The following is a 133,712-nucleotide window of genomic DNA, read 5'->3' on the forward strand; positions in this document are numbered from 1 at the left end:
AACAGCTACCCAGCAGTCACGCTCCACTCCACCCCACCCCCAGTCAACAGCACAAGATGCCTGTACAGAGGTCTCCGCGACACCGCAGCAGATACCATAGCTGAAGGAGATGAGGCTCATGTAGGCGAATGTGTTTAAGAAGTGAGTCTAGGACTCAAAGGACAGCTTTGAGCTTCCAAGCCCTTGTTCATTGCGGTAGAATATTATTTTAAAGTGTGTGTGACTTCTGTTTATGCTGTGGAACACTTGTTTAATGATGTAAAGATGGGTTGCTTTTGTCTATGTTCGTTTGTTTAGCTCTGTGAAGCTGTGTTACTTTGCCTGTCTAAAACACCTGATGGTCTAATAGAGCTGAACAGCCAATAGTGAGGCAGGAGAAAGGATAGGGCTAGCAGGTAGAGAGAATAAATAGGAGGATAAATCAGGGAGAAGAAGGAGCAAGAGAGAACAAAAGGAAGAAGACGTCAGGGGCCAGCCACCCCGCCAGCCACGGAGTAAGAGAAGTAAGATATAGGGAGGTAAGAAAAGGAGAAAGACCAGAAGCAAAAGGTAGTAGGGATAATTTAAGTTAAGAAAAGCTGGCAAGAAACAGGCCAAGCCAAGGCTGGGCTTTTATAAGTAGTAAGACTCTGTGCGGATTTATTTTGGGGCTAGGGGCTGGGCCCCCCAAAAGAGCCAAAGAGTAAAAACAACCAACAACAGATCTTTTTATAGTGTTGCTGTCCATGGTCAAGTGTTGTAATAGGAGCGGTGGGGCTGCATCCCTGGCACCCGGCCGCCCGCATGGCTAGCTTATGCCCCGAAATAATTACACAGAAACTGTATTATTTTAAACACTGCTTGGCCCATTAGTTTTAACCTCTTATTGGCTAGCTCTTACATATTGATCTAACCCATTTCTAATATTCTGTGTAGCACCACGAGCTGGCTTACCAGGAAAGATTCTAACGTGTGTCTGTCTGGAGTGGGAGAATCACGGCGACTGCCTGACTCGGCTTCTTTCTCCCAGCATTCTGTTCTGTTTACTCCACCTACATAATTTTCTGTCCTATCAGGCCAAGCAGTTATCTTTATTAGTTAACCAATGAAAGCAACAGATAAGATACAAGACCCACCTCCATCAGTCAAGAAAAAAAGAAAGGAGCCAGCAAGAAGGCTCAGGTAGTTAAAGTCACCTCCTCCAAGGCTGGAGCCCTGAGTTTGAGCCTCAGAACCCATGCTGTGGAAGGAGAAAAATCTGTTTTCACAGGTTCTTCTTTGACTTCCACAGATTCACTATGGTAAACACACACTCACACATCACACACACTACAAACCACGTATACACACACACACCATACACACCACATACTACATACACCACACAGACACACACACACCATACACACTGACATGTATATAATACACATACCATACACTCTCATACACATATCACTTACACACATAACATATATATTCACACACACAACACACAACACATACATTCTCACACACATAACACACACATGTGTGAGTACATACACCTGAACACACACATGCAAACACATAAACCACACACATAAGAATTAAATCCCGGGGGGCTGGAGAGATGGCTCAGTGGTTAAGAGCATTGCCTGATCTTCCAAAGGTCCTGAGTTCAATTCCCGGCAACCACATGGTGGCTCACAACCATCTGTAATGAGGTCTGGTGCCCTCTTCTGGCCTGCCGACATACACACAGACAGAATATTGTATACATAATAAATAAATAAATATTTAAAAAAAAAAAGAATTAAATCCCGGGGCTAAAGAGATGGCCCAGAGGTTAAGAGCACTGACTGTTCTTCCAGAGGACCCTGGTTCAATTCCCAGCACCCATGTGCAGCTCACAACTGTCTGTAACCCCAGTTCCAGGGGATCTGACATCCTCACACAGATAGACAGACAGACATGCAGGCAAAATACCAGTGCACTATAAATTAATTAATTAATTAATTAATCCCAACTAAACAGTTAATACTTCAGGGCATCCAGCATTGTCAATTCTTCAGAGCTGGTCAATATTTTGATCTTATAATCATCAATGATGAGAAGATCATTTTCCATAAGTATGCAGTACACAATGGAAGGAGTTTAGGTTCATTTCAGAAGTTGTTGAAAGTTCTGTCTTATGTGAAGCCAAAGTTCATTGCAAACATCACTTTTTTTCAATTTTTTTATTGATATTTATTGAGCTCTACATTTTTCTCTGCTCCCCTCCCTGCCTCTCCCCTCCCTCCTTTAACCCTTCCCCAAGGTCCCCATGCTCCCAATTTACTCAAGAGATCTTGTCTTTTTATACTTTCTACTTCCCAGGTAGATTAGATCTATGTAAGTCTTTCTTAGTGTCCGCATTGTTGTCTAAGTTCTCTGGGATTGTGGTTTATAGGCTGGCTTTCTTTGCTTTATGTTTAAAAACCACCCATGAGTGAGTACATGTGATAATTGTCTTTCTGTGTCTGGGTTACCTCACTCAAAATAATGTTTTCTAGCTCCATCCATTTTCCTGCAAAATTCAAGCTATCACTATTTTTTTCTGCTGTGTAGTACTCCATTGTGTAAATGTACCACATTTTTCTAATCCATTCTTTGATCAAGGTTGTTTCCAGGTACTGGCTATGACAAAGCTGCTATGAACATGGTTGAGCACATGTCCTTGTGGCACGATTGAGCATACTTTGCAAGCATCACTTATAAAAAAGCAAACATTTTAGCCCAGGAGGTGGTAGCACATGCCTTTAATTCCAGCAAACATTTTAGCCTGGGCAGTGGTCGTACACACCTTTAATCCCAGCACCTGGGAGGCAGAGATGGGGGGTGGGACCTCTGAGCTCAAGGCCAGCCTAGTCCACAGAGTGAGTCTTAGCACAGCCATGGCTACACAGAGAAGCCCTGTGTCTTAGAGTTTCTTTTGCTATGAAGAGACCACAGAAACTCTTAGGAAGGAACCCACTTAATTGGGGTGGCTTACCTTTTCATAGGCTTAATCCACTATCATTATGATGTGACATGGTGGCGTGCAGGCAAACATGGTGCTGGAGAAGAAACTAAGAGTCCTACATCTTGACCCACAAGAACAGGAAGTAGTCTGTCTCATTGGGTAAAGCTTGAGCAAAGGGGACCTCAAAGCCCACCCCCACCATGACACACTTCCTCCAACAAGGCCACACCTCCTAATAGTGTCACTCTCTTTGGGGGCCATTTTCTTTCAAACCACCCCACCCTGTCTTTAAAAAAAAAACTTCTCCCTAAACTAAAACAATCTTTTACTAATCTAGTTTTATATGTGTCTTAGTTTCTACTGAATTTAAATAATGTATATCTGAGATTCAAGTAGCACATTTTTCTTCCTTTTGAGAGGCAGGAAAGAGGCCTGGATATAGACTCCTCAGATTCCATAACTATATGAACCAAAACCTTGCAATTAATCGCTTTGTTTTATTGTAAATATCATCTTTTTTGACGCTGTCTCCCTGGAGTAAATGTTGTAACTATAATTCTTGCTTGATACCTGTTTTGTTATATGTAATTTTACTATGTTAAAGTTAAAACCTCCCTTTTTATTTAAACAGAAAGGAGGAAATGGTGTGGGAGGTCCTTCTGTACGTGTGTTGCTTTTATTGGTTAATGAATAAAGAATCTGCCTTGGCCGGTGATAGGGCAGAACAGAGCTAGGCGGAGAAAATTAAGCTGAATGCTGGGATAAAGAAGGCAGAGTAGGAGATGCATGTAGTCTCTGCTTTCTGGGTGGTGGGATTACAGCCCTGTGCCCCCTCCGCTCAGCAAGTACAAAATGGTGGATGGTGGATGAGCACAGATATGAAAGGTGTCAGGCATCGCTGGGAATTGCTCCAGTGACATTTTTACTCACCTATCTATCCATCTATTTATTCTTGTAGATCTTCCCCCAGAGCCTGGAGTGTGCCAGGAAGCCCTCCACATTCCACTGGGCAGAATGCTGACTTCTTTTACACATGGAGACACCAGGAACCTATGTTCCAGCAAATTCTGGTTCAATCTACACTTCAGTGAATGCAAGTGCCTCCGTCCCTCCAAATTCAATTACCCATCATGATTCCTCCACTAGACTGAGTAGGAAAACCTGAGCCAAAGCTCAGCAGACCACACAGGAACAGGGCCTTTGAGTACAATGCAATGAGAGCGTAAGTCTTAGAAATCACACTTTTTTTCTCCTACCAACTTCCTGCTCGACATTTCCCTTCTCTTTGCATTTTTCCCAGACCCAGAGCCGCCTACCCCTTCTCCCCAAAGGCTTCATTCTTGGTACCGTTCTTGGTTTCACCTCCTTCCCTGAAGTTCACACTGGTTGGACCAGTTTGGGTCATTGGCCTGGAGCAAGCAAGTTCTTCCTGGCATTGCTGCCAATGTTATAGTCCACTCTGAGACACCCTTGTGCCTGGAGGGTTTACAGCATCCTGGGTGTGCCAGTCTTGGGTTCCACTAGCTGCAGAGATGGAGTCCATTCTGGTCGTCTTCTTCAGCTGCTTCCTTGCAACTTACAAGACCAAAGACTTAATGAAACGTGAACGAGCCCAAGAACTGGAGGTCTAGGGCATGGATGGCTTCCATGGCTAGAGTCTGGCTGGATGGGAGTATAAATCCCTCTCTGTGAGAGACACCCCGTCCCAACACTCTCTCTCTCAGGACTGCCACTCCCACCCAAGGCTCTCTGGTAATTCAGAGCTCCTCCCATGCTCCCGATTGCCCCTTCTGACCTCTAAGTCCCCACTGGCTCTCCTCTTTCTCTACCAGAGACTGTCCTATGCACGATGCATTTCATGTGATTCCCCTCCACACATACCAGAGTTCTTTTTTTAATTATTTATTTATTTTATATGAATTGGTGTTTTGCTTGCATTTATGTCTGTGTGAGGGTGTTGGTCCCTGAGAACCGAGGTTACAGACCATTGTAAAGCTGCCATGTAGTTGCTGGGAATTGAACCCAGGTCTTCTGGAAGAACAGTCAGTGCTCTTTTTTTTTAATATTAATTTATTATGTATACAATATTCTGTCTGCGTGTATACTTGCAGGCCAGAAGAGGGCACCAGACCTCATTACAGATGGTTGTGAGCCACCATGTGGTTGCTGGGAATTGAACTCAGGACCTTTGGAAGAGCAGGCAATGCTCTTAACCACTTAGCCATCTCTCCAGCCCCACACACCGATTTCTTTCCCATCTGAATTTGGTGAGAATGAAGAAGGATGCTCAAGAGAACCGGAAATGTTTCATGTCTTCTAAGCAGTGAGAGGAATGACCGAGAATCTCATCTCTTCCAGCACCCTTGTCATCGGCTCCCTTCACGCTCACAATCCTCCCCTCCCTGTCCCTTGTCATTGGCTCACGCTCACGATCCTCACCTCCCTGTCCCTTGTCGTTGGCTCTCTGTCTCATAACATCAGCAGAACAGGACTTAGTCATGCCTCAGGGACATGCCTACATTGTGCTGTGCAGTAGTGAGACCTTTGTCCCCTCCAAGGGCTGGGAGCAGCCAGAGCAGACAATGGGAACACTAAAGGTGCTGCCCCCTAACACCTGACACTCCTCCAAGCTTGAGCTGAGCGTGGGCAACCAACGGCCCCAAAGAGTTCTCACCCTACAGCAGGATCCCACAGATATCCTTCCTGAAACGGAGAAGAGAGACACTGGCCGCTGAGCAAGCCCCAGCCCACCTCACCCCAGAGTCTGTGACCTGTCTCCATTCATGCATTCTCATCTGTCGAGATCTCACCCTGCTCACAGCTCAGCCACACCTGTCTCGCTGTTCCACACACTCGCCAGCTGCACTCAAGGCGCTGAGCCCTGTTCTGAAAACGGGCCGCCGCTAGCTCGTCAGGTTCTGCGTTCGTTCTCAGATAACCCTGAAAGGCAAATCCAGAAAGGGATTTCAGAGCTGTGAAGGACTTCTAAAACTTAGGGTTCCGTTTCCTCAAGAAAGCCAGAAGTGATCGCACACGCCTTTAATCCCAGAACTCAGGAAGCAAAGGCAGGTGGATCGCTGTGAGTGAGTTCGAGGCCAACCTGGCCTATGGAGTGAATTCCAGGACGGCCACGGCTACACATAGAAACCCTGTCTCATAAAGAAAAAAAAAAGACAATTAAAGTCTCCCAAAACAATGACCTTTTTCAAAAGCAAGAAAAGAGATATCGGGGGCTGGAGAGAGGGCTCAGCAGTTAAGAGCATTGCCTGCTCTTCCAAAGGTCCTGAGTTCAATTCCCGGCAACCACATGGTGACTCACAACCATCTGTAATGAGGTCTGGTGGCCTCTTCTGGCCTGCAGGCATACACACAGACAAAATATTGTATACATAAGAAATAAATAAATTTATAAAAAAAAGAAAAGAGGGGGCTGGAGAGATGGCTCAGAGGTTAAGAGCATTGCCTGCTCTTCCAAAGGTCCTGAGTTCAATTCCCAGCAACCACATGGTGGCTCACAACCATCTGTCATGAGGTCTGGTGCCCTCTTCTGGCCTGCAGACATGCACACAGACAGAATATTGTATACATAATAAATAAATAAATAAATAAATAAATAAATAAATAAATAAATAAAAAAAAAAAAAGAAAAGAGATATCTCCCTCCCCTCTCTCATCCACTCTCCCTTTCAGAACCCTTGGATGACGATATCGGTGATGTCATCCTCCATGCCAAGATGACTGAGAAAGATCCTAAAGCATTGTCTGCTGGGGAAGATGGAACCAGCAGTGGCTCTGCCAGGATGGGTCCAGCCAGGACCTGGCCCCACGTGATGTGAGCAGTGTCTAGGCAAGTTTAAAACTGCTCTCCTGGTGTGAAAACTGGGGAGGGACGACAATGTGGTGCGTGCATCCCAGGCAACACAACAACACCCCCATGACATGTCCTGTTAGGCATACTCTCTCGGCCTTGAACTCTCCCACAAACTGACTGCTGTTATCTGAGCATCTTAAAGATCCCAGCCCTGATCTAGACTTTCTTTCTCGGCCCCTAGGGCGCCCTTACTAAATAACACTGCAAAGGCAAACATTTGACCAAATACTTGACCATTTGTAAACTGTGAAACTGTCTTTAAACATGGCTCCCATAAGATGGGCCAGTTCCTCAGGTTCTTAGAAGCTCTGTATTTTCCCCTCTCTGCCTCCAAAATAAAAATTACTTAGGTTCTCCTGTCTCAAGTCACACGCTTAAAACTGTCACTGCGAGCTGGACAGAGGTGGCACACGCCTTTAATCCCAGCACTCAGGAGGCAGAAGCAGTTGGATCTCTGTGAGTTCAAGGCCAACCTGGTCTACAAGAGCTAGCTCCAGGACAGGCTCCAAAGCTACAGAGAAATCCTGTCTCAAAAAACCAAAAAAAGAAAAAGAAAAACCTGTCACTGTTGCCACATTCTGCGGTGCTCGCGGATCTGGAGCAGTGCCGTGCTGAAGCCGTCCCGGAGAGACTTCCTCCTGCAGTTTATGGGACCAGGTGCAAAGACCCACTCTGCCCAGCTTTCTGTGGAGAATAGGCATACACTCCAGCACTGCTGTTCACCATCAAAGGAAGTCAGAACAGGAACTCGGACAGGGCAGGATCCTGGAGGCAGGAGCTGATGCAGAGGCCATGGAGGAATGTTGCTTACTAGCTTGTTTCCCTGGCTTGCTCAGCCTGTTATCTTATAGAACCCACGAGCACCAGCCCAGAAACAGCATCACCCAACCATGGGCTGCTCCCTCCACCACCAATTACTATTGAGAAATGCCTTCCACCTGAATCTCACTGAGACATTTTTCTCAGCTGAGGTTCCTTCCTCTCTGATGACTCTAGCCTTGTGTCAAGTTGACACACAAGCTGGCCAGCACAACTGACCCCTTGTCAACCTCACACATTATTATTAAACCACAACCCTTCCTTTCTTAGTCACCGCCAAGATCTCACATTAAAAGCATTTTCAAAGTCCCACAATCTTTACAAATTCAAACACATTAAAATTTCAGCCTCTTTTAAGATATCCAATTTCCTTTTAAAAATTCAAGTCTTTCATCTCCATTAAAAATCAAAATTGAGGGCTGGAGAGATGGCTCAGCAGTTAAGAGCACTGGCTCTTCTTCCAGAAGTCCTGAGTTCAATTCCCAACACACACATAATGGCTCACAATCATCCATAATGAAGTCTGGTGCCCTCTTCTAACCTGTAGGCATGAACACTGTACACATAATACATAAATACATACATACATACATACATACATAATAAAATATTTTTAAAAAGTCAAAATAGAGTCAGGCAATAATGGCATATACTTTTATTCCCAGCACTCAGGAGGCAGAGGCAGGGAGACCTCAGAGTTCAAGGCCAGCGTGGTCTACAGAGCGATTTCAAGGACAGCCAAGCTTGGGCTGTGAAGGAAACCATTGAAAACAGGAAGCTGGTAAAGATGTAATTGAACAAAAAAAAAAAAAGATGTAATTGAAGAGTATGTTCCTGCCCCAGTAAGCAGCAGAACTTGGCAGATTCAGCCACGTGGTTCCGGCTTTAGAGTTAAGGATAGAAGAAATTCCCTCCACAACTGAGGAAAATTGCTGAGACCAGGTATGCGTCAGGGATGCCCCTGAATGGAGGTCTAGAGAGGCCATTGTTGAGGGGAAGCCTGGACCACCTTGGAAACCTTTCCAAGATACTGGAGATGCCAGAGCCATGGGATACCTGACAAGAAAGTTGCTAACATGGAGTGAAACCAGCCCAAGAGAAAGAAGCTTGTTGCAGTCAACAAAGCTGAAAGGAGCTGGAGAATTGAGGAGCGTGTTGACATCAGACACGGAGATGCAGTTTGGAGTTTGCCCAGCTGGTTATCGGTCTTGCTTTGGTCCAGTACTTCCTCTCTGCTCCGTTCCCTCCCTTTCGGAACGGTAATGTATATCTTTTGTCACAGGACATCTGCCTGCATGCTGCTACTTTGTCTCACCATGATGACAATGGACTAAACCTCTGAAACTGAAAGCCAGACCCAATTAAATATTTTCCTTTATAAGAGATGCCACAGTTATGGTGTCTCTTTACAGCAATAGAAACCGTAAGACACACGCTAATTCTATCCAAGGTTCGTCCTCTCCTCTCTGCCGCTCTCTTCTTGGTCTTGCCACCATCTTCTAGAAACTGATGGAAAGATCAATTTAAAATGCAAAACACACACTGGAAAGATGGCTCAGTGGTTAAGAGGATTGGGTGTCTGGTTGGGTTTTTTGATTTTGGTTTTTGGTTTTGGTTTTTCAAGATAGGGCTTCTCTCTGTAGCCCTGTCTGTCTGGAAATCCCTTTGTAGACCAAGCTGGCTCAGTCTCAGAGATCCACCTACCTCTGCCTCCCAAGTGTGGGATTAGAGGTGTGTGCTGTCACCACCCTTGATGGGGACCTGGTTTGGGGTCCCAGCACCCGCATGGCAGCTCACAACCATTTGTAACTCTAGTTCCAGAAGGTCAGACCATCTCTTCTGGCCTCTGCGAGAACCAGGAATGGAGCAACAGGCTCACACACATGCACCCCCGTGCATGTGTATAAAACACTCATACACTTAAAATAAAAATAAACAAGTATTTTTAAAAATAAAAAATGCTAAGCAGGTTCCCAGAATCTCTTTTGTAAATATGTACAGTCTTACAAACTTCACTTTGGTGAAAGTGACCTTGGCTGTCAGAGAACTTGTGAAGTGAGAATGAATGACTTTTCCCACTTAACCTCCAGGATCATCCTTCAACAGTTTACAAAGCACTTTAAGAAACCAGATCTTGGCCAGGCAGTGGTGGCAAATGCCTTTAATGCCAGCACTTGGGAGGCAGAGGCAGGCAGATCTCTATGAGTTTGAGGCCAGCCTGGTCTACAAGAGCTAGTTCCAGAACAGGCACCAAAAGAGAAACCCTGTCTCAAAAAAAAAGAAAGAACGAAAGAAAGAAAGAAAGAAAGAAAGAAAGAAAGAAAGAAAGAAAGAAAGAAAAGAAAGAAAAGGAACCAGATCTTGCTGGGTGTGTTGGTACACCTCCATAATCCCCAGAGTCTGGGGCAAGAAGATCATAGCCCAAGCCCACCGTGTCTCTTCAGGGACAGAACAAATTATTATTCCTAATCCGTTACCTCCTCCCTCTGTTGTATGAGCTTCCCAGCCCTGCAGTGGACACAGTGTATTTTCTGCATTAGGTGAAGGTTGAGCTTTGGTCATGTGACTTGTTTTGGCCAGGAGAATATTAGTAGATGTGGTACCAGGAAGAACTGAAAATGTGTTTATATACCATTGTCAGAGTTTTTGTGCCCCTATGAATACAGGAAAGAACATGGCACAGAAAAGAGCACACTTTGGTATTAAACCCAAGGCCCAGGCCTGATCTCAACCCAGATCCCCCTGTAACAGCTGATCTCTGCACCACAACATACCAGACCCAAGCCGGAAAACAGTGCTGCTGGAAACCATTGAGTCTGCACTCAGAGGGATGTGCAGCTAGCAAGGAAGCTAAATACTAAAGCATTCCCACCCCCAGAATTTCTCAGAACAGTGTTTTGTGTTTTCTCTTTTTCAATTGAGTGTGTGTGCATATGTGTATACCGTGTGCCCACATAAGTACGTGAGCTCTCCCCATTCCATGTGTGTATAGGATTGGAAAGTGGACCGCCCTACTTCGCTTTCTGTGCACAGCGCCACCCCTAGGCAGGTGCCGCCTGGCTCCATAAGAAAAGCGGTTCAGCAAGCCATAGGGAGCAAGCCAGTAAGCGGGGCTCCTCTGTGGTCTCTGCTTCAGTTCCTGCCCTGGTTTCCCTCGATGAGGGACAGTAATCTGTAAGCTAAATAAACCCTTTCCTCTGCATAGGTGTGATGGGGAAGCTCGGCCAATCACATCTGGCTAGGGTGTGGCCGCCTGGAGGCCAGGTAGAAAACCTGGAGAGAAAGGTGCGTGCGCTCTCTCTACGCTGTGCTTGCCGGACCATTTCGGATTTCTGACCTTTCATTCTGTTAGCCTGAGTTTCCCTTTTTTCAATTATTAAAAAATATAACTGTTGTTCTTGAGCTGGTCTGGTTATTCATCGCACCGACTGGATACGCAAACGTTACAGGGGTGCTTTTGGTCATGGGGTTCATCACAGCAACGGAAAGTCAGCTAGCACAGCCTCCTCTGAATTCTTTGCACACACTGAATGGGAGGGCTCACTGGCGACTATCAGCCACACAGCCCTAAATCCGGCCCACTGGCTGCTTTGAACAATTCCTGTGTCTTTCCAAAGCACATGAGTGGGCAAGTGCACTGCCAGTCCTCTCCTGTGGCTTATGCCCCACTATGGAAACCAGCAGAGTGGTGGTTTGGATAAAAATGGTCCCTATAGGCTCATAGATTTGATACGTGGTCATCAGGAAATGGCACGATTTGAAAGGATTGGGAGGTGTGGCCTTGTTGGAGGAAGTGTGTCACGGGGAGAGAGCTTTGAGGTTCCAGGGCCCAAACCAGGCCCAGTGGCTCTCTCTTCCTGCCGCCTGTGGATCCTTAGCTTCTCCCGAACAACTCTCAGATTCACAGGCATGGATTAAAATCAGAGGCTAGCATGATGATAGATAGATGAACAGATAGATAGATAGATAGATAGATAGATAGATAGATAGATAGATAGATGAGAGACGATAGATAGATAGATAGATAGATAGATAGATAGATAGATAGATAGATAGAGGGAGGGAGAGAGGGAGAGAGATGGAAAGATAGATAGATAGATAGATAGATAGATAGATAGATGATAGATAGATAGGTAGGTATGTAGATAGATAGATAGATAGATAGATAGATGATAGAGATGATAGATAGAAAGAAAGATAGATGATTGATAGATAGATAGATGATAGATAGATATAGATAGATAGATAGATAGATAGATAGATAGATAGATAGATAGATGATAGATAGAGAGAGAGAGAGATAGATGATAGAGAGATAGAATTGATAGGTGATACATAGATATAGATAGATATGTATAATTATATAGATATCAATATAATGATACAAAGTGACCATCACCTTGGGCCTTTCCCAGGACTACAGGTCCTGAGCCTTCAAACCACAGCAAAGAGTAGGGCTACATAAAACCCCCAGGGTGAGGCTGGAGAGATGGCTCAGTGGTTAAGAGCACTGACTGCTCTTTCAGAGGACCAGGTTTAATTCCTAGCTCATAACTGTCAATGACAGAGGACCTGACACCCACCACAAAACACCAATGCAAATAAAATAAAAATAAATATTTTTTTAAAAAGACCCCTGGGTAGCACGATACAACAAATGTCCATTGCCAACCTTGCCAGGGGAAAGCAAACGGCTCTTGATGTGCTACATAATGCTACTGACCCAAAGTCACAGGTAATTTATCTCTTCGCCCCAGAGCTGCTCCGGCTATCGGAAACACAGGGCTTTCTCCAAGTGACGCGTAGGCCACACGGGGGCGCTGTCTGGCTGTGTTTTGCCCTTATTATATCAACTTTTCTCCCAAGCAACCAATACTGGCAGCCCTTGTGGGAAGGGGTGGCCCTTCACCATCGGCTTTATAGTCTTTTCAAAATATCCACCCACCAGGAGACACACTACGGTTCACTTGACTGGAGTCCCAGCCCACCAAAACCAGAAATGTGAACGTATTTATAAAGTTAGATGTGTTTGAGCAGCCAGACTCCGTCCCACGCAGCATCAGCACCTGAAAGGATGCCAGAGGCAGGGCTAGGGGTTGGGGGAGCACCCGACCGCTCGGCTCACAGAAGCCAACTGTTCCCAGCCAGGGCCGACCCTGTGCGCTGCTCATCCAGCATGGCCCCTAGAGGAATTGTTTACAATGGGAAGCCTAGCGCACTTCTAACTCTCAGACTATCCGCATTAAGTCTGTGGAGAGTTCTGTTTACTAACCGTCCCTGACGGCTCGCCAGCTCACAGCAGGTGCATCCCAGATGACACCTGGCCCATTAGCTAGGGTCCTCCCTGATTCTCTGGTCCCAGGATCTGCTTCTTAGAATAGGTTATAATAGAGACTAATTTTAATGCCTTCTCCACAGTCAGCAAGAAACTATCTGCCCGTCCCCGAAACGCAGTAACCAGGTAAAGAGCAGCTCCCCTGGGCTCAGAACTACTGCAAAGCCGTTGTAGCATAAGGGTTGTAGCGCATACGTTCTGTGGCTGTTCTCTGCTCCCCGCCGGACAGCTTTGGCCCAGGCGCTGTCTTAAATGACAAACTCAGGCTTCTCATTTTTCTCTTGGTTCTCGTCTTGTGCGCTTTGGCTTCTCAGCACTTTGTCCTGCGAATGCAGATTCTGCACTGCCCCTCCCCCAGCGCTGGGACTAGACCCTTGGTACGCTCGCGCATCTCCTAGCGTGTGCTCTAATTCTGAGCTACAGGCACAGGCCGTTCTTGAGTTATAGTTATCGATTCGTTTTCTACACCCTTATCTTGTGATTGTTTACCCCAAATGAGGATTTAGGTGGGGTTCCCTGGTCTTCGTTGCAGTTCTACTCGGATGAAAAGAATTTAAAATCCACCTTTAAACCATGAGCTGTCAGGCTTGGATTCTTTTGTTGTTTTTGTTTTGTTTTTCGAGACAGGGTTTCTCTGTGTAGCTTTGGAGCCTGTCCTAGAACTTGCTCTGTAGATCAAGCTGACTTTGAACTCACAGAGATCCGCCTGCCTCTGCCTCCAGAGTGCTGGGATTAAAGGCGTGAGCCACCACCACCTGGTGAGAGCTTGCATCTTGTAGTAGGAGACAGAGAAAACACAATGGGAATGGCAGGAGTCTGGAAACTCAAAACCCACCCACCCCCAGGGACACACCTCCTCCAACAAGGCCACACCTTCGATTCCTTCCCAAACAGTTCCACCAATCGGGTCCAAGTTTTCAAACATATGAGCCCATTCTCATTCAAACTCCACAGGCTCATGATTGAGCCTAACTTCAACAGTCCTTATGTTTTCAGTCTCAACAAGTTTAAAAGTCCGAAGACTCCTCAGAATCAAGGCAATCACTTAATGTAATATAAAGACTAATGTTAGGTTTCAAATTTAAGTTACTGTGCTTACGAGATCTATAACACAGAAATGTCCCTAACCTGTAAGCCCCACTTGCCCAAGGATAGAGAACTTTCTGGAAAGCTGGAGGCTGTGTCTACATGTTCCTGCTTCTGAAAACAGGCTAGATTGCCCAGCTGCACAGGATGTTTGGTTACATGTAGGTAGAGGAAAGAGTGTGACCAAAGTACATTGTATGAAAGTCTCAGAAGAAATGAATAAAACTATTTTTAATCTCCTATCTGGTGCCCTCTTCTGGCCTGCAGGCATACAAGGAGGCAAAACACTGTATACATAATAAATAAATAAAATCAAGAAGAAGACCTCTGGGAGAGCAGCCAGTGCTCTTAGCTGCTGAGCCATCTCTCCAGCCCCTATGATGATATTTTTAAGTCACTGGATATGTGCCTAGAGTCAGGGAAGCCTCCCTGAGAAAATAAATTTTTAAGATGAAGCCTCCTGAATATTAATCAGGAGAAAGGCATTCAAGAGATATTTGCTGGATGAAGCACTGTAGGGAGAGGGGAGGCTTACGCAGAAATTATGAAGCACAAGGGACTTTGCCACGTCTGTGAAATGCGAACAGGCCAGGAGAGATGAGGCTAGAGACAGATGGCGTGGCCACTGCCATCCATGGCAAAGAGTCACCCTCCACCTCGTTTCTGCAGACTTGGCAGGAAGCACAGGGCCTGATGCCAGGGCTCTGCTCAGCTTCTTGGAATTCTCTAAGTGTAAAAAGATGTAGGTGGAAAAGTTGAAGACACAGGCAAGAAGGAAAGGCCCATTATGAAAGAGGAATGAGAAGCAAGATTCCTCCTCAAGAGGAAACAAAAGTAAAATTCATGCCAGAACTCAGAAGGCCAAGGCGACGTGAGTCCAACAACTGCCCAGGCCAAGTGACAAGCACCAGCAGGGTCACAAAGCAAGTTCTCATCTCAAACACAGCTACAGCGGTGGTTCTCAACCTTCCTAAAGCTGCGACCCTTTAATACAGTCCCTCATGTTGTGGTGACCCCCCAACCATAAAATTATTTTTGTTGCTCTTCATAGTCGTAATTTTGCTACTATTATAGTTGCAATGTAAAAACCTGCTATGCAGGTGGTCTTAGGCAACCCGTGAAAGGACCATTCGTGACCCACAGGTTGAGAACCACTGAGCTACAGGCTCCTTGACCCACCCAAAGGAGCTTATAAGGGTTAAATTTGTTGTTTTAATTACTCTCTAAGTTTTAGGAGTATAGGTGTTTCACCTGTGCACGGTGTACATGCCTGGTGCTCTCAGAGGTCAGAAGAAGGTACTGAACCCCCAGAACTGAAGCTACAGATAGTTATAAGTTGCCTTGAGGATGCTGGGAACTGAACCCTGGAAAAGCAGCTAAGTACTCTTAACTGCTAAGCCTGTGAAGCTAAGCCTGCTTCAGTCTGTGATGGTTAATCTCAACTGTCAACTGTCAAGAGATCAGTAGTGTATCTATGGGGTATCACTTGAGGACATTTCCAGAAACAAGTCAGGAAGGTTCTGAGCAAATGATGGAGTCACAGTGTTATGACATAACTGGAAGATGGGAGATGGGACCTGCTTGAAGAAGTTAGGTCCCTGGGGTGTGTCCTTGGAGCTGTATCTAGTCCCTTTCTTCTGGTTCCTGGCCACCATGGCGTGCGCTGTTCTGACTCTCCACACCTCTCCTTCCTTAGTTGCTCCGCTCAGCTGGTTTGCTGCAGTAGTTACAGTAACTGACAGAGGTGCCTTCGCCTTTGTCCTCGCCTGACTTTGACTATCGACCCAGAATCAAGGGCAATCATTCCGACCTACCATCATCAGCTGTATTCCAGAGAAACTGGGGGGACATGGATGATCACTGCTGCAGAGGACAAACAGCTTTGTTAGCAGAAACGGATAAATGCAGGGAAAACAAAGAAAATACATGGCTATCCAAAGCTAAAGGAAGGCCAAAGGCAGCTACAAAAGGGCGCTATCACGGCTGGAAAAAGAGAAAATGACTACAAGGAAAATGAGGGGGATGCGAGTCAAGAAAGATGAAAAGAGAATAATGAAGATGATTAGTTTTTCTTTGTCTATAAAACATTTAACTCTTGGAGTGAAGACATAGCTCAGAGGTTGAGAGCACTGACTGCTCTTCCAGAGGTCCTGAGTTCAATTCCCACCAACCACATGGTGGCTCACAGCCATCTATAATGGGATCTAGTGCCCTCTTCTGGCCTGCAGGCATATTGGAAGACAAAGCAAGCACATACATCAAGAAAAAAATTAGTCCCCTTGAGCTAACCTTTTTTGTTTATTTATGGACAGCGTCTCTCTGTGTGCAACTTTGGCTGTCCTGGAACTCTGTAGACCAGGTTTACCTTGAACTTTGTGTCTGCCACACCCTGTTTGCAAGCTAACTTTTTGGTTTTTTGGGGTTTTTTTTAGGTTTTTCAAGACAGGGTTTCTCTGTTGCTTTGGAGCCTGTCCTGAAACTAGCTCTTGTAGCCCAGGTTGGCCTCGAACTCACAGAGATGCGCCTGCCTCTGCCTCCCCAGTGCTGGGATTAAAGGCGTGCGCCACCACCACCTGTTTTTCAAGACAGGGTTTCTCTGTAAAGCCTTGGCTGTCCTGGAACTTGATCTGTAGACCAGGCTAGACCAGGCTAAACTGGGCTGGCTTCCAACCTAGAGATCCATCTGCCTCTGCCTCCCATGTGCTGGTTAAAGGCTCAAGTTAACTTTTTTAAAAAAGGCTTAGTTTTGTGAGTATTTTGCCTGCATATACACTTGTGTACCCGGTGCATGCCCAGTGTCCTTGGAGACAAGAAGAGGCTACATGGTAAGATCCTGCTGAAAAAAGGAGGGGGCTGGAGAGATGGCTCAGAGGTTAAAAGCATTGCCTGCTCTTCCAAAGGTCCTGAGTTCAATTCCCAGCAACCACATGGTGGCTCACAGCCATCTGTAATGGGGTCTGGTGCCCTCTTCTGGCCTGCAGGCATACACACAGAAAGAATATTGTATACATGAAAGAAAGAAAAGGAAGGAAGGAAGGAAGGGAGGGAGGGAGGGAGGGAGGGAGGGAGGGAGGGAGGGAGGGAAAGGAAGAATTCCTAGACTGTAGGGTTTATTTGTATAGTTGGTGTGTGGATCTTTTCTTGCGCAGCAAGAATCAAATAGAGTTGCTCTGGTGATATTCCAGAGTTACTAGCCTTGCTAATAGGTTATAAATGACACGGAGCATTAGTAAAGCAAACCCTTGTGTGTGAACAGTAAGATCGGCATGTGGACAGCACTCTCACTGTCTCTGAGATAGCTGACTGAAGTAATCAACTGAATTGAAAGTCTTGCAGCTACTCTGCAGACATTCTGGGTGCTTCTAAACATAATTTGTACGGCACTGAAGCAGGCTTTTGAAAAGGTTTGTGCTGGACAGTTCTGACAGCAGCACTCTGGTGGTGGAAGGCGGATGTAAGCAAACCTCTGAGTTCAAAACCAGCCTGGTCTAGAGTCCCCTGTCAGAAAGACACGTGATCAAAGTGCTTCCCTTCGGTCTGTTGTTGAACTACAGGTTTTCAGGTCTCTACTGGGCTGCTACGAGTGACGCCCACTCCTTTACAGTACATCATTTAGCTTAGCTTCTGTTCCTTTAGCCTCCCACTCTGCCTTCTTTCCATCTTCCCCTTACTTTCACTTCTATCTCATTTCTGCCACGTTTCCTAGCTTAGGCTGACTTCCCAACCTTAGAGGTTGGCTGGAACTCAGCACTAATAGCTGAGCGCAGTCTCCCTAGCTCCCTCTTGTGGTCAGTATTAGCCACTGCAGTCATGCTGCATTCCTGGGGGTGGGGAAAATGACCAGACTGGATGGGACATGGTAGGACACCAATGACACACCAAAGAAATTATTCCACCCAAGTAGTTCAGTAAACTGTTGAGTTTATTGGTTTGCTTACAGAAGCATGGTACATCACTGAAAAAGTTCACCCCAACATTGTGACAACTCAGGCAGATGTCGCATGGCTGGAGCTCCCTACACAGCCTGCTGAGAGCTGGTTTACAGAAAGTAATTACTGCTTATATATCTTTGGGAAGACTTAAGAACCTTGTAGGCTTTTGGAACTTGCTAAGATCTATATATAAGTTTCATTGACTTCCTGATTCTTTGGGCAGCTAAGAGGATACTAATAAAGGAATGTTAGTGAAGTCCAATACAGCACAAATGGACCTCAGCAATGTTGGCTACAGTGACATGAATAGGCACCGCCATCCCACCCAGCCCTCCAACCTTGTCATCCTGCAGCGTTAGTGTGGGGCCTGTCTCCCCAGCACTGATGGTCTTGGTGGGGTGGATCACAGCTTGGCCTGTTTGGACCAGCTCCCTTCTGACAGTCCCTGGCCCAGTACTATGGACTTTCCATTGGCCAAACCTGATGTGGCTGTTTGAATGAAAAATGTCCACCAGTCTCTGGCATTTGGACATTGATGGCAATTTTTGAAGTCTTAGGTGATGCAGACTTGCTGCAAAAAGTTGGGCTTTGAGATTAAAAGCCTTCAGTTTGCTGTTTCATGCTTGTAGTTAAGGCTATGAGCTCTCAGCTTCCTGTCATCATGCCATGGCTTCTTATCCCTTCTGGAACCATAAACCTTAGTCAGAACCAACAAGAAAGTAACTGAAATACTTGAAAGTAGGCTGTGCTGGCCAATGACTTTCACCTTAGCACACCTTCATGCAGGGAGAAAGTACAGCTCATACAGTAATGGGATAAGGGCCACCCCAGAGTATAATCGTCCTCACGTTTAATTACTTATGTTTTCTGTGTCCAGGCTTCAGAAGCGTTTGTCAAACGTTTCCCTAAAACCAGCCTGACACAAACCTCACCATATATTGCCCCCTTTGTAGACCATTCTTTCATCTCCTCTGTGGGGTTCAACCAAGACCCTAAAGCACTATACAGTCTTGACCCCACCACTGAACTAATCCTCCAGTGAACACAATTCCATCTGTCACTTCTCTCACGCGGTTTCTCCAGACAGCACTGAAGTCCCAGGAAATAATACAGACACTCAAATACAAAACAAAAACAAAAACTCCACAAATTCAATTCACACTACTTTACATTTCCATAACATTTTACCATTTAATAGAAACTATATACAACAATTTTGCTATAATTTACACAAGGGAATCCACCAGACATTTACATAAGTTAAAGGCAAGGACAATTAAGGAGAGCCCAGATATGTGAGGTGAGCTGCTTCAGTCACTAGGAACAGGGTTTCTACTGCCCAGCTATGTGGAACTGAAGAAAGGGTTGATCACAGGTCTTTAGATACAGACGGACAGACATGAACGGCCAGCACCTCAGGACCACAGCCCCTGCTTAGATGGATTTCATCCATGGCTTAGGAAATCATATCGCCAAAACGTCTCTTTCCCAGGCATAGTCTCCAATATTCATTCCATCCCAAAGGCAGGGACTACCACACTCTCTTCATTGCAAAGAATCCTGTAACTTTTAAATACTAAAGATCCATTCCTCACAAATTTGGCTTATGTTTGCTTTTAGCACTGTATAGGCCCGAAGAAACACCATGTAGTCTGGGTTGCCCCTGTTTAGTGAGAGATGACCAGAGATAAACTTGTTTGAAGAATGAGAAGTTCAGATCCACCAAAGTCAAGCAATTCTCAGAATGAACTATCAACTGATAGAAGTGGGCTCTGGTTTTCCATTTGCAGTAGCCAATCCACGCTGAGGGAATGATGCACAGGCTTTCTCTAAATTTCGAGGTCCCTGGGATCTGGACCCATCTCCAGACACCTGCATCTGGCCCTAATAAATAGAAGTTCTTTGGTTAGAGACTTATCCAATGGTTCTGAAACATAACCCTGATTTATCAATGCCCATTTACAGTAGCTACAAGAAAAAGAAGTAACAACGTGGCTGCTCTCCCCAATACTCTGATGTCCCTGAGAATCAGAAAAGTCTGTACTGAAGCTGTCAAAGGACGGAACAGAGGGTTGTTTCTTCCAAATGAGAAAGTCATTCTCTACTGAGGTTCCAGAAGAGCTGATAACTCACAAGAAGATAGTTCTTTAGGCCTCTGCTTGAAACCAACAGCTACAGTATAACTGCTAGTCTTCAGTTAGAGCCATCAGCAACCTCCCTCAGTCTATTCTTTTTTTTTTTTTTTTTTTTTTTTGGTTTTTCGAGACAGGGTTTCTCTGTAGCTTTGGAGCCTGTCCTGGAACTCCCTTTGTAGACCAGGCTGGTCTCGAACTCACAGAGATCCGCCTCCCGAGTCTCGTGCTGGGATTAAAGGCGTGTGCCACCACCGCCCAGCCCCCTCAGTCTATTTTTTTTTTCCTCAGTCTATTCTTAAGAACAATTAGAATGATGAACTCTGCCTTAGAAGGGACAATTCACCCAGCATCCTCCACTCAGATAAATGTATGCCCTACTCTTGAGGATTGGCAACCATCAGAAGTTCTGCAGCTCATCTGGAAAACTAGTGTAAGATGGGCATTCAAAGAGAGAAAAGTTGTTTCATGTTGTTTTTGTCGGTGCTGCACACTAAACCCAGGATTTCATACCTTCACTGTAAGCATAAGGTCTATGCTGGCTGGTTCTATGTCAATTTAACAGTCTGGATCATTTTGGAACCTCAACTAAGAAAATGGGCCCTCCACACTGATCTATGAACACTACTGTAGTACATTTTCTTGATTGATGTGGGAGGGCCAAGCTCATTATGAGCAGTGCCACTCCTGAAGTCCTAGATGGTGTAAGAAAACTGGCTGAGCAAGCCAGCAGTGTTTCTCCATGGCCTCTACATCAGTTCCTGCTTCCAGGTTCCTGCTCTGATTTCTCCCAGATGTATTGTTACTTGAAGCATAAGATGAAATAAATCCTTTTCTCCCCAAGTTGCTTTTAATCATGCTGCTTATCACAATAGAAACCCAAGAACAATATCTATCGGTGAACTATATTTCTAGCTTGAAAGGGGTATTTTCATTTTATGGTACCCAGTGAGAAAACCACCATCTTGGGCACTTTTACACTGTTTGGAAATATTCCCTACTTCCTGAACTCATGCCAATCCACAGGGAAAACATCCGCCAGGCCTGGTCATTATATGAGGGAATCTAGCAAAGATTCAGTTGTCAAGATACCCACCGGGCCTCCAGCAATTTCTTTGATGGAATGATCTTCGAGAGTTAGTGAAGGATCAAAAAGTAAGGGTGAAGGAGGGCACGGCATGCCATCACCCACCACGTCCAGGTCCTGGGAAAGAAAGAGGAAAGCCTATCAGCAATATTTACAAAATCAATGAGCTAAAATTGACATAATTTTCAGCAAAGTTCAAAGTAATTCTCAGGTTCCCCTTTCCCCCTTGCTTAGAATGCTAAACCAATCAAACATGAGCCAACAATATTGAAAACTTTCTCTTAGCTGATAATGAAACATAAATCAAGAAGCAGATTCCTAGGAGAAATCATAGAAAGTATAACAGTGACTAACATGAGTAGGGAAGAGCAGGCTTAACAGGGATACAATCTGTGTGAACCAATAGAAGAATCCAAGGAAAAGATACTAGTAATGACTGCACAACACACGAGTATCAATACCACTGAACTGTAAACTTGAAAGTGATTAAAGTGATAAATTTTATTATACATGTTTTATTATAATAAACACCAACAAAACAAAACAAACCCCCCAGGACAAGCAGATGACTCAATGAGAAGAGGTACTTGCTATAAGTGTGACGAACTAAGTTTGAACCCCAGAATCCACATGGAAAGAGAAAACGGACTCCTACAAAGTTGTGATGTACTTTTACACACGTGTGTACAAACAGAGATGGAGAATATTTTTAAGAAGATGGCTCAAGGAGTAGTCACTTGCCATCAAGCCTAGTGACTCATATTCAGTCCCCTAGCGCTCCACAGTGGAGGGAAGAACGAATTCAGTGCATACCACAGCATGTAGACATGTATGTGCGCTCACGGCTCACGTGTGCATACCATTGAAAATAAACGTAATAAAAAACATATTCCCTCGGAGGCTAGTTACAGTCAGTCATCATCTAAGCTCCTCACTGGAGCTTAGATATGGAAAGAACAATCAGCGACCAGATAAAATAACATGAAATCCGCTGGAAAACATTCACAAAGCAAGCAACTAAGAGAAAAGGAAGGTAGGAAAGAGAAAGAACCACAGAAACTCAAACTTCTCTCAATGGCAAAGACATAGTATTTGGCTAACTCCCTACTCCTAGCATAAGCTTCAGTTCTACCTGAAGTCAGGGTCTCTCACAGCAGACAGATGATCATCCTGAACTACATGTATTCCCAGTCCTCTCCTCTCCATTTCTACTTTGAGATGGATCTTACTAAGATGACCAGGCTAGCCTTGAACTCACCCTGCAGCTCAGGCAAGACTTGAACTTATGGCGCTTCTGCTTCACCTCACAGTAGCTGGGATTACGGGCCTGTGCCACCTGGCCCAGCTAAGCCTCTGAGTTTTAAACTTAACATAGTTCAAGTATTCTGTTTAAAAAAAAAAAAAAAGACATTATATTCTAGACTATACTTATCCCACATGAATCAGCCATTCCCAGAGATAATGAGAATCAGCAGACCAAAGACATCGTTCTTGGCTCCTATCTGAAACCAACATTGATTTAGGGCCCAAGTCACAATAATGGTTCAAGTACTATGTCAACCTAAGTTCCATGACACTTGACAATAGCACAATTAATGCTTTTAAGTTACATCTAAGAACTTACAGGTCCCACATTAAAGAACAGACGGGGGAGGGAAAAGAAAAAGGACACTAAGTAAGAAAAGGTGACAGGGAAGCGATTATGAGCAAAGCATGTTACACGCATGTATAAAGAGACCACAAGGAAACCTACCATTTTACACAACTGTTAGGTACTAATAAAAAAAGTCAGTTTTTATTATTAGTGTACTAACCACCAGGAATAAAAATCATAACCTCTTCATAATTAAGGTGGAGAAAACTGTCAAATTATCTATTCCCCTTAAAAGTCTAAAAGTCTGAAAGCTAATGCCAGACACAGAACTTGACTATCAGGAAGCAGAAAGCAAAGGCAAGAGGATCTCTGTGCCTGGTCTACTTTAACTAAAATAAACAAAAAGTCAACCATTAATTCAACTGGGGGCCAGAGAAATAACTCAGCAGTTAAGAGCACATGCTGTGCTTCCAGAAAACCCAGGTTCAATACTAGCACCACATGGAACTCCACACAGAACTATAACTCAAGATCCAGATCTGACACAGCTTTTGACCTCTTAGGGCACATACATGCAGGCAAAACACCCATACAAATAAAATAAAAACATATCCTAAAATAAATAAATAAATAAATAAAAAGTTTAAGAGCCACGCATGGGTGTGCATACCTTTAATCCCTGAACTCTGGAGGTAGGTAGAGGCAGGTAGAGCTCTGAGAGAATTCAAGACCAGCCTGGGATACATAATGTATTCTTTTTTTTTTTAAATATTTATTTATTATGTATACAATATTCTGTCTGTGTGTATGCCTGAAGGCCAGAAGAGGGCGCCAGACCTCTTTACAGATGGTTGTGAGCCACCATGTGGTTGCTGGGAATTGAACTCAGGACCTTTGGAAGAGCAGGCAATGCTCTTAACCACTGAGCCATCTCTCCAGCCCCCATAATGTATTCTTTTAAAATATCTTAAAAGACAGCAGCAATTTAAACACACTGCTCAGTGTAAGGAGAAACACAAAGAAACAGTCACAGTTACTAGTACTGGAAATATCTATGCCCTTCACAGAAAGCAATGTTCTCACAGGACTGAGACTGTGGACACTTTGTTTCCTGCAATCTTTTTTAAAAGCTTGGGACCACCGTTCACAGCTCTTTCTTGTGTAGGAGTGGACAGGAAAAGCAGCAAGCCCAAGCAGGAAGCCTGCTCTGGGTCTGGGCTCTACTCCATAACTGGAGTCTCCCAGGTCCTCCCTCAGGAAAGGAGGTCTGTACTTGAAAAGTTTCCTCATCACTAAGTACTTTAACTCATTAGAAACAGAGAGGATGACATATTTTGAGTCTCTAGATCACAATAGGAAAAGAAAAAAAATGTTAAGATTTATTTATAATATGGACAAGCACTCCAAAGGGCTTCATTTCCTGAGAGTCATATAAGGAGGTGTTTAAATTTCCCCTTAAAATTCGCACTCCAAATTTATGGCTAAGAGGTTGGCAGACTGTACCCTAAACTGCCCAGCTCTGAGAGCAAAACGGGATTGACATCATCTCTCTCAAAACCATAGAGGGCAATGTAGTGTTCTACAAAACAAAATCCTTCCCAGGAACTTCAGCCCCTGGAAGAGGTGAACTCAAGGTCTTCTCTCTTGGTAGAGTTTTACATCACACATCAGTTGCCCCATCAATCTTCATTCTAAATCCCTCAGCTCTGTGAATATAAGAAACCATGCAGGCTCAGTGGTTAGGATTATTTATTACTCTTGCAGAGGACCCAGGTTCCATTACCAGCATCCACATGGTGGCTTACAACCTGATTTAACTTCAGTCCCAGGGAAATATAACCTCTTCAGGTTTCTGATGCCAGGCATCCATAGGGTGCACATATATACATGCAGGCAAAACACACACATAAAATAAGTATTTTTTAAAAAGGAAAAAAAAAATCAAATGCCAGTCTTCTTAGGTCATGGTACAAAGTTGGGCTTAAAGCAGCAAGCAAAAATGATAGAAATATTCAGATCCCGTTCAGAACAGCATCAAAAATTAAATTAGAATTCAATCAAGTGAAATCCACACATTGATTAAATTTTGGAATAAAACGGCAATTAAAAATAAACCTTCTTAGCTGGGCAGTGATGGCACACCTCTTTAATCCCAGCACTTGGGAGGCAGAGGCATGTGGACCTCAATGAGTTTGAAGCCAGGCTAGCCTACAAAGCAAGGAAGGAAAGTGAGGTATTGCAACACTCAGGAAGCAGAAGACAGTAGGATCTCTCTGAGTTTGAGGCCAACCGGGTCTACAAAGCGACAGTCAAAGCTACACAGAGAATCCCTGTCTTAAAAAGCAAAACAAAACAAAAACTGAGTATTAAAGATTATTGTATTTCTTTTTGAGGTGGTAAAAACATCCTCAGATAGTAACAATAGCTGTCTGCATATAAATATCTACAATAATAATAATAAATCTCTGAACTCTTCTTCCAATCACATCCCAAATAAAGTAGGCCAGGCCCGGGAGGTCTATGCCTCTAATGCCAACACATATGAGACAGAAATAAAAAAAATCACAAATTTGGGTTCAACTCAGGATACACAATGAAGCCCTGTCTCACAAGAAAAGTCTGGGGAGGAGAAAAGGTAGGACAGAAAGTATATAATAAAGTAACAAACATATTCAACAACATCTGTATCATGTGAAAAGCTTTATCCATCCTCTTGGCTGAAAACCACTAACTATTCTCACCACTAATAAACAGGGCCTTCTTTCAAGGACCAATCAGATTAGAGCTTCTCTAACTTACATCACTGAACTCCAGTGGTAAACTCTCAGTGGGCTGAAGCTCGGCAGCACTCAAGTACAGATCCATGGGGCCGGCTTCCAGATCGTCTGGCACAGACAGTACCTGCTCGGGCTTATACATCTGAGGAGGCAACTGGAAATGCAGTGGACAGCAGGGATCCTCAGAGAGGCTTACAGGAACTGGTTTGTTGCAGGGTACCTCCTCAGATCCCTGGCAGCATTTGAAGAGAACCTGATTTGTATCCTGGCAAATATCTGCAGAAACAGTTAAGAAAACAGACCCAACCAATCGGAGGCGCACAGTACAGGCACACACACCAGGCCAAACACACACATATACACCCCAATACTCAGAGAACGACTACGCTTTTATAGAAACCCAAATGCAATGAGTAATTTTTAGTTCTTCAAATTACTGTTATTTTGCAGCACATAATTTTAGCCCTACCAATAATTTATAACTCATCTTCAATCTCTTTTCCAGGATTCTGGTCAGTTATACGAGCGACACTACATCCCTATGGCAGTGCTAAGAGGCAATAATAACGCCAAGGAACATACACTGACAGAGAAAACCCATATTGTAACAAAGAAAAACAGAACATTGTTCCTAATAGCATGACACATTCACTTGGAACCGAAGAATTCACTATGTACCTCCTCATCTTCCCACAGTTACCTCTGAAGTGCTGAGGTCACAGGTATGAGCCACCATGACTGATTCTTAAAAAAAACTTTTAAGGTAAATTTTTTAAAAAGTTGTTTATTTGTTGACACAGGGTCTCTTTACAAAGCCCTGGCACTCACTAGACCAGTCTGGCCTCAAACTTTGCTAGCCTCTGATTTCTGAGTGCTGGGATTAAAGGTATACACCACCATAACCAGCTAAAAGGTTCTGTTTTGTTGTTTGTTTTAATTAGCTTACACAGCAATAGGCTTCCTTAAGTATTTTCACAGCCATTTCAGTTGATTCTCATCCATTAACCCTTCTCATTCCAGCACTCTCCCCACTTTACTATCCCATGTGTTCTATTGGCTCTAATACCCTCCTTTAAAGGCCCTTAAACCACCACCTCATACATCACGGCCACTTTGCAGTTTCCTGGCCTTCATCTAGCCCAGTTATGATTTATGCATTCATCTTTAGAGCCCAATACTTTACATAAACATTTATATACTAAGAGCAGTAACTCTAAACAACATGCAGTATCTAGTATACAACTGTAATCCCAGTACTAAGCCATTCAGACATTATTGTAAATTTTCCTTCCTATCAAAACAAGACTAAGAGAAGGTTCTATTCTCCATTTCTCTCTCTCCAGACAGGACACAAGTTTCACAGCCCACCAGCAAATGTAGTTCTACACCAAAAAGCAAACTGTATAATAGTTTATATTTACAAATTAGAAAGAATGGGGGAAATAATCCATTTTTTTAAGTTTCTAATTTGAGTAAATTAAAAACACACAAGTGGAGCTGGAGAGATGGTCAGAGGTTAAGAGCACTGGCTGCTCTTCCAAAAGTCCCGAGTTCAATTCCCAGCAACCACATAGTGGCTCACAACCATGTGTAATGAGATCTGGTGCCCTCTTCTGGCCTGCAGGCACATATGCAGACAGACACTGTAAACATAATAAATAAATACAATCTTTAAAAACATACATCAGGGCACTAACCACACAAAAGAACATCATCGCACAGAAGTTCACAGTACAGAACAATGTTCTGGGCAGAAAACCCACAGCAATCTTTCTTCTTGGTAATAGATTTAACATATATATAACTTAAAAGAACAAAAGCTAAATCAATAATGAAGGAGTACAGAAAAATCTTGGAATGTCACTAAGACCAGCAGCTACCCACATCTGTCACCAAGGACCCAGTCCTTTCTTCAGCTCCCCTCTCCCCCACTTCACCCACCCCAGTGAGGGTTTTGCTGTGACCCAGGACCTCTGTAGCTAGTCAAGCACTACAGCTACAGAGCTGGGTGTCATATCCAGCCAGATGTTTCTTTCTAATGAATTGACCATAACATTTTAAAATTTCTGAAATGGCCAACAGACCATAGAAAGACATTTATTTAGGCACCTGCTTGAAACCAACAGCTTCAGCAAACTGATGGCCTTGATTCAGGGCCAAAGTAAACAAAATCTTCAATTAAACTAGAAAATCAGAACCTAAGCAGGCGGTTTTAAAAGATACGGGTAAGGCAGTGTCTGGTCATTGGAAGAGACTGATTCGAGCAACGGACATCATCCACAAAGGCTAAGCACCTCTGACTGGAACGAGTGGTATGAGCCTAAAATCGAGAGAAGAAAAACAAGTAAACCCACACAAGAAGCACACAACTATAACATTATTCAGTTATAAAAGCAAAGTCAATTCACGTTTAACAAACCTGTTCACCAATATTTTGTTGTGGTGGGTTTTTTGTTTGTTTTTGTTTTTCGAGACAGGGTTTCTCTGTAGCTCTGGCTGTCCTGGAACTCACTCTGCAGACCAGGTTGGCCTCAAACTTTGCCTCCCTCTACCTCCCGAGTGCTGGGACTAAAGGTGTGCGTCACCACTGCCTGACTTGGACATAGTGTGCTCATGATGATTCTATCAATAAAGAGAATATGCACACCCAGAGATATATAAGCAAATTACCTGTTGAGCAGCCCCATCTGTGGCCAGCATTCTGCGTTCTTTCAGCTGCCTATGTAGTAAGGCTTCTACTCCATAGCGTTGACGATATCGCCTAAGACATTTTAGTCGCTTTAAATTGTCTCTTTCTTTGGCTAAAAGTCCCTCTGGGCCAGTCAGGAGACTACTACCTAGAGAACCACAGAAATCAAAATTTTCAAACAGGATGTCAATCTATCTGGTCTTGAACTCACAGCAAACTCCCTACCCTGCTTCTCAAGTACTGGGATACTTACTATACACCCTCATCACTAAAACAAGTCAAAGTGTAACTTGTAACCAAGGATCCATTTCCAAATCTAAGCCAACAAAGACTCACTACACAACAGGCAGATTCAACTACATCAAACTTGCCTAAAGCTTCATGCTCCACTTTTCGGTTGTGTAAGTAACGGCGCTTCTTCTCTTTGAGTAGGTGTTGTAGTCGTTTAAACTGATCAATGTACAAAGACTGCAACCGAATTAGCTTTTCTCTCATAATAAGAGCCACTTCTTCAGCTGTGTAGACACCAGCATGTCTGGAATAAGAGAATAAATTCAGCGAAACATTAAAGAAGCAGCAATAATAATGAATGACAAGCATGGTGATGCCTGCCTATAAGCCCGACACTTAGGTGGAGACACAAGAATCAGTTCAAAGCCTGCCTTGACCAAGCAGCAAATTCAAGGTCAACCTAGATATGAAACCCTATCTCAAAACAAAACAATAAAAGTCTAAAAATAGACTCAATCTGTATTTGTTTTTGATAAAGGCAATGCTAACTGACACATCTTAGTAAATAGGAATATTTTTTATTTATTTATACATGCAAGTATAAGGGAGGCCCTTAGTTCCATCTTCAGCACTGAGAACAAACAAACCAACAAAAGGTCCCAACAATCCAGTGCCCTCCCCCGTGTGCACGTGAGTGCTGATGAAGCTGTCAGGTGCCAGGGGCTGAAGTCAGAGGGACTCCTGAGTGTCCGCATGGGTGCCGGGACCTGAACAATTCTTTTTGTTTTTTAATTTATTAGATTTAAAAAAAAAATACCAATCCAAGTTCCTACTCCCTCTCCCCCCTCCCATTCCCTCCACACACTCTCCCACCCCACCCCCTCACCATCCTCAGAGAGGGTAAGGCACATTGCCTTGTGGAAGGTCCAAGGCCCTCCCTACTACATCTAGGCTGAGCAGGGTATCCATCCAAAGAGAATAGGATCCCCAAAAGCCAGTACATGCAGTAGGGATAAATCCTGACGCCACGGCCTCAGTCTGCCCCAGCCATACAACTGTCAACCACATTCAGAGGGACTAGTTTGGTCCTAAGCTTGTTCCTTCCCAGTCCAGCTGGAGTTGGTGAGCTCCCATTAGCTCAGGCAAACTTGAACAGATTCTTTATAAAAAGAGACTCAAGGGAGGGAGGTCTCTCCACAAAAGGATACCAAAATGTTATCTCACAAAACGGAACTAGAGGGGAGATGTCTCATTATTTACATATTTAAAATAAAGATGTGAAACATCAAAATTTTACTAACTAATCCACGTTCTACTTTTACACAGTAATTTAACAGAGACCCTCTGGTCAGAACAAATTAGTATTTTAATTATAAATATAGCAGGGACAGAAGATGGCCCAGTGGTTGAAAGCAGAGGCCTTCAGGCTGATTTCCAGCACTCAGAGCTCATAATTCCTGAGTTCAGGGGATCCAGCACCCTTTCTGGGCCATGTGCAGACACAAAAACATCAAATGACTCCATGACTTCTAATTTTCCTTTAAATACCATCTTATACTGAGACTTTCTTGCCTTCAAAGACTAAGCATGGTCCAGGGGATACAGCTCGAAGGTCAAGTTCTGGTAAAATGCATGTATATGCATGCAAAGCCCAAAATCTAGGAAGACTGCACACCAATGTATAATTTGGCTGCCAGACACAAACTTCAAAGGTAGCCGAGAGATTAATATAACGACAGCCTCCTGTTTCTGAGTTAAATAAATAATTAAAAACTGAAAGATTAACTATTAATTAAAAAAAAAAATTAGACAGGCCAGGCAGTGGTAGCACACGCCTTTAATCCCAGCACTCGCGAGGCAGAGGCAGGCAAACCCCTGTAAACTCAAGGCCAGCCTGGTCTACAAAGTGAGTTCTAATTCAGCCACAGATACAAAGAGAAGCCTTGTCCTGAAAGAAAAAAAAAATTAGCCAGACATAGTGGATCTTGTAATCCCAGGCAGGAAGAACTCTATGAGTTAGAGAGCTACCATGAGTTCCAGGACAGTCATGGCTATGCAGAAAAACCCTGTCTTGAGGAGAAAAAATCATTTAATTAAAAATTTCATTTTAAAGCTGGACAGTGGTAACGCACTCCCAGCACTCAGGAGGCAGAAGCAGGCAGATCTCAGTGAGTTCGAGGTCAGCCTGGTCTACAAAGCAAGTTGCAGGAGCTTTAAAAATAAAATTGTTAGCCGGGTGGTGGTGGCGCACGCCTTTAATCCCAGCACTCCGGAGGCAGAGGCAGGCGGATCTCTGTGAGTTCGAGACCAGCCTGGTCTACAAGAGCTAGTTCCAGGACAGGCTCCAAAACCACAGAGAAACCCTGTCTTGAAAAACCAAAAAAAAAAAAATGAAATTGTTAAGACTGTTTTACAAAGCAATTTAATGGTTACTCTAAAGAAAAATCCCATCTATAACTATAGTGAGAAAAAAGTTACAATTACTGCAGTGCATTTAGTGTAATCATCAACAATATAAATACCCACCCAGCAACTGTGCCATATTGCTTTAAACCCAGTACCAGGGAGGTAGCAGCAGGCGGATCTGAGTTCTAAGCCACTCTGGTCTACAGAGTTCCAGGGCAGTCAGGGCTACTCAGAAAAACACTGTCTCAAAAACCAATACATATATATGCACTCTTCTGTAATAAGTAAAGATAAACACTGTCTAATCGCTAAGATGATTCAAAAACTAGTACTAGAAGAAACAAAAACTGAGCCAGTCAGACATACATAATGAGACTGTGCTCAAAAAAAAAAACTCAGAGATCTGAAGTGGCAATGTTTTGATATTTCTATTTCTGCAACTCTCAAAGATAACCAGGGGCTGCAGCAAATCTTAAAATGTACATTTTGGGTTTCTACATCAGTTTTCCTTTCATTAGACATGAAACCAAATAAACTACTCAACACTGTTATTTCCCATTTAAAAAGTCAGAACCATAGAATTTTGCAGCAAGTGCCCGAGTATAATTAGCTCATTATTTCTGAGATTTAGGACAAGTACCTATTTAAATCCATTTTCTCTTCTCTAGCCAGTCAGTGCTTTTCCTCCCATTCCTATGTCAAAAAATCTCCTTTCTTCCCTACAGCATCTCATGGGAATAACTTTAGTTACAAGACTTCCACAAAGAATCAAGAGATCTTGCCTTGGAGCAAGATGGTGTTGAAGCACGACACTTAAACCCACCTCTATGTATTATTAACCACATGCCACACTACATTTTACATTCTAACTCCATAAAATATGTAAAAGTCTTATGTGGAGTTACAACTTACTTTAGGGGATCTTCTTGATCACTGTCTATGCTATCAGCTTCACTGTCAGGGTCACCTCTCCATGTCTGATCCACAGTAATGGGTTCCTGATCCCCATCACTCCAGCTGTCTTCATCTGAGGCAAGGAAGGGAGAGCAGCCATTAAGACTTCCCACCTCTGTAACTCCACACATGAAGCTACATTACTTAAGAGATCAACTTAAAACCTTAAAATTTAAATTTTTAAGTTCTTAAGAATAACAGAAGGAAAGGTCACCAGATCAGAAGAGTGCATCTAAACAAACTCTAAACGCAAAACAACTAACAACAGCAACAGCAACCCTGAAGCCTCCGAATCCCAAGGACAACCGCAAATACACAAAGCATTGCACTAAGCCACGTTCATTCTTTAGCGCCTTCTACTACACTCAGGAGAGAAGACTTACATCCTTACCCAGTATTCGGCTGGCTTCGCTTCGACTGCTCTCTGGGGTCTGAGAGCCCAGCTCTGTTTTTGCGTATGAGCTCAACTGGCACAAGAGGGTTTCACCCATAGGGCCTGGATTATTCTTCTTCATTTGAGCATGAAGTGCTAGAGCATTCCTTCGAGCATGTTCAGCACAGAAAGACACCCTAAGGAAGCAAAACATTAACATTTAATAAGCTCTCTCTTGAAAGGAGTCAGCAATATTGTCACCAATTAATTTTTTTCTCTTTAGGAAATTTAAATTATATTCATGCCTTGAAAACAAGTGTGAGCCAGGAGATGGTGGCACGCGCCTTTAATCCCAGCAGGCAGAGGCAGGTGGATTTCGGTGAGTTTGAGTCCAGCTGGTCTATAAGAGCTAGTTCCAGGACAGGTTCCAAAGGTACAGAGAAACCCTGCCTCAAAAAATGAAAGAGAGGGGAGAGAGAGAGAGAGAGAGAGAGAGAGAGAGAGAGAGAGAGAGAGAGAGAGAGAGAGAGAGAGAAAACCAGTGTGAAAGGAAAGTTAGGGGTGGTGGCACTGCCTTTAATCCCAGCACTCAGAAGGCAGAAGTGTATCTCCAAGTTCAACCTGGTCTAGAGTGAGTTAAAAGACGGAGCTACAGAATGAGACGCTGTCTCAAAAGAAACACAAATCTGAATCCGAAATTTAACAGCCCCCAAGTCAACCTACTTAGAATTTTGTTTTTGTTTTGTGTGGTACGTGTGTTGCTCAAAGTCAAATCCAGAGCTCCATACATGGAAGGTCTCTAACACCAAGCTACTTTCCAAGCCCACACTAGTTGTTATTAAAGAGAAAGCCAAGTAGCTTAACCAGTGTTCTAGTCAGACAAAACATTCTAACCATAAAAACATTAACAATATCTCATGGAAAATCAGAGACACTTTTAGTTTTCAAAACTAAGTCTGGAAACACATTTTACTATCAATCCACTTTAGATGATGGTTCAATTTTAAAACTGAAAGATGTATACAAATTACCTAGTAAAGTCATATTCCTGCACAGGTAAAGCACATATATGATAAAAGCTCTAAGTCCCTTCCAGAGCGCACACTATACACTGTTCCTACCATTTAACAAGGAACAAGGCCGGGCAGGTGAGCCAGCACTCCAGCATTAAGAATTAACTTGCGAGCCAATTCAATGACTCAGCAAACAAAAGCACCCACGTCACAGCCTGACCACCTGAGTCCCATCCCCAACCCCTTGGTGGAAGGAGAACCAACTCAGGAAGCCGTCCTCTAACCACATGTGTGGTAGCCCATGTGCACATAATAAATGTTTAAAAATAAAAAACTTAAGGCTGAGTATGGCTGTGCAGACAGTAATCTCTGAGGCAGAAGAATTAGGAGTTCATAATTAGTCTGGACCACAGTTTAAAAAAAAAATCACTTAATTTTACAAGTAAGCAATTACCCCTGCCTCAGGTGTTCTTCCAGTTCTCACCATGGGGGAGGGTTTTTCGAGACAGGGTTTCTCTGTGTACCCTTGACTATACTGGAACTCAGAGATCCCTTGCCTCTGCCTCCCAATGCCGGGATTAAAAGCGTGCGCCACCATCAGTTCTGATGATTTTAATATTTTGATTCCCTCCCAAAGAATATATCCTTGATCCTCCAGATATGCCGAAGCCTACACACTATGATCCTCCAGATATGCCGAAGCCTACACACTATGATCCTCCAGATATGCCGAAGCCTACACACTATGATCCTCCAGATATGCCGAAGCCTACACACTATGATCCTCTTTCACTTCCCAATAGAAGGAACAAGCGTGGTGGTGCACCCACGACTCAAGAGGTGCATCTCTGTATGTGCTAGGACAGCCTGGTGTAGTGAATTCCAGGGCAACCAGAGCTAGAAACATTGGCCTTGTCCCAAAAAAAAAAAAACCAACCAAACAAACAAACACCCACACCTCGAAGGCCAAAAGGTTGCCAAGACGGGGCTGAAGAGGAGGCTCTGTGTTAAGAGCAAAGGCAGCTGCTCTCACTAGAGGATCCGGGTTTGAGTCCCAACAACCATCTATAATTTCAGTTCCAGGGGATCCAATGCCTTCTTCTAGCCTCTGCTGGCGTCAACCATGAACTTAGTACACAAACATAACACGCAGGCAAAATACCCATACACGTAATTTTTTTTAAAAACATTGTATAAGGGTTGCAAAAGTGTTTCAAACCAGCTTGGTCCACACGGAGTTCCAGGCATAGAATGAGACCGTCTCAGAAAAATGCAAAAAGACAAAGGGGCCGGCCCGGTGGCTCTGCGGGTCAAGCTTAACGACCCACGAGGTAGAAGAACGGACTCCAGCATATGGTCCTCTGACCTCCACACGTGCGTGACACGAGAACGCGCCGCCCCCACCCACAACACACTACCAACTGGAAATAAATGTTTTCAAATGAAATAAGAATAAAAAGCTAAGGGCAGGAGGTTTGGGTGTTGCAATAGGCTCGGCGACACGTGTGCTTTGCGCGCACGAGCCTCAGCACGCATCCACACACCACCCACACCCACACAGGGATCTACACATACCCATCTTTCTTCTCGGGCTTTGGGGCAGCACTGGGACACCGTTTTCCATTCTTCGTCGATATGTAACTACACTGTTTGAAGGGTGCATTCTTGTCTTCAAGAATATGCTTAATGCAAAACTCCTGCCCCTCCAGACGCGGTTGAGAGCATGGGCGGTGAGTAAATGAACAAGAAAGGGGCTCCTGCGATCTGGGCACTGGGGTGATCCTCCCCCGATTCGTTGGCAAGACGTGAATCCGAATCCTGTTCATACCAAAACCTGCAGGGGTGTGGGAGGCACACAAAAGATCGAAATGGCCTTGCCTAAAGTCCTTGCCTGCGTTCTTCCGCGGGTCGGTCGGCAGGGCGAGGGTCGCGCCCTCCCTTTCGTGCCGCCGCCCTCAGGGCTGCTGGTGCTAAGTCACCCACTCGCCGCCCCGGCCCGACCACGTTGGCCGAATCCCCACAGCAGCAGACCGGAAGCGCGGTGCCCCGCCCCCACGCCCCGGCACGCCGCCTTTGTCCCGGCCGCCCCGGAGATCACAAGCCCCGGCCCGCAGAGCCTAGTCCTGCAAGCGCCATCTTGTCGTACGGCTCCCGACACCAGAGAACCCCCGGTTCCCGACAGCCTAGCAATCAAGAGTGACCCCGACGCTGAAAGAGACGAAGTGCCGCGCTGACCTGACAGAAAGGAGGACCGGCAACCTAACAGCAAAGGTGAAGCGCCAGCCGCGGCGCCATCTTACCTCCCCGCCGCGCTACGCCGCGCAGCTCACCCTCTGGCCGCTCTGGCCGCTCGGAACGCGGCCGCGCGGCCCCTAAACGCTGATTGGTCGCTGCTCTGCCGGTGATGTGCTGCTGTTGGTCAAAGGCAACACATCAGCCGGAGGGAGGCGGGGCAGTGAGAAACTTCGCGACGGGAATGGTTGAGGTGAACTGTCTGTCAGAAACTCGGCCCGTGATTGGGCCATCGGAAAGGCGGGCCGCAGCCAGTTTCCAGGTCCGGATATTTTCCCGTCTCAGTGTGGTTCGCCTTCTGACGGCCATGGGCTCCAGTCCTCTCAGGTAGCTACTTTGTTACCTTTCCTACACAGCAGGTAAAAAATTGGACAAGGCTGACCTGTTTATACATGAAAAGGCTTTATTTAAGTTTTCTATTGTGGAGTTGATCGTAAAGAGAGAATCTACAAACAAATGTAGAAATAGCAAAAAGAAATAATAACAGTGCTATGGTAAGCAAATGGACAAGGGGAAAAAGAAAAACAATAGACTTCTAATTACGAAAAAATTCTAAATCCAAAGCGGGCCAAAAATGTAATACATAAATGTAATCCTTCTAAATAAGTGTATTGAGGAAGCAGATACCAAACAGTCAGATACTGCCAGATTCTGCTGTTTCTGTGTGTTTGCAAGTGTGCCAGTGAACGCCAGAAGATGGTTGATGTCCTCTTCTATCCCGCCCTACCTTACTCTCTCCTGGCAGGTGGTGACACGGGTCTTTAATCCCAGGGGGACCAACCATCTACAAAGTGAGTTCCTGGACCGCTAGGGCTACACAGAGAAACCCCATCTCAAAAGAAAAAAAAAAAATAGAGGCCACCAGGTATGGTAGCATACACCTGTAATCTAAGATCTGAGGACTCTGGAGATAGAGACAGGGTCTGATAACCCGGAGCTCACTTTTTATATATTCATATAGACCAGGCTAGGCTGGCCTTGAACTCAGATCCACCTGCCTCTGCCTCCTGGGTGCTGGGATTAAAAAGCGTGCGCCACCACGACCTGGTGGAGCTATTTTTTAAGAAGTATTATCTCTATTTATTTATTTATTTGGGAATGTCACATGTGTGGAGTTCCGAGAACAATTTGCAAGTCAGTCCTCTCCTACCATGTGGGTTAAGAGAATCAACTGGGCCGGGCGGTGGTGGCGCACACCTTTAATCCCAGCACTTGGGAGGCAGAGGCAGGTGGATCTCTGTGAGTTCGAGACCAGCCTGGTCTACAAGAGCTAGTTCCAGGACAGGCTCCAAAACCACAGAGAAACCCTGTCTCGAAAAACCAAAAAAAAAAAAAAAAAAAAAGAGAGAGAGAGAGAATCAACTGGGCCATCAGACTTGGCTGCAAGAGCCCTCGCCACTGAGAAGTTTTTTAGTTTGTTGTTGTTCTGACTAGGCTGGTGGCCAAAAATCCTTTTGATTCTCTAGTCTCTGCCTCCTCCCCCATGCCCTGCCCCAGCACTGGAGTTGCCGCCATGTCTGGCCTTTTTCATGAGTGCTGAACACTGGAACTCAACTCACAGCTAGGCACTGTACCCACTGAACCTGCTGCTCAGCTCCCTTTCTAAGTTCTGAGCATTCTGCGCACTTTAGCTCTCCTGTATCTCGTTGATCTCCTGTATGTGGACTGCTGGCCTGGACCCTTCTTTGGACTGTGAAAGTCTACAATTTTGTCCTTTTTTTCCCCAGACCATTGTGATTTAACTGGACTTGGTCCTATTGGATGCAAAGTCCTCCGTTTGTGTACTCATTTCCCGGTCAACTACTCAAGGACATCACCCCACATCTGTTTTCTGAATCTTCCAAAAGCATATGCTGTGATTTCTCCTATTCAAAAAGTAACAATGTTTATCTTGCCTCTTCCAGCTACTACCTCTATTGCTGTACCTAAGCTAGGACCAGGATCTCCTTATCCAGCCCAGTCCAGTCTGATTCTCCTGCCCCAGCCTCTTTCATGCTGGGGTGTGTCATTCCCAGCTCCCTTATTCTCTCTTGAATCTTCTCCAGGTAGAATTCTCCCCACAGCAAACTAATATACAAGTTTATATGTAGCCTTTCACTTTGTTAATTCAAATGAAGTTTCTAGGCTTCATTTTTAAGACAATTTTGCAAGATCTGCCCACAGGTAGTCTCTGTAGTCCAGACTGTCCTGAAATCCATGGCAATCCTGCCTCAGCTTCCCAACAGTTGGAATTAGAGACATGAGCTACTGTGTGCAGCAACTTGTGTTTAAACACTCACAGGTGAGCTCACCTTTGTTTGTGAATATGGAAACCAAGTGTCATTCAATTTCCAGTGTCCTCTTACTATACCTAACTCCACCTCTCCTCCCCGGCACTGGGATTACAGGTGCATCACCACACCCAACTTATGTGGGTGCTGGGATCCAAACTCAGATCCTCACGTTTGCACCCCGAGCACTTTACCACTGAGCCTTCTTAAAACATTTTCTAGATCCCTGTACTCTAGTTCCCTCTTTCCTCAGTCGCCCATTCTTGTCATTTGAGTCTCTTGTTCATTATCCTCCCTACACCAAGTTTTGAAAACAATACTTTCCTCTCTCACTGTGTCTTATTCCATTCATAAACTGATGGTTCCCAAGTAGGTACCACTACCCTGAACCTTGCTTTGAATGGCACACTCTACATCCATCCGTCCAGTAGACCTCCATGGATGTCTACACTAAATTTCTAACTTAATGCTAAGGCAAATTTCCTGTTTCTGTTTTCATAAACATTAGCTCTATTCTTCCAGTTGGTTAAGTCAAACAGTCATCCTTGACCTCCCTGACTTTACAGCAAATCCCACCAACTATCTCAATGACTCATTACAATTCTCCTCGCTTCCAGCACTTTTGGAGCCACCTTTTCTCTTCTAAGTTGAGTCTGTCCTCTCCTGTCCCCTCCTCTACCCAAAATAAAGAAAACAGACAAAATGACCAGAACCCACGGTTTTTTGTTTTTAAGAAGTGTCCTTTCTCCATAGGGCTAGAGAGGTGGTTCAGCAGTAAAGAACACTCAACTGGATGCTCTTCCAGAGGACCTGGGTTCGATTCCAAGCACCCACAGGATGGCTCACAGCTGTAGCCACTCTAATTCCAGTGTCAGGGGATATGACACCTCACAGGCATACATGTAGTTGAAACACCAATATACATAAAATAAAAATAATAAATTATTTTTAAAGTGTCTTTTTTATTGTATTTATTTGGGTGTGGAGACACATGTATGGAGCTTAAAGGGTAACTAGTGGAAGTCATTTTTCTCCTACCATGTGGGTCCCAGGGATTGAGGCTCGGCACTGAGCAGCTCTACTCACTAGGCCATCTCATCAGCTCTCCTTTTAAACTACTGGTAATCCTAAAGTTTGACAAACTTGCTGCAGTTCTTTTCCTCTAAGTGTATAACTGGCATAGTGCTCATAGTTTCTCTACATTATCAATTTAACTTTTCTTCTTCAAAATGTAATTCTACCACGTGTGGCAGAACATGCCAGTAATTGATCTCAGCACTCAAGACCTTGGGTGTAGCAAGAAGATGCCATTTGAAGCCAGCTGAGCTACACAATGAAACTGTCTTGAGCAAAACATACTGTCTGCCAAAAACATCATTGTGGATTTTCAAAGATGCAAGCTACAGTTATAAATTATATCTTGGTGCTTGGTAGATGAGTGTTTTAAGCTTTGCTACCACAGTAAAGCTGTCATTTTTTGTTTGGTTTTGCCCTTCCAGGTACTCATGCAACAATGTAAGTGAAGAGTTCCCCCCACACACACCCCGTCTACAGCATACTTTACACCATCAGGTTCACTTGTTGTAGTTAAATCTTAGCTCTCCCAATGGACTTGATGTCCCTATGATAGTGTGATAGGAACTTTTAATACTATCAAAACCAAAGTGGTAATGAGTCAACAAAATAAGTCAAAGACTAATTTAAGAACACGGCACATACAAATAACAATCAGGTGTTTCATCATTAACGTTTATTGATGGGATGGATAAATACAGATTGAGAAACATACTTGACAGCAAGATATCAAACTGATAGCCAGACTATAAAATGTGTATACAATATCCTTCTTTAAATTTTTTTTTGAGTTTTTAAAGTTTTTTACAAAGAGCCCTTATGATAATGGTCACTTACATCCTATCATCATTCACCTAACAGCAGTAGAGATCCCAGGAGTAGCACCCAAAACTGAGGTGCCCCACAGAGGACAGAGGCAACAGCAGAATAATATGCTGAGCAGTACAAAATAAGACAAAAAACAAAACAACAAAAAAAGCTCACCACAAAATTGTACCTGAGTGACATAAACTGGTAAAATGTTACTTTGCTTTTCATTTTCTTTTTCTTTCTTTTTTTTTTTTTTTTGTTCTTTGGTCTGATAAGAAAATGGACAGTTTTTGATAGAAAATGTGTGGAAAGTAAGGTAATATATATCAGTTTCAAGTTTAGAACCCTAAGTTACACCTTACAGTTTCGAGTTCTTAGGCCAGAAAGCACTTCTACTTTCTAAGTGTTTCATTATGGTCTTCAGCTCATCACTTCCTCTGCTTCCACTGGCATTTCCAGACCACCTGATGGGAGACATACTTACTCTGGCTTCAATTAACATGCTGTCAAGCATCCCTCTCCACAATTGGAACGGCAACACAAAACCTATGAGTTTCTTCATACAAGCAGCAATACGCACTCAAAAAGGGAAAGAGCAGACACTGATTTTTATTAAACATTCTTTTCCCTCTTTTTTCCATTGCCAAGTTCATATTAAAAACTTTAAAAATATTAACATGGAGAGCTCACCCACTTAGAAAACAACTCTGAATTTAGACCACTCCATCAAGTAAAATTACAGTACCATTCTTCTTTCAAACTTCTATCCACTGAGGAATAAGAAATAAACGACAGCTTGGTGTAACAAGAATGCTTTCTAAACCATCAAGATCCAAAATTCAGTTAACGTCAAGACATTTGGGGAGGTATGAATCGTTGAAAGCTCAGTGGGGGATGGTGGAAAGCTATTTCTCACTAACTGATGGGTTGCATAGACTGCTTAAAATTCTCCCAAACCCAGGAGAATAAAATAGGCATTCCAATCAAGATGTCTTAGTTTCTCATTTCCTAGCATGAGTATCAAAATAACTCATCAACAAAAGAAAAAAAAATCTTTAAAAAAATAATCAGTTCCCAAAATAATGGAAACGCATATATTTAGATTCCAACCATACTAGGATAGATAGGACCCCTCCAATTGCCTTTTTCTAGAAGCAAGGTGTGAGAGGTAATGAGGAATTAGGTTGCAAAGGCTTCAGGAAACCCAGCAGTGATGTTACCATGATTTTGTTTCAATACTCAAATCTACTGCTGTTTGCAATTGGAGATTTCGATTTTTCTATCACTGCCAGTGAAACTAACAATATAGAAATATGTGGGATACACTAAACCAAAACACTAAAATCATTTACAAGGAAAGGATACTGAGAGTGTCAGATACAAAAACCACAATGATTCATGAACGAGAAAAGTAGGCTACTATTTAGGTATTTTCTAAACCCAAAAGGCTTAACTGAATACTTCAGAAGACCACACTGGCTTTAGGTTAATGATTCAGAGTTTAGCCAACAACACAGGTATGATTTAAAAAGCCCTAACAACAATCCACAGGTATTTATTTCTGCCAACATAAGAGTCAAGCAAAATTTTAGGAATGAGATTTACAGAAGTTGAGGCCCCAAGCCTGCTTACCACTGTCACTTCTTCTTGACAGTTTAGATCAAAAGAAAAAAAGCCATGTTTACAAGGCTGACTTTAGATATACAAATACTACTTCTTGACCTTTGAAAGTCTGAAGGTGGGAGAGACACACACAGTTTAGAAGCCTTATTTATACAGAAACAGGACAATATGCATGCTAGCTAGAAGGTATATCTGCTAACCCAAAAATAATGCAGCAGTTCATGCAGAGCCCATGAGGAGGTTCAGGACCTATGCACAGATCTAAAAGCAGATACTGTAGATATCTGTAGACAATACCAGGAGAAACTAATATAGGAAAAGTCCATAAACTAACCAAATTCAGTGCTGATCTACAGTAGGACCAGACTACAACATGTCACTCTTTTAGACTCTAGTAAGCACTTTCTAGCTCACTACTGACAGTTCTAAGAAATTAACTACAGCACTGGCATGAAGAACTGCTGTAACAGCAAATACAACAGCCTTTGTGGTAAGGGAGTGCATGTGATTAGAAACACGTGACATTAGTGAGAGTAATTAAAAGAACATTTTCCCAAGTCAGTTATGGTCAATCCCATAAATACAGATGTACTCTAAAATGGCACATTCCCTTTTGGGAAGGTCAGGATGGAAAACAAAGTCTAAACGAATACCAAACCTAAACTTAGTAATCATGATGACACATATTTCTTGCACAACACAGGAAATACCAAGAAAGAAAATGTCACTTTAAAAGTTGCATACCAAGAAATATCACTGGCTTACAGATTAGCTGGAAGTTCCTTGTTTTGCACAGCACTGGCAGGCACTCCAGGACTGTTCAAACATGCAGATTATAAACCACGAAGTCACCCTAAGATATATTCCTCCTGTACATTCTTCTCTACTGGGCCATTACCTCAATAGTAACTGCCGCAGTGTTTTCCTAGGCCGTTCTTGGCAAGCAGCACCCGTACAACTTCTGTTTCCCTATGACTTTCAGCAAAAAGAATCTGACCTCTCCATAGAGACTACTTGGCATGACAGAAGCTTCACTAATTGAAAAAGAAAAAGGACAAATTATTTTCATAGCACCATCTTTTCCATAGCAAAAAAAAAAAAAAAACTACACACACATTTACATGCGTGTGCATACATATTTTTTTTCATGCAGTGAACCAAAGAATAGCAATGATCTGCGGCTTGGTAGCATTTTCAGTTAGAGAGCTTGACTTAGAATTTTTTTCTAGCCATTATCTCTTCAAAGATCTCCTTCATCAAAAATATTCCCTAATATCTGGAATAATCAAGCCCCATAACAGGATTCCTGATCCACTTTTTAAAAACAGGACTCTGTCTAGAATCAAAAACCACTGGAACAATTGAAACCCAACTGTGTCTGTTGGCTAGGTTTTCTCACTCATCACACCAGTGCTCTGAAGTCACACAGGCTGCAAACACAAGTGTGCAGTTGTTTTCCGTTTGACAGATAAAAAGCAAGAATTACATTCATAATGTATCTTAAAATGCAAATTCTTCAGAATCCCAAATCACAATTTCATTGTCTTTAGTATCATTAACTGCATGGCTTCTCCCAAACCTATTACCACACATGGTCTAGACTCCGACAGACAGGACATGCAAGCACACCCTTCTTCCCTCAGAGACCCAAACTTTCCCAAAGCCCAACCTGAAAAGGCCCAACTCTGTAGGGCAGAAGCCGGCCTTGCTCTCTAAGCGTCTTCCTCAATCGTCCATCTGCACTGAAAGCACAAAAAGGGTCAAAGGGAGTTTTCATGATAGTGCTAGAGAGTTGGCTCACTGGCTACATCTGTCCACACTAGAAACTACAGGGCTACTACTCAATCACAACATAAAATGTGTTGCAGTGTGTCAATGTCAATACATGCCTCTTCATGTTTTCAAGGCCAACTACGCTCTCTAGTAGAATGTGGGGATGTGAAATGGTAGAGGTGGGAGGAAAAAGGTAACATGATTTTTAATCTCTCTCTCTCTCACACACAACACATACACACTCACATACACTCATACACTTTAAAGGTCTCAATACTTCAAGTGGCCTGAGCCTATTTCACTCTTGGCCAAAAGCCTACCATCCCACCCACCCTGCACACTCCCACCCTCCAACCCCCACCCTCAGTCATTGCTATGTACCTCATACACACAGCAAAACCCCTTCCCCTTCCCGATTATATAAAAAAACTAAACAGATAACTTACTTTCTTTAAATTATTTTTAAGTCTCTTAAAGATCTGACGTTTAAATACTCCCTCTTCTGATATGTTAAACAAACTGCTTGATCACCCCCACGATTCAGTTCCAGCAAGAGGGGAAGAGTACTTCAATCAACCCCATAAGGATGAGGAGAGGCCAAGAACAGTGTTCTTAATCCTTCACAGCTTCAATACAATCTTACCTCTGATACCAGTACAGACTATAAGATAAATGTATGAGGCAGATGTAATAACTGAGGCCTCCACCACCCTCCCACCTGTCTCAATATCAATTTATTCCTTAGTCCAATGGTGACATATTTCATAAGGGATGTAATTTTCGTAGTCCAGTATCAGTAGTCAAAACAAAAACAAACCAAAAATCCCCCAAAAACAAAGTGTTTTTGTTTTTTAAGTTTTCGCCTCATTTTTTTTTTCATTTAGGAAGAGGTGGAAGTGGTGGAGGTGGTTCTGATGGTAGGGGTGGTGGTCGAGGTTTGTCTGTATTGCCAGATCTGGAGATTCCACCAGCTCGTGGATTCATATATTCACCGTAAGAATGAACAAATTCAAATGCAGGGGGCTGAGTGGGCTGAACACCCTGGGCACTGAGCAGGGAGTGGAGCATATTCACAGTATCTTGATAATCTATTGACTGAGTTGTGTTGTGACCATTAGCCCCAGGAGGGCCTTTATCCAGTTTCATATGAGGAACTCGAGTTTTACAGCTAGGCTGTGAAAAGGGCAGGCCACTTGTGTCTGAGCTATGCCCAGGCAACTGGGTCATTGTAGGAAGAGGAGGGAAGGGGAAATTCAAGGAAGAGGATTTAGTACTCTTGGCAATCTTGGCTGGATGATCAAACACTGCTGCCCCCGTCTCTTCCGGGGGACCCCTCTTACGAGTAGAGCTCGAAGAGGACAAAGTACTAGACAAACTATACGGTTTGTGCGCTAAGGTGCTGGACTGGCTGCTGTGTTTTGGGTCGCCTGGCCGTTTGCTCATAGTACCGACAGGCAGCTGTAGGTGAGAGTGCTTGTGTGAATGGTGATTATGATGGTGATGGTGGTTGGACGGATGAGGCTTGTGCTTTTCTTTGTGCTCCCGGCTCTTGGAGATGCTGTCCTCTGCAGAATTGTGCTTCTCAGCTGCAGAGTGGACTTTAATGCGCATTTTCATCTCCTCTGGTTTTGAGGAGGATGCTTTATCTCCACTGGCCACTGGGAGTCTCATTTTCAGAGCTGACTTGTCAGCCTTTTCCAAAAAAGGTCGTTCAGGATTTTCTGAGCCCTCAATGGGCATCTTCAGAATGACTGAAGAATGGCTGTCATGGTGGGACAGGAGGTTCTGAGCGGCATATGCATACTGTGACTTCACATTGGCCTCCATATTCTCCAGCTGCCTCTTCTGAGCAGCCAGCTCCTCAGCGTGCTTTGCACGGTACTCTTTAAGTGAAACTTTAGCTGATGGCACGCTCTTACTCGTCTGCTTCTGGGAAACAAATGCATTCGAACTATCATGTTGCAAGGAATGATCAACTCCAATAAGTGCTAAATTCTCACTAGTCCGATGACCCTGAGAAGATTCTAGTTTAAAAGGAGGTTGGGAAGACAGCCATCGCTCGCCTTGCAACATATCCACATTAGTTAGACTGCTTGATGACTCTTCAGAGACAGGAAGAGAAGGCACTGCACTTGTAGTAGAAGTAGTTGACATGCTCATTAATCCTGCAATAGTTGTGTCTGAAGAGGTCTGAGAAATCATATTGAGGATTGTCTGCTCTGATGTGTTTTCATCTGCTCCTCGGTCATCTGGTTTAGTTTTCATGGCAGCCTGGTATGCCTAAAATGAAGCAAATAAATCTTCAATCCAGGCAATTTACAAAATAGAAGTATACCGAAACAGCAACCAAGAACCTTTTTATTTTGTATTATTTGTTTGTTTATTAGCTTTATGTGTATTGGAGGTGGGGTTTCCTGTTTTTATTTGAGACAGAATCTCTTTATGTAGCCCTGGTTGGTCTTGAACTCCCCATATAGATATATCAGGCAAATTTCCAACTCACAGAGATCCACCTATCTCTACCTCACCTCCTAAGTTCTTAAAGTTAAATACATTACCCCCCCCCCCCGCCCAAAAGTCATTCTTAGGCATTCAGTGTAACTATGACTAGTAAAGTTTATATAAAGATAAAAAATGAAGTACAAGCTCTTAAGTCTACTTCTAACCCTAAGCTACTAGAGGCAAACATTATCTATAATTCCCTAGATCTAGGAACATTAGTCTAAATAATAAGAAACGAGGGAGAGCTGGAGAGATGGCTTAGAAGTTAAGAGCACTGGTTGCTTTTCTAGAGGTCCTTAGTTCAATTCCCAGCAACCACATGGTGGCTCACAACCATTTATAATGAGATCTGGTGCCCTTTTCTGGCCTTCAAGCATACATGGAAGGAATGTTGTATACATCATGAGTAAATAAATAAATCGAAGGAAGGAAGGAGGGAGGGAGGGAGGGAGGGAGGGAGGGAGGGAGGGAGGGAGGGAAAGAAATATATGGTGGTACATGCTTGCAATCCCAGCAGTTAAAAGGTAGATAGATGCAGGAGGATCAGGAGTTCAAGGCCAGCCTCTACTAACAGCAGCAGGTACAAAAACCTTGTCTCAAAAAGGGATTGGGGGAGGCTTTGTTTTTTCTTTTTTGGTACTGGTGATTGAGTGCAGGGCCTTATGCATGCTAAATACTATCCTACCACTGAATTGTATCTCAAGTTCATCTATCTGATGTTATGGGGAAAAGGAATGACTCTATTATTCATAAAACTAAAAACATCTGCATTACAACTTTAGTTTGCAACTCATAAAAAAAAAAATCCTGGGGCTGGAGCGATGGCTCAGAGGTTAAGAGCACTGACTGCTCTTCCAGAGGTCCTGAGTTCAATTCCCAGCAACCACATGGTGGCTCACAGCCATCTGTAATGAGATCTGCTGCCCTCTTCTGGCCTGCAGGCATACACACAGACAGAACACTGTATGCATAATAAATCTTTAAAAAAAAATCCTGGGGCTGAAGATAGGGCTCAGCAGTTATGAGCACCCACTGATCTTGCAAAAGATCTGGATTCATTTCTCCGTACCTACAGCAGCTCATGAACACCTGTAACTCCAGTCCCAAGGTATCAGACACCCTTTTCTGGCCTCTACAGGCACTATATACACATTCACACAAAAGATAATAATAAATTCTCCCCACTACCACCACAGAGTCTTACAAAGTAGCCCCAGCTGGTTTTAAGGTCACAAAGATGTCTTCTAAATGCTGGGATTAAAGACATGCACAACCATGCCCAAATGTAATGATAAATCTTTTTAAAAGGAGGGAAGGAATGGAAAAAAAGAAGGAAAAAAGAAAAGTAAAACCTCTCTCTCTCTCTCTCTCAACAGGGTTTCTCTGTGTAACAGTCCTAACTGTCCTGGAACTAGCTATGTAGACCAGGCTGGCCTCAAACTCACAGAGATTCACCTGCCTCTGCCTCCCAAGTGCTGGGATTAAAGGCACGTGCCACCACTGCCTGGCTAATAAAACATTTTTAAAGTGCTTAACATTGCAGACAAAATTATAATCAACCCTTGTAATTCCAAACACACCTTGCCCCTCTATACAATACAGAAAATATACAGAAATATATATATATATATATCAACACTATACAGAAAATACACATCTGGAGCTGGGAGACGGAGGCAGCTCAGTGGGTAAAGTGCTTGCCTTGCAAGCATAAGGAGTTTAGATGCCCAGCACCCATGTAAAAACCCAGTGCAGTGGCATGTACCTATGACTCCAAAGTACGGTGGGTAGAGGGAGACAGGCAGGCAGACACAGGCTGAGTTCAGGCCAGCCAGTCTAGCTCAAATAGTGAGCTCCAGGTTCAGTAAGAAAGACCATGTCTCAAAAATAATAGGGAGCAATAAAGGAAAACACAAAAACCACCTCTGGCTTCCATATGTATGCTCACAGGCATGTACAACTACATGTGAATACATATATGCAAACAAACCAAATAAAGCCAGTGCCACTGAACAAGTAACTATGCAAAAGGCAATTTACACAATTTGCACAGGACCCAAAGCAAAGTTCCCTACAGACTAACATCTTACAATGACTGTTGAGAAAAGGGAAATCGCAAACCTAGTGCACCTATCCAATTCTGGCATATTCACTGGCAAAGTTAAAGGAAAGAATAAGTTTGTCAGCAATAATTCTTACCCTCCAATTTCTAATGCGTTTCAGCCTGCTTGGAGTTTTCTCCAGAATCTGCAGAAATTCATGTGTCAATTCTACAAATGAAACATTCAAGAAATGCTCAGAGACAAGAAGGTAATGAAACAAGAATAATCTCAACTAACTTACTGTTTTCATGTGACTCAAGTCACATTTGGCCAGACATGTGACAAATCAAGAAGTGCGTTTCAGGTCCCTTTCACTAAAACTTACCATCTAAAAGTTCCAACGTCACAGTGGCGTCAACATACTCCCACCAGTGCTTCCCGTCAGTTGAGACTGGGATCTCCCAGTTGGACCACTTGCAAGCCAGATGGATGCAGACACAGGCCACCACAGGAGGTGTGTACTGCAGGCTAAATGTGGTCAAATGCAGGCTGACATCAAAGGGAAGGAAACAGAGAGTGTCATGAGCCCTCAATTCTCAACCCTAAACTAAAACTCTCCATTATTAAAAAACAAAAAAACCAAAAAACAAAAAAAAAAAAAAAAAAAAAACACAGGAGAGCGAGAAGGGCAAGAAATCTCCTATGCTCTGATTTAGCACTCAACTTCTTTCTTTAAAACATTTCATTTCCATTATGTGTACGTGTCTGTTGGGGACAGGAGTACATGCACATGAGAGAAGGTGTCCAGGGAGGCCAGAGGTCTCAACCTCCCAGTGCTGGAATTAATTACAGGTCATGGTGTAGGTACCTCCCCACAATGGATGGTGGGATTGGAACTCGTGTCCTCTGGAAGGCTGCATGTGCTGCTCTGAACCTCTGACTCTTCTCTCTAGCCCTTCAAAATGACTTTCTATTAAAATACTGCTCGGGTTAACAACATTCCTAAATTTCCTATTACCACACAATCTATACAATGATTAGTAAACAAAAAAATGAAAACAAAAATAAAAGAAGAAAAAGAACTAGGTAACTTTGGTGATGCACACCTTTAATCCCAGTAATCAGGAGGCATAGGCTAGCAGATCTCTGTGAGTTTGAAGCCAGCCTGATCTACAAGCACACTTCAAGACCAGAGTTACTGTCTGTGATCCAGTCACAAACCCAAAAAACAAAAACAAAAACCCAAAAAACAAAAACAAACAAAAAAATGCAAAAAGCCAAAGCCAGCACAGTAGCAGATGCCTATAATCCCAACGCATGGAATGTCAAAGTTCAAGGCTAGCCTGGGCCATGAGACCCTGTCTCAAAAAATCAAAAGAAAAAAATACAATAAAGAACAGTTACTCGAGTATAAATATACCTGATAGTTTTCCCCCAAAAGATGTCATCTAGTTTTTAGACAGGGACTCATTCTTTGGCTGCCCTGAAATTTACAGCGGCCCTATCTCCCAAAAGCTGAGGAGTACACACTGATCCACCATAACACCTGACTCTTACCTCATGAATTTTTCATTTCTCCTCCCTCTGTTTGTGTGTGTGTGCCTGTCTGTCTATGTTAATAAGATGGGGTCTTACATCACACAGAATGGCCTTGAACTTGCTATAGTTCAGAGGATGACCATGAACTACTGATTCTCCTGCCTCTGGTCCCTGAGCACTGGGATCACAGATATGAACCACCATACTCAATGTATGCAGGGCTGGGAATTAAACTCAGGAACTGGTGCATGCTTGGAATGTACTCTAAGAACTGCGTTACACCCATAGTACTCTTTACCTGCTTACTAAAATTAAAACTCTTACACTTGATGACTGATGACATTAGTTTCTCTGAACAAACAATATGGGAAATCAGACACAAGAACAAGCAAGTCACTTAGCAGAACAACTTATATACTGATAACTATTTTTTTAAAGAAAAATATATTGCAAATCCTTATATACTAAATGTCCATTGCTTGGGCAGAAGAAAATCAATAACCCCTAAAATTACATCGATTTTCAGAATTATGTCTTGGATATCTTATAGCAAAGTTAATACATATAATTGGGAAGGCTAAATAATTACAAAACCCTAGCAAATTAAAAGGTATAACGTAAATGCAAGGTACAAAGAGTCTGCAGGAAAATCCACACTCTTCAGGGCACTGTCTATATATAATACATTATAACAGAGATTATTTCCATGGTCTTTTGGCTCTAGTTTACTAAGTGACCCTATATATCCCTCAAAAGGTGACAAATCCAGCCCAACCAAATTCCAAACCCAAAAACAGAAGAAAAAAAATAAAAATATAAACCTGTTGGTTGCCATGAAGTAAGATGTCTGTGCTAAGTCCTTGCTTGCTAACAAAAACAAAAGAGAAAGACGTTATTAGTTCCATTCTTCTGGACAAACACTTAGTATTTATTATCTATGAATATTATAAACTAGGCAGAGACAATGCCTGGGTACGTGGTGTTTACATTCTACCCAAGGAAGCAGAACAAAGTTTGTGAGAAGGTGAAATAGGGTGCTTCAATTTGACCTAGAGTCTTTTTCAGGCAAAGTACAGGTTCTACTACCGATTTCCAAGCATTTTGATTTTTTTTTCAAGACAGGCTTTCTCTGTGTACATCAGGCTGTCCTCCTGCCTCTAAAGGCATGCACCACCACTACCTAGCTACTTCAATGTTTTTAAAATATGCAGAACTGACAAAACTTGGGCAGGTAAAATGAGGTAAAGTACTTGCACCAGTCTGACAACATGAGTTCAAGCCCCTAGAGCCACATGAGGGAAGAGAACTGACTCCCAAAAGTTTATCTTCTGGCTTCCTCCACACAGGCCAAGTGGCACATGAATAACATCTCCACCTTCTGACACATAAACACAAACTTAAATTTTAATGTATAGAACTTGGGAAAGTGGGAATTTTCTGGAAATTCAATTTTCATGAGATACTATTAATATGAAAATAAGGCTAATTATCAGCTCAGCATATAAAACTCCATAAGACATCTACATGCACTATGATATCCAGACCTTCTGTCTCAGAATAAAACCCAGGCATATGCCGGGCGGTGGTGGCGCACGCCTTTAATCCCAGCACTCGGGAGGCAGAGGCAGGCGGATCTCTGTGAGTTCGAGACCAGCCTGGTCTACAGAGCTAGTTCCAGGACAGGCTCCAAAGCCACAGAGAAACCCTGTCTCGAAAAACCAAAAAAAAAAAAAAAACAAACCCAGGCATATGCTCTATCAATCAACTTAGTTCTATGCCCAGCCTCACATTTCCTTTGTTTGCTATTTGTGTTATTGATTAGGTCTCACTATATAGCCCAGGCTAGCCTAGAATTTGCAATAATCTTCTTGCCTCAGCCTCCCAAGTACTGTGAATGCAGGTGTGTCACAACTGGTACCCCAGATATTATTGATACTATTTAAATAAAAGGAATTTGTAAGGATTAGGGATATAACTCAATGGCAGAGCACTTGCCTAACATATACAAGGCCCTATATTTAAACAGTATAGCAAAAACAAAACAACAAAAACCCAACCAACACTGGGTATGGAGGTGCACACCTTTAATTCTAGCACTTAGGAGGCAGAACTCTTGAATTCTACTTAATAAGTTCCAGTCCAGCCGGAACTACATAGTAAGACTATGTCTCAAAAATGAAAAAAAAATATTAAATTAATTAATTAGTTAAATTAATCATCTAAGAACTAGTTTTTAACTCTGGACTGAAGAGATGGTTCAGTGATTAAGAGCACTGGCCTTTCTTCCAGAGAACCAGGGTCTGATTCCCAGCACCTTCATGGTGGTTCACAACCATCTACATATCTGATCTGATGCCCTCTTCTGGCCTACAAAAGTACTAGCCACACATGTCCTACGAAGTCATAAACTCAAGCAAAATACCCAAACACATAAAAATAAACAAATAATAAATAAGTAGGTATATCATACCCAATGGTTTATCAGTAATAAAAATAAGTTCAAATGAATTCTATATCATTGGGGTTTCCTTTAATTAGACATGAACTAAAATAAGATCATCCAGTTTAAAAAATAAACAGTGGGGGGGGGGGGGGAGATGGGGTAGGGCAGGGCACTGGAATCCCACAGTATGTGTGAAAGTCAGAAGACAACTTTTACAAGGCAGTTCTTTCCTCCCACTGTGGGATCCAGGGCTCAAACTCGGGTCATCGGGCTGGTGAGGAAAGTGATTTTACCTACTGAGTCATCTTGCTGGCCCAAGATCACCAACTTTCAAGATTTTCTGAAAAATACTTTAGATACATGTGACTTGGTGACTTTTCCAGACCTACCCTTACACTGGCAAATACCCTCAACCAAACAGATGTTATCTCTTAGTTTCTTTTCCTGTTGCTCTATAAAATACCCTACCATTCTGTGGTTTTCTGCTCACAGTACGATGGGTGCGTCACAGTGCACCGTACACCACAGTCAGGGCTGCAGAGCCTAAGCAGCTGCTCACAGGCATCCAGTCAGAAATAAGGTGATGATGCAGCTGCTACTCAGCTCTTTCCTCCACTATGGGTGAGGCCTTCTTGTCTCAATGAACATAATCAAGACAGAGGTCTGGCTCCCAAGTGATCCTGTCAAAATGACAAGTAATGCTAACCTCACATTCTCATTAAATTAAGACTGTCGAAAAAAAATCACTTTTTCCAATAGGTCAGAACCAAGTGTCTGATACCAGCCAAACAGGCCACTTAGTATGGGCAAAGCAGCTGTGCTGTGCTATGCTTTAGTCCAGAGCCAAGCATAGCTCCCAAATAACTAAACAATTCAAGACAATTAGCGTTACTTACCCCGCACAAGCTGGGTGCACTTTACCACATGTGTATGTGGGTGATCAATTGTTAGTTCAAACCCTTTAAAAGAACATACACATACATTTTATAGCTCATTTGTCTGAATCATTAACAGCTTGTTCATTTTTCTCTTCCAAAAGTACTGTGCAAGAACTAAATCGCAAAAAAAAAATAAAAATAAAAATAAATAAATAAAAAGAACTAAATCACACAGAGCATTCGCTTTTCTCCAAGATTCAGACCACTCAAGAAACAAAACCTCTAAACTCAAAATCTTTTTTAGGTGGCTGGAGAAACGCCTCAGTGGTTTAGAGCACTTGTCGCTCTTGCAGAAGGCTGGATTTGGTTCCAAACACCTAGATAACAAGCCTAGGGTTGGTTCATGAACGCTAAGCATTCTGCCAACTGAGGATATCCTCAGTCCCCTAGAGCTCAGCAGTGAAAATAGTGTCGCAGGACCTCATTCTGTGGCTGAGGCCGGCTACAACTCTCTTGGCAACCCTGCTTCTGCCTCTGCCACCTGAGAGCTGGATTAGAAAATTAAAACTCGCACTCGGGAGGCAGAGGCAGGCGGATCTCTGTGAGTTCGAGACCAGCCTGGTCTACAGAGCTAGTTCCAGGACAGGCTCCAAAGCCACAGAGAAACCCTGTCTCGAAAAACCAAAAAAAAAAAAAAAAAAAAAAAAAAAAAAAAAAAAAGAAAATTAAAACTCAATCCTCTCCCCTCATTGTGCCTTTTCGTCAGCTCCATTACATAGAATGTGTACTGCTTGTTTTGTCTTATTTCTTTTGTTGTTGTTGTTGTTGTTTTGTTTTATCCCATTTCAAAAGTTCATTACCAAAATTACAAAACAGGGTCAATACATTGAAAAAATAAATAAATAAATAAATAAATGTAAAAGCCAGACGGTGGCGGCACACGCCTTTAATCCCAGCACTCAGGAGGCAGAGACAGGTGGATCTCTGTGAGTTCGACACCAGCCTGATCTACAGAGCTAGTTCCAGGACAGCTAGGGCTGTTATACAGAGAAACCCTGTCTCGAAAAAAAAAATAGTAACTTAAGTAAGTTTTCTTTGAGAACATAAATACAAATTTCAGCCATGCATAGGCGGCACACTCAGAAGGCTGACAGCGTTTGCAAGTTTGAGGCTAATTTGATCTACATACATAGTGAGTTCACGGGCCAGCCTGGGCTACATGCTAAAACATTGTCTCAGATACTTAAAACATAAAAGACATGATGTAAATTATTCTAATAGAAAAATTGATAACTGTGATTAAGACTGAACTTATTTCTATGTAATAAAGGTATCGCTAGCCAGTTATGCTGGCACACACTTTTAATCACAGCACCAAGAAGACAGAAGCAGGCAGATCTCTGAGTTCAAGGTCAGCCTGCTCTACAGAGTGAGTTCTTTTTTTGTCTGTTTGTTTTGGTTTTTCAAGACAGGGTTTCTCTGTAGCTTTGCAGCCTATCCTTGTAGACCAGGCTGGCCTCAAACTCACCCGAGAGATCTCCCCATGTAGAGAGCAGCGTGGAGCCACATCTGATAATCAGCTCCTAATTATGGCTAAGACCTGACTTATGCTGTGATCACGCAATGATTGTCAGCTGCTTGCATATGCATGGACCTATGGGGTTGGCGGCCCATGCCTTTTTAATGGCTGGGAGAGGTTTGCCCGAGGAGAGAGGGGAAGAGAGAGAGATACAATTGTTAAAAAAGGTCCTGAATAAACTGTCAGCAAGAAGAGCTCCGGGTGTCACATCTTCCTTGCGGGACAAGGTAAACGCGACATCCCCACCTCTGTGTTCCAAGTGCTGGGAATTAAAGGCGCGCGCCACCACCGTCCAGATTACGGAGTGAGTTCTAGGACAGCCAGGGCTACACAGAGAAAACCTGCACTGAAAAGTCTTATAATTCAGGTCTATTTAAAGGAAAAAACAATTGGCCAGGCTTCGTGGCAACATTGCGGCAAAAGCCTTTATCCCAGCATGCTCGGGGCAGAGGCAGGTGGATCTGAGTCTTTTAAAAAACTGTCAAACTATTAAAAAGATAAACTATAAATCCTACAATGAGAAAAATTATATACAAAATCCTGGCAAATAGGCAGAGGCAGGCAAATCTCTGTGAGTTCGAGGCCAGCCTGATCTACAGGAATTAGTTCCAGGACAGGCTCCAAAGCTACAGAGAAACCCTGTGGTGGTGGTGGGGGGGTGGGAACGGGATGGATGGGATCCTGGCTAATGGCTGTTTCAAGGACCACCCTACACCTACACTGTGGAAACAAACCGGGCTAAACTATACACTCCACAGCCACTATTACCCAGTAACAGACAATTTCCAAACCCTTCAAAAGGTTTTCTCCCGGGGCTGGAGAGATGGCTCAGTGGTTAAGAGCATTGCCTGCTCTTCCAAAGGTCCTGAGTTCAATTCCCAGCAACCACATGGTGGCTCACAACCATCTGTAATGAGGTCTGGTGCCCTCTTCTGGCCTGCAGGCATACACACAGACAGAACATTGTACACACAATAAATAAATATTAAAAAAAAAAAGAAAGAGAGAAAGAAGAATTAAAAAAAAAAAAAAAAAAAAAAAAAAAAAAAAAGGTTTTCTCCCAGTTTTACAAATTTTAACATAAAATCATATTCCACACATAATTTTTCAATGATTTTAAGGAAAATAAACTTACCGAGGGTCTGCAAAATTATGCTCTCTAAAATCACCAGATCTTGAACTTGTTGGAGGTATGCCTATGGGAAAGAATATAGAAATTACATCCCACGAAAGGGTAAACAATTTTAAAAAGCAGAATAATAAAAGATATGGATGGAGGCCACTGAAAGATGGCTGAAGAGTCAGTTAGGTTCGCGTCTCAGCACCCACGTGGCATGTCACAACCATCTGCAACTCAAGTTTCAGGAAATCCGACGCGCTCCTCTGGCCTTCATAGGTACTACATACATGGGGTCCCCGTAACATGTGGGCAAACACTCAAACTCAGAAATTTTTAAATCTTGAGAGGGGTGGCATGGGAGAACAAGCTGAGTTGAAACTGGAATAGAACCTCCATCCACAGGAAGAAAGAGACAGCACATCAATATCTTACTTTCTTTGCTGTTTTTTCAAGACAAGGTTTTTCTGTAGCTTTGGAGTCTGTCCTGGAACTAACTCTTGTAGACCAGGCTGGCCTTGAACTGAGAGATCTGCCCACGTGAGTCCCAAGTGCTGGATTAAAGGCCTGTGCTACCACTGCCTGGCAAGCCAGCACATCAAAAGACAGCACTTTCCTACTTTCTAAGCTACCAAAAAGCACAATTTTATTTATTTTCAGATTGATATTTTAAATCTCAAAAATCGGATAATTTAGCGATGAGAAATCACACACCTTTTTAAAACTCATCACATTCTATTTGCAGACCCTGTAACAGCACTAAGTATCTAACTGATTGTACTAATTGTCATGAGCTTAGGTTTAACAAAAGAGACATTGTAGTTAACTTCACACTAAAAACTTTGTACTAGTAAAGCAAGTAAGGATATAAACTATGCTAGCTAGCCCTCTTTTCCATATAATGGAGAAAACATCTTCCTATTACCACCTCATATAAAATACTCAGTTAAGAAATTATGTGAGTCAGGTAGTCGTGGCGCACGCCTATAGTCCCAGCACTCAGGCAAAGGCAGGTAGATCTCTGTGAGTTCAAGGCCAGCCTGGTCTATAGTTCCAGGACAGGCACCAAAGCTACACAGAGAATTTTTTCATCTCAAAAAACAAACAAAACAAAACAAGGAAGGAAGGAAGGGAGGGAGGAAGGGAGGAAGGGGAAAAGGAAAAGGAAAGGAAATTATGTGAATATGCTTTGGAGAATGAAACTGTTTGAATATGGAAAGTCTCCCATAGTCTGATATGTTAAAGGGTCTAAGTATTGAGCTGGAAAAATGGTCCAGCAGTTAAGATGTTGTCACACAAGGCTGGCAACCTGAGTCCAATCTCAAGAATTCAAGTAGGGGGCTGGAGAGGTGGCTCAGCAGTTAAGAGCACTGCCTGCTCTTCCAAAGGTCCTGAGTTTAATTCCCAGCAACAACATGGTAGCTCACAACCATCTGTAATGAGGTCTGGTGCCCTCTTCTGGCCTGCAGGCATACACACAGACAGAATATTGTATACATTATATATAAAACTGAAGGATTATGAGATTAGTGACAATAAAGTAATCCTTAAGTATTTGTTTAAAAAAAATTCAAGTAAAGGTAGAAAGAGACCTAGGCCACAAGGTTGTATTCTGGCTCCACAGTCTGTGGCAGACTTGCTGGCATGCATGCATAGAGGCGCAGCACACACTAATAAATAAAAAACTTTTAGGTCTGTCAGCTCTTAGGAAGTAATTGGATCATGAGGGCTCTGACCTCATCTGTAGATTAATCCAGAGATGCAGTTATAATCTGATGGCATTTAGGGAGGTGGAAGAAACAAAAGGTAGGGCTAGGAAGTAAGTCACAGAAACAGAGCCCTTGAAAGAGAGCATCTTGTCCCTGGCTCTTTACTGTTTGATGCTCTGGTTACTACCTGCCAGATGAGCACTTTGCTCCACCACCTGCTTCAGCCTGGCCATGACATTCTGCCTCATAACCTGGACCCAAAAGTAATACAACTAAGTAACCATAGGCTGAAACTTTTGAAACTGTGAACCAAAAGGAATCCCTCCTTCCCTTACTTTGTTTTCTCAGATGTTGCAACTTAGTGGGAAAAAAATAAATGTATCAATGCTCACTTTAATAGTACATATACTAAAATTGGAATAATATAGAAATTTTCAATAGGAAAATATGTAATCAATTCCATATATCTTTTTCAAAGCATAATATACTCAAATAACCTAGTAAAAGAAATCCATAATTATATTTCAATTATAAATGTTACAATTCCCAACATCTCCAATCATTGACTTCTAAAAGCAAAAGAACTAGCGATGGCTCCATGAGTTAGAGCAATTCAATACCCAGCACTGATACTGGTCATCTCACTACCACACACTGATACCTCCAGCATCAGGGGGATCTGGCATTTATGAACACCTGCACTCACATACACAGACACACATAAACGTGTTTAATTAAATACACAATAAATATTTTTTTAAATTAATGGATAAAACCAGGAGTCGCCCTTCTCTAAGAAAGCCAAGGACATAGCCAGGCGATGGCGGCACACAGCTTTAATCCCAGCACTAGGGAGGCAGAGGCAGGTGGCCTGGTCTACAAAGCAAGTTCCAGGATAGCCAGGACTGTTACACAGAGAATTAAGAGTATTTTGATATAGAGAATAGGATAAAAAGAAATCTATGCAGGTGACATGATTCTTTGCTCTTATGAAACTTTTATTTTTTTTTAATATTTATTTATTTACTATGTATACAATATTCTGTCTGTGTGTATATCTGCAGGCCAGAAGAGGACACCAGACCTCATTACAGATGGTTGTGAGCCACCATGTGGTTGCCGGGAATTGAACTCAGGACCTTTGGAAGAGCAGGCAATGCTCTTAACCACTGAGCCATCTCTCCAGCTCCCTTATGAAGCTTTTATGACAAGCTTTTTATTTTAGAAATTAAACACTGAAATGTTGAACAGCCCAGATTCAAAGTTACCAAACAAAGTTATGACTTTTTCAAAAGTATAGTTACCTACCTCGCTCCTCGTGTCAGGAAGTGACTCCTGTGGATGGAGGCAAGTATGTGCTACCTTGATGACATGTTCCAGTTTTTTTGGCTGTTCTTCCACTTTTGCTGCTAGAAACAAGGCTGCTGGAGCCATAGACTTCATAGAAGAAAAAAAAAAGGTCACACTTGTTATTGATTTCAAGAGGAGCTAAATCTCAAACAATCAAGTCTCTGGCACATGTCATACCTCGCATTTACACTTGCCCTGGACTTTCAAATCAGACAGCAATCCCTCAAAAGATCAGGTGTGTATGTGAGGAGACTGTAGACGGAAGCTGTTCCCACTGGAAAATCACCATTATGTTTGTTGTTTGCTTGCTTTAGGTGGGTATCTCACTGTAGAGCTCAGGATGGTTTGGAACTCAGTATTTATATTGCCCCAAATAGCCTCTAACTGGTGAAACTTCTGCCTCATTCAGCCTCTTGGATGTTGGGATAATAGGTATGAGACACCATGCCAAGGTTGTTCTTTTTTTTTTTTAATGGTAAATTAAAATCCTTAGAATAAGTAAATCCAGAGACAGAAAGCAGCTTAGTGGCAGAGGCTGCAGGGACAGATACGTGGTGACTGCTCATGACAAAGAACTGATACACACGTTTTCAGACCAAACACTGGTGATGGTTACCTAACCTTGTGAATTAAAGAATTTAAAAACATTTGGAAGCTCAGCAGATTAAGTGGGGACATACAAGAAATCCAGGTGCCGCACACCTACAACACCAGGGCTGCAGTGCAGTCATGCGTTTTAGCGGTCACCCAGTCTAGCAAAAATGGTCTGCTCCAGGTTCAGTAAGAGAACTTATTTCAAAAACATAATTGAGAGCAATAGAAGACTTGGTGTCAACTTCTAGTCTCTGCCCCCTACACATAGGCAAGCACACAAATGTATTTAACACACACTAAATAAAAACGTTTTTGTTGAGTGCGGTAGCCCACACCTGAAATCCCAGCACTCAGGAGGCAGAGGCAGTTAGATCTCTGAGTTCAAAGCTAGCTTGGCCTACATGAGACTGTCTTTTAAAAAAAAAAAAAAACAGTCAGGCAGTAGTGGTATACGCCTGTAATCCCAGCTCTAGGTAGACAGAGGCAGCATCTGTGTTCAAAGCCAGGCTGATCTACAAAGCAAATTCCAGAACAGTCAAGGCTACACAGAGGAACCCTGTCTTAAAAAAAAATAAAAAGTAAAAAAGCTACAAAGTATTAAACTCACAAGATAGAAAATATTTAGGAGACAAAAGATAATCAAGCCAATACGCAAGTAAAGATCTCAGAGACTAACCATGCATGATTCCACAGCAATTGAAACATTGTAAAACTTACTTGCAATTCTACTGCTATCTAAATTACAATTTTCTAGACTTAAACCTGGCATGCCACAAAGATACTTACTTGCACAACCTTCCTTATCCTTTTACTCTTCTTAAAAAGCTAAAATGGAACTAGTCTAGACATCCACGGACAGATGAATGGACTTAAACAAACAAACAAAACAACAACAACAAAAACACAGGGCCCTGGGAGTGTACCTCAACTAGCAGACTGATGTCTGATCTGTATAAAGTCCTGGGTTTGATTCCAGTCGACTCTCCTTCATTGTAATTTTCCAGGGATTGAACTCAGGTTGTCAGGTGACCATAAGCACCTTTCTCAATGTTATCCTCAAAATGGAAACCCTGTATTTCAGTCTCCTTAATACCTAGGCTTACGGGCACATGTACTTAACTCTGAGAGGAATTTTTAGACAAGTTTAGAATATAAATTTTCTTTGGAAAAAAAAAGGAAAGAGGATTGGAGTGGTTAAGAACACTGCGTGCTCTTCTAGAAGTCGTAAGTTCAATTCCCAGTAACCCCATGGTGGCTCACAACCATCTAGAATGGGATCTGGTGCCCTCTCCTGGCATGCAGGCAGAACACTATATACGTAATAAATCAAATCTCTAAAAAAAAAAGAAAGAAAGAAATTAATACCACTTTTTTTAAAAGGAGAAAGAAAAAGATAAAACAGCTAATATTTACACCAACTGTTTGCTTTGGAAAGAAACGCAGAAATTAATCAGTTTAAATCCCATCAACTCCTTTAAAAACAGGCACTATTATGCAGGCAATGGTGGTGCATGCCTTTAATCCCAGCACTCGGGAGGCAGAGACAGAAGGATCTCTGTGAGTTCGAGGCCAACCTGGTCTACAAAAGCTAGTTCCAGGACAGGCTCCAAAGCAACACAGAGAAACCCTGTCTCGAAAAACAAAACAAACAAACAAAAACAAAACCCAGGGCACTATTAATGAACATAAAGCCCAGAAATCAGAGGCATATGAACACCTACACAAAGTCACACAACTAGTAAGCAAATCAGAACTCTAAATCTAGACACATCTGACACCAGCATACACACTCAGCAAATAAGGGTAAAATATATCCAATTATGTTATTAAAATATGGGTCCTTTTTTCTTTTGGTGCTATGAACTGAACCCAAAACCTAAAATGCTAAATACACACTGTACTGTGTCAGATATTTACCCCCAAGGATTTTTAAACGTAAAATACAACATAAATACAAAACAGCAGAATTTAATGACTTATCTTTCCTCACTTGAAAAGACTTAAGACAGCATAAGTGGAAATTCAGTTGGTGAATCCAGAATTGAAGTGAAATGAAACAATGGGGGGGGGGGGGGGGGCGTTTGCTTACACTGCTGGGAACAGTATACTGATTTGGGGAGGGGGGTTCTCTGTATAACTGGTTGTCCTGGAACTCACTCTAGACCAGACTGTCCTCTAACTCACCGAGATCCACCTGCCTCAGCCTCCCAACTGTACCACCAGCACCCAGCTGAGAAATGATCTTTTAAACAAAGTACTAGTTTAAATACAGAAAGAGTCATAAATACTGTATGTCAAATATTGATCAATGATTACCTCTACAGGGCACAGTTTTCAGTATTGTTAAAATTTTTACCATGAGAATTTATATTTGTAATTGCTATAATGCATTAGTTATGGATCTTGGCTTACTGATACAAATTTAAGATCAGTTTTGTTATATATATATATATATTTCTGCTCTTGATTAAGATATTGTAATTGTGCAGCTCATTTAAAAATGTAATGTATAATTAAGAAATATAGGTTAATAAATAATCATCTATAATAGCCAAGCTTATAATCATGTTAGTTAGCTTTTTTTTTTTTTTTTTTTGAACTTTCGAGACAGGGTTTCTCCGTAGTTTTTGGTTCCTGTCCTGGAACTAGCTCTTGTAGACCAGGCTGGCCTCGAAATCACAGAGATCCGCCTGCCTCTGCCTCCTGAGTGCTGGAATTAAAGGCGTGCGCCACCACCGCCCGGCTAGTTAGCTTTTCTAGATATATAGAGATATATTTCAGTTAGACAGATAATTTTCAAACTTTTCAAAGACCCACGGAATATGGCTTTAAGAACTTAAAACTTTTCATGACAGATACATCTGCTCCTGGCAGCACCAATCTACTTCAAGAGGACGATGGGCGTGGAAGAGGCTCCTAATGGAGTTTCCTAGCCATTTGAGCAACCAATTGCTCTTGCCTGGACTGCTTGATGTTATGCTGTATGAACTGGACATGCAGGACCCACAGAAAAATGACTGCTGAACTTGCCTAAAGGTGAGACAGTTCTTCGGGGTTCCTGCTTCATTAAAGAGTCTGCTAGACATTCTGCAGGACACAGAAGAAAGTGACGATAAACTGCAAATATAGGTGGAGCTGTCTTTGAAATTTCCTGCTTCATGGAAAAGTCTGCCAGATACTATGGGCCTGTAGGCTGAAGATTGGATGCCCCAATGGTACAGAAGAACTCTGGGTGACTGTCCAGGCAGTGAGATGTCTCTGTCAATTCTAGAGTTTTGAAAGTTGCTTATAGTGTACTTCCTATTAATATAAGTAATATTATATCCTTCTGGAGTCTTTGATGGAGTTGAAAAATAGTTATAATATTGTAACTATAATTCTTGCTTGATAACTGTTTTGCTAGGTAAATTTACTAAGTTAAAGTTAAAAACCTTCCTTTTTATCTCAACAGAAAAGGGGAGGTGATGTGGGATTCCCCTCTATATGCTGTGAATATGTTTTACTGACATTATTTAATAACTTTGGCTAATGGCTTAACAGAATATACCCAAGTTGGAAAAGATATATAGAAAGTAAGCCATGTGGCTGCCCGCAGGAGACAGATAAACCAAAACCTTGCTAGTAAGCCACAGCTACATGGCAATACACAGATTAATAGAAATGGGTTAATTTAAGATATAAGAGTTAGCCAGGAAAAAAAAAAGAGTTAGCCAGAAATATGCTTAAGCTATTGACCAAACATATTGCAATTAATACAGATTTCTGTGTGATTATTTCAGGTCAGAGCAGTGGGGAAACGAACTAGCAGCCTCCCCCAACATGTAATAATAAAAATTCACAAGGCAGCTAGCAAGATAGCTCAGCAGCCTAATGTGCAGCTGCCCAAACTTGACAAGCTGAGTTTAATTCCCCAGAACCCATGCAGGAAAAGAGAACCAAACCTGTCCTCTGATCGCATATGTGCATACGGCAAATGTGAGCTGCACTCACATAGGATCACATCATGTACACACAGGGCTGGCTTGACAGGCATAACATGAATGCCATAATGTCTTGTCTTGTTTTGTTTTTTCGAGATAGGGTTTCTCTGTAGCTTTGGTGCCTGTCCTAGAACTAACTCTTGTAGACCAGGCTGGTCTCAAACTCAAAGAGATTCCCCTGTCTCTGCCTCCCAAGTGCTGGGATTAAAGTTGTGTGCCACCATCACCCGGCCTGCCATGATGTTTTAAATCTTCTCAAATTTAATTTTAATTTATCATAGTTAAATCCAACTTATAAGAGTAGTATTTTGATGTGCTAATTCCAAAATATACAAAAAAAAAAACCAATACTCATCAACTACTTTAAAAGTTAGGGCACCAACTGCGGTCGTGTTTGCTTTTAATACCAGCACTCAAGAGACAAAAGCAAGTGAATTTCTGACTTCAGGCTACATGTGAGGTCAGGGCTACTAGTGAGGCCCTTTGTCAAAACAAGACACAAATAAAAACAAAGGATATAATATCCAAAAGGATGTTTAATTAAATGATAATCAGCTCATTCGTTAATTCTTCCAGCTTACTGCAGGTACTTTGAAAATAAACAGATTAATGTCTGTCTTAACTAAAGTTAACACACAGGCAATAAGAGATCATGTCACTTAAATAAAAAGGACATATATACTAACCCAAAAATACAGACTGAACTGAACAACCTGATTTAAGATTCCACTCTAAATTTCAAATCTATTTTTTTTTCTGTCTTTCTTTCTTCTTTCTGTAGCTGTGGAGCCTGTCCTGGAACTAGCTCTTGTAGACCAGGCTGGTCTCGAACTCAGAGATCCACCTGCCTCTGCCTCCTGTGTACTGGAATTAAAGGTGTGCATCACCACCGTCTGGTTTAAATTTCAAATCTTTGTTGCAATAAAAGAGAAGACTTGGCAGGTGTTGCGCCTGCTGCCCTTAATGCCAGTGCTTGGAAAATCAAGGCCAGAATTAGATCAAGTCCAGCCATGACTGCATAGTGAGACCCTAATATCAAAGAAAAAAAATTGGCCAGGTGTCTCACGCCTTTAATCCTAGCACCCACAGGCAGGCAGATCCCTGTGATTTTCAGGACAACCAAGGCAACACAGATAAACCCTGCCTCAAAAAGAGACGGAAAGCTGAACATAGAAAATTTTCAAAACTACTAAGATAGCCGTGGAATTCCTCTTTAATTTCATTCTTGATTCATTATGTCTGTTTCAGTGCTATTAGATAGCTTCAATAAAGGCTAATTAGAAGTATGGGAGTTAAGGGCAGGAAAAAGTCAAACTGACTAATCACTCAAAATTATCAATACTTACCTAAAGATCCCAAGAGTTTCATGTTACTCCTAAGTCTGATTCTGCCAATTTCTTACATTACAGCAATTATAATCACCTTCACAAAGTTTCTTCTTATAGTATCAAAACAAAACAATTCCAAATGTCTTATCTGGGTTGAAGACGCTCAGAACTTGGACTCCCAGCACCCACCTAGGGTTGCCCACAGTTGCCTGGGGCTCCAAGGAATTGAGCGCCCTCACCTACCCTCTATGGGCACTGCCACAAAACACTCAAAAAATAAAATTATTTATTTTTAGATGCATTAACCTAAAATTTCGAACATGTTTCTTCAAAGACTTAAAAAAATAATGGTAGAATATATGACCCACTAATCCACACGGTCTGTTCACGTCAACCTTTATTACCTTAGGGTTTTGTCTGTTTAAGAAAGGGTTTCCTCTACAGAGAAACCCTGTATGGGCCCTGGCTGTCCAGGAACCTGACTTGTTTACCAGGCAGGCCTTGAACTCAGAGATCCACCTGACTCGGAGTGCTGGGATTACAGAAAGGCGTGCGCCACCAGTGCCCGGCTTTCCCTTGGGATTTTAATTAAAGAGTCTTACCTGCAACTGAAATATCGCTATGTACTCACTCCCAAATCACCAAATGTTAAATAGACCAGTTAACAAAGCTGAAAATAGCACCATATTTACAACTTTGTCCAAGAAAAAGCATCCTTTTATTCCCACTCTTCCCCATTCCTAAGTCATCTCCCCAGGTACTACCACGTAATGCATCTTTCCCTCCACCTACCCATTGGATTTTACCAAAGGGTTTGCGAAATCTAACTGACATTTGTCTTCTTATGGCCATAAACTTAAGACGCTAGACTCAAATCATTATTTTTTGACCTTAAAATGACCAGCCCTAAATTCTAAAATTAAAATCCTAATCTAATAACAACCAATCATACAACAGCTAGAACCAACCCCAAAAGGATTATACTCCATAAAAAATTGTACTTACATAGCGATGAAACTGTGTAAAAGACTGAATCATATAGAACCGGTGCATGTATACTATAGCAGTGTTGATAGTCAGTTGTGAGCTGAATTGCTCAAGTTAAGGTTCAATAACGGACAATATAATCTCCCCCCCTCCCCCAAAAAAAGCAAAGCACAGTAGACAACAATCCTACACAAAAGTAACAGTCACCGCGTCAAACCAAATAGCAGGTTTGTTTCCCTTCACTAAGGTATTAACTGCCAATTGACAGCGTGTCTTTTACCTATTAAGTGCTTCATACAAACTTAATGACTGAATAAATAAAACAAGTGGCAAGGTATAAATCAATATGCAGTATAAGCACAGCTACATAGGATTTTAAACCTTCCTGCCATGTCACTTGCCTTCTGCAAGTTCAGGATATCTTTCATTACATACACTTTTGGAGGGGAGACACACACCACAGCATGAGTGTGGGGGTCAGCGTGCAACTAGCAGGAGTCAGTTATCCGTCCACTCTATATGCGCCACAGGGTCATCAGGTTTGGTGGTAAGCACCTTTACCTGCTGGGCCATCTTTCTTGCCCAAGGATAACAAACTCCAGAAATCAGTTTTTCAGTTCTACTTTTTTTCTTTCTTCCTTTTTTGGGGGGAATTGGAGGATGGGTGGGTATGAGGGTATTTCTGTGTAGATCAGGCTGGCATCAAACTCAGAAATCAGGCTGTCTCCACCTCCTGAGTGCTGGGATTAAAGATGTGCACCACCATACCCGGCTTAGTTCTACTTCTTTCAGAAAATATCTTGGCTCCTGAACGTATGTTTGAAAAGTCTTGATGGTAATCCACTGTAAATAAACTAATTCCTTCCTCCCACTAATCCAGTCTCTCATTTGTATGGGTATACCTCCAAAGTGGGGGGGGGGGGGCACACGGGGACGGAACACCTTATTCCCACAGACCTAAAAAACAAGCAACAATCTGTATAGAGAAGACAGTATGATGGTAACAAGCTTAAACACACTTTAAAAAGGAGCCTTAGCCAGGTGGCAGTGGCACAGGCCTTTAATCCCAGCACTTGGGAGGCAGAGACTGGTAGAGCTCTGTGAGTTCAAGGACAGACTGGTCTACAAGAGCTAATTCCAGGACAGGTGCCCCCCCCAAAAAAGGTGCCTTAAACATATACAGAAACTCAGAGGTTTAATTGTGCACTGACTGAAAGCTTGGGATGGCCAAAAAAGGGGACACCTATTTGGAAGAAATATAGCCCTTAAAACCTAAACATTATAGTCAGAACTTTTTTTTAGCCTGCCTCTACCTCCCCAATGCTAGGATCAAAGGTGTACGACACCACACCTAGCCCTCAGCATCACTCTTTAAATGCTACATAAGTTGAAGCTGCAGCTAAAAGAAAGTTATATATGAAATGCAAAGAGTTTTTAAACTATTAGTTTTGACACAGATGACTGTTTTCTGAAGAAAAAAACCGGGGAGGTAGAAGTTATCACTAAATTGTCTTATCTTTGAAATGTGAAAACGATGAATAATCTATAGGACCCCAAGAAACAAAAACTTAAAACTCGCCAAACTACTTAAAACATTATATATCCATACCTAGACTACAAACTACAAACCTAAGTTGACATCTTTCCTTCCTCTTAAATTCTACAAAACAGTTACTAGACCATCTGAATCTCAGGGTTTTGGCGGACACAGAAAACCAAGAATTAACAGGTTAAAACAGCTAGTAAGTGGGAGAAATGGGTTTGGAACCAAAGCTGGGACGCTAATTCTAGACCACCTTCATAAGCCCCGTCGGGTACAGAATTTTCCGAAACCTTTTTTACACACTGGGAGGCAGCGCCAACCGTGAAACCTCTTAAAAGGAGCCTTTGCTCACGGCAGAAAGGAAACTCTAAAAAGTCACTAAAACAGGTCAGAATTCGGAGGAGAGGGGCTGGGAAGGAGTGGCGAACGCACAAAGACGGGAGAGGTCCGGATTCCCAGCCGGGCTGGTGGCACCGGTGAGCGAGCGGGAAATTGACTCCGCCTCACTTCCCTCGCGCGAACAGTGGCTCAGCCAGCGCCATTGTGGGCTCTCCCCACTAGACGTCCAGCTCCTGCCACCTTACCTACTCCTGTCCCCTCCAGCGTGCCCGGCCTGACGCCGAAGCGTGGCCGGACGGGCTCCAAGGCCGAAGGCCTAGGCCGCAAGGATACACGTTAAGACGTTGTCCCATGTCCTGGAGTAGATTGGCCGCCTGCTGGCGATAAGATAGTTCTTTATCTGAGTCCACGCCGAAACGACGCGACGGGCTATTTTCCAGCTGTTCTCGAGTAAAATACCACCGTTTGTTGTTGTTCTTCCTCTCTCCCTCCATAGTGCTTCAACCAAAAGGCAGCGGCGGGGGCTGCAAGCACTTCCCAGCGTCACCTAAGCGGCGACACACATCCGCTGTGCCGAGACAACTGCGACGTGACGAACTTCCTCCTAGAGCCGACTGCCAGGCTGTGACACACTTCCGCCCAGGAAGCAGAAGATTCAAGCGCCTACTTCCGGAATGAACCCTCCGAAACCCTGTAAACCAATCAACAGCCAATCAGCGACTGGGACCGAAGTCACGGCCAGGACACAGGCGCGGGTCACGTGACCCCGGGGCGCTCTTTAAAGTTGTTCTTTAAAAAATCTCGCCGTTCCCCGCGATAACTGTGCCGAGGCCGCCTTGCCGATGGCCTCTGCCTGCCGCCTGCCGCCTGCCGCCTGCCACACTGCCTGGGTCTTTCTCGAAACGCTCGTGATGGAGGCCTCTTTATAAAAGTAAGCTAGCCGGATGTGGTGGCGCACGCCTTTAATCCCAGCACTAGGGAGGCAGAGGCAGGGGGATCTCCGTAAGTTCGAGGCCAGCCTGGTCTGCATAGAGCTAGTTCCGCGACAGCCAGGGGCCTACACAGTGAAACCCTGTCTCGAAAATCCAAAATAAATAAATAAATAAAATTAGTGTTACTAATTTCAATGTGTTTGGGTGTTTTTATTTGACGATAAGGGTAACAAGACCGTTTTCTCTTTTTACTTTTGCAGGGAAAGCGATATGCTCGCCAGTGCAGATTCCAAACGTTCAGTTAGGTCCCAAAGGTATGCCAGGCGCCAGAATGCCGGCCAGATCAATAGTTCTAGGAAACCCAAACCTTAGGGAAAGATTATCTAGCGAAAGAGAACAAGAGATAATTTGTGTGCTGGACTCACTCCTAGGTCCACTTTGTGGGGCTGTAAAAAGCAAGCTGGGCTGCTGTCTCCCTCACCCTCCTGTCCACTCTAGGGCTTCTCTGTTCCCAGGCTTCTGTCGCTGTGTTCAACTCAGTTCTGATGTTCACACTATCTCAAATCACAGATCTATGTGTGGCCCCACTGTTGTTTACCAGGAGCCCACCATACCCACCATTGGACCATCTCAAAGATTTGGGGCTCTGGTTTTTGCTCTAGAAGGCCTCTGGGACTTTTGTGTATGGATGTGTTGAGTGAGGGACTCCTCGAGATGGCTCAGCAGGTAGAGGAGGCTGCTGCCAACACTGACAACCTAAATTCCATCCCTGGAACCCCATAGTAGATGAAAGGAGAGGACTGACCTGCAAGGTGTCCTCTGACTGCCCCAAACGCACTGAGGCACATACAGGAACAGTAAATAGTTTAGAAGTAGCCAAGTAGCCGAGGATCTGCTAATGGATGAACTAAAACTGCCTCTACAGTGTGGAAAGTTCCACCACCACGTGGAAAATCTCTAAATTCAGGCCTCTGGGTTATTAGACCAGCTCCAGGTCTAATGGCTTTTCCACCTAAGCAAGCTAATTAACCCCTCTTAGCCTGCCCTCCCTGCAGTTGCCCCTCCGACTCCAGTGGAGACTGAACTTAGATCCTTGTGCTTATGCTGGGCAAGTACACTACCACCTAACTAGGCAGCCCTGCTTGATTTGTTCTTTTAAATTGGTCTTGAACTTACTACATAGGCCAAGTAGGCAGGCATTGAGCTTGTGAACCTCTGTGCTCAGCTTCCTACATGTTCTTCCATGATTATCAAGTTCATAATGTTTATAATATATTTGTGGTATGCCGGGCGGTGGTAGCACACACCTTTAATTCCAGCACTCGGGAGGCAGAGGCAAGCGGATCTCTGTGAGTTCGAGGCCAGCCTGGTCTACAAGAGTTAGTTCCAGGTTAGGGTCCAAAGCTACAGAGAAACCCTGTTTCAAAAAAACAGCAACAAAAAAATTGTGGTATAGGGCAGGGTGTGGTGGTCCACTCCTTTAATCCCAACAGTCAGAAGACAGGAAGATCTCTTGAGTTCAAAGCCAGCCTGTAGGTTTACTCACGTCACAGTGAAAGACTAAAGGTCAGAGGACAAATTTAAGATGTTCTTTCTACCACGCAATCCAAAGATTGGACACAAGGTCATCAGGCTTAGTGGCAAGCACCTTTTACCCACTGAGCAATCTCACTGATCCTCAAATGAAGTTTTTAAATAAAACTTTTTACCAAAGCCTAACCATGAGAGATAGGAATTAGCCAACTTCAGTTTTCTCTACCCTTGCTCTATTATGTAAGGTAGAAGAAACGTTAAACATTTAAGGTCACTGCCCAGGGAGGAACATGCTTAGCAGAAGACTGGGAAGTCCAGCTAGGCAGATGGTCAGTCAGTATTGTCCTTGTGCAGAAAAATGAGAACCTGAGTTCAGGTCTCCAGCACCCATGCAAAAAACTGGGCACCACACCAGTAATCCCAGAGTTGGGGAGACAGAAAGAAGAATCCTAGGTTTGATGGCCGGACAGTCTAGGCAAATTGATGACCCTTCACATACAGTAAAAAGCCCTTTCTCAAGTGGCCTCCAGCACCTGCATCTGCAGCAAACAGTGAACATCTCCAAAGCCTAGCCATTTAAAGATAAAACCTGAGCCTTGCGTAACATGTTCTGTTCAAGCTTGAAAAGCAAAACCTGGAAGCATCAGAACCAGGTACTCACAGTGAGATCTTAGGATTTCAGATTGGGAATTTAAAATAACTTGATAACTAGGCAGGGCAGAGTGGGACTCACCATTAATCCCAGCACTTGGGAGGCAGAACAGACAGATCTCTGAGTTTGAGGCCACCCTGGTCTACAGAGTGAGTTCCAGGACAACCAGGGCTACACAGTGAGGTTAGGAAGGAGACAGGGGGTTGGAGAGATGGCTTAGTGGTTAAGAGCACTGGCTGTGCTTCCAAAAGACCTGAGTTCAACTCCCAGCACTCACATGGCAGCTCACAGATATATATATAGCTCCATTTCCAGGGGATCTGGAATCTTCATACAGAGATACATGCAGGCAAAATAGCAATGCACATAAAAATAAATAAATTTGACTGGGCGGGGTGGCGCATGCCTTTAATCCCAGCACTCGGGAGACAGAGGCAGGTGGATCTCTGTGAGTTCGAGGCCAGCTCTGGTCTACAGAGCGAGCTCCAGGACAGGCTCCAAAGCTATAGAAAAACTCTGTCTCAATGAAGGAAGGAAGGAAGGAAGGAAGGAAGGAAGGAAGGAAGGAAGGAAGGAAGGAAGGAAGGAGATAGCGGGTATTTGGAGGGGTTGAATGGAAATAGTGGGGGATGTATATGATCAAAGTATACGGTACAAATGTATGAAATTTTCAAAGAATATTGTTTAGTTTGGTTTTTTATGCTTTTATTTTTTGGATTTTGGGGACAAGGTTTCTCTGTGTAACCGTTCTGACTGTTCTGGAACTTGATTGTATACCAGGTTGGCATCGAACTCACAAATACCCATCTGCTGCTGCTTCTTCCTCCTGAGTTCTGGGATTAAAAACATGAGCCACCACAGCCTGGCAGAAACGCCTTTTTTAGAAGGTAATCATACCTGATTCCTCAAGTTTCCTGAAATTATTTAGCCCACTCAATTCCAACTCCATGATGACCTATAAATCCTGAGCCTCACTAGACAAAGGAAATGTCAGTCAAGGTAATTCTTCAAGGCATTACTATGGTTACTAGAACCCAGCACTACAGAGTAGACATTCTGAAAAGGAGGCACTGAGATGGCTTTCTTCAACTTACATCTATTAGGATATCAGCATCCCCTTCGGAATAAAAAGAAAACCACAACTGAAGAAACAGGTAAGGAGAATCTAGTGTGGCGGGACGGAGGACCAAGCCCAGTCACCTCCTAGTCATTTCCTTTCCTAGCAGGCTCCCGAGAGATGTCACCGCAGTTAAGTTACACAGCAGGACAGAAGCCATTCGACTTAACTTTCTGTTACTTCATATTCTTATTAAGATAAATACTTTGTTCAACCAAATAATCTAATTCATCTAGCCAGCATTAACACCAACTAATCATGGGTCTGTGGTTTATGTTGGTGACTAAGGGCACAAAGATGGATGGAAGAAAGCCTCTGCTACTGTTATTAGTCAGAGCTTTCTTATAGAATGAATACATTTATTGGAATGACTAACAGGTTACAGTCTAACTAACCCAACAGTGGCTACCTGTGAATGGAAGTCCAAGTAGCTGCTCAGTCCCACGAAGGTGGGTGTCTCAGCTGGTCTTCTGTGTATTCTGGAATACTGAAGTAGGCTCCAATGCCAGTAAAGGAATGGGCATATTGGGAAAGCAAGGGCAAGCAGACAAAGAACAGATGAACCCTTCCTTCTTCCAGTGCCTATATATAAGTTTCCAGTAGAAGATGTGGCACAGGTTAAAGGTGTGTCTTCCTGCCTCAAGAACTGGATTAAAGGCGTGTCATCCAGCCTCAAAATCTGGACCAAAAGCCTATGTCTTCCCGCCTCGGGATCCAGAACAAAGGTCTGTTGTCTTTTTGCCTCAAGACCCTTTTACAAATGTGCCCTCCATTTCTGGATTGTAGTTTATTACAGATATAGTTAAACTGACAATCAAGAATAGCCATCAAAACTATACAGTAGCTGACTATCTGATGAGGAAGATAAGTAGTCATATAAAATTTGTAATATAGAGCCGGGCGGTGCTGGCGCATGCCTTTAATCCCAGCACTCAGGAGGCAGAGGCAAGCGGATCTCTGTGAGTTCGAGACCAGCCTGGTCTACAAGAGCTAGTTCCAGGACAGGCTCCAAAACCACAGAGAAACCCTGTCTCAAAAAAACCAAAAAAAAAATTTGTAATATAGTATATGATTAAAGTAAATATAGACTGTTAACCTCAAAGGAGTCAATACCTGATACTATAGGGTTTTAAAAACAAGCCGGGTGGTGATGGCACACACCTTTAATCCCAGCACTCAGGAGGCAGAGGCAGGCCTCTGAACTCTTCATGAGTTCGATGCCAACCTGGTCTACAGAATGAGTTCCAGGACAGGCCCCAAAGCTACAAAGAAACTACGTCTTGAAAAACAAACAAAAACAACAAAGGAAGACTTAAGAGACATTCTCATAGGAAATGTCTCCAGAAACAAGTGTGAAAGTTGATTGAAGTTAATCAGGTAAATAAGAAAGGAATTAGCACTGAAAAGAGAATACTTAGATCCATATTAAGTAAATCCCAAGAACTTAGACACAATGAAGGGTAAAGTAGGTACTAAGAAGCAGACCTTGAAAACAAGGCTAAGGCCAGCTAATTGAGGATGCTACCAACCTTAAGAAGTATTTTAATTCTATAGAGAACCATTGAAAAATTTAATGATTTGATTGCATTATATTTACAGTGCCTGTCAGGCCTCATAGAGATGTTGCAAGATTTTTTTATCACAATGTGAACCCCAAGATTGCATTAGTTACTGGAAAAATAGCTGTTTCTAGTTATGATGTGGCTCAGCCCTAGCACACACCTTTAATCCAAGAGGTTTCTGCTTGAATATTGTAAACAAGATCAAAGTCAATCATAATTTAAGTGCAGAGCAAACAACCAGTTGACAGGAAGTAGACATAGGATTATGAAGAAAAAAAACATAGAGAGCAAGAGGGAGTCAGGAGGATGGATAGAGATGCACAGGAAGTAGAAAAGAGGGACATCCAGTTTGGGGAGGGTGGTTGAAGACAGTATAGGAGAAGGCTTCTGGGACATGGCGGAGGAGGAAGGTCAGTTGGGTGCTTTCTCTGCCTCTCTGAGCTAGCAGGCTTTCACCCCAGTGTCTGCCTCTGAGTCTTTATTGTTAAAAACAAACAATTGAGATTTTGTTAAAAACAACATTTGGGCAGAGTAGTGGTGGTGCAGCCTTTAATCCCAGCACTCAGGAGGCAGAAGCAGGTAGATCTCTGTGAGTTCGAGGCCAGCTTGGTCTACAGAACTAGTTCCAGTTCAGCTAGGACTGTTACACAGGTTTGCAGAGAAACCCTGTCTCAAAAAAAAAAACCAATAAATAAATATAAATAAATAAATTTGGTGCTCTAACTCATGGCACAACCACACAGACAGAGAAATTATGCCAGCTTGGACAAACTGAGAAGCCATCAGAGTTGGTAAGACACCTAGGTTGTCCTCAAGGAGAGAGTCAAATAATATTAAAAGGAAAAAACCTTTCCCACATTAAGGATGGGAAATATCATAGCATGGGGCATTAGGACCCAGTATAATGCTACTTTAGATGACTTGAAAATAAAAGCAGAAAATGAAAAAAAATCAATGACATAACTGAGGTTGACATAATACCAATTATAATTACTACCAATCTGGTAATTCATATTATATCCTTAATAGCCATGGTGCTTTTTGTGCTAAATATGAAAAGTGGTTTGATAATTGTGCCAAATATGAAAAGTGGATTGACAAGATACAAGCCTTAGAAAGACATATATGAAAATAAGAGAAATACTCAGACACAGACAAAGGAATTAGACAAGAACCTACCACACCACTACATTATAAAACTGAAGAGGGGGCTGGAGAGATGGCTCAGAGGTTAAGAGCATTGCCTGCTCTTCCAAAGGTCCTGAGTTCAATTCCCAGCAACCACATGGTGGCTCACAACCATCTGTAATGGGGCCTGGTGCCCTCTTCTGGTCTGCTAGCATACACACAAACAGAATATTGTATTCATAATAAATAAAAGAAAAAAATCAATTTAAAAAAAACTGAAGAGGGGCAGCCTAATGTTGTTAGAAAACCAACTTTAGTTTATCCAATTACTATGCAAGAATGACCAGCAGATGACAGGCACCCCCGAGGTTATGAAGACGTTAAATGGAATTCTATAGAAACATTACCTTTGAAGAGATTTAAGAAAGCAGTCATTTCTTAGGATATTCATTCACCCTGTGTAAAGCAGACGTTAAATTCGTGGGCAACTCGGAAGAGAATTATCCTCTAAGACTGGAAAGATTTGGCAACAGCAACATTGGAACCTGGTCCTAGTTACAGTGGCAAACATGGTGGAAAAAGGAAGCTAGGGCCATTGAACAACAAAACACATAAACTTGGCACAAGCTAGACTTATCTGGAAGGAGGGAACCTCAATTGAGAAAATGCCTCCATAAGATCTGTAGGACGTTTTCTTAGTAACTGATGGGAGGGCCAGGCCCACTGTGAGTGGTGCCGCCCATGTGCTGACGGTCCTGGGTCCTATAAGAAAGCAGGCTGAGCCGGGCGGTGGTGGCGCACGCCTTTAATCCCAGCACTCGGGAGGCAGAGGCAGGCGGATCTCTGTGAGTTCGAGACCAGCCTGGTCTACAAGTGCTAGTTCCAGGACAGGCTCCAAAACCACAAAGAAACCCTGTCTCGAAAAACCAAAAAAAGAAAAAAAAGAAAAAAAAAAAAAAGCAGGCTGAGTAAGCCTTGAGGGGCAAGCCAGAAAGCCCCACCCCTCCGTGGCCTCTGCATCAGCTCCTGCCTCCAGGTTCCTGCTCTGCTTGAGTTCCTGACCAAACTTCCTGCAGTGATGGACTATGATATGAAAATGTAAGTCAAATTAACCCTTTCCTCCCCAAGTTGCTTTGGTCGAGCCCACGTGGTAGGAGGTAGAGGCAGGTAGACCTCTCTGAGTCCCAGGCCAGCCTGGTCTACCGAGCTAGTTCCAGGATAGCTAGGGCTGTTACACGAAGAAACCCTGTCTCGAAAGAAAAAAAAAAAAGCTGCTTCGGTCATGCGGTGTTTTATCACAACAACAGTGACCCTGGCGAGGACCGTCCTCTGTGAGATGCTCCTACTTTACCCACTGTGGTGTGGTAGCATCAGAGGCCAAAGCTTTGTTCAAACTGGTGACCTAGACAGAATTTAAGGCTAGAGGAAAGACTGAACTGCAAATATATTATTCTTGCCCACTGCTTACTTCCCCTAGCTTCAGTTTTATACATTCTGGGTACTCGTTTAAGATACAGACTATGCTGGGGGGCTGAAGAGATGGCTTAACGGTTAAGAGCACTGGCTGCTCTTCCAGAGGATCTGAGTTCGATTCCCATGGTGGCTCACAACCATCTGTCATGAGATTTGGCGCCCTCTCCTGGCCTGCAGGTGTACAGACTATGCTGGGAAGATGATCGAGCATGATAAAGTGTTTGTTGTGGAAACCCGAGGGCCTGAGTTTGAATCCTCAGCATCCACATAACACGAAGGGGCAGAGCACAACTGTTAACCCAGCACTGAGGGATATGAAGACAGGCAGACCTGCAGGGCTCACTAGTCAGCCCGAACCAGAAGGGTGAGGTCAGGTTCACTGAGAGGATGTTTTAAAACATTCAGGTGGGGGGAACTAGAGAGATAGCTCAGATAGATGCTCTTGCAGAGGATGTGGTTCAATTCCCAGCACCCACATGGCAGCTCACAACCATCTGCAATTCCAGTCAGTCCAACAGATCCATCACTCTCTCCTGATCTCTGCAGGCACCAGACACACAAAAAAGTGCACAGACAAACATGCAGGTACAGCAATCATACACATAAAAATTAAATTTAAAAAATCAAGGTGGAGAGCAATAGAAGATACCTGAAGTTGGCCTCTGCCCTTCTCTCTCTCTCTCTCTCTCTCTTTCTCTCTCTCTCTCTCTCTCTCTCTCTCTCTCTCTCTCTCTCTCTCACACACACACACACACACGCACACTCATACACACACACATATACACGTATACAGACGCATACAAATGCGTGCCAATGCAATGCTCACACCTAGACACACATATGAACATATGCACACACACTTTCATACATATGCATATACCATATACACACAAATATATGGACATATGAAATCAGGTGTGGTGGCTCATACCTCTAATCTCAGAATTTAGGAGACTGGGCTGGAGGTCACAAATTCAAGACCAACCTACAAAGTGAAGCTTGGCCAACAGACTGCCATGTCTCAAACACACAAAAAATATACAGACAGATGATTTCCACTTAGTAATATTTTTAGTTTTTATTCTATGGGTATGAGAGTTTTGCCCATTTCTGAGTCTTTTTGCCATGATGTCTGTGTTTTTCTCATTCATTAACTAATCTTCAAGTCACTGGCAATCCTTGACTCTCTATTCTATTTAGGAGGGGACAGAAAAGAGGATGTGGGGGCTCAAGATTACAACCTCTTTTTCTGGGGGTGGGTAGGTTTTAAGATAGGGTTTCTCTGCGTAGCTGTGGCTGTCCTGGAACTTGCTCTGTCTCACAGAGACCTTCCTGCCTCTGCCTCCCAAGTGCCAGGATTAAAAGCCTGAGCCACCATCACCCAGCTTCACAACTGTAATCTCAATATTCAGGGGGCCGAGGCACAGGGTTATTACAAGACCCAGCTATATGCTGTGTTCTACTCTATCCTAGGTGACAAAATAAGATTCCTGTCTTGGGGCTGAAGAGATGGCTCAGCACTAGGAGCACTGGCTGCGCTTGCAGAGGACCTGGCTTGAATTCCCAGCATGGTGGTCCACAACCACTTGTCATTTCAGTCCCAGGGGAATCTGACGCCCTCTTCCGGCTTCTTCAAGCACTGGACACACAGGATGCCCAAACATACATTCAGGCAAAGCACCCAAACACATAAAATAAAAAAGACTCTCACCAGGTGTAGTGGTGGACTTTAATCCCAACACTGAGGAGACAGAGCAGGCAGATATCTGTAAATTTGAGGCAGTTTGGTCTATATAGTGAGCTCCAGGACAGCCAGGGCTACATAGAAAGACCCTCTTTCAAAAACAAACAAACAAAAAAAAAGATGCCAACCAAAAACAGCAACAAAAAAAAAATTCTTATACTCTATCTCTTTACCCGAAACATTTCTGTTTGTCTTCCTTCCTTCCTTCCTTCCTTCCTTCCTTCCTTCCTTCCTTCCTTCCTTCCTTCCTTCCTGTTTTCTTCCTTTTTGAGGCAAGGCCTTTTTGTTTTGTTTTGTTTTTTGAGACAAGATTTCTCTGTGTATCTTTGGTTGTCCTAGCACTCACTCTGCAGACCAGGCTGGCCTCGAACTCACAGAGATCTGCTTGCTTCTGCCTCCCAAGTGCTAGGATTAAAGGTGTGCACCACCATGCCTGACTTGAGGCAAGGTCTTAATATATATTTCTGGCTGCCCTAGAACTGGCTATATAAACCAGGCTGGCTTCAAACTCCTCTTGTCTTTGCCTCAGAAGTGCTAGGATTAAAAGTGTGGGCCACTACACCCTGTCTATTTGCATTTCTTAAGAACAGCTATGCACAGCACAGATATTTTGCAAATTTTAGCATTCTTATAACATCTAATTATCTATAGTCCAATATTCCCATTTTGCCAGTTGTCACATTAATTTCCTTTACAGCGGAAAGTTTCCTACAAGAGTCTAGTTAAGGCCGGGAGGTGGTGGCGCACACCTTTAATCCCAGCACTCGGGAGGCAGAGGCAGGCGGATCTCTGTGAGTTCGAGACCAGCCTGGTCTACAAGAGCTAGTTCAGTCTAATTAAGGACTGAGTTCTCATTTGGCGGGCATGTCTCTTTGGTGTCTTTATGTGAAATAGCTCCACTGCCTTTGTTTCATGGCACACATTTCTGCACAATACCGCAGGACATTTTGCAGAATGCTCTTTATTTGCGCTTGTCTGATGTTTCTCATAATTAGATCTGCTCTAAGCACTGGGGTGGTGTTGGGGAATATGGTTTCAAGTTGAGTTGCTTTTGTTTTATGCTGCATTTGTTTAACCCTGTGAAGCTGTGATTCTTTACCTGTCTAAAACACCCGATGGTCTAATAAAGAACTGAACAGCCAATAGCAAGTCAGGAGCAAGGATAGGCGGGGCTGGCAGGCAGAGAGGATAAATAGAAGGAGACCCTGAGGAAGAGGAAGAGCAAGAGAACAAGAAGAGCAGGGTGCTAGGAGCCAGTCACCCAGCCACACAGCAAACCATGAATAAAGAAGAAAAAAAAGGTATACAGAAATAGGGAAAGATAAAAGCCCAGAGGCAAAAGATAGCTGTGATAGTTTAAGTTAAGAAAAGCCGGCAAGGGGCTGGAGAGATGGCTCAGTGGTTAAGAGCATTGCCTGTTCTTCCAAAGGTCCTGAGTTCAATTCCCACCAACTACATGGTGGCTCACAACCATCTGTAGTGAGGTCTGGCGCCCTCTTCTGGCCTGCAGGCATACATGCAAACAGAATATTGTAGACATAATAAATAAATATTTTTTTTAAAAAAAGAAAAAAAGCTGGCAAGAAAGAAGCCAAGCTAAGGCCAGGCATTCATAACTAATAAGCTCTGTGTGTGATTTATTTGGGAGCTGGGTGGGTGGTGGGTGTCCAAAGGAGCCCAAACCATTGCATAACAAGGTGAGGGCTGAGAAGTGACATCAGCGCATCCAGTGGCGGGGGGAGGGGCTGTTGATGTTATTTTATCTCACTATTAGTGGTGTTAGCTTTGACCACTAAGGGGTGTAGTGGTTTTGTACTGTGTCAAGTTACTACTATCCTTTTGTGAGTCTAGAATGATACTTAGCTATGGATTCCTTTGGGGATAGTACTGGGATCTCTCACATGTGCCCTTAGCGACATCTCGAGCCCTGGGGCGATGAATGGAAGAAAGGGAGAAAAATGTAAAAAATTCCCTTGGATGAATGGGTGAACAGACAGATCTATCTATAAATTAAGAATAAAAAATGGGAGCCAGAAAGATGGCCCATGAGGTAAAGGTGCTTGGCTCCTGGCCTCCCAATGAGTTTGATGCCTACAAGCCATACAGTGGAAGAGAGAACAGGCTCCCTCCATGGCCCTTTGGCCTCCACACATGTGCAAGTGTTGTTATTATTATTTTATTGTCAGTTATTAATTCTTACTGTGCATACTCTATAAGTTAAGCTTCAGTCCGGGTATGGACCTCCAGAGAAAGAAAGCGTGGTGCATACGGCAGTGCCGGCAGCTTCGGGCACCTACTGAGTCTTAGCATAGACTTTCTCACATAGAGAGGGACGAATGTGCTTCCACCCAAGTAGCCTGACCGTTGTCCTGACCTCCTGCACTGGCTCTTCAAGGGGTTCTACAAGCTCAGATCAGCCACCTTCTGCCTGGTCCCTCAGCCAGCCCTTCACCAGCAACAAAGTAAGGGAATCTATTCATAGTCGCTCTCTTCCCTAACAGGCTTACTACCATGGTATATTTTTATCGCAATTTTTTCTTTGAAGGATGGGTTTTTTCCTCTCTAGTGGGTGTGAGTGTATTAAACATTCAGCTCAGAAGAGCTTCCTCAATATTCCCTTGTTACAGTCTTAAGGAAAACTCACAGAGTTGACTCAGCCCATGTAATAAGATATTCTCCAATCCCTGGATCCTCCCTTTCATATATATATGGCTTGGAGAGGTGGCTTAGTGGTTAAGAGAATTGACTGTCTTCCTGAGGACTGGGTTCAGTTTCCAGCTCCCACATGGCAGCTCACAACTGTCTCTAACTCCAGTTTCAGGAAATCCTGATGTCTTCCTCTGGTCCCCCAGGGACATTGCATAGTGTTCATACACCAAGGTACACACATACATATAAAACAAAAATTTAAAAAAAATATGCAAACCAGGGCTAGAGAGATGACTCAGAGGTTAAGCTCTTCCAGAGGTCCTGAGTTCAATTCCCAGCCACCACATGGTGGCTCACAACTGTCCGTAATGAGATCTGGCGCCCTCTTGTGGTCTGCAGGCATACACGCAGACAGAATATTGTATTCATGATAAGTAAATAAATCTTAAAAAAAAAAAAAAAGAGGAAAGGGTGTGGGAAGCAGTCTTCCATCTCTCATCTTTCACGGCAGAGCACTGGCCTTAGCGGTACCGGAACAGTGTGGTGTGAAAGCTAACGCTATGCAGGTTTGCAGCGCTTCTGTTCCCTCACCTGTAAATGGAGACGTGAGCCATGTGTGATGATGACTCATGCCTGTAATCCCAGCACCTGGCAGGCGAGGCAGGAAGCCTGCCTCGAGTGAAAAGGGCAACTCGGGCTAAGCAGTGAGTTCGAGGACACATGGAACTTAATTATTTACATGTAGAATATAAACGGACTGAGGAAATGACTCAGTGGGTAAAGCGCTTGTAAAGAAAACCTAACGACCTGAGTTTCAGTCCCCTGAACTCGTGAACACTCCTATCGCACAGACAGGAGAATCCGTGGCAACACATGGTTCAGTCAGCCTGTGAATGCAGAGGTGAACGAGAGATGCCTTGTCTCTAACAAGGTGTAAGGCAAGAACTGACAGCCAACACACACACACACACACACACACACACACACAGAGGGAGAGAGAGAGAGAGAGAGAGAGAGAGAGAGAGAGAGAGAGAGAGAGAGAGAGCGCAGAGGGAGGAAGCCGCTTTCCTAATCTTGCCTGAAATGTCCTCTGCTCATAACCCTCTAGGTTTCTTGATCTCTCAGAGCCGCCAGGTTGGTGACAAGATACGCCTGGAGACAAGCGATGCCACCTGTATGCTCCAGCAGAGGGCGCTGCAGGTCTAGCTTTCCAAACAGGAGCATACATGGCACAGTTCAGCCAATGAACTTGGCCAGAGACGCTCTGCTTTTGGAACGTATAGAACAACTAACTGTATGGAACTGTATCGTGAAACCTATGCATACTTTAACTGCTATGGGCCGCTATATTTCAACCCCAGGAAACTAGCTGGGGAGATGTTCACGCTACTCACAAGCAGTGTTGAAGCCTCCAGAGTGGGCCCGTTTCCACACTGACAGCAGATGGACCACTTTTCCTACAGGGGTCTTTCCTCACTGCTCTTCCCCAGTCAGCTGCTCCAACTCACTGAGAGGGTGACCAAGTCCCAGTCCTTGCTGTTTCCAATGCTGACTTCAGGACATTACATCCTACATTCAGAACAGCTCAGCGACCTTGGGCTCTCCCTCTGAATCAAGGCAATGATGTCATATCCCCTACCAACTCAAGTCTGGTCCAGGTGAGCAAACACACACACTTGCCGAAACCTCCCACCCAGCTGTGCACATCTATAAAGGGACTGATGCTTCCAGCCCAAGTTCTCCATCTCTTCTGGAAGCCTCGGTGGAGCTATTTCAAGGAGTGGTTGTGTATGGTCAGTCAGGCCCCTGGGAACTACTCAGATAAACTCATGTTTCTGCCACGTGTGAGTTTGTGACCTCAGGCAAATGACTAAACTTCTCTGTGTCTCCGTCTCCTACTTTATAGTGCCGTGCAGAGTGCATTCGTATTAGCAATCTTTATCTCCAGAAAATCCACTTTACCTAAGTAGTCTGAAGCACTAAGTCCCTGTGTTGCTCATGCCCCATCGGCTTCCCCTACACTCACAATCAGCAGGCTCGCCACTAAAGATGCAAAGGCAAAGAACTGGCCCCCCTATGGCAAACATACCTTGAGGACCTGGTTCCCTGGGCTCATGTCCACTTCCTCCCAAAGCATAGATAATTACCTTGCATCAGGAAAGACAGTAAGTATAAGACAGCCCTCCGGACATACTTCAGCATTGTCTTAATATGCTCAAGCCAATTTCAAGGATTTGAACTACCATTTGATATGACCTTGTAGATGGCATCATTTGTTTATTTTTAATTTTATGTGCATTAGTATTCTGCCTGTCCATATGTCTGTGTGAGGGTGTCAGATCCCATAGAAATGGAGTTATAGATAGTTGTGTGCCACCATGTGGGTGCTGGGAACTGAACCCAGGTCCTCTGGAAGAGCAGCCAGTGCTCTTAACTGATTAAGACCCCTCAATTTTCAAGTTAAAAAATTATTTGTGTACATATATGTGGTCCATATGTATATGATGTGTGTACATGTATGTGTGAATGAGTATTCCCGTGCTCACATGGAAGCCGAAGGAGGACACTGGATGTCCTCTCTTTACCTTATTCCTTTGAGGCAGGTGTCTTGCTGAACTTGGAGGTCCCACTTTTTATCTAGGATTGTAGTCAGCAAGTATCAGTGGCCCCCATTTTTGTCTCCTCAGTGCTGGAGTTACAGGCCTGCATGGGGCTACATGCAGCCCTTTTCGTGGGTGTGAGGATAGGAACTCTGGTTCTCACGTGTTAGCATAACAAGCTAGTCGGTGGTGGCGGCGGCGCACGCCTTTAATCCCAGCACTCGGGAGTTTGAGGCCAGTCTGGACTACAAGAGCTAGTCCCAGGACAGGCTCCAAAGCTACAGAGAAACCCCGTTTTGAAAAACCAAAAGCAGAGCACAGCAAGCTAGCACTCATAACTGCTGGGCCAGCCAAGCATTTCAGGAGTCACTATATTATGTACAATCCCAAAGTGTTTTCTCTCATCCTGATCCTGTATGGTACATGGTATTACGGTTTGTAACCAGCACACCAAGACAGCTGCAAACAATGTGTTGGATACTGTCATCGTTATGGCCCAAGAACCTGAAACCAACCCATCGTCTAGAAGCCAGGCTTCAAGGTGTCACTGAGTCTGTATTCTTCAACTGAAAACATTGGAGCCAACCAGCCTCAGTTCCAACAGAGGCGCTGAGCCACGGTGTGGATAGATAACTAGATCCTGGGAGCATCCCTGGCTCCCAGGACAGCGTATAGAACTGAAAACTCTGCATCATTTAATTACGATGAATACCAGATCCACCCAGGTACTCTCGCATTCCCAAGGATGTCTTCAGGGTGCAGTCAAAGCATTCTCTATGGCCGCATGGCAACCCTAACTTGTGGCAAATGGCTTCTTTTAGAGCATCGTTTAGGACAGGACATCGACTAGCTGTGTGAAGAACCTCTTTTGGTCACCTGCCAACAAGATGTTGATTCAGCCGCCCCATTGCAGTGGAGTTTACTCATCATGTCCTTTATTGAGAACGTTCCTCAGTGACCATGACATGCTTCTTACCCGCCCTTGCCACCCTTCATCTCGGGAACCTTATCAAACCTGGGCATTTAGTGGGGGAAGCTATGAGTTACTAAGAATATCTCCCAGTTTGACAAAACGAAAAATTGAAGAAACCAACCCGAGGAGCAAGTTGGCAGGCATCCAAGTGGGTGAGATTGTCGGGCAGACTCCAGACGTAGCTGCCATCCATATGGGAAGCTGGGAGCCTGCTGCTTGGGCTCTTAGAAATAACAGAACCTCGTCTGGTGGTATAGTAAGAACAGTCTGACGCCTAAGGACCAGGCGGCGTTCTTGCTTGTCACCTGCGTTTAGAACCGTAATTTACTCTCAGCCCAGATCCCGACACCCACTAGAAACGCGCTTGCTATTGCTCCTCAATCCACCGCTATCTGTCCATGGCCATATTGCTACTTTTACCCTGCCTAAAGCTGAACAACCAGCTCAAATAATACCATTTCCAGGAAGTGGCCTCTCGTTGCTGGAACCTACGATTAAGTACAGATAGCGCCAGCTCAGGCAAAGCGTTCAGGACTGCCATCCCCACTTAGGTCTTCAGCTTCACAGAGGGCACATTTAAACTGCACCTCATTCTGGTGGTATCGCCTCCGTTTTGGAACGTTCGAGATTTCCTTTGGAGGACAGAAAGGAGAAGAGAGGATAGGGACGATGAACGAGTGAGGCCAAGGGAGAGAAAGGAGGGAAAACGACCAAGTTGGAAAGGAACTGCACAACAGAAGGAGCACCCTCACCCCTCAGATGAGTCAGCGATCTTCAGCAGTTTCCAGAGAGAATGCTAAAGACTGATCTAGTCCCCGACGAACACTAACAAGAAGGGAAAGTAAAAATCTGAGCGAGTGGGTGAGAGCCACGGCTCTGGAAAAACAGAACGGAGACACTTAGAACATAAGATGAAGAGCAGAGACTTATTAGGGCCCTAGCTAGGGGACAAGGGGCAAGGGGCCTAGTTCCTCTTTATTCCTTGGGTGACAACATGGCGTCCTCCTAGACAACAGCCTTCTTCTCAGCCCCTGACCAAGTCATGCTTTTCTACATCTAAGTCGTCACAACCCACTCCTCTTCAAGGTGCTGAGGTGCAGACAGTGGCTACTGCATTGGACATGGGGGGGGGGACAGTGCTGTCGCCAAGGACGTAGTTCTGTGTGCTGCTGGGAGAAAGGAAATGCCCCAGTGACCAACACCAGCAAACGCTCCTTGCAACGTCGTCCTTGCCTCAAAACATAAACCATGACTTAAATCCCAGGACTCAGAAAGCAGAAACAGGCAGAGCTTTGTGAGTTCAAGACCAGCCTGATCTACACAGCAAGTTCCATCCCAGCCGGGGCTAAATAGTGAGATGCTCAAAAGAAAATTAAAATTTAGATGTGTTTAAGCCTTGCCTGCTTCGCCTAGCCTTGGGAGGCCAGGTGAGGTGGAGCCGGTCTTTTGTGACGTGCAAGCTTTGCTTGATAAGAGCTAATTCCTGACCGACCTTCCCAGACCCCACCCCTCCACCCATCCTTCTCCACATCCAGGTCCCAGCTGACTGAAAGCATCCTCTTTCTCCAACACTTCTGAAGCTTTTGCCATCCTGCAGCCTGAAGCACCTTCCTGATTCTGCTTAGGCCCAGCAATTACTTATCCACTAGGACTCAACAATAATTCCCCCTTTCAATCCATTTGAAGTTCTATAAGCATGTCGGGCTCGGGAGAGTCTACGCCCAGATTAGAGACCATTTTATTTTCACCTGCGCTAGTCCTAAATATCTATCCAGAACCCCGAGGCTAGTGGGAAGCCAATCAAAATCTGGGAGTCAGAGAGGAGGGGTGAGGGATTCTTGTGAACACTGAGTTCTTCCTCCTGCCCCTCTATCTCAGGCTTGATAACTTGACTCCTGGGATGCTGAGAATTGAATGTCAGGAGCTAGGAAAGATCCCTGCTATGTACCCTGTTGGCATGGAGACCAGGAAATCAAAGAATAAAGTAGCCCCATTTGCCAAGTACTCAAAATGAGCCTTCTCATTTCAGACCAGAAGGATGCAGGGTCCTCTAGGTTTCCACCGATTGTCTCCGAAGATGGTAATTACTCCGTGCACCGGAATAGCCACAAGCGCTATCAGGAAGCCGTGAGAAAGGTGTTGTTAAAGACATGTGAGTACCTTGGCAAGGGAAACAAGAATGAATCTGGGCACCTAGAGAATGACAAGGGCGTCACATGGTTATGGGGACAGAGGATGTTGTACTGTTTTATATACTCCCAGAAATGTCACGACAAGGACACAAAAAAACTGCAACGGTGAAAGAATTTGGCGTATCGTCACACTGCACCCGCTGAGGAGTGGAGCCAGCGCTAGTAATTCGAACTGAGCTTAGACACCAAACAAGTTGGGTGACCTTGGGGACATTCCTTTGGCCGTCAACCTCTCCCAGCCACTTGAAAATGGGAGCTCTTTCACTTTGTCCAGAAGAGCAAGTAGGACAGACTCAATGCAGACAGTATGATGTGGGACCCTTCGGGGAATTGTGTTCTCTAAAGAAAGCCGTTCTCAGAGCTGGAGAGATGATTCCATGGGGAAGAGCACTTGCTGCTTTTCCACAGGCCCAGAGTGCAGTTCCCAGCACCCACAAGACAGTTCACAACTGCCTGGAATGCTAGCCCCAGGGGATCTAACACTCTCCTCTGGCCTCCACAGACTCCCACGTGTGGCAAACACTCCACAGACACACATGCACACACGAAGCCATTCCTCAAGCTCTGCTCAACCTCTTTCCCTCACGTTTCCCTCCTCATCGAGTCAATTCCAGTTCTGCTTCATTAGAAAAAAGCTCACAATCCGTATACCATTATCTAACACTCTTATCGTGACAAGTGTACAGAAATGAACAGATCACTACTAGAGGCTACAGAATGGCAACCCTGGATGCTTGGGGACTATCCTTTACAATTCCAAGACAGCTTGGAATTGCCTAGTATTGTCCGTGTATAGTAATGTTCCAGGTGCGGCAGGGTACTATGATGTCACCACTAAGAGTCAGGGAATCTCCCAGTAGTGTCTCTTCTATCTCCGGGTCTCTGTAATGACTTGAAATTCGTACCCCCAGGAAGTGGGGGTTGACCGGGGTCTTTAGATACATTTCACTCCACCACTGGCTCTGTCACCACTCTTTCTCTGTATTTTTGAGATGGGCTTTCACTAAATGGTTCAGGCTTGAACTTTTGGTCCTCCTTCTTCAGCCTTCCAAGTAATGGAGATTAGAGGCCTGTACCACAGGTTAGGCCAAAATTAAAGTAAAAAAAACTTTAGAGATCAAAACAGGCAAGATAAGGAAAGGGGCACTTAAGTTATTTCTAATAGCAAAAATAATTTAAAGTTTATTATTAACTAATAGAAAAACAGCTAGGTAAAAATGTAACATTTAGGGGCTGGAGAGATGGCTCAGAGGTTAAGAGCATTGCCTCCTCTTCCAAAGGTCCTCAGTTCAATTCCCAGCAACCACATGGTGACTCACAACCATCTGTGATGGGGTCTGGTGCCTTCTTCTGGCCTGCAGACATACACACAGACAGAATATTGTATGCATAATGAATGAATAAATATTTTTTAAAAATGTAACATTTAGTCAATTAAGGATTTAAAAAATTCTCAAGACTATAGAGAAAATCAGAAAATAGGCCATAATTCGATCTTAAAAATATGAAAATTGGCCTGGCAACGGTGGCACACGGTTTTAATCCCAGCACTTGGGAGGCAAGGCCAGGCGAATCTCTGTGAGTTCGAGACCAGCCTGGTCTACAAGAGCTAGTTCCAGGACAGGCTCCAAAGCTACAGAGAAACCTTGTCTCAGAAAACCAAAAAAAAAAAAAAAAAGTTGGCGGAGCAGAGGCAGGAAGATCTCTGTGAGTTTGAGGCCAGCCTGGTCTACATAGTAAGTTCCAGGACAACCAGGGTCGTGTTTCAAAAACCAAAGTAACTAAATAATTATAAAACCATCAGATGGAAAGCAATAGAGGAAGACGCTGAACATGACCTCTGATCTCCACGTGCACAGACAGGAAGGAATGAGCACACCTGCACACCCGTGCACACACACCTTCAGGAGATAGCTCAGTTTATATTGCAAGCATAAGGACCTGCGTTTAATCCCCAACAGCTATGTAAAAAGCCAGGCACGGAAGTGTACACTCATGACTCCAGAGCTGTGGAGGGGACAGGTGTATCTCTGGGGGCCGGCTGGCTGCCCAGCCATCTTGGCCTAATCATTGAGCCCCAGGTCCTAGTGATGGACTTTTCTGGATAGCTCCTTGGGAACTTCTGCCCTCCATATATACCTGTAGGTACACATGTACATATACACATGTAGCTGTTTAGGTACACCGTCACACACACAAGCACCTTCTACACCTGCACAGCTGCACACACACAGCTTCACACCTGCACAGCTGCACCTCCACACACACAAACACCTTCTACACCTGCACAGCTGCACCTCCACACACACAAACACCTTCTACACCTGCACAGCTGCACAGCTGCACCTCCATACACACAAACCTTCCACCAAACTTTGAGCAAGAGGAACTTGATAACACCTGTGTGTAGCATCTCAAAGTGGAGTGGTACCATTGGTTAGTTTCAGGGAATTTCCTGGAGTGAGCAAAGAAAAGCATTATTTCAGACAAGGGAAATTAAATGGGAGAGGACAATTCAGAAAAGGCCCTTGAACCGCACGGTGGTGGCACACTCAGGAGGCAGAGGCAGGCAGATCTTATTGAGTTCAAGGCCTGCCTGGTCTACAGAGTGAGTTCCAGGACAGCCAAGGCTGTTACACAGAGAAACCCTGTCTCCAAATACCAAAACTTCACCATTTGAGTCAGTAGACCTCTCTTGCACACTTCCCAATGAGCTAACTTTATTTTCTATCTTGGCACATCTTAGAGACAGGTTTACTTAGCAGCAGGAAACACCAAGACTAAGCCAGCTGACCAGGAAGTGTGTGAGATGTTGGAATCCAGAAGGGAAACAGGGTATAGTGAACACCCTCCCAGGACCTCTCGCACTGGTCACAGCAAGTTTCTAGACTGTGCTTTTTATCCGGAGACAGAAAAAACAAGGGAATCTGGCGAAATTCAACCAATCACCTGCCTTTCTTTCAACTCAACCAGTCCCCAATCAGGTCTTTCGAGTCCCAGTGACCGACGCTCAGAACTTCAGCTTCTGGTGGACCGACCATTCAAGTGTGCGTCCAGAGAAAATCATACCATGGATCCAGTGTCGACGCCATTGTCTTATTAAAAGCCCGATGACCAGGTTAGGCTGAGAAAGGTCAGGGTAGGGGGCTTGAGGAAGTTTTTTCTCCTCACAATGAAACCTATTGTTAAGCTCCACTTAAGAGCTAAGAATAAGCTGGGTGTAGTGTTGCACACCTTTAATCCTAGCACTCAGGAGGCAAAGCCAAGTGGATCTCTGTGGGCTGGGAGTTCAAGCCCAGCCTGGTCTATATAGAGGTCCAGGAAAGCCAGAACTACATAGAGAGACTCTGTCTCAGAATCAGAGAAGAGGTTTGAGTCCAATCGGGGAGAGTGGGCCTCAGATCCTGGGCAGTGTGGTCTCCACACAGTAGTTTGAGATCTGTCCGCTTTGTTTTATGGGTGAGATTCTGAACAGGCACAGAATCAATGTCTCTAGCATTCCTGTGGGTTCCCAAAGTCTACTCCAACCAGCGTCCTCGCGGTAGCTCTACTTCACCACCCCTGCCCACTCGTACAGAGGCAGCCATGAGGACCATTGTTAAGGATGCTCCCTTTCCTTTAGCCTGACCTGGCTGAATCTCGAGACATTTTCTCTTTTCCAGATATATGGATCACTCTATTCTCAACGACAAAACCTTCACTCAGTATTGAGGAGGACATGCCTGCAGGACAAGATGAAAACTGGAGGGAGGGCAAGGAGGGGTCAGGGTGGCCAAGTCTTCAGGTGGAGACGAGAAGGGGGAATCGAGGTGGTAGGGGAAGTGAAATAAACAAACTGAACTAAAAGGCATTTCTTCACACTGGCTGTGGGAGGCAGTGGAGTCATCCTACGGCCCTGACTCCTTGAGAGCAGGTATGTGAGATTCCTGACGAGGTCAGATCTCAGAATGAGAGGAGTGAGGGGACCGGAGCACTGAGAGAACAACCACAGAGGTGTTGACCCAGTGCATGACAGGGGTCAGAGTCAACATCTAGGAAGACACATCTAATGCATGACAGGGGTCAGAGACAACATCTGGGAATACGCATCTAATGCATGACGGGGTCAGAGTCAACATCTGGAAAGACACACTTGTCCTCATGTGAAAAGCCTTAAGTGGCCACACCCTCTGAAGACATTGCAGCTTCATCCTGACAGGCAGAAAACCACAGGAAGTTTTCACAGATGAGAGAGGCCTAGGGATCTCAGGGATAAAACCTGGGTAGCTGTACCAAGCTTTGTCACTTCTGACCCCAACCCAATGCCCAAAGAGCTGCAGAGAACAGGGCATTTTTTTTTACAAAGAGTTTGATTTTATTGATATTTAAATATATTAAATATTTCACTGAAATACATGGTACACCATCCTCCCCCACTCCCACAGTGGTTACATTATAAAACCAAAACCCATGGCCTCCTGTTATCCCAACTCCTTCACCAACCAGTGAGGAGAAGGGCAACAGTAACTCAGGGGAAGGACATGGCTGGCACTGTGGTACAGGGAGCCAGGGTGTGGACAGGCCCCTCCCACCTGGCAAGAAGCAGACAGATCACCCAAAGCTGAGGTTTTCCCATACTGGCTTACTCACTCCCACCCCGATGGCATCAAGTAGTCCCTTCCTATCCAGGGATATAGCTGGGGGAGATGGAGGAATTTTCTGCCTAGACCAGCTAATCTTTCCTCTTCCCTGCCTTGGCCAATCAAGCGCCCAGTGATCCATCAACTGAAATATGGAGATCTCCAGGAAGGCGGTACCAAGCCAGAAACCAAGCCTCTGCAGAGAACTAGTGGCAGAAGCGTGAGGCAGGGCCAGAGTTCTGCCCGCCCCCTCCCATTCCCCCATGGAACCCTTTCTCCTTGTCAGTGTCTAAGACAATGTGATCTTCAATCGAAACTGAGGCGTATGCCTCTGGCTTAAAATAGGTGCAGACAGACAAACCAAGGCACCAACTAATTCAGCCCAGAGTCAAGGAGGCTGCCGGGGGTAAAAGGAAGGCAGGGACAGGAAGAGAACAGAGTACAATCCTTGTAGGTTTCATGAGGATTGGAATGGGAGCCAGAACTAGAGACTAGCCATGCTAGATTCAGGCTGAAGGCTTGGGAAAGGCAAGTTTACATTTCCCAGGCTCCATCCTCTAGTACCAAAATCTGGGTCCTCAGAGGGATCGATCCCACACTACCCCAGTCAGAAAGTATAGCATACCCCAAGAGACAAGCTGAGGTACCCAGGGAGTGCCTGAGCCTCCGCCTCACAAACCTTCAACAGTTCAAGTGCAAGGAACACTAGAGATTAAGCACGTACTTGGGGCCCCTGCACTGGGCAGGGAGACAGACAGTCATACTGCACAAGTGGCCCCCAAATGGCACTTAGGGATTTGGCACAACAAGGACTCTTCTCCCCAGACCACTCTTCATTTTGCTCCCAAACCCCATCCCACTCCTGTGCAACCTGGGCTTTTCTCTCCATCCCTTGAAACAGAAAACCCCGCCTTAACAACAGAAGGCAGAGGCCCCCCAGAAGAGAGGCAGCCCAGAGTAGGGAGCTGAGGAGCTGCAGCACACAGACACACAGAGACCTAGAAAACATACACACACGAAAAGCAACATGCACACACAGTTACACAAATGCACAGGCCCTCCCTAGTGCCAGACTTAGGAGGCCAGGTTTGGGGTCAGGGTCATCTTTCTTGGAACCCTGACTCTTTTCTATTTGGCAATACATGGTGTAGAGATGCTCCATGCCCCCTTGCCAGCACACAGCAAGTGAGCATTCCGGCCAAGGGCGCTGACCTGGCCACACTGGAACCTCAGGTCAGTGTGGCCATCCTCCTCCCTGGCCGCCTGCACTCTTCGTCAACTGCAGGTGAACGTCTAGTTCCTGATCTTCTGATGTCCCCACACATAGGTTTGCTCTCTGGCTGGTCATTTTCACAGTACCAATGAGGCCAGATACCCCTTTCCCTGAAGCGTGCAGGAACTGGAGCTAAATCTGCGCTATCAGAGGTCCCTTTGTTCCCCTTTGGGGACAGATCATGGGACTAGGGTTTGGCAAATGGAAACATTCCCCTGAAATGTGGTCAGAGCTAGGTCCCCACAGTACCTCCTTCCTCCGCTTTGTGCCTAGGAAGGAAACTTGGCTGGGGTTGGGAGTGCCCAGGACCGGTGCTGAGGACAGTCAGGCAAAGGCAAGCATGGAATAGGCATTCCTCATGCCCGCCCCAGTCTTTGTACAAAAGAGTCCCAGGAAAAATAGAGAAAGGAATGACCCAGCCCTGAGCCTGTTGCCCAAACAGGGGAACAGTAGGCATAGCGAGTTGCCATTTGACTCTCTCAGACAGGAGGGCTACCTGGCTTCTTCTGCCGCCCTCCCATCTGCTTCCAAAAATGAGGAGAGCGAACAGCCCCTACCCCAGCTGAGAAAGTCACTTGGATAATCCTCTTGGCATCCCCTCCTTTGCCATTTTGAAGGCAGACGACCATGGTCCAAGCACAGCCTGCTGGGGTGGTCCCTTTTGCTGTCAGCAAGGTCTGGAGGCCCAGTGGCCCCTGCAGCAGCTCCACCCAATGAGCAGGAAGTCCACTCAATGCCCACCTTGGTCCCTTCAGCTGAATCTCACGGCACTCTGCTAACTGCTGGGGCCCCCATTGAGGAAGTAGGTGGTCATCTCCCCCTTGCCCTTCACCTTGACCACCCCTCGACACTCCAGTTGGTAGCCCTTGGCAGCTAGAACCTGGTATAGGTCCGTGGTCACCTGGGAAAGTGGGAAAAAGAGTCTGCTTAGCCTGGAATCCTCAAGGATGTATTGGCAAGAAGCCCAAGTAGAGTTCTCTATCAAGCTAGCTCCCCTCCCCCAGGCCCTGCCCCCGATCCTCACCTGGATCCGGTCAGGGACCCCCGTGCTGTCCATTCTGCTGGAGACATTCACTGTGTTTCCCCAGATGTCATACTGTGGCTTCCGGGCCCCAATGACACCCGCCACAACCGGACCCATGTTCAACCCTGAAGTAGAGATAACAGCAAAAGCAGAGAGCTAGAGATTGAGGCTAGGATGATCCAGGGGCGACTCCAGGAATTCATCTTTCCTCGCACCTTGAGGAGGACCCAACGGGGAAAAAAATGTGGAAAGGGGACAATTCTTTTCTGGTGGTTTTAAAAAACAGTCTGGGCATGACAGCGGAGGTAGCTCCCCCGAGTACAGGCTGTAGGGAGTTCAGACAGTCCATGCTGTCATGCTGTCCACGCTGAGTGCGTGCCTGTGCTTCAGGGCTCGTATTGCTGCTGCCCCATCTTCCTGAGCCAGTAAAGAGACCTGCGGGAAGTCAAGCCAGACTCCAGACCTATGCTACTAATCACTGCCTTCCACCAGTGCATTCGAGAAGTGCCTCTATCAGACTGACCACACACAGATACCAGGCAGTGGCCTTTAGACGTCCTCCGGCCTTTGGGGTGATTAATGTGAGAATTAAAATGCACTCAAAATATCTAGGACAAGACCCCAGAATATAGAAGAAGACTCAAAACAAATGGTCTTTGTCCTTAGCCTCAAACCTGACATGAAGGTGGGAGGTAGAAACCCAAAGAAGTCCTGATGGCAAACCCGTGACCCACAAACTGACCCCAGAGAAACGCAGCAAGACCCAGGCCCTCACCAATCTTCATCTGGAAATTGTTGAAAGAGTGTTCGTTGATATGTTTCATCTGCTCCATGAGCCGCATGGCGTAGTCTGCCAAGGCAGTGATGTGGGAGCGGCCCACCTGATCATAGGTGCTGGCATTCAGCCCGGAGGCAGCCATATAGGTGCTGCCGATCGTCTTGATCTTCTCCAGCTGCCGAAACCTCTCCTCGCTGATGATCTGGATGGGGGAGGGGGGGTGTCTGTCAAACTTGACCCAGATCTTTTCAAAGATCACTCCTTATTGTTCCTTGGCTCTCTTCCCCCTCCTCCCCTCAATAGCCCCATTGCTTTAGGGGGTGAGCCCCCTTCTAATTGCTATTCTCAGTGAAGGTCTGAGAAGCTAAGAAAACAGGCCGTTCATAACCCTGGGGGAGGAACCGGGTGTTTGGCTTCAGAAGGTTGACTGTGATGGCCCCCTGCGGCAGAAACACTCTGACAAGCTTTGGGGAACTGTGTCCCAGAGTGAGGGCGGGACTTTCCTCCAGAACAGTGGGCAGCCCATCCTTGACCTGGGTGTTCAGGGCACTTCCTCACCTTCTGCTCTCATTTTCACGAGACCATCGGCTTGCTCATCTCATAAGGATTTGCCTACAGATTCCTGCCTCCTCCTTCAACTACATCACCCGAGACCCGTTCTACCATCACTCTCCTACAGCCTCCTGTCCTCTGTTGATTCTCCACAAGAGTGACCCTGCCCCACTGGGTCACCACCTTACTGCCTCTGACAGGGCAAGGGACACTCACTCTATCTAATGCCTGGCTTTTCCACACCAAGTCTGCTCCATTTTCTGGTCCCCAAATCGCCCCCACTCTGCCAATACTAGCCAATGACCGAGTACCTCATCAAACCCAAATCGCCCCCACTCTGCCAGTACTAGCCAATACTAGCCAATACTAGCCAATGACCAAGTACCTCATCAAACCCAAATCGCCCCCACTCTGCCAATATTAGCCAGTACTAGCCAATGACCAAGTACCTCATCAATCGCCCCCACTCTGCCAATACTAGCCAATGGCCAAGTACCTCATCAAAGTCGGCAATGATCTCATTGAGCAGCCGCAGGCACTCGACGCCCTCATTGTTTGCCTCGAGTTCCACGTAGAACTCAGAGAAGTTGGCAATGGAGGCGAACATGACAGCCACACATTCACACGACTGGTAGTAGAGCTCATCATTGCAGCGTTCTCGGGCCAGGAAGTGGGCGGCCACGTCCTTGGGCAGAATGTTATGCAGCAACCGTCGGTTGTACGCCTGGAGCTCCTCCATCTCCTCCTTCTCCCCTGTTGCCTGTGGGCACCACATCCATCACCCACTGCCAAACATTCACAAGGGGTGGGCACAGTGGCCAAGGCCTGGAGATGGCCATCAGAGGGAACCACGTAGAGGAAGAAAGGCACGGGCAGAGAAGGCCTAAATGACAGGCAAAGGAGTGAAGGGGGCAGGTACAAGATGGGACAGGGGACAGGATTTGGGACACAGAGAAGACATGGAACCAGGGTGGCTCGGGCAGCCACAGCCTTAGCCAGGTAGCAAGAGATGTATTTCTGGCTTGGCTCAGGCTCCATCCCCAGAAGCCTCTCCCTCCTGCATAGGTCCACCCAATCACCTGCAGTTTCCAGAGGAAGTCCAGGCGGGCAGTTGATTCCACCTGCTGTGCATGGAGATACAGTGCCAGGGCAAAGACCAGCAGAATCACAGGGGTCATATATTTGAGTGCCACCCTCCCTACGGCTGGGCTGGAAATAACCAGAGACCTGCTTGGTGTCTGAAGGAGACACTGACCAACCTCATCCATTGCTGTCCCCGAGCCCCCACTTACCAGTCCAGCCCGTCAAAAGTCTCATTGGAGGAAGCCCTGGCAGGAAGATACAAAAGTCATTGGACACTGGCTACTGGGAGGGAGACAGGGACTATATCGCTGAGTCCAATCACTAATCAAGTCTGTGGGTAGAGAGCCTCTGCTCATATAAATTAGCAGCTAAACGGGCCAGGACAAGTTGCTTCAAACCCTCGTCAGTAAAACAGGGGTCGGAGGGCTGGAGAGATGGCTCAGAGGTTAAGAGCACTAGCTGTTCTTCCAGAGGTCCTGAGTTCAATTCCCAGCAATCATATGGTGGCTCACAACCATCTGTAATGAGATCTGGTACCCTTTTCTGGCCTGCAGGCATAAATGCAGACAGAATACCGTAAACATAATAAATAAATAAATCTTTTTTAAAAAAAAGAACCTAAAATTAGGGACTTATATAAGGCTATCATATATATATTGAATGGGTTCAATCACACTTATTCATTAAAAAAGGGGGGGGAGGTTAGACCTAAGTACCTAAGGTTTAGCGTGTGCCTAGGATGCGTAGCGTCAGGCTCCAGAAGTATTCTTTACTCTAACAGTCGCAACTGCCCTGAGACACAGGTCATACTGACATTTACTGAAGAGAAAACTCAGGCTTAGAGAAGTTAACTCACTCTCCAAGGTTACAAAGCCAATGAGAAGCAGACAGGGGGACTCAAACCCAGCAGACTCTTACTGTCCCCACCACAGGCGGTGGCCACGTATCACAGGGGACCAGAGCTCTGCCCCCACGCAACTCTATGAACTACTCATGGGAAGACAGTGGGTAGAGCCAGGTGATGGTGGGGCACACCTTTAATCCCAGCACTGGGGAGGCTGAGTCAGGTGGATCTCTGTGAGTTCGAGGCCAGCCTGGTCTACAGAGTGAGTTCTTGGAACTATACAAAGAAACTTTGCCTCAAAAAACCAAAACAAAACTCAGTGGGTAGGAAAGCACCATGCAAGTGTTGGGGAATTTTTTTTTTGGGTCTAGCCTAAAGCTCTAGGAATGTGTCACAACTGGAATTTTGGGGGGTAACTACCTGAGGTCACATGCCAGGAACTCTTCCCCGCTCCCTTCCCTTTGTTCCACAAGTGAGCCCTACATCCCAAGGGCCTCAGCATCAGAGACTCTCAGCCCAGAAGGATAGGGAGGCACGAAAGGGGCTGAGAATGGACTTACAAGCCATGGACGCCCAGCAGCAGATCATAGTTGTCAAATATGGTGGCTGGGGGACCCAGCAAGAGCAGCACCAGATAGACGAAGCCCAGGACAAAGGTCATAGCCAGCTTGCCGATGCTGCTGATGTGCAGGAAGACAGAGCTGGCCAAGAGACTCAGCAGCATGTTCCCGACGAAGTACTGGGGGAGGGGTGACAGCAGAGGCAGCGTTGGGTGACATCAAAGACCACTGTACCCAGAGCAGGAAGAGCCCTGCATCCCCCTGCCTGACTAACCTCCCTTCCACCACTCTCCAGCCCCAGAGCCTTTTACCAGTCTTGCTCAGCTTCCTAGGAGGGCCCTGGCTGCTCCTAGAGTTGGGGAATGCTTGAGTTCCTGGCTCTAAGATGCCATCACTAGGCCTGGCACAGAGAGGCCGATAACTGTGCCAAAACAACCCCCACTGTCTGAACACTGCTCGGACACCTCAGGGAAGCTGCAGGTGGGTGCGGTGCCCTCACACAGGGGAGCATCCAGTCCCAGAGAGTAATTGAGCTGTTGTAGGTGGCAGGCGGTGACATCAGCTGGTGTTAAGTTCAGCATCCGGGCTGCACAGGTCCTTATGGGGGTGTGATTACAGGTGAACTGCAAAAGTTGGGTGTATATTAGGGTAACCAATGAGGGAAGTGGTTACAAGGGCCATACCCAGGGGCCTTACACGTCATAGACTGAAATTCTCAGGGATGGACAAAAGGAAGGAGAAACAGAGACAAGCGTGACCCCCACCCACCGGGACAGCAGGCTCCCCAAAAGCCGGACACACTCTCAGTTCTCAGAGAGTGCCTGGCATAGGGTAGAGAAAGGAGAATTACCATGTTGGCAACGGCGGAGACGAACACAAGCAGAACTGAAAAGATGCCAACCGCTGTGCTGTGCACCCGTGAGCGGACGATACTACGGGACAGACGGTGCAGGGCCTTGGGGAAGAGCTGTGACAGCAAGAGACCAAAGAGTTGGAAGTGACATTTGCTAGAAGGAAGAGTGGCCAAGAACAGGGTCTAACAGGGGCATGTCCTCCTCCTCCCCTTTCCATGGGAACCCCCTCCTTCCCCAACAGTCTCAGGGAAGTCCCCCTACTTACAGAACCACAGGAGCATACAGCACAGATCAGTACGGTGGCCAGCAACAACAGGAAGATACCAGCATAGATCCCCATTATCAGGGTGGAGCTGGAGCAGGATAAGGGGGAAGTGAGGGAAATCTGAGCATACTTGCCTCGTCCCCATGGCTTGCACAGGCAGTTAGGGAAAGTTCAGGATGTAGTGAAAGGGACAGGACTCACTGTGGAAAGATGAGGAGGTGGATGAAACAGATGAAGCAAAAAACCAAAAGGGCACAGGCGACATAGGCTCCAAAGCGAGGATCTACCTTCCGTGAATACTGTGGGAAGAAAGGCAATGAGCTGGGTGCTGGGTCCTCCCCTGGCACGGATGGCATGGGCAGCAAGAGCAGGGCAATCCTGGGGCCTTGCGGGGGAACGGTCGCAGTTGGCCTGATTTAGACGAGCTCCCAACACGTCCTCCTGCTCCTTCAGCTTGTGTTTAGCCTCCCAGTCAGGCCCTCCCTCCCTCCAGCCCTCATTCTTTTGCCCTTGTATCCCCCAAACCTTCTTCTCAAGGTCCTGTCTCTGGAAGGTGAGCAGGAACCGGCGCACATGGTCCTTACGCAGTTGGTCGATGCTACGGGCATCAATGGCACGGCCCAGGAACTCATCCACCTCATCTTCAGGGTTCAGAGCATCTTGGGCACCACGGCTGATGATAGGATCCAGGTTTCACCATGTGCATGAATAATGACATGATAAGCAATGAGAAGGGCACAGCTTGGGCAGCAGCCAAAGAAGGCTACGTGAGCCATGTACGTGGTACCCAAGATACGGGAGGTCTCAGCTCCCACAGCCCATCCCAGGCTGCAAATGCTTTCTCCCTCCCTCACTGACCCGCCCCATCCCATAGACCAACTTACTTGTCTTTGCTGGAATCATCAATGCCCTGGAGAAAGAAACAGAATGTGTGAAGGAGGAGAAGAGCTAACCACGAACACCTCCAGTACCTTCCCTATTCCAATTCTAGGCCAGGATGTCCCCCTCCACACACACACACACACACACACACTTGGGGAGACTTGGGGTGAAACTATTCCCCCTGCTTCCAACTTTAGGACACATACATGGAGATGGCAGCTATAGGAAGAAGGGGGACAGAACACTCCCTCACTTTGAGGGAAACCAAAAACTGAGACACCCCACCTACCCAGGTCATAGTACAGAGAGCCCTCACCATCTGGCGGAACGCCTTAGAGTCCTTGGTCCGGGAGAAGGCACGGTCAGGCGCCCATCGTGGCATCAGTCCTTCCATGGAGTTGGCCCGTGTCCGTTGCAGCTTGGCCAGCATGGCTTTCTCCTCTTTCTGCGTAAGCAGCATAAACGCAGGCTCAGAAGTAGAACCCCAAGAATGCCTTTGCTAGCACCTCCCACTTTGCTCCTTCCTCCCTGCCCCTCCCAGCAGTCCTGCCCTGACCCGTTTCTGGCTGGCGCCCAGGATGAGGAAGGTCTCGATGCATTGCTCCTTGAGGTATGCGTTGCGCTCACCGCCACGGCCTGGTTCCACTTCATAGTCCCCATTCAGGTACTGCAGTGTGGCCCGAGTGATGTGGATACGACTGTATGGGGCCAGGAGGTAAGACCCTGGCTCTCCCAGCCACCCACCCCAGCCACCAACCGGAGCCTTCCACTCACCCGGCCCGGCCCCCAGCCTCCATGTGGTTGGCCAGGGTCACATCATTGGACCACACGTCAAACTGCCATTTCCGCAGGCCAAGGACACCGCAGTGCACACGTCCACTGTGGATGCCCACACGCATGTTCACATTTACACCTGTCACTTCACGCACCAGCCTGGGGAGACGTAACTCCAGATCAGCTCCAAGCTGTCTTCTCGTCCTCTAGTCAAGAACCCAAGCTGAGGCCAGGAAGATGGCTCAGTGGTGAAGGCACTTGCTACCAAGCCTGACTGCCTGAGTTTGATCGCTGGGATCCACACAATAGGAGAAAATGAACTCCAAGTTACCCTCTGACCAGCATACATGCACCATGGGGGGTGTATCCATCCATCCACATATACATAGAGCAAATAAATAAATGGGCACAGCTTTGACTACGCATGGGCAGGGAGCTACCCAGGACTCAAGGACAAGGGTTTGAGAACTATGTCCAACAGTGGCTGCCACTGTCCTGTAGGGCTGAGCTACTGCCAGCTCCGGCCAGCTTGGCTGGCATTCTCTGCAGTCACAAGCCCCTCCTGCTTCAGCTCTCTACACCCTCCAGCAGGCTAGGGTCAGAAAGAGCACAGGGGTCTTCGCACAGATTGGGGAAAGATCCACTCCCCTCCCCAGTGATAAATCCAAGAAAGAGCTATGAAGACTGGGGGAAATTCCTAAAGACACAGAGTAAGAACAGTCTGGGAAGCCACGGATCCAGAAGGCCTGGGGAGGGACACTACTCACGAGATGGCCTCGATCATGTCCACTCCCATCTCCACACAGCAGTGGGCGTGGTCTGCCCGGGCCTCGGGCAGCCCTGACACGCAGTAGTAACAGTCTCCTAGGATCTTGATCCTCAGACAGTGATTCTCCTGGAGGGGAGAAGGTGGAGGACCACCATCACCCTCCTGATCATCGGGCACACCTGGCCCACCACCTTCAATGCAACCTCTTCCCCCACAGCCCCCCCAAATGCTCCCAGCAACGCTGTGTGGGCATCACGGTTGGCACTATCCCTAAGCCCCAGCACCCTCACCGCAGCCAGCTTGTCAAACCGGGCAAAGAGCTCATTCAAGGTCATGACCAGTTCCTGCGCAGTGCACTGGGAGGCCAGGCTGGTGAAGCCCTCGATGTCTGCAAACAGGATGCTGTGGACAACAGCAGAAGAGAGATGGGCCTCCTAGCCCTCAAGGACTCCTTGATACCCGGCGACCCTCTTGGCATCATCCCCTGTCCCATTCTACCTGACATTATCATGCTTCTGGATGTAGATCTTATGGAACATCATGTCTTCTTTTTTCGTGTTGATGTCTTCTTTCATCTCCATGGCAACATGCTGGGGCAACACCGATAGCAGCAGCCGTTCCTAGACCAGTGGTTCCAACCACTATCCTCTTTGCTTTCCATTTTGATCCTTCTTGTTTCTTCCACATTCCCAGAGCCCTCCCATATCTCTGTGACCTGAGGGTCCCTTCTGGACCTCGGCCTGACACTGCTTTTGGAAGCCACCCTTCCTAGCTCTCTCGGACCAATCTCCATTCAATGCCCCCCCCCCCATGTACTCCTATATGCTCCCTCCCACCCTTGAACAGAACAGGACCCCCAGGAGCTTTTGCGATGCACAGTTCTCAGTAACCACTCACACTGCGTTGCATAGGTACGGGCAAGGCGGCAGGTCTGATCCCTGGGGTACTGGGGGTGAAGAGAGAGGAACGCCCTAGCTAAGGGAAGTGGCCCCCACCTGCTGGCGATTCTCATGCTGCAGGTGCAAGCGAGCCTGGATGTAACCTCGGGTCTCCTGAAAGGCTTGTCGCTGAGACACTTCAGCAGGGTAGTGTGTGCAGATGCCGATGACGTTGGTGCAGAGGAAGAGCACCACATTAGCACCGAGCTGGAGGAGAGCGGCACAGGCAGATGAGTGACCACCTGTGCACCTGCACGTCCACTCACACGCGCACACTAGTTCCCGGGCTCTCCGACATACTTTGAGCAGGAAATAAAGTCCTGCGCCCTGTCGGACCCCATGCTGTGCCATTCCTGTGATACACTGTCCCTCCCCACAGAACTCTAGATCCCAGCCTGCCTGGATTATTCTGTGACCGGAAACAGGAACACCGACCACAGCTACAAAGGTTATGGGCTCAGACCCGGCACCCTATAATCTCCCACCCACAAACAATGCTAACAAAAGACAAGTGTTCCTTCTGCATGTGGTCTCCTCACAGTGCAGCACCAAGGAGGTCTGAGCTTCCCATCCTCTTCTGGGTAAACCAGGTGAACCAGGACAAGTCACTTCCTCTCTCTAGGCCTCCATTTTACTCAAACAGGAGGAATACTATCTCTAAAGGCAGTTCTTCCCCCTTCCCTGCACGGCTCTGCAGACTGAATAACAAGAACGATCACTCTTGGGTTTTGTTTGTTACTGTTGTTTGGTTGGCTGAATTTTTGAGATAGGGTCTCACTATGTAACCCAGGCTGGCCTCAAACTCACAGCGATCCTCCTGCCTCAGATTCCCAAATAATGGGATCACAGATGTAAGCTACTATTATAGATTGTTGCTACAGTAGCCCGTTTGCTGGCCACCTGCAATGTCTAGGACTCTAAGGACGCACTCCAGACATTAACTGACGAGTCTGCGGAGAAGGTGACAGCATCTCACTTCACAACTGAATGAGTCAAACACAAAGGGGCCCAGTCACTTGCCCGAGATCCCACAGCTGGTTATGGCTGGCGTGAGACTTGAATCCTGGACAATCAGACTCCAAAGCTTTGTCCCAACCCCGCTGTCTAATATATCACAGATTTCTGAAAGTTCTTTCTCCACTAATCCTCCCTCTTGAAGGCCCGCCTCAGCATAGGCTCGGCAGCCATCAATTCTACTAGTAGAAAGAACACACGGCCACCCCTACCACAAAGTGTGATTCTCCCCCTTTCCTCTCCCCCCTCCAACTCTCACACACACCCCTCTTCAAGGCCTCGTGCCTACGCCGCGCAGCACAGCCAGCCTATGTTTCCGCTGTCAGTGCACATGGTGGTTGTACTGACAGTGATTGGGACTGGATACTGAGAGCAAGTGCAAGGGAAGCTTGCCTCACAGCTGCTGGAGACTCAGGGGTTAACACGGCAGAGCTGGGACTCCACCCAAGCTGCTTGGGGCAGGGCTATGGTTAGGGAGCTGGGAGGGGATGCACACCAACTGCCCTGAACCAGAACTAGCCCTGCAGACTTGGACAGGACATTTAATCTTTGATTCCTCTGTGTAAAACTGGGGCCTGTAACTCCCAGCTCCTGACTCTAGCACTGACCTTCTAGCGCTGGCCTTCGCTGCCCTTCCCAGTCCAGGCAGCTTCCAGAGGGCCCATGCAGAGCCCTCCTCTCAGGAGCAGGGGTGAAGAGGGGGCACTCCGTCTCCCTTGGGGGCTTCTAAGAATAGCCCCCAGAGAGGGAACAGGAGGGGGGCAATCCAGGCAACTTCCCTTCCTGGCCCCAGGAGCCCCAGAGGAAAACGTGAGTCACAGTGGAGGGAAGGGGAAGAGGGATGAGGGACTGAAATAACCCACAACACACATATCCCTATCTCCCGTGAGAAAAAAATGGAAGCCGAGCTCTGGGGGCCACTCCAATCCAACCAACATCGTTGCTCAGTGTGTCTGAATGAGTGGATCAGGAAGAAGAGTTCTTCTTATGACCGTGAATGGGGCTGGAGCTGGGAAGGGGCCGCCCAAGGAGGCCACAAGCCCCTACTCCATGTAGAAACACAGCTTCAATGGGCACATGAGATTGTTGTCAGTTCCGAGAAGCTGAATGGGCAGTCCCAGCCCCACAGATGGATACAAGCAGCCCAATTTTCTCTACCAGCCCAGGAATGCATCTGCAGAGACCCCACGGGGTGAAACTGAAGCCAGGCACCCCCGGGAGGTAGGAGGCTGGCAGTTCCCGGGCCTCCCAGGCTCAACCTCCCCCATCAGGCACTGGGCTGGGCCCTGGGCACCAGGCCAGCAGAGAGCAGGGAAGAGTCACACACCCACCTTCTGGCAAGTCTGGCAGAAGGGGGGAAGGGAGGCCCCACTCCTAAGCTTCTCCCCTAGAAGAGCAGTTCTCCCCAAGCCCCCACTTCACAGTCTAAGAAGAGAACCTAGGAACTAACACAGATAGGGCTGGCCCTTTAAGAGGTCTGATACTGCCCTGTGGGCACTTGCTGCACCACGAACTAGCTATAAAGTTACTTTTAAAAGGTATGTTCTGTTCCAGGCCAAGAAAGGCATCATGCCAAAGCACCCAGCTTCTCACCCTGGAGCCCCAGGCAAATTTCTGTTGGTGAGGCCATGGTGGGCTGCAGCCCCTGGCAAGGAGAAGGGAGGGGCCTTGCCTGCGGAAGCTTCTTATAACCACCTACAGGGGCATCCCAGAGCTGACACCAGAGCTTGAATCTCAGGGGTCAACAAGAGGTCAGAGATGCAAGGCCTGCACACAGCATGTCAAGAGCTGAGATTCTGACACAGTACAGACTGGGTCCTGGGACTCACCCACTGATACAAGTCCCTGAGACCCCAGCCTGATGGATCTAGACATTCATATACCCTCTCCCAACTCAGCAAGTCCCCTTCCCACTCCCACCCGGCGAGTCGCATGGCACCTACCTGCTTCCAGAGGAAGGGGTCACCACGGTTGAGCTGCCAGGCCAAAATCAAATGCAAGGCGGAAAGGCCCAGGCCACTGAGTACTGCTGCGCGCATGCGGATGGGAAGGAGCGTGTAGGTGATGTAGACGAAGAACACCGGGCACCAAAGGCCTGCCGAGGGGCTGTGTGGGTTGGCTGCCAGGGCACCTCCGACTTGCACGGCTGCTAGGATGCCCAGAACCACATAGCTTACCACCCACATGGAGTCCTGGCGGAAGCTATGTCGGTTACACACTACCATGAGCGCCACAAAAAGGGTGGCGGCACAGGTGAGCAGGGCCACATAAGCAGGCTGAGGCCGGGCGGGTGCAGCATGGAAAGCCAAGAGCACGGCCGCGAGTAGCACAAGCACGGCCATGAGGAGTGTGAGGCTGCTCTGGTTCATCTGGAAGAAGTACCGCTGGTACAGGCGCTCCAGCTTGGCGGAGCGGAACTGCTTAGACTGGAAAACCTGCACGAGACGGTGCCAGCAGGACTGACTGCTCCTGGGCGACGTATCAGGTGCCACTTCAGCTGTCCCCACTGGGTTTGTCACCTCAGTGTCTTCGAAACCCAAGGCCACTGACCGCAGCCCCAGCTCCATACCCCTGCCTGGGCCAGCCCTCCTGATGAAGGCCTCATCCTGCCAGGGGCACCGAGTGTGAGCCGCCGCGGGAGTGGGGCTGGGTGGCTCGGCATCCTTAAGGCAGCTCATGTAGCGAGGTGCGCAGAAACCACTGGCCCGAGTCCCATGGCGTGGGCGCTTCTGCCCATTGCGTTCGCCCCAAGCTGTCTTCCGTTCATCCACTTTGGGAACCAGGAGGCCACTAAACCATGACATGCTGCTGGGAGGAAGGGCATGGGGTGGTATTAATACCACTGCTGGGGCCACAGCCACCATAGACGCTTATTCCCTCAGCGTTTCCTACAGCTCTGTTCTCCTTCCCACATCTGATAAAACTACCCTGAGGGGGGGCAGTAGCTTCCCCACTCAACAGGTAAGGATCTGGGATGTAGAGAGGTACAGAAGACACAGCAACCATATGAGGAAAAGAACCAAGAGTCTGAAGGCTGGAGAGATGGTTCAGAGGTTAAGAGCAGTGGCTGCTCTTCCAAAGGACGAGCAATTGTTCAATTCCTAACACCCACATGGCAGCTCAGAACTGAGTTCCAAAGGATCTGACATCCTCACATAGACACACATGCAGGCACACTACCAATGCACATAAAAGCAAATTTTAAAAATTAAGAAAAAAAAGATTCTAAGCTTGACCGAGCCCCAAAACCAGTACACTTAATAATTTACCCTATTATCCTTCCCTAATGTTAATACCGACTTGCTTGTTTGTTTTGTTTCGTTTTTTGAGACAGGGTTTCTTTCTGTAGCCTTGACTGTCCCGGAACTTGCTCTGTAGACCAGGCTGAGCCCTAAACTCCCAGAGATCCACCAGCCCTGCTGCCCAAGATCTGGGATTAAAGGGGTTAGCCACCACCACCCGCTAGTATAGGTTTCTTCATCACCACAAACCCAGATTCCCATGCCAAGGACAAGGAGAAGAACACATATGTCAGACTGAGACATGGGGCCAAGAACACCTAGTACCAGTTGACCAGTGCCATTGGTGCCCCACTGGGGCCTGAACTTCCGTTTTTTTTTTCCAGTAGAAGCCAAAGAAAACCTTGCATTTCAATGTAACATCTCTCAATTTTTAAATGTTATTAATTAATATATATTTTACAATACTACACACAAGCCAAATAAACCCTATCAACAGAATAAGTGAACTGCCAATTGGTGACTTCTATACAAAAGGTACTCTCTTTCCACATCCTTCCTCATCACGCACGTACACACACATTCACATACATACATGCAATACATATATACATGCACACATACATACACACTCATACACATACACACACACACACACACACTTCAGCAAGCTAAATTCGATTTCTCCCACAGGTCACAGCTCTGAGTGTTACTTCCTCACAGTAGACCTCCCAGACCCACCCCTAGACTAAGCCTGGTCCAGTTTCACCTCTGTTCATTTCCTCCATGGTACTTACTACAATTTTCAATTAAAGCATCCCTTGTTTAATGTGTGCCTCTGCCCCTAGGACTATAAGCTCTGCGAGAGTAGAAATTACACATATTTTGGCCAGCACTTTATCTCCAGAGCCAGGTACTGGGTCTGGCTAACAGTAGGTGCTCAATAAATGTACAACAAAAAAAGACAAAAGAGGATGGGCAAGAAGTAGAATTCGGTAGTAAAATGCTTGTCTAGAACGCACAAAGTCTCCGGGTCCGTGCTTAGTACGACAGACAGACAGACAGACGGGGAGGCAGCAGGAAGCTGGAGGCATGGACACTATGAGGTGCTGCTAACAATGGCAGTCCTCATCTTCCTCAGCACACCTGCCATACTGGCTAGTCTGCTGCTCCCCTGTACACCGAGCGCAGTGCAGACTAGCACCCGGGACTCACTGTTCCCATGTGGAACAAGAGCTCCTTCAGGTCACAGCCCAAGTCCCTTATCAGCGCTACTCTCACCAGCCTATTAAAATAGCAACTCCCTTTCCTGGGGCTCCCTATCTCTCTTCCCAGCTTTATAATGTTTCTCCCTCCGAGGCCCTTATCAGCAACGGCCATTCTATAACTTTTCTTATTTGTTCATTGTCTGTCACTCTTAACTGGAATGCCAACTTGATGAAGGCAAGGATTTGGGCGGATTTTTTTCATACTGTAGGGTCTGCCACTCCTACATGCTGGCTGAGTGATGGATGGCCGTTAGCTGTAGTTTCTCTCTGCCATAAACCTTCACGATTCTTTCGCAGGCCTAATTTCATCTGTTCTTCACCAAAAGCCTGTGAAGCTGGTCCTGAGACCCAGAGGACAGGCAGTGGGGACACAGGACACATTTGAAAGAGAAAAACAAAAGGTGATGTCCAGGACAGATGACTATGACTCACCCACGTAGAGACCCTGGACAACCAAATCAGTCTTAGATCCGGGATTTGCGGGAAGGACAAGCCTTGAAGTGCAGTGGTGGCTCCATGACAACCACCTTACCATGTGTCTGGCAGAGCCAGGTCATCCATGGATGCCACCACCACCAGGGTCACTGTCCTCCATGCCTGCCGGGCACCCTGAAGGGCCCCTTGTACTTACACCTACTGAGCTGGCAGCACTGACATTTGTACTCACTGGGGAACTAGACAGAAGCTAACACACCACCTGCCCCAGGAGGCCACAGAACCAGACACTTCAAAGAACAACTCTCCAAGTAGCTGCCAGGGGGACCCAAATCAAGACATGAGCCAGGGACTTCTCTGCACCACATATCGGGGGGGGGTCTCCCTCAGCAAGTTCTGCCAGTGTCCTTCCTACAGCCACAGGATAGCACGCCCTTCAGCTTCTTAACGCCAACGGCGCCATCATGAAGGGCAAATCAGAAGTACAAGACTTCTGGTCAAGCTGGCATTTGGAAAAGGTCACCAAAGAAATCCTGGCTCTTCCAAACACTTCACTGGAAGCATGATCTTTGGCACAAGACCAGATTTCAAAGCTTAAAGTGATTTACCATCCTGCTGGGACAGGCTGTCTACCTGCCCCCACTGTCTGAAAAGTGAGAGTGTACAGGTCCCTGCCATGTTGTACACTACAGATATTAGTTCTCTGCACCTTACACACCTTTGAATGCAAAACTCTGCCAGAGTCCAAGAGATGGAAAGACAACAGTCAGGCAAGAACATGTATCCCTCCAGCCAATCAGATGCCTGCGTCTATCAGGCCCTATGTCCCCTGCTGTCAGTCTCCAGAGCTGCTGGAGACAGAACACAGAGTGCAGTTCCCACCATGCACCCCTGGACTCCACACGCCATGACATTCTGCTTCCGCCTCCTCCCATTCCCCAGTCCCCTTCCCCGTTCTTATCTCCCTCCCCGCAACTGGCCCAGGTTCCCAAAGGACCTGCTCCTGGCCATGTTCCCAGCCCTTGAAGCACATCCCAGCATCTGGCTCATACACACAGAGGAAGGGGCAGACATTATCAGGGAAACATATGACCCTTGAAGAACATGCTGACTCCCCAAGGGGATCGCTTCAGAGTTCTGTAACTGTTCAACCAATTGCAACCATCCCACCCTAGAGAGCTGGCAGGGCTCGCGGCACTCCTCGGTGCCAGCTCAGTGTATACAGTAGGAAACCAGAAGGCATTGTTACAAGCCACAAAACTCCTCTATATGTTACCCCAAACTCCCTGTTCCGGGACCCCTCACCGTGAATTCCAAAAGCGCAGACCATGTCCCTCTTCCGCCTTCAGGCTCTTGAGCCTTGTGAGTCTGACCTCCTCCTCCCCTGAGTCCTGGTCCCTTGGCTCCCTCTCACAGATATGTTCCACACACCATCAGCTCCCACAGCCAAAGTCATGTCCATTCGGAGCCAAGTCCCATAGTCCCTGTGTCTCCCAGACCTCAAGTCCCTCCCAGATCCTGCTCCTTCAGCCTGAGCCCAGGGTCTGGAAGCCAAGGCTTGGCCTCAAGAATGGCTCTGCCCACACTTTCGCCCAACCCTCTTCCTGGCCACCTCTCGGCCACCTCATCCCCAGGGTCTGTCTGCCTCTGCCCTTATTGGCAAAAGGGCTTAAAGGATTTCAGAAAGTTCACGATGCCCGCGGAGGGGCAAGGGGGGAGGCCCGACACTCACCATGCTGGAACCCAACCCTCTCAATTTCCAGGCCCTTCCAGATGTAGAAGAACCTCCCCAGGGCCTGTAGGTTCAACACAGCCTACCCCAGCCCTGCTTCTCCCTAAGGACCAAAAAAAAAAAAAAAAAAAAGGCTCCCATAGCCAGCTCCAACCATACAACACCCCTCTGGTTACAGAGACACTCTGGGGACCCAGGTACACGGAAAGGCTCTCCAACCACCTAATCCCATCTCTGGCTTTTCAGTCAGGCCGCTGGGCCTACTCTGAATAAAGTCTGCCCACACCACACCCCACCCCTGCCCACCCCGCCACAGGCCTTGGGGAAGTAGGCACTGACACTACCCTTTCATTCCAAAGGTTCAGGGTGAGGGCAGGGAAGGGGCCTCCCTCGCCTCTCAGCGTAGTCTCAACACTCCAAACCCACCCACCCCCCATCCCCGATGCCAACCTCTAGGGGCATCTCCTCCCCTCGTGCATGCCTTCCCAGCCTCTCTGGGCAAGCCTGGAAACTCTGGGGAGTGCAGGAAGAGAAGCTCGTGGCGTGGAACGAGGGTGGAAGCTTCCAGCCAGACCCGAGGAGCCCCGGGTTCCCAGCTCCTCCAGCACTTCCCCAGAGCCCCGCAAACTGTCCAGAGTACCCGGTCCTCGCTTCGCTGGCCTCGCTGGAACCCGCTCCCCCGCGCTCACCTGCCCGGGGTCGGCGCCCGCCCGGGGTCGGCGCCCTGCCGCGCCCGCGGGCTCCGGCCGGCCGGCCGGCCGTCCCGCCGTCCTGCTCCGTGCCCGCGCGTCCCTGCTGTCCCGCCCGCCGCGCCGCAGAGCCTCCGGCCCTCGCCCCCTCCCTTGTTGTCCAGCGCAGCCGCCCTCTACCCCGGATCCAGAAGTCCCCTCCCCGCCGGCTCCCGGACTCCCCGCCTTAAAGGCACAAGCTCCTTTTGTCTGGGCACCCCCTCCCCCTCCCAGAGGCGGGGGCACAGCTGCCCACTCCCCTCCCCGGGACCCGAGTCGGGTGAGCGAAGCCAGAGTCCCGCGCGCCCCCGCCCCTGTCCGCTGCGTCTTCCCCGGGTCTCCCCCGAACAAGCAGCCACTGTTCTGGGCTTCAGACCCCGCGGGAGGGTCGGTACTCTCGCCCGCGCTCCCGCCTCCACCCAGGGCGGCATCCTGCAGGGTGCTCTCCGCCCTCACCCGGGGGTCCGCAGAGGCCGGCGAAGCCACCCACTGGCTGCGAAGATGCCCGCCCCGCCCAGAGGGTCGGCTTCCTTCCTGTCGGGGTGCCCTGCGCCCCCTCCTCACCCCACCTTCCTCCTAACCCCAGCCCCCACCGCGCCCGCTCGCCCTCCCTTCCCACCGCGGCCCCGCTCCCTCCGGCGGGAGCTGAGTTTAATAATTAATTAAGATTTCATTCCACAAGGCGCCAGGTGTGTGCGCCTGGCACCCGCTCGCCCGCACCCCACTTCTTTCCGCTTCCCCAACCCTCTGGGGCGCCGGGCCCGACGCAAACCTGCTGTGCCCAGAACCGGACCGGGCCGCGGGCAGGGGCATTCTCGGTGCCGCCCTCTGGCCCCACGCTCTCTGGGGCAGCCCTTCCCCCGCACCTGCCAACTGGCAGAGTCCCTCCCCCCCCCCCCCCCCCCCCCGGCACCTTTTACCCAAAGGGTTGTGCTTCTTTGATGTGGGGGGCTGGGGTGCACTGCCAGGTTCATGAACTGAAAAATTGTTCCGGGATGTTTATTCATTTCCCTTGCAAGCAGCTGCCCAAGTTACCTGGGAGATGGGAAAATCATGTGAAAGCCACTTTAACCCTTTGAGGCGTGGTGTAGTGGAACCAGAAAGGAGAGAACGGCCCATTCCTGGGCAGTAGGTGAGTCTGGTTTAAGCTTGCCTTTGAGTCCCCTCACCAATCCCTCAGCCAGACCTGTAGCTGCCCTAAAATCAGGCGATCTCTCCCTACATTCTCATCCTTCAAGGCCTAACTGTGGACCATTCCAGATCCTCTCTGGGCTTCCTAAACCAAAGACATTTGTGGTAAGGAGAGGTCCTTGCATTAATCCAACATCTATCAGATGCCTGGCATATTAGCACACACACACACACACACACACACACACACACACCTTTAATCCCAGCGCAGGAGGCAGAGACAGATGGATTACTGTGAGTTCAAGGCTAGCCTGGTCTACATCGAGAGTTCCAGGACAGCCAGGGCTACATAGTGAAACCCAGTCTCAAAAAATAAACAAACAAAAAAACTACTGTGGATAAAGCGTCCCTTCCTATCTTGGCGCCTCACCCATAAGTGGGTGTAATTCTGCTCTTTCACACGGGAGTCTCAGGTTCAGATAGGAAAGTGCCGGTTGTAATGTTTGAAAATGAAAATGAAGCTGGGCGGTGGTGGCGCAGGCCTTTAATCCCAGCACTCAGGAAGCAGAGGCAGATGGATCTCTGTGAGTTAGAGGCCAGCCTGGGCTACAAGAGCTAGTTCCAGGACAGGCTCCAAAGCTACAGAGAAACCCTGTCTCGAAAAACCAAAAAAAAAGAAAAAGAAAAGAAAAGAAAAAAGAAAGCAAGAAGAAAGAAAGAAAGAAAGAAAGAAAGAAAGAAAGAAAGAAAGAAAAAGAGAAAATGAGAAAGTGGCCTGGCTGGAGATGGGTCAGTTAAGAGCTCTTGCCTCTCATACCTCCTGCGTTTGGTTCCCAGCACTCACTCCAGCTCCGAGGGATCCCACACCCTCTTCTGGCTTCAAGGCCCTGGAACATTTTAATGAGAAAGTGGTGTCTATTCTGCCACAGGTGGCTCTCAGTTGGCCAGTCAGGGACTGAACTGACTGACATCTCTCTTCAAGGAGCAGGTCCTTCCAGCACTGTCGAGACCTTTCCATCCTAGTCAGGAGACCCCTTTCCATCCAGTCAGGGACTGAACTGACTGACATCTCTCTTCAAGGAGCAGGTCCTTCCAGCCCTGTCGAGACCTTTCCATCCTAGTCAGGAGCCACCACTACTCACCTTTTAAAGTAATGTAGTTTGGGATCATGTGGGGAAATGCACTAGGCAGTTGAGATAGAGAAAGGTGGTCTGGAGGCTGGACAGCACTTACGAGCTATTGAGAGAGCACTTGCTGCTTTTCCAAAGGCTCCAGCCTTGCTTCCTAGCACCCACATGGCAGCCCACAACCAACCATAACCCCTCTCCCAGAGGATCTGAGGGCCAGATGGGCACCGGGCACACATTTGCTAGAGACAGGCATGCAGGCAAAACACCCATACACATAAAATAATGTTTTGTTTTGCTTTGTTTTGATAGGGTCTCTCTATACAGCCCAGACTGCCCTGGAACTTGCCATATAGATAGGCTAACCTTGAACTCACAGAGATCCTCCTGCCTCTGCCTCCTAAGTACTAGAATTAAAGGTGTGTGTCACCACACACAAAATAATTAAAATTAATTAATTAATTATTAAAAATGTCACAAGCTAAAGAGTCGCCTCAGTGGCTAAGAGCATTTGTTGCTCTTGCAGAGGAGCCAAATTGATTCCTAGCATCCATATGACAGCTCACAACCATCTTTAACTCCAGTCCCAGGAGATCCAACACTTTCTTCTGACTTTTGGCACCAGGAACACATGTGGTATGTGAACATACATGCAGGCAAAACAGCCATACACATAAAATTATAAAAAAAAAATAGTGTTTTTCAACAGAAAGAAAGGTAGGTGATCTAGAACGGTGGTGCAGTCTTGTAACCCAAGCTCTCTGGAGGCAGAGGCAGGAAGATCACAGCAAGTTCTAAGTCAACCTTGTCTGCAGAGTGAGTTCCATCCAGCCAGGCCTATATATTGAAAGCTGGACTCAAAAAAGGCAGTGAGGGGCTGAGGCCAACAGACCTGATGACCTGAGTTCAAGCCCCAGAACCCACATAGTGAAGAGAGAGAGAATCAACTGCAGATTGTCCCCTGACTTACACACCATGTGCTGTGGTATACACAACCCATACACACACACACACTCACACTTAGACACACACTCACAAAGACAGACACACACACACACTTACACACATACACACAATGAATAAAATGTAATGAATTTCTTTTGGTTTTGTTTTTTGAGACAGGGTTTCTCTGTGTAGCCCTGGCTGTTGTGAAACTCACTCTGTAGACCGGACTGGCTTCTAACTCAGCGATCTACCTCCCTCTGCCTCCCGAGTACAGGGATTAAAAGTATGCACCACCACCATTGGGTGATATTTTTTTTAAAGAGAAAGAAAAATTGTGTGGTTATAAAAGGAAACTATAATATATATATGATGTGGGAGTGTCATATATCAATCTGTTGATTTCATTGGCTAAGCAATAAAGAAACTGCTAGGCCCATTGGATAGGCCCACCCTTAGGTGGGTGGAGTAAACAGAACAGAACGCTGGGAGGAAGAGGAAGTGAGCTCAGACTCCACAGCTCTCCTCTCTGGAGCAGATGCAGGAGAGACGCCATGCTACCTGCTCCAGGGAAGACGCACGCTATGAAGCTCCGACCCAGGATGGACTTAGGCTAGAATCTTCCCGGTAAGCGCACCTAGGGGCGCTACACAGATGATTAGAAATGGGCTAAGTTAATATGTGAGAATTAGCCTAGAAGAGGCTAGATAGAAATGGGCCAAAGCAGTGTTTAAAAGAATACAGTGTCCGTGTAATTATTTCGGGGCATAAGCTAGCCGGGCAGGGCAGGCGGCTGGGGTTTTGGGGACATAGCCCCGCCGCCGCGCCCATATTACTACATATATATTAATGAATTTGGACTCCAATAGGAAATTGAAGATTCTCTGGGATAAGTACCATCACTGGCGTCTCTACCTAGCAGGACAGCCAGTGTGCTAACATGGCCTCCTGAACTCTCTTTTCTGTGTCTGAAGGGCGGGCCTACCATGAACATCTTCCTCAGATTCCCACCACCAAGACTGTTTCTAGGATTCCACAACCCTGAGACCTTCAGATTGATTCCATTCTCTCATTTCATAGATAAGGACTCTAGGCTAGGAGTAGGGATGTGGGAAAGGCTCAACCACTGTTCTACACTAGTTAGAGAAAGCCAAGCCCCGGGGCTTAGGTAGTTTGCCCAGGCCATGGCCCATTGGGGAAGGGAGGACTAGAACCCATAGCTACTAGCTCCAATTCATTGCTTTTTGTTTTGTTTTGTTTTTTGTTTTTTCAAAACAGGATTTCTCTGTAGCTTTGGAGACTGTCCTGGAACTTCCTCTATAGACCAGACTGGCCTCAAACTCGCAGAGATCCGCCTGTCTCTGCCTCCTGAGTACTGGGATTAAAGGTGTGTACCATCCCCCGGCTCGTTGCTATTTTTAATGGTTCTTAATTTTTTATGTTAGTCTGTGTGTCTGTATAGGGTGTTCACTCATGCCATGGCACCTGTATCTGTATAGGGTGTTCACTCATGCCGTGGCACCTGTGTCTGTACAGGGTGTTCACTCATGCCATGGCACCTGTGTCTGTATAGGGTGTTCACTCATGCCGTGGCACCTGTGTCTGTACAGGGTGTTCACTCATGCCGTGGCACCTGTGTCTGTATACGGTGTTCACTCATGCCATGGCACCTGTGTCTGTACAGGGTGTTCACTCATGCCGTGGCACCTGTGTCTGTATACGGTGTTCACTCATGCCGTGGCACCTGTGTCTGTATAGGGTGTTCACTCATGCCGTGGCACCTGTGTCTGTACAGGGTGTTCACTCATGCTGTGGCACCTGTGTCTGTACAGGGTGTTCACTCATGCCATGGCACCTGTGTCTGTACAGGGTGTTCACTCATGCCGTGGCACCTGTGTCTGTACAGGGTGTTCACTCATGCCGTGGCACCTGTGTCTGTATAGGGTGTTCACTCATGCCGTGGCACCTGTGTCTGTACAGGGTGTTCACTCATGCCGTGGCACCTGTGTCTGTATAGGGTGTTCACTCATGCCGTGGCACCTGTGTCTGTACAGGGTGTTCACTCATGCCGTGGCACCTGTGTCTGTATACGGTGTTCACTCATGCCGTGGCACCTGTGTCTGTATAGGGTGTTCACTCATGCCGTGGCACCTGTGTGAAACGCAGAGGCCAGTTTTCGGGAGTCAGTTCTCAAGCTCCATCATGTGGATCCCAGGGACTGGGCTCAGGTCATCAAGCTTGGCACCAAGGGTCTTTCCCACTGAGCATGCCTGTCACCAGCCCTCACCACTGAGTCTGTCAGTCACACCCTGACACCAGCCCTCACCACTGAGTCTGTCACCTGTCACCAGCCCTCACTGCCTTTTTTTTCTTTCTTCCCTACTATGGTTTCTTCCCTATACAACAGTCGTGGAGTATTCCAACTCTTCCCTGAGGTTTTCTCAGAAAGGCAGGTGGCATTGGCTCCATTTGGCTGTGGGGAATACATTGAGTTGTACCGCAGAAGGCCCTTGCTGACCGCCAGCCTCCCTGACCAGAGAGAGCCCTGTGGGAACCGCTGCTGTTAGCCAGCCTCAGAGGCAGAGAATCCTCAGACCAGCAGGTTAGAGTCTGGGCCCTCTGCCAAGCCCTTCCATGACAGAGGACTGCCTGCTCCAGACATGTTTCGGTCAAATTATCTGTCTCTGAAACGCACAAAGTCTGTTTATAAAGGTTTGCAGGAGAATGCTGGGTAGAAAAGGTCTCTTCTAAGCCTCCCAGGCTTACCCTGAGCCCTTCTGAGAAGCAGGACCCTCAGGTAGACTATGACAGAATACTAACGTACTGAAATAACCAGTACAGATGTGTGCTACAGCAGGCAGCAGTCTAGAGCAATGTTAGGAAATAGTGGGGAAAGCTTTTTTTTAAATTATTTATTTATTTATTATGTATACAATATTCTGCATATGTGTGTGTCTGCAGGCCAGAAGAGGGCACCAAACCTCATTACAGATGGTTGTGAGCCACCATGTGGTTGCTGGGAATTGAACTCATAATCTTTGGAAGAGCAGGCAATGCTCTTAACCACTGAGCCATCTCTCCAGCCCGTGGGGAAAGTTTTAAATGGAGAACGTTCTCTTCCTTTTCCTCTGAACTGGAACTCATTAGTTATTATTCCGTATTCGCAGCAGAACCCTGTGACACAGCTTGTGGACCCCGGGTCCTGCTGAGTCTTGTAAGAAAAACCATGCCAAAAACTAAAACATCTGGGAAGAGTTAACCCTGACAAAGAGAAGGGAGAGGAGAGCGGTTAGCTGAACTGTAACTCATGCACCCAGGTCCGCTGAGTCTCGGCTATCTTCTGGGCATATAACATGAGAGGGAGTTACTCTCTAATTTTCTGAAAGAGGAAACTCCTACTTGGAGAGTATCCTGTATGCCAATGAAGCTCCGTACAGCTACAAGTGTACCTGGATAACGTTAAATACACAGTGTTGGAAACTCGGTAGAGTAACGCAGATAAGGCTGCTGTTCTGCACCTCCCCCAGTTTATTCAGGTGCCAGCCCAGCTCTGGCGCTGTAAACAGCCGTTCTCTATCAGTTCTGGCTCGAAGTTAAGGTTTCTGCACACTTTATATTTTGAAAGTACGAAAGATATAGGGGCCAGGACAATGGCTCCGTGGTAGAGCATTTCCCAGCATGCACCAGGCCTTACGCTCCACTCCGGCACTGTGGGAAGTGGAAGAGGAGGGGAAAAGGAGGAGAAAAAATAAACTACACCACATTTATTCAACCCAGCAGATGTGCTGGGGTCATTTCACCACCCCTAACCATGACCGGTCAAAGGCTCAGTGCTCCCTTTAGTGCCCAGAACTGGGGCACATCTTGGCCAAAGTCAGTCCCACAGTCAACATCCATGGGAACAGAATGATCGGTTGTCAGCTTTAAATAAATGTGAGCGTCTTTTCCTTACCCACCTAGACCCCACCACGCAGGCGTCTGAAGCAAACTTGTTTGCCCACTGTGTACTTGGCATTGTTTTATTTTTTTTGTCTTGTATTGTTTTTGTTTTTCAAGACACGGTTTCTTTGCATAGTCCTGGCTGTCCTGGAACTCCATCTGTAGACTAGTCTGGCCTCAAACTCACAGAAATCCACCTGCCTCTGCCTCCAAAGTGCTGGGATTAAAGGTGTGCGCCACCACTACCCAACTCTGGGCACTGTTCTACTAATAGATACTGGGGATAGAGTAGTTGAACTAAGCAGACCTGGTCACGATTGTTGTGGAGTTTCTTTTCTGGAAGCAAATGAGAAGTGACAAACTCCTGTAACCTCAGGACACAGGAGGCTGAGGCAAATGGGTGGGAAGATGAAGATCAGCCTGGGCTGTAAAGCAAGACTCTGTCAAAACCCAACAAAGGGAGCTGGGCCGTGGTGGCAACACGCCTTTATCCCAGCACTTGGAAGGCAGAGGCAGGCGGATCTCTGAATTTGAGTCTAGCCTGGTCTACAGAATGAGTTCCAAGATAGCTAGGACTGTTAACAGAGTCCTAGATGTCCTAGTCCTGTCTTGAAAAAAAAACAAAAAAGCCGGGCGGTGGTGGCGCACGCCTTTAATCCCAGCACTTGGGAGGCAGAGGCAGGCGGATCTCTGTGAGTTCGAGACCAGCCTGGTCTACAAGAGCTAGTTCCAGGACAGGCTCCAAAACCACACACACACACAAAAAAAAACCTAAACGAAACAAAACAAACAAAACCCAACAAAGGGGTTGGAGAGATGGCTCAGCAGGTCCACGTGAGGACCTGAGTTCAGATCCCAGCACTCACACGTTGGGAGGCACAACCACCTGCCACTCTAGCTCCCAGGGACTCCGAAGCCTTTGACCTCCGTGCACACCGGCATTTATACGCACAACCCCCATACATATACAAACGAAAAAAATCTTAAGCACCCACTCACTGAGACAATGGGGATGTTCTATCGGGAACTCACCAAGGCCAGCTGGCCTGGGTCTGAAAAAGCATGGGACAAATCCGGACTAGCTGAACATAGAGGACAATGAGGAATACTGAGAACTCAAGAACAATCGCAGTGGGTTTTTGATCCTACTGCACGTACTGGCTTTGGGGGAGCCTAGGCAGTTTGGATGCTCACCTTAGGAGACCTGGATAGAGGTGGGCGGTCCTTGGGCTTCCCACAGGTCAGGGAACCCTTATTGTTCTTAGAGCAGATGAGGGAGGGTGACTTGATTGGGGGAGGGGGAGGGAAATGGGAGGCGGTTGCGGGGAGGAGGCAGAAATCCTTAATAAATAAATAAATAAATAAAAATAAAACCAAAAAAAAAAACCAAAAAAACAAAAAAAAAAGTAAACAAAAACTAAACAAGAAGACGCACTAAGTGCTATGACCACCAGTAAATAAGGAATGTTTTTGATGAAGTGACTGGGAAGAAACCTATGTTGCATTGTCAAGAGCTGTCTCCTGGAGGAAGTGACATTTACATGACAACCTAAATTAACAGGAATCCTCCCTGCAGAGCGTCTTTGTAAAGAGCATTTCAGGCAGAAGGAACAGTTAATGTAAAAGCCCTCAGGCAAGAGACCGTTCGTTGGGCTCTAGAAAGACTAAGGAAGCCAGTGAGGCCGAAGAAAGTAGATGAGGTCAGAAAGGCAGGGGAGCCCTGGCTGGTGCAGGAGCACACAGGCCAGGGAAAGGAGTCTGGATTTCATTCAGGATGTAATAAGAAGCCTTTCAGAGGTGCTAAGCTTGGAAGTGACACATTCTGATTTATGGTTTTAAAAGATGGTGCTGGCTGCTGGGCACAGAATGAACTGGGGGATGAAGGGATTGGAGGTGGACCACTTAGAAAGCTATTCTAGTGGTCCAGCAGGAAGAAGTGGTTTTGACAAGGACAGCAATAGTGGCTGTGAGAAAGCACAAAGACGCAAGCAATGTGGAATTGGAGCACCCTAGAGCTGCTGTGCTTCCTTTGGTAACACTTATCCGTGTCAAATAATTATCAACAAGCAGACACTTGTTGGGCACCTACTCGGTGCCAAGCACCGTACAGAGAACTGAAATACCAGTCGCAAAGGAGAAGCTGTACTCCATTTCCTTCTGTCCAAGGGCCGGAGGAGCGGAGCCTGCCTCACCCTGATGTCCTTGCCCTGCACTCCTGCACTAAACTGGGCTGGATGGCGGAGGTGGGGAGTGGGGTGTTTACAGTTCGAAAATTGATGCCATAAAAAGAGAGTTCAAAGTCCTCTCGAGATCTGAGAGCAAAGATCAGGAGAGCCCCAAGCTCCCACAGCCAGGAGAGCCCCAAACTTCCACAATCAGGAGAGCCCCAAGCTCCCACAGTCAGGAGAGCCCCAAGCTCCCACAATCAGGAGAGCCCCAAGCTCCCACAATCAGGAGAGCCCCAAGCTCCCACAGTCAGGAGAGCCCCAAACTCCCACAATCAGGAGAGCCCCAAGCTCCCACAGTCAGGAGAGCCCCAAGCTCCCACAGTCAGGAGAGCCCCAAGCTCCCACAGTCAGGAGAGCCCCAAACTCCCACAGTCAGTCAGGAGAGCCCCAAGCTCCCAGTCAGTCAGGAGAGCTTCAAGCTCCCACAGCAGGAGAGCCCCCAAACTCCCACAGTCAGTCAGGAGAGCCCCAAGCTCCCAGTCAGTCAGGAGAGCTTCAAGCTCCCACAATCAGGAGAGCATGTAGTCAGTACCAAGAGAACAGAGAAGCCTCTTGCTGCTCACTGCTGTTAGTCTTCTCTGAGTTCCCACAGTCTGCCTGAGCCTCATTCAATCCAGATTTTCTCAATCTTCACTATTGGTTTTTCCTCTCCCCATCCCCCTCCTCCACCACCAATCTCCTTGGTAGATCTGTTGGTCTCTTGTGCCCCCTGGTGGCACATTGTGGGCACTGCTGCCCAGAGCTGACTCAGTTTCACTGTTGCAAGTTCATTTGAAGGCCAGTAAGGGAAAATCTCAAAGAGCTGGAATGTCGTTGTACTGGGGCACAGGATTACATCAGTTTCCTAGAACTGGAGGCAGGATCTAGCCCTCCACCTACTCAGTACGCGATGTCAGAATCGCCTGTTGTCTATGAGTTGCATAAACCATTTTGAGCAGTTGCCAGCTAGTCTCAGTCAGTCACGGACATGTTCAGAGTCAAGCTCTGCTATTTGGATGTTTCCACCCAGGGCTATGAGTGTGGAGCTGAGGACATCAAGTAGGGCAGTCAGAGCCCACTGTGTCGTTGGTCACAGGCTCCCATCATTCTGTCCCTGCTTGGTTTTCAAAGCCGACGGCACTAAAAAAACAAAACAAAACAAAAACCTGGCACCCTCTGGCTTTTCCAAGCGCTTGGTGAGTGTCTGGCTATCATCCAGACAAATGTCCCCCGTACTCCCATTAGTTGGAGTCTGCTTCTATTTTTGCAGCCAAGAAGATGCCTGGATGTTGGACAATCAGGCAAGCCTCTGTGCCTTCGTAGAGGGGGCTCTGCGACCTCCATGTGCGAGAATGTTAAATGAGGGCGTGAGTTATGTATCGCTGTGCATAAAATCACAAATTTAGTGTATGAAAACACGGCTACAATTCAATGGTTCTCCCCATCAGGAGACAGAGTATGACTTACTAGGATGCTCTGCTTTAGGGTAACAAAGTTAAAAGCGGCTAGAGAGATGGCTCAGAGATGGTTAAGAGCACTGGCTGCTCTTCCAGAGATCCTGAGTTCAATTCCCAGCCTCTTCATGGTGGCTCACAACCATCTGTAATGAGATCTGGTGCCCGCTTCTACTGTAGGGATACATGTAGGCAGAACACTGAATACATAATAAATAAATAAATAAATAAATCTTTAAAACAAACAAAGTTAAAAGCAAAGGGCGAGTTGAGGGTTCCAGCTCATTGGTGACTAGAAGGTCCAATCATGCTCTGGTGGTGGCTGATAGGATTTAGGGTGATGGAATATCATTTTAACTGTGTAAAGGTGTGTTACGTTTGTTTCTGTTGCGTTTGTTTAGCATAACAAGGATGTGTTACATTTGTTTATGCTGCATTTGTTTAATTGTGAAAAGAGGTGTTGCGGTTTCACCTTGCCTGCCTAAGGTACCTGATTGGTCTAATAAGAACTCAACAGCCAATATCTAGGCAGGAGAGGGATAGGCAGGGCTGGAAGGCAGAAAGAATAAATAGGAGGAGAAATCTAGGCTCGAGAAGAACGAGAGAAGAACAAGAGGAAAGAGGAGAGAATGAGGGAGAATGCAGAGACACACAGGGGCAAGATGCCACTAGCCAGTCAGACACAAGAAGCAATGAAAGTAAGATAAACAGAAGGAAAGAGCAGTTAAAAGGCCTGAGGCCTAAAGTAGATCAAGAGAAACGGGTTAATTTAAATTAAAAGAGCTAGCCAGAAACAAATCTAAGCTAGACTGAGTGCATAGCAGGGTTTTTCTTTTGGACCACCAACCAGCTCCCAAATCATGACATGGAGACTCCTTTTTAGTTATGAATGCTCGGCCCTCAGAGGCCAAGGAGGACACAAAGTCCCTTGGAGCTCGAGGTACAGGCTCTACATGAGCGCTGGGAACTGAACTTGGGGCCTCTGGAGGAACAGCAAGCACTCTTAACTGCTGAGCCCAGGATTCAGTTCTTTGTATTCTGTTTGGACTGTAGTGCTTGCCCTACAGGGCTCCCCAACATGGCAGCAAGGGACATATGCTAGCAAAACAGAAAGTACAATCTTTTTTTAAAAAATATTTATTTATTTATTATGTATACAATATTCTGTCTGTGTGTATGTCTGCAGGCCAGAAGAGGGCACCAGATCTCATCGCAGATGGTTGTGAGCCACCATGTGGTTGCTGGGAATTGAACTCAGGACCTTTGGAAGAGCAGGCAATGCTCTTAACCACTGAGCCATCTCTCCAGCCCCTGAAAGTACAATCTTGTAGACTAACCAAAGCCACCACAAATTCTCGTGTCTGAAGCTCGCCACTAGGCCAGCCTTGCTAGGGGAAGATGAGTACACAAGGCTAAGACATCAGCATGTGAGAGACATTACAGCCTCTTGGTCTGCTTGCCAGTAAAAGGACTGTAGTCGCTGGTCAGATCCTGTTCAAAATGCTCTTTCCAAGATGAGCATGTTGGGGCATCTGCGATCCTAGTACTCAGGAAGCTAAGACAGGAGGATCACTGGGGGTTGGAGGGTAGCCTAGACAAATACAAGACTTTATCTAAGAAGAAGAGGGAAGAGGAGGAGGAAAGATGAATATCTCATTTCCTCCCTGAAGTCCTTGAAGCTTTTTAAGTCCTTCCCAAATCTAAACCTGTTGTAGTAAGTGTTCTATTGCTGTGAAGAGACACCACGACCAAGGCAACTTAGGAAAGGAAGCATTTAATTAGGGGCCTTGTTTACAGTTTCAGAGGTTATCATGGCAGGAAGGAGACAGGTGTGGCAAGGGAGAAGTTGAGAGCTTTACATCCTGATTTGAAAGCAGAGAGAGAGAAAGAAAGAGAAACAGAGAGCAAGACGAAGAAAGACATGGCCTGGCATGGGCTTTGTTTTGTTTTTAAATATTTATTTTATTTATTTATTTATTTATTTTTGGTTTTTCGAGACAGGGTTTCTCTGTGGTTTGGAGCCTGTCCTGGAACTTTAATATTTATTTATTATAGATACAATATTCTGTTTGCACATATACCTGCAGGCTAGAAGAGGACACCAGACCTCATTACAGATGGTTGTGAGCCACCATGTGATTGCTGGGAATCGAACTTGGGTCCTTTGGAAGAGCACGCAATGCTCTTAACCGCTAAGGCATCTCTCCAGCCCCCCTGGCATGGGCTTTGAAAACTCAGAGTCCACCCCCAGTGACACACTTTCTCCAATAAGGCCACAACCTCTATTACTTCCCCAAAAGTTCCACCAACTGGGGACCAAGCATCTAAATATATGAGTTTATGGTGGTGATTCTCATTCAAACCAGCACAAAACCCATCAAAATTAATCACTCTCATAAATGGGAAAAGTTAAAGATACAGTATGCAGTCACTGTATTTTCTCTTTTTTAATTATGTTGGAAACAGAGCCAAGGGCCATATATGGGGTAAACAAGCAAGTCATAAGTATCTACCACCGGGACACACATCAAGTCCTGAAAATGATCGTTTCGGAAACTACCCGGTAGCTGGATATGGTGGTACCTGCCTCTACCACTCTAGCAACTCAGGAGGCTGAGGCAGGGGGATAGATCTTATTTAAAAATTTAAAAAAAAAAAGCAAATAAAAAGGGAGGGAAGGAAGGAGAGGAAATATTCCTCAAACACTTGGTGATAGAATACCACCCACCCGCATTTTCCTTAGAGCCGTGGGGAGACTTTAGGACAGTCCCTATTGTTTCCAAGTCTCCCTGACTAAGCAGCTGTTATGCAAACAGTTAATGTAGGTTTTTATCAAAAGGAATCCAAGAAGCTAGCTCTATGTGCAAGAGGCAAAAGAGAACAAGAGAAATATTATTTAAAAGGCCCAAACCCCACTATTTAAATTCCAGGTCTGGGTCAGGATCATAACACAGACACCAGAAACCAGGTGTCCCCTGCTCATGTCCAGGATGGCATACAGATGATAGGGGATCAGACACTCAAGGCAGGATGCTGTTTCCAATTGCTGTTGACCCAGAGGGAACTCAGCCTTTAGTTTAGGGCATGAGTTCCCAGGGAGGACTGGAGAAGGCGAGGGTACTGGGACTGGCTTGGCTCAGAGAGAATGAGGAATCTTCTGGAGGTGGCATTGTCTGGTGGCTTTTTGGCTGCAGGAAAAACTCAGAACAATAGCTGCCTTTCCTTTCTGTCCAAAGTCTCCAGGGCCCAGCATTCTTCCGGTCAGCTCTCTTCATTCCTCTCCTGAGAGTAACACCGTGATGAAGAAAAACACTATCGGAGAGGCCTTGACCAAAGGACTAAATTCAGCAGCACCAAAACTGGCAAACTGAAATCACGTACCCTCAGAAGGATTGAGTAGGAAAGACACAATGTCACCAAGGTGATATTTGTACCAGAAATGTTCAGCCTGAATCCAATCATGGGCAAACAGATGGAGGGGGAGGGGCACTTCTAAGGCAGTTGCCTGCCCTCTCCAAAAATACCACTGTTAGAGAAGAAAAAAAAAGGATGAGGATTAATAGGTTGTTTCAGTTTTTCAAGACAGGGTTTTTCTGGAGCATTGGACCCTGTCCGGGAACTCACTCTGTAGACCAGGCTGGCCTCGAACTCACAGAGATCCACCTGTCTCTGCCTCCTAAGTGATGGGATTAAAGACATGTGCCACCACTGCGAGGATTAACAGGTTTTTTTTGTTTGTTTTTTGAGGATTAATAGCTCTAGTGAAAGTAGAAGGGGGTAACTAAAGGATCACATAACACATGATCTGGCTCCAGGTTGCTAACTTATGTATTTTGTGTGAATGAATGTTTTGCCTGAATGTGTGTCTGTGTGCCATGGGCTTGTCTGTTGTCTTTCTGGGCCTCTCTCTTTGGGAGGTCAGAAGAGGCTGTTTGTGTCCCAGGGAACAAGCTCCTGATAGTTGTGAGCCACCACGTGGTTGCTGGGAACTGAATCAGGTCGGAGGACGGCTAGGTTTTTTGTTTGTTTGTTTGTTTGTTTGTTTTTACTGAGACTCTGTCTCAAAACAAATTTAAAGTTAAAAAGAGAAAGAAAAGAAAAAATGGAATGACCACAACACTCTGTCATAGGAAGCTTTCCTAGCAACATATGAGGTTCTGAATTCAACCCTATGGTAGGGTAAAGAAAGGAAGAAAGGGAAGAGAGAGAAAGGGAGGGGAGGGGAGGAAAAGGGAGGGGAGAGAAGGGGAGGGGACAGGCCTCTCTTGTAAATGCACAGTATCATTCCTGAACTCAGTTGGTGTCTGCTCTCACATCTGAAAGACTCAGCAATTATCAAGGATAGGAAAATACCAAGTTTCCAGGTTTGGGTACCAGCATAAAAGCACTCCAAGTGAGGGAAGTAGGAGAGAACCATGGTCTCCCTAAACCTCCCACTTCCCATAGAAGTATAACCAGAAATGTAGGGTGAAATTCCCCATACCAGGTACCAACAAGCCAAGGTCTCGGAACAGTGCTGACCTAGAAATGATCTCATATTTGTCATCCACCCCCAACATCAGTTTGTTATGGAAATCTTTATAATGTTGCCTGCCTTCTTAATATTTTTACAATTGAATTGAGTGGGTTTTCTTGTTGTTGTTGTTGTTTTGAGCCAGGGTCAAATCAGGCTGTCTTTAGTCTGGCCATGTTTGATGATCTCAGTGGGTCTTCCACCTCCTGGGAGCTGGAGTTAGAGGCCTCGGTACAGCCCAGCAGGTAGAGTTGGATTGGTTTTCACTGCGTGGGGTCATCAGGATATTTCTAGTGCTTACTGCATTTCTGAGTGTTAATGTGTCCCCACACCACCCCCAGGCAAATAGGCGGGAGGAGCTGGGAGTCAGGAGAACCAGAAAGCCGCACAAGGGGAGGCAAAACTATGTTGCAGATCTTTGGAACTGGTAGCAGTTGCTTGGGAAGCAGGCAGGAGGATGGGGCTCCAGGAGAAAGCGCCTGGAAGAGGACAGCATCTATATTTAAACCTCCTCTGAGTTGGCTTCTTACTGTTTGTTTGTTTGTTTGTTTGTTTGTTTGTTTGGTACAGGGGGGTTAAATACCTCCAGGCAAGTGAGAGTTCATGACCTGCATTGTTTGTTTCCATTCTGAACTTTAGGTTAGGTAAAGCTATTTAGTTGTTTATTTCCTGTGTGTTGCAGAAGACATTTCGGACACAACACACAACGGAGCTGGGTGGGGGAAGGGATGAGTAGGGACACGCACTTGGGTTTCTACTGGAACTGCTTGTGTGATGTAGTGACAGGTACGCATAGTCACATCTGGCACACAGCCCACACCGAGAGTGAACTCTGACATAAACATAGACTTCCCAGTAGGAGAGATCTGTCATTGAGTTATTCGAGTTGGGGAGGTTGTGTACAGGTACGGCAATATAGGAATTCTGTTTATCTTTAGTGTTGCTGAGAATTTTGTTGAATTTTAAAGTGATATGTGTGTGTTCATGCATATATACACATATGTGTGCAGGCAGCCATAGAGATGAGAAGGCATCAGATCCTCTGAAGCTGGAGTTGCAGTTGGTTGTGAGCTGCCTTATATGGGTGATGCGTGTGGAACCCGGGTCCTCTGCAAGAGCAGCAAGGGTTCTGAACCACTAAACCATCTCTCCAGCCCTTTTGCTGGAAATTTTAAGTTGCTCTGAAGAACAAAATGTTGCTTTTCTGTTTTGTTTGTTTTGCTTATGTTAGGGTGAAGAAGGGTAACCAAGAGACAGATTTTAGGCAGGGAGCAAACAGAAGAAGCCTGAGGCTGTTAAGTCCTGGGGAAGATGGAGGTGAGGGGATTTGCTGGAAGATGGGGGTAAGGAAATTTGCTGGTACAGTATTGTTTGTTGGTGGTTTGGATTTTGTTCTTCAGAGCTGGGGGTTGAACTCAGGGCCTCAGCAGGTGTTAGGCTAGGCAAGCACTATACTACTGAACAACACCCCTGGTACTGCAGGGATGCTTTAAAGTTGAATAAAATATACATGAAAGTGCCTCTCCCATTTCTTGTGTCTTCCCATGCAGAGTAGCTGGAACAGCAGCCCTAGGTGCTACAGACATCTCTACAAGGGTCTCTTCTGCAACAGCAACCCCTGCCTCTGTGGATTCAGGCATGGGTATAGCCCCATGTTTTCCATGTGACTTGACCTAAGGATTGCTTCCTAAGGCGTATAAGGCAGCTAAAGATGAGGTATCCCTTTCAAAATTAGGTTACGAAAAGCTTGTAGCTTCTACTTGCATCCAGCACAAGCTTCCCCTCACCCTGCCCCCAGGAGTAAGCTGCCATGTTTTAGTGGAACTACAGAGGGATTCAGATAGCAAGAACAAATACACACAACCAACAGCCTGCCGGGACCTGAGGCAGGCTTGCCAACCATGGAGATGCCTACGCACTGCATGCAAAGGGTGTGCAGTACATGGTCTTCAATTGGACCCTGAATGGAGTTTATCAGCACCTGGAAAAGATAGATTGGGGTGAATTAGGTATTAACTAAGAATAGATAAAATAAAAATTGACAAAATGTAAAGGACCAGGCACGGTGGTGCATACCTTTAATCCCAGCACTCGGGAGGCAGAGGCAGGTGAATCTCTGTGAGTTCAAGGACAGTCTCGTCTAGAGCACTAGTTCCAGGACAGCTAGTGTTGTTAAATAAAGGTAAAAATTACTGAATGAACAAAAGGCAGAGCTGGGCATGGTGGCACACACCTTTGATCCCAATGCTCAGGAGGCAGAGGGAATTTGCTCTGTGAATTTGAGACCAGTCTGCTCTACAAATTGCATTCTGGGACAGCCAGAGCAGTTACACAGAAAAACCCTGTCTCAAAAAGCCAAAACGAACAAACAAACAAACAAAAAAGGCAAATTCCAAACAGCATTTTTGGAATCTCATTTTTCTAAAAACTAAAGCATTAGTGTATGTGTATGAAAAAAGAGATAGATTTTTATCCTATAATTCTATTTCTAGGGATGTATTCAAGAGATACAAGTTCATGTGATTATCAAAAGACATATTCAAGATGTTCATAGAAATTTTATTCATTATAGACCCTATTGGAATCACCCTTAGCAGAAGAATGGCTAGATTAAGTTGCGGGATAGTTTAAGAATAGTCTACCGCAAAGCAGTGGACCACTCCAACAACTCATGGGGACGGAGCTAAGAAACCCAGCGCCAAAGTGGGTAGAGAGAGGATTCACCTGCTTTTAACAAGGACCCAAGTTCAGTGCCCAGAAACCACTAGGTGGCCCACAACCTGTAACTCAAACTCCAGGAGATATGACCCCCTCCTTTGACCTCTGCAGACATCCGTACACATATAGAACACACACTATATATATAAGTTAAAATTTAAACCTTAAAATAAAATGCCAAACACCCCCAGAGGATGGATGCTGCTAGGCAGGAAGAGGCAGAAGGAAGCTTTCAGTATGAGGTTGACACCTAAGTACTGACTTGGTTAAGCTTACACAGAGTTAGATTCATATACATGAATGCTAAAGGCCACCAAATTGTATATTTAACATTTGTGGTTTATGCAATTCAATTATATCTCTTTTTGTTCAATTTTATTTTTTCTTTTTTTTTCATTTTTTGGTTTATTTTCCAAGCAGGGTTTCTCTGTGTATATCCCTGGCTGTACTGGAACTCATTCTATAGACCAGGATGACCTTGAACTCAGAGATCCACCTGCCTCTGCTTCCAGAGTGCTGGGATCAAGTTAATGTGCCACCACCGACCTTCTTTTTTTTTTTAAAAAAAAAAACCAAGCTTTTTTATTCATGTACATGGGCTGCCTCCCCCTAAGGCAGAGTTCAAGAGATCAGCATTGCATAGAGAAAGACAAGGTTTTTATAGCTCAGGGGTAAGGGGTTTCCAAATGGGGGATTTGACACACAGGCGAGAAAAGGGCACCAGATCTTATTATTGATGGTTGTGAGCCACCATGTGGTTGCTGGGAATTGAACTCAGGACTTCTGGAAGAACAACCAGTGCTCTTAACCACTGAGCCATCTCTCCAGCCCCTTCTTCCTTCTTTTTCTTCTTCTTCTTCTTCTTCTTCTTCTTCTTCTTCTTCTTCTTCTTCTTCTTCTTCTTCTTCTTCTTCTTCTTCTTCTTCTTCTTCTTCTTCTTCTTCTTCTTCTTCTTCTTCTTCTTCTTCTTCTTTAAAAAAAAAAAAAGTCCAGAGGCTGGAGGTTTAGGTCAGAGGCAGAGAACTTGGCCTGCAACACTACAAGAAGTAGAGAGAAAAAGAAGCTGACCAGATTGAAACTGAGTGAGCAAGGAAAGTCCCAGAGGACGGGCGCATCTGGCCATGCGCAGTAATGGAAAGTAACCAGGAGTAGGAACTGAGAAGATCTGGGTCTGAATCCAGATCCAACTGTTGATTAATGGTGGCTCTTAAAAGTCATTTACTCTCAGAAGTCCCTCCGTGGCGGCTTAGTCATAAGGTCATTTACTCTCAGAGGTCCCTCCGTGGCGGCTTAGTCATAAGGCAGGGGCTAAAAGCCCCAACTCTGCCCCGTACAGGTTCTTTCCACTATGCGCTACGTCTCCAGTTTCTGGAACAGTTTACGCTTGGCGAACCACGAACGTCCTTGTTCAGTTCTCGCAGCAGAGCTGTGTGACAAGGGGATACGGCTCTTTCCCGTGTTTGTGGGTTGTTTTTTGTTCGACTTTGAGGCAGGGTCTTGCTATGTTGTCTGGATTGGCTTCACTCTCTCTCTCGCCCCTTGATTGGGTTTTCTAAATGCGGGCATTTCAGATATTCACCATTGTGCCCAGTTTTGTTCTTAATTGGTTCTTAATTTGTCCCTTAATTTGGGTGCCTGGTGCCATTGGGGGCCAGAAGAGGGCGTCAGAACCCCTAGAACTGGACTGTGGACTTACAGATGGTTGAGAGCCACCATGTGGATGCTGAAAATCAAACCCAAATGCTCTGGAAAATGAGTCAGTTCTCTTAAGTGCTGAGCCATCTCTCCGGGCTCTTCCTTCCTTCCTTCCTTCCTTCCTTCCTTCCTTCCTTCCTTCCTTCCTTCCTTCCTTCCTTCCTCCCTCCCTCCCTCCCTCCCTCCCTCCCTCCCTCCCTCCTCTCTTTTCTTTTCTTCTTTTTCTTTTCTTTTTTTGACAGGGCCTCACATGAACCAGACAGGACTCCGACTTCCCATACAGTCGGTAATGATCGTGAACTTCTGATTGTCTTGCGTCCATGTTCAGAGTGCTGGGGCTCCAGGCATGTGCCCCATGCTTCAATTATTTAGGTCTGAGGTTCCTGTGTGCTAGGCAAGAGCTCTTCCAGCTGAACCACATTCTCAGACGTTTCCTTTCCTTTTTTAAAAATAATTTTACTTATTTATTTGTATGTGTGCTTTGCCTGCATGTATGTCTGTGTATCATGTGCACACCCGGTGCCCAAGGAGCCCAAAAGAGGGTGTTAAATCCCCTGGAACTGGAGTTACAGACAGCTGTGAGCTGCCATGTAGGTGTTGGGAATGGAACCCAGGTCCTCTGGAAGAGCAACCTGTGCTCTTAACGCCTTGAGCCATCTCTCCAAGTCTCTTTTCTCCTTTTTGTTTTTTGTTTGTTTTTCAAGACAGGGTTTCTCTGTGTAGTCCTGGCTGTCCTGGAACTCACAGAGATCCGCCTGCCTCTGCGTCCCAAGTGCTGGGACTGAAGACCTGTGCCACCATTGTTGGGCCCTTCTTTCCCTTTTTAAAGAGAAGTTGCTGAGACAATAAATAGTTGGACACAAGTAGTAAGTGGTAGAATTAGACCCTTTCTCTGGTTTTTATATTCCAAATGCTGCCTTCTTCTCAGGATTTTCTCGGTGGCCTTTCAGAACCCAGATGTTTAACTGCCCACTTTCCACTCACATACAGACACAGAATCTTGTGTGTAGGAAGGCGCTGAGGCTCTGTCCAAAGCCACCCTTGACGTCATCACCGTGCTCATCCCATGTCATTCAAACACCCAGACTCCTGGCTCCATAACCCCAGGGGCCTCTAGGAGTCCAAACCTGCAACATCAGGCAGCCACTGAGCACAGGGGCTTCCATTCCCAGTCCCCAAGTCAAAGTTGACTGCCAGCTTTGTCTATCCTAAGAGGCACCTCCTCATCTGGACACACTCTACGGACCCACCTCCTTCCTTTCCAGAGAGGCTCTCCTCAAGCCCAATGCTCAGACTCCGTCACCCCTCTCCAGGTCCTGCTCTCCTTAATATCCTTCCTGGGGCCTCAGAGTCCCTCCCAGCAGTGAGAAGCAGAGTGAGAGGCAGTGCTGGGCCCAAGAGGTAGCAGCTATGAGCAGCTTACACTATACCCTCTTCAATAATTCATTCCCCAGCAGACTGAAGGCACCATGCCCTCATTCTGAGCCAGAGATGGCTGCCACGGCTCAGAGCCTTCCGTGGGGTGGAACAAGGAAGCTAACAGCAGCAGAGATCTGGAAGAAAGAGAGGGTGCCCAGCCTCCGAGTCTATGTTGCACGAGGCCCACTAGTCCCTGTGAAAGGCTTCCAAACTGGGCTGATGTCAGGGAGCCAGGCAGACAAAGCCACATTGCTGGGGGAAGGTGCGAGACAGAAGGGTCTATACCCGGCTCCCTGGAGTGCCTATACAGGGTCAGCCCCGCGCCCTGGCCGCCCTGGCCGAGCCTTTGTCGGCTACCTTCCTAATGGACGCCCACACCCCTCTGCCCCCTGACAGGCCGTAGCTATTCCCACTTCAGGAGTTCTACTTTGCTGGAACTGTAATCTTAGTTAATAGCCCTGAACCTCTTCTTGGGTTTGCCATTCCACCCCCACCTCTCCAAACCCAGCCACTCTGGCTAACCACCGCTGATGTTTACGGAGCTTTTAGACTGTGGGGGTGGAGGACCCGAACCGACCCTGCCGATGGCAAGGGGGTTCAGAATATTAAATATCAGGAATGTGCCAAGCAATTTTTTTGTCTGCAGCGAGGAAGGATGGTGGTAAGATCCTGGCTTTCCCGGTGTCCCAGCCCCGTCACTGGGGACAGCCTGGATTCTACTCCTGTTCTTACTGCAATCTAGTCCTGTTCTTACTGCAATCCAGTCTTTACAATTGGTCCCCTAATGCATGCAATGGCAGTAGAGGGGAAACTGAGATCAAAGACTAAAACAAACATTTACAGAGCTGAGCCAGACACTCAGGCCTGGAGCCAAGCATCTCTGGCTACTCACACTTCAAGCAAAGAAGGTTTTCCCCAAATACACAAAAGTGGGCAAGAGCTGGGTCTGGAAGCCATAGCTGCTCCTCATTCCCTCTGGGGGCCTGGTTTCTGGAGGGAAGGCACAATCGCTGTAGGCACCGTCAGCAAGAAACTCTTCTGACATATTTATAGCAAATGCTGCATCAGGGAATGGAGCCTGAAAGTGCTTCAAAGCATCAAATAACTCTATAGGCCCCGAGGAGGCGCCCAGCGAAGAATACTGATTGCAGCAGGAGAGACTGAGGTTTGATGTCGGAGGAACTTCCCCAGAGTAAGACATAGAGTTGACAGTGGAAATTCCCTGTAGAAGTTACTTTCACGTAATTTTCTCAGGATTTGGCACCTGTTTTGGTCTAGTAAGTACAAAAGAATGGATGTGGTGAACCACTGATTCTGTCCTGATAATGCCCAGACTTCCAAACACCAGGGCCCTCCAGATTACACCATTCTGAAGAGGGAAGTGGAACCTAACAGCCATTTCTCCATCAGCAGGGCAGACTAGCCAGGATGGTTGACAGGGACCCTGCCCAGCATCCTGGATCCTGACAGGGTGAGCTGATGAAGCCTGTGGGGGCTCTGTTTAGGAACCTAGGGTTTGCACAGACCTGCACAGCCAAGCTGGGGTAACTTGCCCAGAGACTCAAATCGCAGGAGCAGAGCAGGAACCTAAAAGACCTTAAGTGGGGAGGTAGAGAGTATGTGACCTGCCAATCACCTCACTGGGAGGGCCGTTGACAGGGAGTTCTGGAGGTGATTCCCTAATTCAGTTCCAATGCTTACCTTCTCGGCATAGCAGAGACCTGGTAGGTGCTCCAGCTCCCACAGCTTGGGTGAAAATGAACAAACAGGGGATGTGGGCTGCCCCTGGGCATCTCAGATTTCCTCCGATAAACTCAGAGAATGTATATTTATGTTTTAAAGATGTGGCCATGGCTTCAGGGGTGTAGGTTCAGGCAGAGGAGGAGGGAAGCCAGGCACAATTGCTTCTCCTGTGAAAACTGAAGCGCCCCAAGGCCCAGAGGAGCTAGTCCATTAGCTGTGGTCAGCAGGGGAGGCAGGGAGATGAGCGGTTGGGGGGAGGGGGTGGGGGAGGGGAAGGTATTTCTCTCCCTCCAGGTCTTATTGCCTAAGCAAAACTTTAGTTCTCTCTATTCCAACCCCCAACAAAAAATAAAATGAAAAGAATGAATACCCTCCTACCCCTCCCTCCTCAAACCTCTTCTGCAGGGTTGAAGCGGAGTAAGTTGGGGTGACCACATCTGTGGCAGGAACAGACCACAGAGGAAGGGGAGGCGGTGGCCTCGCCGGGCACATTCCAGGTTAAAGCCAGCCCAAGAGGAACCGCGAATGGAGTGCCCTGAGAATGGGAGCTCTTCCACCGTAGCTCTTTCTGGGATGGGACCAGAAGACAGTCAACTGAGCAGAGAGGGAGAAACAGTCTCTGGAGATCTTCAGAGAATAGGAAGGTGGAGGGGAGGGGTCCTGAGCCCCCTCCATCCCAGAAAGTGGGTTCGAAGAAGGGCTGAGAAATGGAGTTTTCCAGCTGATGTTACGGTGAACTTGGTGAACTTGGAGATCCACCCAGGTCGTTAAGGTCTCAGTTCTGTCTCCATGAAGGGGTTTGCTCCCACCTGCCCCAGGCCCAGGCGCAGCCCCTATCTTAAGAACAGGGAAGGGTCCAGTATCGAAGGACCAATGAGAGGTTGGTCCGCTTAGAAGGGTGTAGGAAGCAAGCGAATTGGGAATTACACCTTCGCTCCCGCCCTCCCCCGCCCCCCCCCGCCAGAACTTGGGCTTGTCGGCTTTGACGTGCCCGCCGGAGGGGACGAGAAGGGGTACTGACCCGAGAAGCGGTCCTGCGACTTTGTGCTCTCTGCTGCCCAGACTGAGCTGGGATGCTGCCCGGCTTGCCTGGGCTCCCCCTGAGACCAGGATGGAGGTAAGAGCGGTCTGGGGCTTTGGAGGGGTCACGAGTGTCTCAAAGGAACCCCATAGGGGTAGGGACAGACTGCAGCTTGGGGTTCTCTCCTGGGGGGTCTGGAGATGGGATGTGGCTCCTGGAGGGGATGTGGCTCCTGGAGAGGGGGGAAAGGATTCAGCTGGGTCTAGATACAGGCTGCGCCCTTTGCGGCAGCGCCTCCTGCTGGCAGGAGACAGCACGTGCGGTGGGTGCCGCCACCTGGAGGGCGGGTGCGGACACCCGGGCATCGAATCTAGGGGGCGCTACAGCGGGTAGGGAAGCAGCCGCCTCACCTCGCCTTGACCTTCCCTTTGGCGGATCTGAGACCTGCAGCAGCACTAACTGACACAGGAGGCGTCCCTGCTAGGCTGTCTCCCTAAGAATTCTGTAGAAGTCACAGGGTCGGGACCTGGAAAGGGAGGCTGGACGTGGCTTCCTCGAACTCTGAGGGGCGTCTTGAGGCTTAGGCA

The 133,712-nt window shown here is 46.1% G+C and overlaps 4 protein-coding genes, 1 long non-coding RNA gene and 2 other non-coding genes across 18 annotated transcripts; 2 read left to right on the top strand and 5 right to left on the bottom strand.

The window, feature by feature from the left end:
• Positions 1 to 17,974: 17,974 nt before the first annotated feature.
• On the bottom strand, positions 17,975 to 35,623 carry Kansl2 (KAT8 regulatory NSL complex subunit 2). 7 transcript variants are annotated; one of them, XM_075960546.1, is made up of 10 exons: positions 35,559 to 35,623; positions 34,834 to 35,092; positions 32,264 to 32,442; positions 31,831 to 31,945; positions 28,653 to 28,816; positions 28,263 to 28,429; positions 27,816 to 27,912; positions 25,717 to 25,868; positions 21,231 to 21,338; positions 17,975 to 19,886 (listed from the first exon to the last, which is right to left on the bottom strand). In XM_075960546.1, exons 2-10 carry the CDS (start codon positions 35,082 to 35,084, stop codon positions 19,755 to 19,757), a joined length of 1,365 nt encoding a protein of 454 aa, XP_075816661.1. In that variant the 5' UTR covers positions 35,085 to 35,092; positions 35,559 to 35,623; the 3' UTR covers positions 17,975 to 19,754. The 7 variants fall into 7 exon arrangements, with proteins under 7 accessions (XP_075816661.1, XP_075816664.1, XP_075816660.1 ...); XM_075960549.1 differs by having other exon boundaries at positions 25,615 to 25,868; positions 35,559 to 35,617; XM_075960545.1 differs by having other exon boundaries at positions 35,494 to 35,590.
• On the bottom strand, positions 20,073 to 20,209 carry LOC142845298 (small nucleolar RNA SNORA2/SNORA34 family). The gene has a single exon (XR_012909858.1). It is a non-coding gene; the product is annotated as a small nucleolar RNA SNORA2/SNORA34 family (small nucleolar RNA).
• Positions 27,616 to 27,752, bottom strand: LOC142845297 (small nucleolar RNA SNORA2/SNORA34 family). Its single transcript, XR_012909857.1, has one exon. It is a non-coding gene; the product is annotated as a small nucleolar RNA SNORA2/SNORA34 family (small nucleolar RNA).
• Positions 35,624 to 35,772: 149 nt separating the features above from the next.
• Positions 35,773 to 38,778, top strand: LOC142843329 (uncharacterized). The gene is made up of 2 exons (XR_012909619.1): positions 35,773 to 35,909; positions 38,574 to 38,778. It is a non-coding gene; the product is annotated as an uncharacterized LOC142843329 (long non-coding RNA).
• A 1,191-nt stretch (positions 38,779 to 39,969) lies between these two features.
• Ccnt1 (cyclin T1) lies at positions 39,970 to 67,630 on the bottom strand. Its single transcript, XM_075960550.1, has 9 exons — positions 67,364 to 67,630; positions 65,167 to 65,248; positions 58,218 to 58,346; positions 55,219 to 55,279; positions 52,523 to 52,585; positions 50,005 to 50,050; positions 48,030 to 48,193; positions 47,802 to 47,872; positions 39,970 to 45,380 (listed from the first exon to the last, which is right to left on the bottom strand). The coding sequence occupies exons 1-9, from the start codon at positions 67,522 to 67,524 to the stop codon at positions 43,977 to 43,979; spliced, it is 2,181 nt and encodes a 726-aa protein (XP_075816665.1). The 5' UTR covers positions 67,525 to 67,630; the 3' UTR covers positions 39,970 to 43,976.
• A 3,592-nt stretch (positions 67,631 to 71,222) lies between these two features.
• On the top strand, positions 71,223 to 89,296 carry Spmip11 (sperm microtubule inner protein 11). 2 transcript variants are annotated; one of them, XM_075963545.1, is made up of 4 exons: positions 71,223 to 71,301; positions 85,423 to 85,545; positions 88,559 to 88,703; positions 89,248 to 89,296. In XM_075963545.1, the coding sequence occupies exons 1-4, from the start codon at positions 71,223 to 71,225 to the stop codon at positions 89,294 to 89,296; spliced, it is 396 nt and encodes a 131-aa protein (XP_075819660.1). The 2 variants fall into 2 exon arrangements, with proteins under 2 accessions (XP_075819660.1, XP_075819662.1); XM_075963547.1 differs by lacking the exon at positions 71,223 to 71,301 and adding an exon at positions 80,440 to 80,487 and having other exon boundaries at positions 85,428 to 85,545.
• Positions 89,297 to 89,911: 615 nt separating this feature from the next.
• Positions 89,912 to 110,039, bottom strand: Adcy6 (adenylate cyclase 6). 5 transcript variants are annotated; one of them, XM_075960551.1, is made up of 22 exons: positions 109,989 to 110,039; positions 103,758 to 104,619; positions 100,858 to 101,007; positions 100,361 to 100,482; positions 100,153 to 100,264; positions 99,861 to 99,988; positions 99,094 to 99,252; positions 98,876 to 99,017; positions 98,636 to 98,764; positions 98,322 to 98,347; positions 97,963 to 98,110; positions 97,639 to 97,736; positions 97,438 to 97,525; positions 97,169 to 97,285; positions 96,783 to 96,941; positions 96,319 to 96,497; positions 95,124 to 95,159; positions 94,911 to 95,040; positions 94,328 to 94,591; positions 93,277 to 93,481; positions 92,502 to 92,626; positions 89,912 to 92,378 (listed from the first exon to the last, which is right to left on the bottom strand). In XM_075960551.1, the coding sequence occupies exons 1-22, from the start codon at positions 110,027 to 110,029 to the stop codon at positions 92,253 to 92,255; spliced, it is 3,546 nt and encodes a 1,181-aa protein (XP_075816666.1). In that variant the 5' UTR covers positions 110,030 to 110,039; the 3' UTR covers positions 89,912 to 92,252. The 5 variants fall into 5 exon arrangements, with proteins under 5 accessions (XP_075816666.1, XP_075816669.1, XP_075816668.1 ...); XM_075960554.1 differs by lacking the exon at positions 109,989 to 110,039 and adding an exon at positions 109,178 to 109,491 and having other exon boundaries at positions 103,758 to 104,622; XM_075960553.1 differs by lacking the exon at positions 109,989 to 110,039 and adding an exon at positions 109,178 to 109,490.
• Between the last annotated feature and the right edge of the window lie 23,673 nt (positions 110,040 to 133,712).

The sequence above is a fragment of the Microtus pennsylvanicus genome, chromosome 2 (assembly GCF_037038515.1).
Source record: "Microtus pennsylvanicus isolate mMicPen1 chromosome 2, mMicPen1.hap1, whole genome shotgun sequence".
NCBI classification, from domain to species: Eukaryota; Metazoa; Chordata; class Mammalia; order Rodentia; family Cricetidae; genus Microtus; species Microtus pennsylvanicus.

Bases quoted from the DNA above. Each gene is read 5' to 3' on its own strand.
- Kansl2 (XM_075960549.1), bottom strand. From the start codon at position 35,084: ATGAACAGGATTCGGATTCACGTCTTGCCAACGAATCGGGGGAGGATC. The intron at 25,869-27,815 runs GTATCTTTTAAA...CTGTTTCTGCAG, and splicing joins GACCAGACACTGCCTTACCC to ATATTTGCCAGGATACAAAT. The intron at 21,339-25,614 runs GTAAGTTAGAGA...TTTCTTTCCCAG, and splicing joins TACCACTGGAGTTCAGTGAT to GACCTGGACGTGGTGGGTGA.
- Ccnt1 (XM_075960550.1), bottom strand. From the start codon at position 67,524: ATGGAGGGAGAGAGGAAGAACAACAACAAACGGTGGTATTTTACTCGA. The intron at 65,249-67,363 runs GTATCCTTGCGG...TGAGCAATTCAG, and splicing joins ATGGGACAACGTCTTAACGT to CTCACAACTGACTATCAACA. The intron at 45,381-47,801 runs GTAAGAATTATT...GCTTCATTTTAG, and splicing joins AACGCATTAGAAATTGGAGG to GCATACCAGGCTGCCATGAA.
- Spmip11 (XM_075963545.1), top strand. From the start codon at position 71,223: ATGGCTTTCTTCAACTTACATCTATTAGGATATCAGCATCCCCTTCGG. The intron at 71,302-85,422 runs GTAAGGAGAATC...TTCTCATTTCAG, and splicing joins AACCACAACTGAAGAAACAG to ACCAGAAGGATGCAGGGTCC. The intron at 85,546-88,558 runs GTGAGTACCTTG...CAACTCAACCAG, and splicing joins AAAGGTGTTGTTAAAGACAT to TCCCCAATCAGGTCTTTCGA.
- Adcy6 (XM_075960551.1), bottom strand. From the start codon at position 110,029: ATGCCCCTGCCCGCGGCCCGGTCCGGTTCTGGGCACAGCAG. The intron at 99,253-99,860 runs GTGAGTAGTGTC...ACGTCTCCCCAG, and splicing joins GACATGATCGAGGCCATCTC to GCTGGTGCGTGAAGTGACAG. The intron at 92,379-92,501 runs GTGAGGATCGGG...CCACTTTCCCAG, and splicing joins GGGTCCCTGACCGGATCCAG to GTGACCACGGACCTATACCA.